The sequence below is a fragment of the Tursiops truncatus genome, chromosome 11 (assembly GCF_011762595.2).
Source record: "Tursiops truncatus isolate mTurTru1 chromosome 11, mTurTru1.mat.Y, whole genome shotgun sequence".
In the NCBI taxonomy this organism is placed as follows: domain Eukaryota; kingdom Metazoa; phylum Chordata; class Mammalia; order Artiodactyla; family Delphinidae; genus Tursiops; species Tursiops truncatus.
In genome coordinates this window covers 92,497,607-92,608,489 of record NC_047044.1, presented here as the reverse complement: position 1 = coordinate 92,608,489, position 110,883 = coordinate 92,497,607, and the positions used below count along the sequence as shown (strand labels likewise).

The 110,883-nt window shown below is 45.5% G+C and overlaps 2 protein-coding genes and 1 long non-coding RNA gene across 7 annotated transcripts; 2 read left to right on the top strand and 1 right to left on the bottom strand.

Annotated features, from left to right (window-relative positions):
* The first annotated feature begins 16,898 nt into the window (after positions 1-16,898).
* On the top strand, positions 16,899-52,624 carry FAM234B (family with sequence similarity 234 member B). Its single transcript, XM_019937445.3, has 13 exons — positions 16,899-17,026; positions 27,051-27,449; positions 30,899-30,997; positions 34,529-34,717; positions 36,171-36,301; positions 40,974-41,121; positions 41,465-41,606; positions 42,616-42,759; positions 42,932-43,013; positions 45,436-45,591; positions 47,726-47,843; positions 49,333-49,553; positions 50,134-52,624. Exons 1-13 carry the CDS (start codon positions 16,990-16,992, stop codon positions 50,137-50,139), a joined length of 1,872 nt encoding a protein of 623 aa, XP_019793004.1. The 5' UTR covers positions 16,899-16,989; the 3' UTR covers positions 50,140-52,624.
* Positions 52,625-53,103: 479 nt separating this feature from the next.
* GSG1 (germ cell associated 1) lies at positions 53,104-69,519 on the bottom strand. Of its 3 annotated transcripts, none has more exons than XM_073789025.1 (6): positions 69,384-69,519; positions 59,189-59,507; positions 57,513-57,683; positions 56,670-56,822; positions 54,905-55,039; positions 53,104-53,598 (listed from the first exon to the last, which is right to left on the bottom strand). In XM_073789025.1, exons 1-6 carry the CDS (start codon positions 69,429-69,431, stop codon positions 53,426-53,428), a joined length of 999 nt encoding a protein of 332 aa, XP_073645126.1. In that variant the 5' UTR covers positions 69,432-69,519; the 3' UTR covers positions 53,104-53,425. The 3 variants fall into 3 exon arrangements, with proteins under 3 accessions (XP_073645126.1, XP_073645127.1, XP_073645128.1); XM_073789027.1 differs by lacking the exon at positions 54,905-55,039 and adding an exon at positions 55,677-55,815 and having other exon boundaries at positions 53,507-53,753; positions 56,703-56,820; XM_073789026.1 differs by lacking the exon at positions 54,905-55,039 and having other exon boundaries at positions 53,111-53,598.
* On the top strand, positions 67,155-74,088 carry LOC141275903 (uncharacterized). Of its 3 annotated transcripts, none has more exons than XR_012324522.1 (4): positions 67,155-67,692; positions 67,791-68,306; positions 68,975-69,177; positions 73,179-74,088. It is a non-coding gene; the product is annotated as an uncharacterized lncRNA (long non-coding RNA). The 3 variants fall into 3 exon arrangements; XR_012324523.1 differs by having other exon boundaries at positions 67,155-68,306; positions 73,179-73,303; positions 73,680-74,088; XR_012324521.1 differs by having other exon boundaries at positions 67,155-68,306.
* The last annotated feature ends 36,795 nt before the right edge of the window (positions 74,089-110,883 follow it).

Here is a 110,883-nt window from a genome sequence, read left to right as displayed (position 1 = left end):
GAGGACACATTTTGTTCGAGGTGCCTATTAGACATCCAAGGAGAGTTATGAGTAGGCTGTTCTGGATAGACAAGTCTGGAGTTCAAGGGCAAGGTCCAGGCTGGACATATAATTTGGAAGTTAATAGCCAGGGATTATGGTGAAGGGGTGGAGGAATAAATGCTCCAGGCTGGTCACTTCACCCCTGTTTTTGTTAACTCCTAACTCTAGCTGAGATTTTGGTTGCCTGATTTTACCCCCCGGACCCCTATTTCACTGATTTCCCTGATGGACAAGAAGGCAGTCATTGCCTCAAAACAGAGTATGGAAGAGGCAGGAGGGAACGTCAACTTGTTTTCACTAATGTATTTCTCCCAGCCAGTCTTCTGCCCCAGGCTCTAGCCAACCCATATGCCCCCACCCCTTTCAGGTAGATAAACCACGTAAATGGTTTATGTAATTATAAAACAAAATTAAATCAAGATAGGAAAATAGTAATCCTGAAAATTGAAAACAAAAAATCAAATATCTCAAGTTGATAGTTTAACTATACAGAAAAGAATCAAATCAATAACTTCAAAATACAGCAATGTGTACCTTCCTTGTAAGGTATAGTCTAAAGGAAAAATAGAATTCCCTTTCAGGTGCACTGCTTCTACCTCCCCAGAGGTTTCTTACTGTCGATGTCATTAGTTCCTGGAATTCATGTTCTCTTGAAGCTTTTCCTTGTTTGACTCTGGGGAAGAGAGCCAGCCATCTGTGCCAGTTCACCATCTTTGCAGGAACCAGAAATTCTATTTGAGTTTTAAAATTAAGCAAGGGAAAAGAATATTTATTTTTTTTAAGAGGAAAAAATATGGGGGAACTCTAGTTTATCATCCCTTTTCAAATAGCCTGTGAAAACATCCCAAAGAGATTGACCCTGATTAGAGTCAGGTTCAGGAAAACAAGGACTCAACAAAGCTAGGAACTGCAAACTGAGTGAAAATATTAAAAAATTGACTCTTTATGAAGAAATGTTATAAGAACTCTGAAGTTCTACTACGGTAAAGGTGTAATGTCTCCTTAAGAAGTATTTCCCTGATCTATAGTATGCATGGGAAAGATGTCAAGTTCATCACTGACTATTTCATAGAAAAGTTACAATCAACCTTAAATATGATCACCATTAAAATAACAAGACGTAGGGCTTCCCTGGTGGTGCAGTGGTTGAGAGTCCGCCTGCCGATGCAGGGGACACGGGTTCGTGCCCCGGTCTGGGAAGATCCCACATGCCGCGGAGTGGCTGGGCCCGTGAGCCATGGCCGCTGAGCTTGCGCGTCCGGAGCCTGTGCTCCGCAATGGGAGACGCCGCAACAGTGAGGCCCGTGTACCGCAAAAAAAAAAAAAACAAGACGTAGATTATGAAATGAAACTAGATGACATAATTTGAGGTTAATAAAATGTAAATAGTTATTAGAAAAGAATTGCAATGGAAATTAACATCTACATTTTATATAATTTCTGTTGATTGATTCTAGGTTCTCAGTATATTTTCTTTTTTCTTTTCTATTTCTGTTCTGGTGGCAACTTTAACATTTTTTAGAAGAAATATATGCTTATTATCCACTTATACAAGTGAATATGGAGTCAAAAGTGAAAGTTCTCTTATAACACTTCTCTCCTTTCATGGATACAACGCAACACACCTCCCATAGATAATCATTCTTGACAGTTTTGTGTTTATCTTTCCTGTCTTAGTCCCTTTAGACTGTTCTAACAAAAATACCATAGACGGGTAGCTTATAAACAACAGAAATTTATTTCACACAGTTCCGGAGGCTGGAAAGTCCAAGATCAAGGCGCCAGCGGATTTGGTGTCTGGTGAGGGCCCACTTCCTGGTTCATAGAAGTCCGTCTACTTGCCATGTCCTCATGTAGCAAAGAGGCAAGGGAGCTCTGTAGGGCTCTTTTATAAGGGCACTAAGACCTTTCAAGTCCTCACCTCCAAATAACATCACATTGGGGATTATGTTTCAACATATGAATTTCAGGGGGACACAAATATTCAGCCCATCGCACCTTTTATACACATTAATCATTTTTACACGCACATACACACAATAGAGCATTATAGATTTATTTCTGAAATTTATGATGGGCATGTTCTCATATTAGTACATTTAGATCTATGTCATTGTTTTGAGTAGCTAAAATTGATTTTGTACACATATTAATAAATTATATTTTTATTTCGTTGAAATGATATACACAAAAATCCAATTGAAATGAATTATATCTTCTTTTATTCTTTTAAATTAAAACATTGTAAATATAAACTGAAGTAGTGGGACTTCCCTGGTGGCGCAAGGAATAATTTTGTAACAGAAGCAGATAGACTCCTGCATCCCTGATCTTTAAGACTGGGGAGTGGAAGAAACTATATTCAACAATTTTTCAGATAAGAAAACAGAGATGCAGGATTAAAATTAAGGTTAAAAAAAGAATTTGTAAGGTTAAAAAGAATTTGTAAGGTTAAAAAAAGAATTTGTAAAAAGAATTTATGTGGACTAGGCAGAAAAACCTCATGTAAAAACCCTTTCTCTAAGGTGCTTTCTCTATTTAAGGTTGGTCTTGTAAACAAGAAAAAGAGCTTCATTCTTAGACATGAGAACAAAACCTCAGGTCTTTATGGTTAACTCAGAAAAAGAAACAAGGGGCGAGTTCTGTGATGTCATAGGGAGCAGTAGCTCCAGGTACATTCTCTTCTCTAAATAAATTCTTGCTCTTCACTGGGCATTTTCAGCTTTTAGAATACATGTCTAATGTCTAATGTCTTTAAAGATTTAAAGCCCAAGCAGTGAGAGAAAACATTTCTGAGGGGAAGGAGGAATTAATTCCATAAAAAAACCTTCTCCCTAAGGAATGTGAGTGTTGACTACTGAAGGAGAAATTAACGTCAAAGAAAACCTCTTGCGTTGGGAGACAAAACTTCATGTGCTTAAGAGAAAGAGAAAGGAGGGGGGAGAGAAAATATTTTTGATAGAAAGGAGGAAATAACTTCAAGCAAACATGCTTCAGTATTTCAGGCCTCTTAAGGGTCGCCGTATGGAACAGGGATTAGGCCTTGTTCGTTGCGGCTTTGGGAGGGTAAATTAGCTTTGCGGGCTGGTGGGCATAGGCAGTAGTCACATCACCCAGCAGTGGATTTCGGCTGCGTACCACGAGCTCTCGGGAGCTGATGTCCAAGCAGGGGTGACGTGACGGAGGATTACAGAAGCCATTCCTACTCAGCGGGGATTAGATTTGCAGAGCTCTGAGATCCTGTCCAACATTGAGAGCCAGAGCTATTAAAAGAAACAAACACACACTCTCAAATCCCCTTCAGCCAGGCAGACGCTGGACACGGGGGTGGGAGTGACACAGGATGGCTCTGTTGCCATGGAGAGCCTGTTGGCGGATGGGGGCAGAGGGATGACCTCGGGAAATATTTCTAGCAGGGCTTCAGCAATATAAAGAGTTTGGTTTAAAATGAATGGCAGAATTCGTGGACATGTGGGTGGAGGCAGGGTCAGAGAGCTCCCCTAAGGACAGAAACCGAATGGCCCACATGCTGGAGGAGATTTAGAACATTTCCATACAAAGACACTTCAAAGCCTGGGGAGCCCTGAGGCATAAGGCTCCCCACAGAAGCCCCCTTTGCCCCCATGTGAAGGCTGTACTGTTCTTTCCTTTGAAATTGCCATTCTGGATTTGCATAGAAGGCATGAAGTTAAAGTTGGTAGGTGGGGAATTCCCTGGCGGTCCAGTGGTTAGGACTCCGTGCTTTCACTGCTGAGGACCTGGGTTGGATCCCTGGTCCTAAGATCCCACAAGCCGTGAAGTGCGGCCAAAAAATAAATAAGTAAATAAATAAAAAATAAATAAATTTGGTCGGTGAACAGCATCTGAGGCAAATATATTGAGTGTGATAAGATTAAAGAAGATTTTTATTTATCATTCCAGTTTAAACTAAATTTTTTTGCCAAATTTTTTCCTTTAAATTAATACTTACAAATATCTAGTTTACCATGTACTAGAAACTGGAAGAGATGGTGTGTCATCAATGCGATTAATATTTTAAAACCTGGATAATGATGTAATGGAAGACAGATTGGACATTAAATTGTCACTCCACTGGGAAAGAATTACGTAATATAAAGCCAAGGGTAATGAAATGAAACTCTTCAGCATCTAATATTTCTAGCCCTAGTTTCAAGGTAAAAGAGAAAAGACGTGCACAGATTTTCTCAATAAGAGAACTCGATCATTATGTATTGAAGGCTGAGGAAGAAAGAAATTTGTCTTCTGAAAGAACAAGTTAATATTGTGTGGAATGTCCTCTATCAGAAATCTACTTGTCTTAAAAGATTTTGTTAGTGAAGGAGAGAGTAGTTTTGTGTAAATAAAAATCTCTGGAATAAGACAACAGAGTTTCACAACTTTAAGGCCAAGGTATTAAAGAGAAACATAAACATTTTCCACAGGAATGAGAACGTATAAAAGAATCATATCTTACCTCTCAGGGTGGTAGAAAGAAAATGAAGTGTATGTGATGGTAATAAGAAAACAGCTTCCTGTAAATCTCCCTAAGAATACTACTAATAGTCTTTAAAGCTATTGATAAGGCAAAAACTACAACGACAGAAACCCCCAAGGTCTGTAACTCCAAGGAGAAAGAGAGAATGAAGAAGAAATATGTCTAATGTCATGGAGGAGTAACCCCATGCCATATCATCTCTCCAAAAACTCCTCCTTGGTTTTATTTTTAGCCTCTTCCCAAATTAGGACAAGTGCCCTTTCTCAGCTGGACTGTACCTTGGTGCTTTTGATCTTGAGATGGAAATTTCAGACCCCAAGAGCCAGAGGCCATCAGAGGATTTCTCATCATTTGTGAGCTTTGTGGCTCCTGTTCTCTGCCTGAGGTTGTCTTCCTTAAAGTTCCCCATGGTCCTCTGCCCAGATTCAGTGTCTTCGTCCATCAGGACATGAACGAGAGAGGGCAACTGAGCGTCTACAGGCATGACCCGGTGACATTTCCAAGGACTTAGATTGTTTTTCACTCCATGTGTTACTCCGCTCAGAGCAGATCCTGTGGGTTCATGGAGGTATCCATATTCTCTACTTCATGTGGGTCACCAAGGGGCAAGTTTATTCCTATCCTCTTAGAAACATGAAAACACACACACATGGTTTTTCCATAAAGAGAGGCTTTTAATGGTGCAGCTGTAGAAAAATTCTGATGCTTGTGTCAGATGTTCAGCCTGGCTTCTGGGAAGAGGTTTATGAATCCTGCTGTACCTTGTTTAAGAACAATCATTAGGAATTATTAGGTCTGTGAATCCCATCTGCTTCCCAGGAGAAGAAAGCATCACTATGGGGCTGGATTAGGTCCCTGGCTTCACACTGAGGTATCTATACCTCCTATGGTAGGTGTCAAAAGCCAGACTAGAGAAGAAGAAAGTAGCTTGGGGGAGGATCTTTCTAAAACAGGGCAGGAAGGAGAGAAAATAATATCGGGGAAACCTACTATATATAACAAAACAGAACTTCACATCTATCAAGCAGAGATACACAAAAAGAATATTTGAGATCGTTGAAACTTTCGGGGGCCAATAAATTAATACCCATCTTCCCTGCATAGCTCCGATTGAAGGGAGAGTAGACCAAAGAGATACGCAGATGAAGATAAAAAGATCAGCGTCACTATCGAAAGCTAGGCTGAAAAATGTGGCTTAGATTTGTGGCCAAAAGGGCTTGCAGCTTCTCTCTTTGAATTAGAGAGGCTTACTCAGTCTGGCATAGCAGGAGAACTGCAGGCTCGTTAAGCCGCAGCAGAGTAGACCGAAATGCACGCCCTGAAAGCATGCAGATCACTCCTAGTCTTTCCTTCCTCCACCTCTCTGTAGCATTTAAACAACTGATTAAATACCGCACCCCTCATCCCCAAACACTTTTTTCTCTTGGTTTCCCGGACACCAAATTCCCCTGGTCATTCTTTGATCTCACTGGCTACTCCTGCTGGTTTCCTGCTGGTTCTCCCTCTTCTCTGTGAACTGTGAATGCTGAAATGCTTCACGGCTCACTCTCCCCTCCCCTCCCCCCTCTCCTTTTTCACACTCACTCTTTTAGTGACCTCATACAAATATGGACTATATGCTAATGCCTCCCAAATTCACATCTTCCCCTAGGACTTCTCCCTGAACTCCAGGTTCTTATATCCAGCTGCCTAGTTCCCACTTCCCCTTGCACGTCCGATTGGATGTCCACTTTAGCACGTCCCAACCCAAACCCCTGACCTCCCTTTCTAGCCTGCTTCTCCTCCAGCTCCCCTTTTCCAGTTTTCCAGGTGCTCAGGCCAAAGCCTCAAAGCCTCCTTGGTTCCTCTTTCTCTCACATTCAATTCATCAGCAATTCGCATGGTGTCTAACTTCAAAATAAATTAAGAATCTTACCACTTCCCCCCTCCTCCAAAGCCACCACCTTTGTCTGAGCCACCATTAGTTCTCAGCTGGATTATTGCAGTGGCCAAAAGCTATTCATCACCACTACCATCCTGATCTAAAGGGATCCCTTTAAAATCTAAGTCTTACTTACTTGTTTGTTTGTTAATTAACTTTTATTGGAGTACAGTTGATTTACAGTGTTGTGTTAGTTTCTGCTGTACAGCAAAGTGGGTCAGTTATACGTATACATATATCCACTCTTTTTTAGATTCTATTCCTATATAGGCCATTACAGAGTATTGAGTAGAGCTCCCTGTGCTATACAGTAGGTTATTATTAGTTATCTATTTCATATATAGTAGTGTGTATATGTCAATCCCAATCTCTCAATTTATCCCTCCCCCTTCCCCTGTCCCCTTTGGTAACCATAAGTTCGTTTTCTATCTGTGACTCAATTTCTGTTTTGTAAATAGGTTCATTTGTTCCATTTTTTTTAGATTCCACATATAAGTGGTAAAATCTAAGTCTTTTAAAGTCAACACTTCTGTGTCCCCAAACTTTAAATAGCTCCCTATTTCACATAGACTAAAAGCCAAGGTTTTTGCTTATACCTGCAAAGTGTACATAACCTGTTTCTGCTCTGGCCATATCTGAGCTCATCTTTTGTTGATTTCCCCCTAGAACCATCCTTTCCAGCCACATTCTTGTTGGTCTTCAAACAGTCCAGGCATGCTTCTGCCTCAGAGGCTTTTCATTTGCTATTCATGCCACCTCCACAAATCTGTGTGCAAGGGTCACCCTCTTACTGAGGCCTTCTCTAGACATCAAATTTAAAATTGGGGGCTTCCCTGGTGGCGCAGTTGTTGAGAATCCGCCTGCCAATGCAAGGGACACGGGTTTGAGCCCTGGTCTGGGAGGATCCCACATGCAGCGGAGCAACTGGGCCCGTGAGCCACAACTACTCAGCCTGTGCGTCTGGAGCCTGTGCTCCGCAACAAGAGAGACCGCGACGGTGAGAGGCCCACGCACGGCAATGAAGAGTGGCCCCCGCTCACCGCAACTAGAGAAAGCCCTCGCACAGAAACGAAGACCCAACACAGCCAAAAATAAATGAATAAATAAATAATTAAAAAATATATATATATAAAAATAAAATGGGAATCCCCTCCCCCATTGCCAGCAAATTTCACAGTTCATTCCCCCTTCCCTATTCTATTTTTCTCCATGACATTTATCACCACCTGATACACTATATGTTTTATTTATTTATCTATCTTCTCCCCGACCTGGCTCCACTATTTTGTTTGATCTTACATCCCAGCAACTAGAATAGAGCCCAGAAAGTAGCAGTCCCTCAAATATTTGTTGAATGAATAATTTAAAAAGTAAATGAATGAATGAATGAATGAATGAATGAATGAGTCCCAAAGAGGAAGAAGCTATGCTAACATGCCCTCCTTCCTTCTTCTGATCTCACCAATCAGAAAACTCACTTCTTCCATGGTGCTGTAGCAGAAATGCCTCCATGTGGAAATATGGGACAGGGAAATAAGTGTTCCCCCAAAAAGTGATGGGGGAAAATATAGAAACCCATTACAAAACATCTCCTCAAATCAGACCAGTGCTGGCTTTTAAGACGGGGGAAGTGGAGGAAAGATTAGCCTCATGCAAAATCTTCCAAGTGAAGAACAAAACTCATGTTTCTAAGGTTAACTCAGAGAAAGAAAGAAAACGAGACAGTTGTGTTGGGAAGGAGGAAACAGCTTTATGCAAAATCTCATCTCTAAGTGCCCACCTGTGGTCTTTAAGACTGGGGTAAAGGAATTTAAAAAAAGTAATTACTGGGCTTCCCTGGTGGCGCAGTGGTTGAGAGTCCACCTGCCGATGCAGGGGACACGGGTTCGTGCCCCGGTCCGGGAAGATCCCACATGCCGCGGAGCGGCTGGGCCCGTGAGCCATGGCCGCTGAGCCTGCGCGTCCGGAGCCTGTGCTCTGCAAGGGGAGAGGCCACAACAGTGAGAGGCCCGCGTACCGCAAAAAAAAGAAAAGTAATTACTTAGATGAAAGAATAAAGTTTACAGGTTTTGATGACTCAAATAAAATTTATGAGAAGAAAGAAGTAAAAGAAATGAATGAGATCTGAAGAACTGGATAAATAAAAGGCAGCTCTATAGACACAGTTTCTGGAAAATTTTCTCAGAGCCTTTAGTTCTTTAAGGACAAGCACTTGGAAGGAAAACAAAGTAAAAGAAAAAAGAATGAATGAAAATATTTGTGGAGGCAAATGTCGAGTAGATTTATTTGTGTCACAACCTCTGACCAGTCTGTGGCTACATACATCCTCTCGGCTCTGCCACTGCGCCTCTCAGAACCTCAGAGAACATCCTAGTGATGAACTAAGCATCACATCAAGTACTGTGTTATGTTAAACCCCAGGCTGATGAACCAAGCTTGCTGCCAAACCTAGAAGGATGGCCAGAAGTACCTGGTGATCAGGTTTTGTTAGTTTATTTTAGAGGCAATATTATAATAAAAATATTTAAGAAATAATTAGAGGATGAAAAGTATGAAATAATTTTTAGGTCCAATATTTGAGAAATAATTTTTAGGTTATTCAAAAGTTACATTATTATAATGTGCTTCAAATAAGGAAGACTGAAAGTGTTAATTGTACAGGAATGTGAATAATGGCTAGTATTTAACATGATTGTATGTTAGGGAGAACTTTTTATATAGTATATCTCATAGGATGGCCATTCACCTTCCTTTTGTGACAGATTTCCATACGTTGTGTGTTGGGCTGTCATCTAAGGCGATAGTTCCACCTAGCCAGGGGCATCCCTCAGGGCAGAGAGGTCCAGGGAGCCTCAGTGTCTGTGTGTTATTAGGTCCAAGGGATAAGAGCCATCTGTGGCTGCAGGGAACCTGGCTGTTGGCAGGTATGCGTCAGACTGGGGGTAGGTAACTGTCCCATCTACAGCCGGGCTCACAGGAGAAGGAATGTGAGTTCTGTAAGCTTCAACAAGTTGTGTGATAAGAGGAAGATAAACAGCACCCATATTTTCTTTTTTGCCAGAACAGGAAAGCAGGTGGAAAGTCAGAATTTGTGCATACACTGTGTCCGAGAGACAAAGCATGAGTAACTGAATCCACCATGACCTCTTTCCTGTAGCTGGTCTCCCCAGCTCCACTTTTGGTTTCTTCCAGTTTATTCTCCACATAGCAGCCAACTACATCACATCCCTTCTTGATCAAAGTCTTTCTAGGTCAAGGCCTGGAGGTCGCTTGCGTGATCTGGATGCCGTTACCTCTTGCTTCTCACCACCAGCTCTCTGCACAGCTGGCCTCCAGGGCTGCTGGTTTCCGCCATAGAACCAAGCTCTTTTCTGACCCGGGTCTTCACACAGCCAACTTCTGCCCATTCTCCGGGCCTCAGGTTCTCAGAGAGCCATCTCCTCGCCCCCTCTGCCCCCGGCCTAAGCTATGTTCTCCCTGTAATTGTCTCTCATGGTACTGGCTTCCTCTCAGTCATAGTACTTATCGCCATTCGTAATACTACGCTATTCATAACTTGCTTCATGTCTGTCTCGCCCACTAGATTGCAAGGTCTTTGAAGGCAAGAATCTTATTGGGTTTGTTCACTATTTTATACGCAGCTCTGTGGAAACAACTGGCCAGGAACAGCCCTTGAGAAGGATATAACCAGCGGACTCCAGGGCCCTTGATATCAAGTGTCAGTGTTGCTTATTCTGTATTATGATGCCCGTGGAGACGCAGAGATGAGATGACCAGAGGAAATTATCAGAGAAGCTGAGTCCACCTAACTGGAGGGCAACCAGGAGGCATGTGTGGAGTGTATAAGCATTCCTGGGGGATAAACATTCAGAGGGACTGGGTTTCCTGAGGTCAAGTAGTCTGGGTGCTTGGATCATGGCACTGGTATGAAGAGGTGCAGTGAAAGAACTTGAGAACATTTGGATTACAGGAAGCAGGGAATGTGACCTTAGAAAAAGAAAGTCTTATTAATTATAAAAAGGTCTCCCACCTGTTTAAAAAAATTTTTTTTTCTAAATGATTTTATTCTTCTCTCATAATGTGATAGTCATTCATTTATGAATTCAAGTTTATCCAACCAACGTCTGGGGCAATGTGCTTTGCATCAGATAGGGCTAAAAAAGATACAAAAATCTCACTTTTTTTTTGGCCATGCCAGCGTGGCTTGTGGGATCTTAGTTCCCAACCAGGGATTGAACCCAGGTCCACAGCAGTGAAAGTGTGGAGTCCTAACCACTGGACCGCCAGGGAACTCCTTCACTTCTATTCTTAAAGAACTCAGCATTTAGTGTGGGAGTTTTAATATGGTAAACATATATTCAAATCATTACAACACACAGCTGCCTATGATAAGTTCTCTAAGAAGGGCAGAAAAATCAGGTGTTCTAATAGTATGTTGGTTACACAATCAGCAGTACCCTAATTTATTGACTTTCAGAACATTACTTAGGACTTAACCAGTGAACTAGAAGTGCAGAACCAAAAAGACTCAACCAGGGCTTCCCTGGTGGTGCAGTGGTTAAGAATCCGCCTGCCAATGCAGGGGGCACGGGTTCGAGCCCTGGTCCGGGAAGATCCCACGTGCCGTGGAGCAACTAAGCCCATGAGCCACAACTACTGAAGCCCATGCACCTAGAGCCCGTGCTCCGCAGCAAGAGGAGCCACCGCAGGGAGAGGCCCGCGCACAGCAACGAAGAGTAGCCCCCGCTCGCCGCAACTAGAGAAAGCCCGCCTGCAGCAACGAAGACCCAACACAGCCAAAAATAAATAAAAATAACTTAAAAAAAAGTCTAAAAAAAAAGAAAAGGACTCAACCAGGGGTGTAATCCAAATATTAACAAATCAGTACATGTTCTGGCCAATCAGAACATGTCTGACTAATCAGCTAGGACTCCCAACCAATTAGAACAAATGTTGGCCAAATATCAGCCACACTCAAAGATTGAACACCTATCATGAATCGTCTTTTTAAAAAAATAAATTTATTTATTTATTTTGGGGGGCTGTGTTGCTGTGTGCAGGCTTCCTCTAGTTGCAGCGAGCGGGGGTTACTCTTCCTTGCGGTGCGCGGGCTTCTCATTGTGGTGGTTTCTCTTGTTGTGGAGCACAGGCTCTAGAGCGCAGGCTCAGTAGTTGTGGCGCACAGGCTTAGTTGCTACGGGGCATGTGGGGTCTTCCCGGACCAGGGCTTGAACCTGTGTCCCCTGCATTGGCAGGCGGATTCTTAACCACTGCGCCAGCAGGTAAGTCCATCTTGGAGGGGTTTTTAGTCTGGTTAGTATGCTATAAGTGAAGCAGGGATTACAGATAGTTTTAAAATTTTAGGCTGAATCAAATTGTTAGATAGTGGCTCCCGGGAAAGCTGGGTTAAGGATTCTAAAGCTGTGTGTAGGCTTACGGTGCAGGGTGTGTGATTGACATGTGCCACGGATGAAGAAAGGCCAGATTGTAGCACATGTGCCGTGTTCTTTCTTATGATTAAACAAACCTGCATTCAAATCCTCCTTCAAGCGCTTAGCAACCCTGTGCCTTTGGGCAAGTGGCTTATTCTATCCATGCTCACATATCCTCATTGTTAGAATCGGGGGGTAATACCCACCTTGTAGGATAGTTGTAAGTATAAACCAACATTGTGTGAGAATTCCCTTGTATGAAGTGACAGCTTCCATGAACAGATTTTGCCCACTGTAGGATGGGGGTGAGATTCCAGCCTCCTGTGGAGGCGACAGGCAGCAGGAGGCAGGAAAGAGAAGGGGGGAAAGCCTGAAAGTGGGACAGACCCAAGAGGGTCCTTGTGGAGGAAGACATAGTGGTACAGTGGAAGCAGAGGCCTGGGAGAAGAGACGTGCCTCACGGGTTTTTTTGGTGAAATGCTATGCGCCCTGTGACCCCTTCTCTCTCCCCCTCGAATCTTCAGGAAAACTACACAAGTCACAATATGCTTGGTCCACTGGATTGTATTTTGAAAGCTGGTGAAGGGCTGAGTTTTGGATCAAGTTTGGCAAGGGTCCAAAACAGTGTCTTCTCTGTAGGTGATAAGTGCTCAGTAAATGGAACACATGGGAACAAACTATGATGAGGGTCTAGAGGAAGGAGGGCTACAGTGGCCTGGGTAAGTCTGTCCTTAATTACACTGTCATTCATTCATTTTTTTTTCAACATCTTTATTGGAGTATAATTGCTTTACAATGGTGTGTTAATTTCTGCTTCCTAACAAAGTGAATCAGTTATACATATACATATGTTCCCATATCTCTTCATTCATTCTTAAATATACATTCCAGCCAGAGACTTGTTAAGCAGCATTTGTTTCAATCTCAGGGCCCAGAGGACGTTTTATAGTCTAGGCTAGACTAGTCTAGCAAGTTTTATAGACTGGAAGTCTGTATGAGTCTCATCTGGATGAGCCCTTGTGTTTTATTAGAGGATGCTCTGGGAACATAAACCCGTTTGTCTTCGTGATAAGCCGTGCAACTCCTGGTGGTAGAGTCAGGTTCTCAGTGATAAGACGTGAATATGCCACTTGTACCTGCCCTGTTCGAACTTCCTGATCCAAATGCAAGGCTGATGTCACAGGATCCTTGACATTTGCATCTCAGCGCCAAATCTTTGCTGAGCTCCTCTCTTGCTTTTCTCCCTCTCCCTGCTGTCATTGCTATTTGCTACAGTATTTTCATTTTGCTTTTTGATCTCATACGTATTGCTCCTTGATTCAATCTCTTTGGCACCCCTGTAGCAGAGGGTACTGCTCTGAGCCTGAGGTGGGTCTACCAGTGAGTTCAGACTTGTCCAGGCCCTGCTGACTGATACAGGAACGGCCACCCTTGGAGGGGCTGAGGAGCCTCCCGGGAGAGCTTAACTTTAGACGCATGGCAAGTCCTAACTCAGGACAACAAGCTCAGCTCAGGAGCAGAGCTTTGGTCCCTAGAAGAGAAGGGCAGTTCCAAGCAGAGCAGAGCCTGAAGCCCCTCCCCTTCACCAAGAACTTAGGTCTGTATCCTATAAATATGTGGGGTGACTAGTGTAGCAGAGACTGGCTTGATGCTCACCAAACTGTTTCCTTTTCTTCCTGGGCCCATACCTTCCTGGCACACATATTTTGTGTCTAAGTTCTGGCCAGATAAGTGTAGGTAGAAGTCACATATACCACCTCCAGCCTGGCCCATAAAACTTCCTGCATGATCAGGAGATGCTGTGGGGGAGTTGAAGGCCCTGGGATGAAGATGCGCCAGGCAGAAGGAGCTGGGCCCCTGAATGAACTGGAGGAATAGAGAGTCTCAGGGCTGCCTGTCCCTGCCCTCGCCTTGACCGTGACATGAGCAGAAACGAACTCTTATTCTTTAAAACCACTGAACTTTTGAGGTTGTTGATAACAGCAATAACCTTGCCCCGACTGACTCACTGGGTAAAAATAAATAGCGCTGTTTCATGAAAATACTGCATTTGACCTTGAAGAATAGGCAGCACAGCATTTAGTTTGCTAATCAAGTGTAACATCAAAAGAAGAAAGAGACAGTCTTCCCCAGTTGTCACTGCACTGAACAGCTCTGACATTTCAACAGCACTCAAATATGAAGTGGCAGTGACTGGTGGGAGATACAGGAAGAAGTAACGGTTTTTGAAAGGAGGCAGAAATGCCCATGAGGCTTGGCGGTTATGGCGGTGCTGGGAGGAAGGGGTGGCAGCTGTTGTGCACACAGTGGTACTTGTTCCAAGAGGAAGTGGTAGAAGCTAGTGGGAGGGCAGGACCAGCAGAAGAGGCCACGGTGTCTAGGGAATGGGAAGTACCAGGTGATCAGGTTTGCTTATGAGCCCATGTAGGACATTTGGAGATTTTTGAGCAATACTTGGGGCATCACAAAGGTCATAAGAACCAGTAAATATGGCTTCCCACCACAAAGCATTGGAAGCTTGGAAGGTTAGGGAAGAACAATCCCACTGCAGATCCTTGTAGGGAGAAGAGGCTCTTCTGGCTTCAGCTGTGATCTTCAGATAGAGTTTCTTCTCTTCACGGCAGGCACAGTGGTCAGGCAGGGTAGGCGGTCCACAGGCTTGTGTCCCCAGCCCACCCTTGTTTCACTCCTCTGGGAGGTAAGCCAAGTTGGGAAGTCAGGAAGCCTGGGCGTCCTCAGCGGGTGTCTGTGCAGCAAGGCACTCAGTCAGCCAGGAGACTAGAGAGGATGTGACAGCTTTTTTTAGGTTAAAGGCTAGGATTCTGATTTGTTTGGTGGCCGCTTTGAATTTTTTCCTTTAATTGAAGAAAAGGACATTAAATGTGAGAATCACTGTTTTAAGCTGTGGTCCCCGTGTTAAAATGGAAAAAAAAAACGTGGAGGGGATGGGAGAGATTTCCGGAGGGGGCCACAGTGTCAAAGAGGAGGAAAGGTCAGGGAGCCAGAGGGAGGGATTCCTGGCATCTGCTTCCCCCTGAAAATCATTTATTTGGGCAAAACTGGAGTGATGATTGGAGTGGGGGGGGAGAGGAAATGCCATAAAGATTAGGCATAGGGCTTCCCTGGTGGCGCAGTGGTTGAGAGTCCGCCTGCCGATGCAGGGGACACGGGTTCGTGCCCCGGTCCGGGAAGATCCCACATGCCGCGGAGCGGCTGGGCCCGTGAGCCATGGCCGCTGAGCCTGCGCGTCCGGAGCCTGTGCTCTGCAAGGGGAGAGGCCACAAAGATTAGGCATAAAAAGGGGCTAGAGATGTCACATCTAGGGGATGCATATACCCTTACACGTTTATGTGCACACATGTAAGTGTGTGTACCCACACGGGTGCTTTGGGTGATGATACAGTTTGCAGCAAAGTTTTAATCAGACTTTGTACAATTTTATTTTACTTTCGTCACATAAGAAGGGACTTTCCCTAAGAAAAGTGGACAGATTTTTCTCCTTTCCTTCTCTCCTGCGTAACCTGGCTGTTTCAGTCCACCTGCACCCTCTCCTAGAAACCCAAGTTCCTATTCTACAGCAAAAACGGATCCTACTCACCTTAAAGGTTATTTTTCTCAGGCTTCATATCTCAAGAATGTGTTCCAGTTAGCTAATCTGATTTCAGGCAAGCCTCTACTGGTTTATTGTGACCTGTAATGGTGCTTCTCTTAGATGACCCTCATAGATGTAAAATGTGTTTTTAATCATACCTCCAGAGAAGTACCAAACAGTAGAAGTCTCAGGTATTGTAGTATGCAGAAAGAATAAACAAATAAATTACTAACCCATTAAAGTGTTATTAAATTTATTATTAAGTTATTAAATTGTCAAAAATAATAAATTGTTAATAAAAAGAAGTGCTAACACTTATAAAACACGAGGTGCCATACACTGTTCTAAGTGCTTTGCATGTGTCCATTTAATTCTCGAGACTACCCTGTGGAATAGCAACTATTTCATCCCCAATTTGCAGATGAGGAAATCGAGGCAGAGAGAGATTAAGCAACTAGCCCTAGATCTGGCAGCTAGGAAATGGTGGAGTCCGTTTGAACTCATGTGGCCTGGCTCCAGAAATCTGCGGCTCAGTCGGAGTGAGTGACATTTTTACACGGGGGGAAGGGTGGTGAGGGTCGCTGTTAGAATCTCTGGGACTGTAACCGTGGCACTGTCCTAGGACAGTTTCTCACGGGAATGAAGTGGTCCAAGTGACAGGTATCTTAGAACTTTTGTTTGACACTGAGAAGTCACATCACCTTTACAGATCTCAGTTTTCTCTTTAGTAAAACGAGGAGCCTCTAAGGTCCGTTTCAGTTCTAAGATGAATAATATCTTCAGCATTCCTGGAGTAAAATGCCGATCTCCTGGTGCCTGTGGGGAAGAAGCAGGTCTGTTCTTGCTTCCTTAGACCCTTCAAGCTAGAAGCTGCGGGGTAGGGTGCTGTGTGGATTACCTGGAAAGAACTGGTAACCAGAGATGAGGCTTAGAGCTCCAGGAAACCTCGACTTTTACCTAAGAAACATAGAGAAACGCATTTACTAGGTGCCTACTGTGTGCTGCGTGTTTTAAACAGATTATATAATATCCTCACAATGCGCTCATGAAGTAGGCGGTACTGTCTCCATTTAAAAAATAAAGCGGAAGCTTAGCCAGACTGAGTGCCTTGCCCAAGATGGCCCAGCGAGTGATGGATGCGGGCAGGATTCAAATCCCGTCCGACTCCAAAGCCCACGCGCATTTCACAACCCGGCCCTACTTTACTATTATCTCATTCCATGCTCACTGCAAACCTATGCGGTGTATTATTTCCCCATTTCACTGAGGAGGAGAGTGAGGCTCCGAGTGGCGAAGTGACCTGCCCAATAAGGGGTCTGTCCCCGAGGGGGCGGAGTAGAGCGGGAGGAGTGCCACGTGGGCGCGGATGCCGCAGCCCGGCCCCTCCTCCCGGCCCTGCCTCGCGGTCCGGCTCCCACCTTTCCAGGTCCTGACCCCGCGCACCCCGACTGCGAACTACACTTCCCGGCAGGACGTGAGAGCGCGCACGCGCAGCGGGGCCTCCGCCATGGCGACCGTGCTGTCCAGGGCGCTCAAGCTCCCGGGTAAGAAACCGCAGCCCCGCGACCACCCCGCCTCCGCCGGGCCTGGGGAGATGGGGAGGCGAGACTGCGGGGGCGAAGCCGATCGGGGTCTGGCCCCAACCCGGGCGCAGCTGCCGGCGCGGGGAGGCGAGGCGGTGCAGCCCCCGCGGGCTGGGGTCCACGCGCCACCAGGGGGCAAATGAGGCGTTCGGCGGGTTGGGGGTCGTCGGCGCTGGGCGAGCCTGGGAAACACGGAGGGAGGGACGCGGGAGGCGCGTGTGGATGGTGGCTCGGCGCTGCGGCGGCGGCGAATGTCAGGGCGCCCGTCGCCACTGTCCCCGGGGGAGGGCGGTGAGGTTAGCATCCTTTCCCGAGCTACGCGAAGGAGGTACCGCAGGGTCTCCAACTCCTTCCGTCTTGGGCTGGACCTGGGCGGGGTCAGGGAGCCGCAGGATGGCGAGTGACCCCTTGGAGCACCCTCTCCACTTAATGACAACATTGATGCTGCCTTGAGGTAGGTGGGACAGGCATTTCCCCTCCTAAAAAATGCGTTATTTGGCAAATTGACCTGTCCAGGGTCGCACAAGCAGTATTGGAAAAGCTTGGACTTGAACATGGGGGGGTCTTCTGACTCTAGATCCTGGGCTTATGGTTCCACTTGTTCGGCCTCTGGCTCTGAGCATTTATGAGGGAAATTATTTGGCACCTGCAAGTTGCAGATAATGGATGGAATATTCTTTCAGGAGGCACTCGTGGTGATGTCAACTTCCAGAGCTAATTCAGTACTTTGGGCAGCAGCTCCAAGTTTTTTGTTTTTGTTTTTCCTCTTAAACCTCCAGCATGGGACTGTGCTACTAGAAATGTGCTATTTTAATAAAAGTATATTTATTCTGCCCAAATAAATTTTAGACGTTAAGGCTTTAGAAAAATTTATGGTTTAACCTAAATAAGTTTTAAATATTAAGCTATAAACATTTGTTTGTTGGTAACTTAAGGTGTTAGTGGGAAAAACAGTTGTTTTGCCTGCTTGGGTAGAAAGTGCTAGTTGGGTGTCTGGCGGACATCCAGCATAAGGCTTCAGGGGGATTACCGGGTCCTGTTTCTCAAGGAGTTTCCAGTCTGCTACATTGTGCCACGGATGACACTGGGCTGGCTATGAATTTTCATTTCTGTTCCCAGATTTCATGACCTCAGACACCTTTTTTTTTTTTTTCCGCATGTGCTCATTAGAACATCGGAAGGAACACTGATAATATCTCTCTTGGATTGTGTATGTAATATTGGAATGAAATGGGGGACACGTCCCTCTGCCTGCAGCATTGACTTTGAAGAGAGTAGCCTTATGTATCCTTAGTGTAGGATGATATCCTCCCAAGGGGTAATGGGGTGTCAGACGTATTTAGCTTTATTTCTTGTTTTCTTTTAGATTCCTTGCCCCCCTGCTTCCCCTCCTGCATAGGTAATTGTCATTCTCAAAGACTGGGAATCCTGCTTTCGAAACTCTTGAGCTCTTTTGCATGCGGAGGCTTTGGTATTATTACTCCTGGAGTATTCAGTTGCAGTAACTTGGTCAGCCGACAGGGAAGGGAAGCACAGTCTGGTCGTTGGGCCTGTGTTTGGGTGGCAGCAGGGCCCTCAGCGCTCAGGAGCGTTTGATACTTTTAGGCCCAGGTACAAAGGCCATATGTTCTTTTATGTGACGTGGGTTTTTTGTTTTTTGCTTGTGCTTTTGCTTTTCTCCCTCCTGCCCTTTTCTCCCCTCCACCCCAAATACAATTTTTAGGTAGAAGTTGCTTTCTTAGAGCTCTTTTTGGATACCCTGTAATTGGATCTGTGAAGCTACTGTCCTGTTTGGGCTACTGTATCATGTTACCTTAGTTAACATTCTCGCTATTTTTTTTTTTAAATTGAGTATCATTGACCTATAACATTATACTAGTTTCAGGTATACAACCTCATGATTTGATATTTGTAGATGTTGCAAAATGATCACCACAATGACATCCTCACTATTTTTACGTGTAGGGAAGCAGAGTAGAATGGTGGTGAAGAGCATGCAACAGACTTGGGTTAAATCCACTCTTTCAGATTAGTTACTTATTCTCTTTAAGCTTTAGTTTCTTCATACGTAATAATAATGTTATTGTGGAACATTCACTGTATGCCACGCAGTAGGGTTATCTGGCGTCGTAAAAGAGATGGATGTCCTTAAGAAGTCTGTTGACCGTTGACATGTGTTAAGTATTCAGTAAGTGTTAATTAACCATTCTTATCTTCATCATTAGCACCATGATCTTTACAAATGTGTTAACCTTGAGGAAGACCTGATGTAATGTGCATATGACAGATGTCCATCAACCTGGTGAAGAAAGAACAGTTGCTGGGGATGTATTTCAGTCTCGTACCCTGTCACCAAGCTCAAGATGGAAAGATGTTTGGTCCACATGCATAGAATGAGGTTAATTAATAACAGAAGGGCAGTGTGACAGTCATAAAGCAGGGGGTGGGGCAACTTATCTCTTAAGAATATATATTTTTAGTCCATTTAAAAGTTTAAAGGTCAGGGCTTCCCTGGTGGCTTAGTGGTTGAGAGTCCACCTGCCGATGCAGGGGACACGGGTTCATGTCCCGGTCCGGGAAGATCCCACATGCCGCGGAGCAGCTGGGCCCGTGAGCCATGGCCGTTGAGCCTGCGCGTCTGGAGCCTGTGCTCCGCAACGGGAGAGGCCACAGCAGTGAGAGGCCCGCGTACCACCAAAAAAAAAAAAAAAAAAAGTTTAAAGGTCAAACACTGAAGGGAATATAAGAGCGTAATGTTATTGTAATGGTTTGTTTCATTATATGTAACTTGGAAAGATTATGTGGCCCTGGATAAACTAGTTCATGATGCGAATGATTTCCCTTTAGTTGCAGTAGAGTGTGTAGGATAGTCTGTGTGAAGTGTAGTGCATGTCATAGAATAGTATGTATTATAGTATGTTTTCCTGAAAACACTTGGGGGTGGTACAGTTGCGTGTCTTTCCTACCGATGTTTTCCTCTATCCCATTTTGGGAATGCTGTTTACCTAGTAACCCCAGTCTTCCTATAAGGAAAAGTGACAGCCATGGAAAGCTCATTTATGTTGATTTATTCTGAAATCAGTGTCCCCTCTTTATTCTTTGGAAACCTTTCATTGACTAAAAATGCGAATGGTAGCTGAAATCAGCAGCCAAGAGGGTGGGAAAGTTGAAGCAAGGATTTGGTGTCTACCCCTCAGCCTGAGTATAATTTTAGGCAAGTCAGCGTACTGTCTACCTCTTTTTCTGTGAATAGAGAGAAAAAAAAAATTTACTTAGGACTTCTCTAATTAAAACTTGCAGTCTGTAATAATTAAGCTGGGGCTTGTCTTTGCACTTTCTGGAAACATATATATTAATAGTGTTAAAGTCAATATGTATCTTCCTCTGTAATTTGGGCACGAACACGTGGCAGTCTGCTGCGATCCCTTAAAGAAAGCCTCTGCGGTCTTGCATGCGTGCCTCTGCGCTTCAGAGGTGTTGTGTGGGGTCAGTTCTTGGACTTTGCGGCCCCTCTTCTTTCTCTGAGGATTCTTCTATTTTGCCGCACTGCCGTTTAGAAACGTACGTTACTGTGGAGAAGGCAGCCTGATTTTTGTCCCATCATTAGTGACTTGATTCTTTTCCCCTTGGCCTGCCTGCTTATGGGATTCCTTCTTTGTCCTTGAAGTTCGGTGCCTTTACTAGGATATGTTTCAATATTGATTATTCTTTTATTTATTTATTTATTTATTCTGCAGTACACGGGCCTCTCACTGCTGTGGCCTCTCCCGTTGCGGAGCACAGGCTCCGGACGCGCAGGCTCAGCGGCCATGGCTCACGGGCCCAGCCGACCCGTGGCATGTGGAATCCTCCCGGACCGGGGCTCGAACCCGTGTCCCCTGCATCGGCAGGCGGACTCTCAACCACTGCGCCACCAGGGAAGCCCTTAAATGTCATTTTTGGTTCCATTTTCTTTTCTGTTCTCTCCTTCAGTTATGCATATATCGGATCACTTTTGTTCTTTTTATCTATCCCTTTCTCTCTAGTCCTTTTCAAAGCTTTGATCTTTCCCATGGGAAGCACAGAGATAGTTAGTCCAGGCTTCAGGCCAGACTGCCTGGGTTTGAATCCTTGTACTATCACTTACTTGCTGTTTAACTATGGGCCAGGTACTTAAACTTCCAAACCTCAGTTTCCTCATCTTTAAAATGGAGATAATACTGTGTCTACCTTTAAGAGTTGCTGTGAAGATTTTCTGAGCTAAGACAGTAAAAGGGTTTGGAAGAGAGCATAGTAAGTGCTCAAAACTGCCAGCCACTGTTGTTATTTCCATTTCATCCTGCTTGATTTTCACAGTCTATCCTTTAAGTCTCTGACGCTGTTTTTAGCCATGTCGGTTCTTTTTGCTGATCCCAGTAAGGATATCCTTTCTAAAACTGTTTTTTTTTTAATTAATTAATTAATTAAGGCTCTGCCAGGTCTTAGTTGAGGCACACGGGACTTCGCTGCGGCATGCACGTGGGATAGAGTTCCCCGACCAGGGATTGAACCCGGGCCCCCTGCATTGGGAGCACGGAGTCTTACCCACTGGACCACTAGGGAAGTCCCTAAAATTGCTTTATTTTCTTCCATCGTTTTCCTGAGCTCTCCTTGTTTACTTTTCATCTTCTCTATTGCATTGTCATTTCTTCTTAGAAATACTATATTTTTCTTATGAGCCCTTATTTCAGAGAAGACTATTTCTTGAATTTCTTGGATCCCAGGGGGAAGTGTAGGTTCATTATCTCTTCCGTTTCGTGGTAGAATTTGTCCAGCATTCGTTCTGTAGCCGGCTTCGTCCGCTAGGTTTTGTTGTAACTTCTTTCTTAGGTATTTGTAGAGCTTTGCAGTAGCTTGTGGACCAGGTACTAATGATGGCTCCTCTCTGATTCCTCTTCATATCTAGATGGGTGGCTGCTTTAAAGCCAGCTGTTGGCTGACCCATGGGCAGGAGCTGAGTGAGCTGGGGCAGCTGGAGGCTGGAACTAATTTAGGCTGTCAACTCAGATCCCTTTCCCATCAGTGCTCTTCTTTTGCGGATGTTTCTCTCCTGGCTGGCGTTTGCCACAGGGCCTTAGAGTGCTGACTAGTGTTTACTTCTCTTCGCTTCTTGTGCCAGTTATCAATTTATTGCCCCTGAGCTGCACATTCAGTTTTGTTGCCTGATCTGTGAAAGTGGATCCGGACCCTTTAAATACCAAGTTTGTCCTTCCTGGGATACAGTCTCCCCATCCTAGGATACCTTTTGGATTTCTCTTCCCATATTTACTCTCCTATCACTGTCTAATAATTCTTTATATGAAACTGCCCTCTTTGAATTACCGTCTGCTTTCGGTCTCCCTGTTGGACCCACACTGTCCAAAACATCCTCCTCTCGAGAACTGACGGTACTCCATCAGCGCTTGTTCTAACCTGCCGTGCTGCCAGCCTGCTTCTTAAAAGGAGAGAAGCTTGTGCTTTTTCTCCTTCAGTCTTAACCTCGCCTTTGACCCTGTGGTGTTGAATGGGGCTCATTGGTGCTTCTGGGACCCCAGACTTTGTCTTTCTGAGCAAGAGATTATTTGGTTTGGCTTTATATCCATGGAACAAGGGAGGCAGCATAACTGATTGGTTAGGACTGTGGACTCTCATCAAATTGCCTGAGGTTGAATCCCGGCTTTTCTTGTTAATTCTGTGATCTTAGGCAACTTACCTCTCTATATATTTTCATCTTTTTGATGAAAATGGGAATAATAATAATACCTACCTCTTAGAGTTGTTGTGGGAATTAAATGAGTTAATCCCTGTAAATGCTTGGACCAGTGCCTGGCATAGTAGCTCTCAGTACATTTCCAGTTGACATCCACGTCATCACCGTTATTAATTCTGTGAACTCTGCTCATTGCTGGAGACTTGAAATGTATGTCCCTGTTCTTACTGTACTTCCTTAGTTGGATACAAGTTTCACTGCCTTTGGCAACGGTTTTCCATAAATTCTAGTTTGGGAATGTGGCTGTTTCCCTTCCCTCCCCCGCAATTTTATTTCTTTTTATCCCCCCGCCCCCTGGTTTTAGGAAGAGACAGACAGAAAGGCCTTCCTTTGCCATCATTAACTAGAAGCACATAATTTTGTTAGAGGGATCAGTTCAACAGCGGCTTTTTTTCAAAGAATGACAAAGTAAGAGAGAGGCATGGACATATATACAGTACCAAGCGTAAAATAGATAGCTAGTGGGAAGCAGCCGCATAGCACAGGGAGATCAGCTCAGTGCTTTGTGACCACCTAGAGGGGTGGGATAGGGAGGGTGGGGGGGAGGGAGACGCAAGAGGGAAGAGATATCGGATATATGTATATGTATAGCTGATTCACTTTGTTATACAGCAGAAGCTAACACACCATTGTAAAGCAATTATACTCCAATAAAGATGTTAAAAAAAAGAAAACAAAAAGAATGCTTGCAATTTATTTTTATAGATTTATTAAAGAATTTACAGATTTCTGCAGCGTGTGCAGTCGAGCTTTCTTCCTGCCTGTGATAGTATATCATATAATAAAAGTGCATTTCCTTTAAACCGTTTTGTTCGCCAGTATTTCATTCATGATTTCACTTTGGCAAAGGAGCTGTTTTAGGCTGTGTTTGTTGCAGGGTGGAAAGTGACTAGCAAGACTGAATTCAGTAAGGGTCGATGCTACATTTTTCACTAAAAACTGTGCAATTACAGGACAGCTTGAGTGTGTGTAGAAAGCGCGTGGGAGTTTTAGTTGAATCAGTTGTGTGATGGGGCTACCAAGGAAGCTGGCCCGCTCCTAGGTTACAGGAATTGAACTGTAGTGTCCTCTCTGACTAGGGAGGACACCGTTCTGCTCTTCTCTGCCCTGGTCACACTGCACCCTGGGGACTGTATTCACGTCTGGGAACCATCCTTTAAAGAGCACAGACATGTCACTTTGTGTCCAGAGGAGAGTGACCAGGGTGTTGTGGAGCATCTGAAACAATGCGTCTTCAAGTAATGGGTTGAAGAGGTAGAGGTATTTAACCGGGGCTGAGGAGATTGGGTCAGGCAGTGGGGAGATAGAATGCCAACCATAATAACAGAAGCTGAAATTTACTGAGTGTGACCCTAAGGCAGGACTGAGAACCATGCCTATGTTATCTTATTTAATCCTCATAACAGTCATATGAGGTAGGAACGATAATTATCCCATTTCACAAATAAGGAAACTGAGGTTACTAAAGTGAAGAAATTTCATTGAGGTCACACAGTTAATGAGAGATGGAGCGAAGATTTGACTTAAGGTTGCTATCGTAAGGACTTGAGCTTGTAAATACCGTATCTTACGTTTCTTATGATTGGTATCTTCAAGTATTGTGCATGGGGAAGAGGGGTCCCAGAAATTAAAACTAAGACAGGTAGTTGGCAAACGCCCAGAAGTAGATTCCTGAATCAGAGTAAGGCGCTGCTTTCTAGACGGGAGGGTAGTGAGTTCCCTGATAAGGCTTCCGCTGAGGTGTATGCTGAGTGACTGCCCGGTGGGCGTTGGTAAGGAGGTGCATGTTTGGGATACGGGTGGAGGTGGATTCTGTGACCTTCAAAGTCTCTAAGAACCCTGAGATTTGGGGCTGCTGTATAGGTTTTCCTCTTTGTCAAGTGTATTCTTTTTTTTAACTTGAAATTTAAAAAACTGTGGTAAAATACACATAATAAAATTTAGCATCTTAACCATTTTTAAGTGCACGGTCTGGTTAAGAATACTCACATTGTTGTACAACCAAGCTCCAGAACGTTTTCGTCTTGCAAAGCTGAAATTCTATACCCACTAAACAACAACCCCACCATGGACCTCTCCCTCCAGGTGCTGGAAACCACCATTCTACTTCCTGTTTCTGTGAATGTGACTACATATAGGTAGAATCATACAGTATTTGTGTTTTGGTGACTGGCGTATTTCACGCATAATGACCTCAAGACTCACCGGTGTTGTATGTAGCATGTGTCAGAATTGCCTTACTTTTGAAGGCTGAGTAATACTCCACCATATGCTGGCAGCGCATTTAAAACATTCTGTCAGGTGTATTTTTTTTTTAGCCAAAAAAAAAAAAAAAAAAACCTTAAAAAAGTATTAGAGTTAATATTACAACAACCTATGGTTCTGTTTGCAAACTATTATAAATAAAGTTATCTGGGATGGTTAGGGAATGATGGGCCCTAATTAATAAAACCATTTGGTTCATAGAGGAAATATAAAAATTATGGGAGTCAGCTGCACTGACTCTGTGGCATACCCTGGAGGTACTATTTTGCATGAAATTTCTAATAATTGCTTAATTTTCTTTTAATTTAATACCTTAAAAAATCAAACTCAGTATTTATTGGACAAAAGGAAGTGACATCACGAAGATCCCAGTGACCAGAGAACATGAGAAATCCTTCCTTTTCCCCTTTTAAATATCCGGGTTGTATTTTCTTTTTTATATGTCTTCTTAACAAAGGATTTAACCATAGAGTTTCCATTAGTGATAGCTTACCAGGTAATTTCCAAAACCAGCCACTTTTTCTTGGTTTTTATTTTTATCTATAGCCTAAAATAAAGGCATAAACTCATCCAGTCGCTGGCTGCAAGGGCCAGGGGTGGCTCAGGAAGAGGTGGGCTTAAGCCCCCCGTAATGCCTGCCTCTGGCCACCCCTGCAAAGATATGGTCTCAGTCAAACCAGGGTGCCTGTTGTGTAAACCAGCCTCAAGACAAGTCCTTCACCTCCTTGTGCCGGCTGGATCCCACCCATCTCGGATGCAAGCTCAGAATAGCAGTTTTCAGGTGACCACTGTTTACTGAAACATGTACTGAAAGGGCGATAGATTTGCAGGGAGGTTCTCAAAAGTAAGTTTTTGGTAAGACGTCTCCAGATGACTTTCAGCATTTGACTTTCTACGTGGTTTCCATAGCAACAACTGCGAAGTCACACATATTGGCCTGTGAGGAGCAGGCCAACTGTGCAGAGAACAGTTGTTCTAAAGGTTTAGTGGAGGGAATTACCTGACAGTCCAGTGGTTAAGACATTGCCTTCCAATGCAGGGGGTGTGGATTCAATCCCTGGTCAGGGAGCTAAGATCCCACATGCCTGGGGGTCAAAAAACCGAAACATAAAACAGAAACAATTTTGTAACAAATTCAATAAAGACTTTAAAGAGGGACTTCCTGGTGGCGCAGTGGTCGGGAGTCCGCCAGCCAATGCAGGGGGCGTGGGTTGGAACTCTGGTCCGGGAAGATCCCACATGCCACGGAGCAACTAAGTCCATGTGCCACAACTACTGAACCTGCCCTCTAGAGCCCGTGAGCCACAGCTACTGAGCCTATGTGCCACAACTACTGAAGCCCGCATGCTTAGAACCTGTTGTCCGCAACAAGAGAAGCCACCGCAATGAGAAGCCCGCGCACCACAACAAAGAGTAGCCCCTGCTCGCTGCAACTAGAGAAAGCCCGCTCACAGCAACAAAGACCCAATGCAGCCAAAAATAAATAAATTTTAAAAAAATGTTAAAAAATATAGTTTAGAGGAGTCGCAGGAAAGATCGGAACGTCACCAGTCTAAGATAATCAAAGGAAGTATGCGCATCAGGTGTATGGAAGGTTTCATAGAAGAGCTATGGTCTTTTTTGTCAGAGTCACACAAATTAAGAGAGGGCTTTTTTTTAAAAAAAAAAACAGCTAAAATGTATTTGAAATTTGCCACTTTCTTTGTTTCTTTTGCAATGTTCTTAAGCTCATGAAAGCAATAATTCTAGAGCACCGATTTTCTTTTTTTCCCCCATTCTTTCCCCCTTTTCGCTGGAATCTATTTTATAGACGGCTCCAAGGTTCAGGCTTGTCAACGTAGATTTGTTCCGTTCTGTTCTGTGTGTTCTCCTAGGTGTTTACTGTTGCTGTGTGTTTGCCGAAGGTCCCTCCTTCCAGGTTCTCCTTGACCGTCTGGCTTTCTGTCTTTTCAGGGAAGAAGAGCCCGGACCTGGGGGAGTATGACCCCCTCACACAGGCCGACAGCGACGAGAGTGAAGATGATCTCGTGCTTAACCTGCAGCAGAAGAACGGAGGGGTCAAGAACGGGAAGAGTCCGCTGGGAGAAGCACCAGAGCCCGACTCGGATGCTGAGGTCGCTGGGGCTGGGAAGCCCCATCTCTCGGAGGTCACCACGGAGGGGTACCCCTTGGAGCCCCTGGGGGCCCTGGAGCAGAAGGCGGCCTCCTCCATCGCGTCCTACGTGCGCACATCCGTCTTCCTGCTGATGCTGGTGATCTCCATGGTCCTGGTGCTCGTGTGTGCCTTCCTGATCCCCTGTCCCCCCCGAGGCCTGCACAGCACGTGGAGCCGCCGCTTGGGCCCCCAGGGAGGTGAGCTGCGGGACCTTTAGCTCTAAGTCTGTGAAACTTCATGATCGCGTGTCATTCCGGCAAGCTTCTGATTACGTTGAAGATTTCCTCCAAGTCTTTACAAATTAACGTGTGTGTCATCTAGCATTTCTCCCCCTGTGTGTGGAGGTGGTTAGGAGGTTAGGATTTGAAATGAGACAGAAAGATGGATCTGTATGGCTCCAAAAACTTGGGAGTATCGCTGCGCTGTGTGTCTCTGGGGAAGGTCTTAATTAGACGCAGGGAGGCGAGAACCCTGGTTTGCTGAGTCCTGCCATGCAGCCGGGGCTGCATCAGGGGAGAGCAAAGCTGTGGGAAGGGCGGTTTACAGAAAACAGTGAAGCTCCCATCCTGGCCAGGCCAGAGGCCCCAGCTCCTGTAGGGCCCTTGGGGTTCTGTTGATTGTAGAAGCCTGATCTAAATTGAATTTCCAAATAATTTCTTTTTTTTCATTTTCTTTTTCTTTTTTTATCGAAGTATAGTTGACTTACAGTGTTGTGTTAGTTTCTGGTGTACAGCAAAGTGATTCAGTTTTGTACACATCTTCTTTTTCATATTCTTTTCCACTATGGAAAAGATTTGTTACAGGATATTGAATATAGGTCCCTGTGCTAGACAGTGGGACCTTGTTGTTTATCAAATAATTTCTTTTCAAGGAAAAGAGAGTTGCTTCCTTGCCGCAACTTTTCTTTCTTGCTCCTAACGGTTGGAATGGTGCTACCCAAGGAATTTTGTCTCATTTTTCTTTATTTTTTATTATTATTTTTTTTACTGAATGAAAGTCTTTAAATTTTACTGTACTTTCCAATTTTCAAAAGTTTCACACACATGATTTCTTGTAAATCCCTTTTTTTTAATCCCCTACCCCTACATTGCCCCTCCTCCTTCCCTCTCCGCACTGGTAACCACTCGTTTGTTCTCTGTATCTGTGAGTCTGCTTCTTTTTGTTATATTCAGTAGTATGTTGTATTTTTGAGATTCCGCATATAAGTGATGTACGGTATTTGTCTTTCTCTGTCTGAGTTAGTCCACTTAGGATAACACCCTCCAAATCCATCCATGTTGCTGCAAATGGCAAGTTTTCTTTCTTTTTTATGGCTGAGTAGTATTCCACTGTATATGTGTACCGTATCTTCTTTATCCATTCATCTGTTGATGGACATGTAGGTTGTGGAGCGGGTTTCTTTAAAACAGCTTGCCCTGGGTCAAGATTGGGGATCCCATCTAACTGTCGGTGCTGAACAGTCCTGTCCCTTGAAAACTGCACCAGACTGAAGGGGCTCAGAACACACCAGCCCACCGTGGCAGTTTGGTGTATTGACTATTTTGAGTTAAAGGCATTTGACCAATAGCAGGTGCAAGCGGGCCACTCTGACCTTCGATTCTTCCCAAAAGCAGGAGATGAAACTCCCAGGTGAAAGATGCCCTCCCTATTCCAGGAGGAAAGAACACTCTTATCACCAGAGACAGGGGGTTGAGGCAGAGAGACATTTGTACAAACAGACCTTGTTAGAATAACCCTCATCTTCCTGTAGTTCCCTCATATTTTTTAGTTACTTTTCCAGTCGCCGCTCTTCGTGCTATGCGGGATATAAACACTGCGGCCTAGCCACGTCTTTGGGTCTTCATTTAACTGTGGGAACTCCCATGCACATGCACAATTTTATTAAATAAAATATGAGTGCTTTCCCCTTGTTCATCTGTCTTATGTCAGTCTCAGCTAGAAACCTTAAGAAGGCAGAGGAAAACTTTTCCCTTCCCTACAGTATGCCCACACCCCTGCATCATCTTGATCTAGAAACATTTTCTCTCTGACCCTTCTCTGATCCCAGCTGAATTAGCTTCTGATGAGTTCTTCGTTCTCATCTTTACTTTCTCTTAAGGCAAAACTGGGTGGCTATGTCTTACGATATGTTCCTACACATAGAGTGTCTCTCCCTCTCTTCCTTCCTTTTTTGTTTTTTCTAAGTTAGCTCTTGTAATATTTATATACAGCGTAAAGACTAGTAATGAATTCTTGGTGTATCTACCACCGAGTTTAAGAAATAAGACCTTGTAAAGATCTTTGCAATTCCCCATGTGTCGCTCCTGACCGTATCCCCCTCTCCCCGCCAGAGGGTTCTCCTCTCCTGAGTTTTGTGTCGTTATTCCTTTACTTGTGTTTAAAGTTTTACCACATAGATATGCATCTCTAAATGATATATTCTTTAATTTTGCCTGTTTTTGAATTTCATATAAATATTGATATAATCATGTAGTTGTCTGTGACTTGCTTTTTTGTTCAGCGTATTTAAATAATACATTGGAGGTTTATCCGTATCAATGTACTGTCACTGGAGTTTATTTTCACTACTAATTTTCCACGGTATGAATGTCCTATGATTTATCGATCCACTTTACTGTCGATGAGCATGTAGGTGACTTCTGTTTTTTAAAAAATAAGTAATGCCACAGAGAAGATTCTTGTGCATGTTTCCTGTTGGAGTGTGTAAGGATTTCTCTAGGGCATAAACCTGGGGGTGAAATGGCTGGGTTACAGGGTATGTGCATGTCCAGCCCTAGTTTCTCTTAAATTATCTTCCGTAGTGGTTGTACCAGTTTACACTTCCACTAGCCATGTGTGAGTTCTCTCCGAATTTGGCAAGCGTCCTCTGACTCCACACTGTTTGGAGGTGTGGGGGGGGCATGACACTACCTACCTTGTCACTGCCGGGCGGAGATGGAGGTGCAGGCTCCCATCAGTCCTCTGCTGACACCAGGGCTGGGCGGCTGCCCCGTTAATGCTTGGTGGGGATAGAACCGTAGGCTTCCCTCGTGTATGGAGGCCTGAGTGCTGCTAGGTGGGGATGGGAGTCCAGCCTCCCCACCCGGCCTTCTCTGACCTGACCCTGGTGGGGTGAGAGGGACCTTGTTACAGCCCGGCAAGGGTTTCCTCTTGGCCTTCGCTATGGGGCTGGCTGGGACCACAGTTTGGTCTGTGGCGTTTGGTTGGAGTCGAGCAGTTCTTGTGGAAAACTTTTCTGTCCTGCTAGGCTGTGCCTTTCCTGTCCTTTGGCTGGGGACCAGCTCTTCTGGGGCCTTCTTTGTGTCCCTGTTGGCATTTCTGGGTCGCCAGCTTCCGCAGCACACTGTCTGGGATATGAGGCCAGAGAAGACCCAGGGAAGCCACCAGCTGTCCTTCCTTGGGTCTCGCCGTCCCCAGCCGGTCTGCCTTCTCTCTGCCTTCCAGAGTCTTCTCATGTTTGTTTTATGTTTAATGCCCAGGGATTCTAGCTGTCCTTGGCGAGAGGCACAGGCAGAAGTGGGTCTGTGTATCTTATCTAGGACCCAGAAGTCTGCCTGTTTTTACGGAGCATTCCCTTTCCAGCCTGGAGCAGGGAGCTGGTCTGTGTAACTTGCCGCGGACCCTGTGTTTCTCATGTGTCCATCAGGTGGGGACCTGTCTCCACTGGACCTGGCGGATGTGAACGGAGACGGCCTGCGTGACGTGCTTCTCTCCTTCGTGACCTCAGGGAATGGGAGCACCGCTGGTAAGAGGGTGTCTTCGGAGCCTTGGCGGGAGAAGCTGGTTGAGCGGAGGGTGTGAGCTCAGAGGATGTGCTGGGGCTGCCTCCTGAGCGGGCTGCAGTGAGGAGAAAGCCCTCGGGGATCCGGCACACGCGATGAGCCTCGTGGGGAGGCTCCTTGCATGTACATAACGCCTGGTTCAGGGAATCACAGAGCATGAGAGCTGGAGGGCGCCCCGGTCCAGGGACCAACCTGAGACCCAGGGAGGAGGTTCCTTGGCCGCACGCCTGCCCTGAACAGCGCCAGCACTTAGGTTGCTTGAGTTTTCTCTGAGTCGGTTCTCCCTGGCCTCTTCGATGATGATAAACATAGACTCTATCTACCTTCCCCTCCCTGGCAGAAAGCTTTTGCTCACGTTCTAACGTATCTTTATACACATACCTCTTGGCTGGGTGTTTCCTTTGACCCCGTCTGTTTGCTCTTCCATCTCTGCTCTCCATCCTGCTCCCCGCGGGATGGGAGGCTGACCCGTACGCATTACGTCAGGTCCCAGGCCACTGGATTTGGCCAATGGGGAGCACAGGCCAGAAGCTAGAGGAGAGGAAGAGAGTGACCAGCGGGTATTTATTCCCCTGGCTCCCCTCTGCCCGGGCCACCTCAGGCTGGCTACATCCTTGATCAGAGGTCACAGCCTCTCTCAAGGTGGTCCTCTTACAGGACTTCCTTTTTCTCAATTCCAGGAAATGCTTCCTCCCCCTGTCTCTTTGGGCCTGGGCATGGCAACAGTTCTGAGGGGCTGTACTATCTCTTGTGGTTTCCCTACACCTCGACCACATCTTTGTAAACGGTCTCTTTATTAAACCTCCACAACTTACCCTAATTGAGTGAGCTGGGCTTTTTTGGGACCCCAGCCGATACAAGTCAACTGCAAAAAAAAAAAAAAAGTTGCATTTTCATTATAGGTACATGGGGGCTTTTGGTTTGTCCTGCAGCCTCCATTTAAGTGCATTCGAACTGAAGTCTGTAAACTGATACAGGAACTCTGGTTTGAGGCTGAGGATAGCCTACCAACTGTTTTTTAATCATTCAGGCCTTGGAATAAACATTTAGGTATGTTATAGAGGATTCTAGGCTGCATGCCTCTCTGACGTTATTAGAAATACCTTTCTGGGGCTTGCACAATATGCAGAAGCAATTTGGGCATAGCTTCGTTTATGGGAAGAACCTCCAGCCTAGAAATTGACTTTTATATGATTCAACCTTAATTATGTTTTTTTTTCTGCCTATGACTCATAAGCCTTTGAAGTAAAAATTTCCCCCATCCACTTTTAGAGATTTTTTTCAGTCATTTGGTATTTTACGTGGTTTGCTACATATCAGGACTCATGACGGCAAGGCCATGAGTTGGGACGCAATGTGGACCAGCCTGATTTGGTTATAGATCATAAAAGCAATAATAACGCTAACTAACACATGGTACTTTGTGCTGTGCGCTGTTGTAAGTACATAACATATTATGAACGAATTTATCCCTCGGTGTACCTATAATGTGGACTAATATTATTATCCCCTTTTGCAGTTGGGGAAACTAAGGGATAGTGAGGTGAAGGAACTTGATCAGTCTCACAGCTGGTAGTGGTAGAGCTGGGATCCAAGCGGTATAGCCGGTAGACTCTGGCGTTCCTGCCCTTGACCCTTATGTCAAATTGCTGTGCCCATAGCCCCAGCCAGTGGGTTCAAAGATCTGTGCCACTGAACATGAGGAGGATCGTGTTTCTTATTTGTTTGTTCATTTGTTCATTCATCCAACAACCTGCTGTGCACCTTACGTAGAGCTGCACTGGTTCTTTTGAGCTAAACAAGAGGAGTGTGGTCTCTGCCTCATGGAGTCGTGGTGTGAAGGGAAAGGGATGACCCATCACCACCGGGAAAGAGACGAGTCACGCAATTGATGTGGAGTCGATAGGGTCATGAAGGAGGGAGGACAGCACAGTCTATTAATCAGAGCATCCCTGGGAAGTCCGGGGGGGTAACATACATCGCTGAGATTTGTCATGTAAACCGCTGCTTCTGGCAACAAGGTCTGAAAGGGCAAACCAGTTTGTCACTTGTTTTTAGGTTGTATGTTTAATTAGCAGTTCTGAGGAATAGGTACAATGAAGCTCTAACATGTCCTTATCCTTATTAGCTGTCGCTAGAAGTGAAAGGTGGAAGTGTGTGAGGTGGGCCGTATCCCTATCCTGAAAGTGGATGTGAAACTGGCATGAGAGAAAGTTATTATTCTGATAGGTTAATTGAGTGACATAAAGGATTGTTTGTTAAAGAGGCGAGCTGCCCGAATCCTTTGCCAGCTAGGTATTAAGTTGCCCAAGTGTTCTTTCTTGACTGGGGCCAGATCAGCTGGTTCACTGGAACTCTAGACCAGGAGGCCCTCCTGATCTTTGCTAAGTATAACCTTCAGGGTTTTTTGTTTGTTTGTTTCACTTTTTGGCTGTGCCGCTCGGCTTGTGGGATCTTAATTCCCTGACTAGGGATCGAACCCATGCCCGCTGCATTGGAAGTATGGAGTCTTAACCTCTGGACCGCCAGGGAAGTCCCCAGGTTTATTTTATTTATTTATTTAACATCTTTATTGGAGTATAATTGCTTTACAATGGTGTGTTAGTTTCTGCAAAGTGAATCAGTTATACATATACACGTGTTCCCATATCCCCTCCCTCTTGCGTCTCCCTCCCTCCCACCCTCCCTATCCCACCCCTCTAGGTGGTCACAAAGCACCGAGCTGATCTCCCTGTGCTATGCAGCTGCTTCCCACTAGCTATCTTTTTTACGTTTGGTAGTGTATATATGTCCATGCCACTCACTCACGGTGTCACAGCTTACCCTTCCCCCTCCCCATATCCTCAAGTCCATTCTCTAGTAGGTCTGTGTCTTTATTCCTGTCTTGCCCTTAGGTTCTTCATTACCTTTTTTATTCCCCAGGTTTATTTTTTAAAGAGATTGTTTTCTGCTCTCAGGGAGCATTTGCTAGCGATGATTAGAATTCAGGTACTCTGCTTCCTGCTCTATACATATTCTAGATCAGTGTCAATTTTCTGAGCCTAGCTTTGCTTCCCGTTTTTTTGTTTGTTTGCAACCCCTCCTTTTCCATATTCTTGATGTTGCTCCTTTTATTCAGGAAGCACTTGGCTGCTAGATATGCTCGGCGCTTTGCAAAGCACTGAGGATGCAGAAATGAACGTGACAGGCTTTAGCCTTAAGGATATCCCTGTTTAGCGGGGGCTAAGGTGACAGACACGTCAACAAGTGTGTTGGGAGAGCAGAGGTGCACACGGGTTGCCTGCAGGATGTCGTCTTACATGAGAGATGTGTTGAACAGATGTGACAGGTACTCTGTTTGCAGACCTTGTTGCCAGAAATACAGGAGGGAGCTGAGCGCCCAGGTCTGAGCTGCTGCCTTACCTCTATTTCCTTTTGGTTTTCTAGCCCCCCGCTCATCTCTCCCTCTTATGTCCTCTGCCTCCTGCCCTTTCTTATCTCTTTTGTGCTTTTAGGTGTCTCAAGGCCACCTGCTGTCCTCGTGTGCCTTTCGGGGATGAATGGCAGTACGCTCTGGTCTAGTCCCCTCCCCGAGGAGGCCCGAGATATTACCTGTCTGGATCTAATGCCAGGGAGAGTGGCCGAAACCGTCTGCCTTGTGACGGGGACACACAAGATGCTCAGTGCATTCAACGCGACATCAGGTAAACATCACTGACTGCGGGGCTTCTCTGGTGGCACAGTGGTTGAGAATCCGCCTGCCACTGTAGGGGACACGGGTTCTTGCCTGGTCCGGGACGATCCCACGTGCCGCGGAGCAGCTAAGCCCGTGCGCCACAACTAGTGAGCCTGTGCTCTAGAGCCCGCGAGCCACAACTACTGAGTCCGTGTGCCACAGCTACTGAGTCCGCGTGCCACAACTACTGAAGCCTGCATGCCTGGAGCCCGTGTTCCGCAACAAGAGAAGCCACCGCAATGAGAAGCCCGCGCACTGCAACGAAGAGTAGCCCCGCTCGCTGCAGCTAGAGAAAAGCCCGTGCGCAGCAACGAAGACCTAACACAGCTAAAAATAAATCAATTAAATAAATTAAAAAAAAAAAAAAAGATCACTGACCACAAGAGATCCCTGTTCCTGGGAGGTCTAATCTCAGGTTAGAACAGTCTGGTAGGGAAGGGACTCCACTCTCCCATGGTGGGAGGTCTGATTTCCTGCTCTGCAAGGTAGATATTAAGGGAAATAAGGAGAAAGGGTTTGAGCAGAGTGAGTAATAGATCCATGGTTCAACCTGCTTGGTGATGGGATGGGGCTAAACTCAGTTATCCAAACAGAACGTATCCCTAGGCTTTCAGTTTCTAAGTAATCTCCCTTCTCTGTTCTTTGTATAGAAGACCATGGAGCTTTTTCTCTTTGTTTTCAGTATTTGACATACAAGGGTTCATATGTGAACTTGGGCATTAACCACTGAAAAATATGCCAGTGAAGAAGCTAAGGTGTGTGGAGGCATGTTGATTTGGCCTCTTTTATCGCATTCAGACATATGTGACAAAAGGAATGGAAGAGAATCACATATAATGTGATGACAGAGCCTTATACTTCCAGTGTGCCCGTTAACCTTCGACCTGAGGGAAGCTGAGTTAAATAGCCTCCTTCCTGGTTGTAAAGGTTGGGGTTTGGGAGTGGGGTTCCTCTGAGTGAAAAGAATTTCCGTGTGAGTTAACGCCAGCACTGAATTCATCTTGAAACCCTTTTATGATTTCTCTACTTATATGAACACGTGGTAGAAGGAGCGAGTTGGGCTTCTGTTTGACTGCCCCTGGATGGTTCCTTAGGAGTTGGAATCATCTCTAACAGGTCAATTCCTCCATCCCAGACAAGTGGGCTCTTCTTTCTTAAAGAGTCTTCAGCATGTCCACGTTACCTAAAAAATCCAGGTGTGAAGTTATTACATGGGCTTGTTAGCCAGATACTTGAGGATTTCAGTTCATACTCCCTGCTCCATTTCTCCCCAGTAAGATAAAAATGAAAGGAAAAAGTGTGTATGAGTTGCTGTCTGTCGTTCAGCCTGTTGAGTCTCTTTTCTGGCCTGGGAGCATTGCATCTGCCTTGGGCAGAGGCAGAAATCCCTAACTGTGATGAGTGTACTTATCTTTCCCCAGGGAAAGCCATTTGGACTTTAGACCCACACTACTTACCCAACGGTACTCTGGCTGCCCCAGGCGTGGTACTGCCAGACCTGGATGAAGATGGCATCAGAGATCTCGCAGTTCTGGTCATTGGGGAATTGCAGGTATGCTCCGTGTTAGGTGGTCCTTGTTTCTTACAGGGAAAGTGTCAACTTTGGTCATTTCCTAGTATCGTTATTAGAAACGCTGCTTGAAACCTTCTCATTACAAGGGCTCAGGTTTAAATAAATTCTCTTTGTGAGATTAAGTGAGTAAATTACCATTATGAACCCATTTTCCAGGTTCCGTTGGCCGGTGTGGCAGAGCTTGGGAGCCAGATAGGTCTATGTTTGACTTCCTGCTCTACTGCCCTGTGGCCTTGGGCAAACCACAGAGCCCATCCCAGCCCTGGTTATTTCGTATGTGAAGCGGGGATGTTATCCTACTTGCAGGATGGTTATGAAAATTAGGACTAACATATATGAAATGCCCAGAGTGGTGCCTGTTTCCACCCAGCGCACACATTGTTGGTTTCACTATCTATATTTAACTTTTATTGCAACTATAAAACAATGAGACAGACGGATAGAAAGCTCATAAGATATAGAGAGAAAAAAATTGTGAGTCAAACAAGTAGCGACAACAGCACCCAAAGAAAGAGTTGTTTAACCTGTACCTGCAGATTGTGGTTCTGGTACAGCGGTCCCTAAATTATGCTTCTCAGTTATGCTTTGCTGGGACTCCAGTGACCTGGAACGAGTTATTCTCTGCACAGATAAAATAATAGTAGTTTTTTTTTTTTTTTCCCCGTAAATCACAGGAAAGAATATATTAATGGACAGAATTATCTCAATTTTAAGTTTTTATTCCTGAAGCTTTTCTCAGAGCTTCTGTCAAACTTTCTCTTAGACTTTTTCTCAGACTGTCTAGCGTGAGTCTGCCAGGAAAGGCTCGTGGACGACAATCAACCTGGAATATTTGTGGGAAAATGTGGCTCCCGATCGTTGTGCCTCATTTGATGGCTTATTTTAATTTTACTAGACCTGGTTGTGATTTTTGTAATGTATATGCGGAGTGGAGTTACAGAATCTGCAAGTAAAATTCTTTAGAATGGAATTAAACCTATCAGGACTGTACGGTTTTCTGTCAAGAGCACCATAAACTAACTCAGAGAGCTCCACCAGTCACAAGTTTCAGGAGCCCTGCTCTGGTGCCTCAGACGAGACTTTACGTTTGCGAGGTGAGAGAAAAGAAGATAGACGGTGAGGGACAATTCCGAAGGCTAGTCGCTTTTAGGGGTCCTTTCTATTTGTTTTTCTTCAACTGGTCTCAAAGTAGACTGAACCAAAATGTCAGGAATTCTTCACATAATCTTTTTTCATTCCAGTGACTGTGAATAAAGAGACCTGGGAGTAGGGAACATTTTAATGATTACATCCATCAGGGAGTGATTCTCAGAAGGTCCCAAAGTGGAAAGTATGGGGAGTTTCTTTTTTTTTAATTTAATTTTTATTTTATATTGGAGTATAGTTTGTTTCCAATGTTGTGTTAGTTTCAGGTGTACAGCAGAGTGATTCAGTTATACATATATATTATATCCATTCTTTTTCAGATTCTTTTCCCATATAGGTTATTTTTTTTTAATCTTTATTGGAGTATAATTGCTTTACAATGGTGTGTTAGTTTCTGCTTTATAACAAAATGAATCAGCTGTACATATACATATATCCCCACATCTCCTCCCTCTTGCGTCTCCCTCCCACCCTCCCTATCCCACCCCTCTAGGTGGTCACAAAGCACCGAGCTGATCTCCCTGTGCTATGCGGCTGCTTCCCATTAGCTGTCTGTTTTACATCTGGTAGTGTATATATGTCCATGCCACTTTCTCACTTCATCCCAGCTTACCCTTCCCCCTCCCCGTGTCCTCAAGTCCATTCTCTACATCTGTGTCTTTATTCCTGTCCTGCCCCTATGTTCTTCAGAACCTTTTTTTCTTAAATTCCATATATATGTGTTAGCATACGGTATTTGTTTTTCTCTTTCTGAATTACTTCACTCTGTATGACAGACTCTAGGTCCATCCACCTCACTACAAATAGGGCAGTTTCTTTTTAAAGGAATTATGGTTGTTAGCAGAAGCATAGCAAGACAGTGAACAGGTTTGTGTGTCCCGAACAAGTTTAAAAATCTTGGCCTTGACATCACATCTGTCTTCTAGCCAGCGGTGGTGGATGGGATGACAGTTCAGGTCTGACTGAGGGACCCTCCCTAGCAAGGGGGCTCTGTTACAGGAATGGCTTCTCACCTGCTTCTACTCTGTGCCTTTTTTGGTGGTAGAGGGAGGGGATATGGCGGTGGAGGGAGGGGTATGGACTAGTCTCCATTCTGCCTGGAAAGTGATAGGCAAGACTAGAAAAATCTTGGAGAAGTGGTGGGTTCAGAGTAGTAGCTTCATCTTCATACTGACTTTTCTGACCTCTATACCAGCAAAAAAGAACCTGAGGAACGTGTTTGAGCTGCAGATGTGGAAGGAGGAATGAGACGTATTAGGTCTATGATATAGAGAGGCGGCATTCTTAGATCTGGGGCTGGAGTGAGGCGGGCTTGGGACACCTGGACATGGTTGGGGTTAGAGAACAGATCTGGGCTAGCATGTCAGTGGGAAGGGACCTTAGAGGCCATGAAGTTAACCCTCTCACACTGTGCTACAGTCGCTGATACACTGTTCCACATACATTGGCACCCATTCCCTCTGAGTCCTCAGGCTGATGGCAATAGTGCTAATTTGTGAGACAGTCCATTTTGTTCCTGGCCCACTCTAGAAAATTCTTACTGGTGAGAAATCTGCTTTCTCATAGCTTCCATTCATGGTGCCGGCTTCAGCTCCATAGAATACTCTGAATCCAATCCTCTTTCTACATGAACGCCCTTTTGCTGGAAGCCTGGTCCCTCTACAGCCTGCCATTCTCAAGGCTAAACAGTCCCGATTTCTCACACTGTGCCTCACGCAAAATGATCCAGACCCCTCTCTTTCTTGATTTCTTTCTTTTTTCACTACACCTTGTCCGTATCTCTTTTATAATATGGTACCCATAAACGAAAACAGTATTCTATTTGTAATAGAACCAGTTATATCAACATAAGGAAATTGTTGCTTCTTTTGATATAGACTCTGTTTATCTATAAATGCAGCCAAAGGCTGTGATAGCCTTTCTAAGAATCAGTTTTTGTTTATAACCCGTTAAAATACCCACGTCTTTTTTCCCTACTTCTTTCATTTTTTTCCTTCCAGTGTTATTGAGCTATAGTTGGCATACAGCACCGTATAAGTTTAAGGTGTACAGCACAATGATCTGACTTACGTACATCATGAAATGGTGACCACAGGAAGTTTAGTGAACATCCATCATCTCGTGCTGATACAAAATTAAAGAAATAGAAAAAAATTTTTCCTTGTGATGAGAACTCTTAGGATTGACTCTCTTAACTTTTCTACATAACGTACAGCAGTGTTAATTATGTTTCTCATGTTGTGCATTATATCCCTAGTACTTACTTATCTTATAAGTGGAAGTTTCTACCTTTTGACAGCCTTCATCCAATCCTCCCTCCTACCATCCTTCCCTCTAGTAACCACAAATCTGATCTCTTTTTCTATGAGTTTATTTGTTTTTGAAGTATAACTGACCTACAGCCCTGTGTTAGTTCCTGGTGAACAACGTACTGATTTGATATTTCTGTACATTTCAAAATGATCACCACAATAAGTCTTGTTACCATAACATACCCACGTCTTAATTAATGGCCCAATCTTTTCTTCCAGATTTTGATCCATCTTCCAGTCTAAGACTTTTTGGAATTTTGAGTCTGTCAAACAGCCTATTACCTATCGCTCTCAGCTTTGTGATCAGCTTGAATTCTGTTCATTCAGGTCTTTGATAAGAATGATTAACAGGAATGAGATAATAGCTGGGTGCTGTGACATTCCACTGAACCCTCCCTCTGGGTTGGCATTGGCCCTTTCTCGGGGTACACTGAGAACCACATTTCTTTATCTTGTCCATAAGAATTCATGATGATAAACTCTGTCAAAAGCTTTACTGAAGTCAAGATACCGATGTAGTCTTTATACTTCCCAACCAGTGACTCTATTCCCAAAAGAAAATCCTCTAGCGCAGGGGTTGGCAAACTGTGGCCTGCAGTTTGTTTTCATAAAGTTTTATTGGGACGCAGTCACCCTGCTCATTCGTGTATTATCTATGGCTGCTGTCACGCTAGAGTGGCAGAGTGGAGTAGCTGCTACGGAGACCGTCTGGCTGGCAAAACGTCACATATTTACTGTCTGACACGTCACAGAAAAGGTTTGCGGATCTCTGCTTGGTAGTGAGGTTGATGGTGGCCAGGCCAGATGTGTATGTCATGATGGGAGCACACTGCCTGCGCTGATTCTCCTGGGACCAAATGTTACTGGGGATTTCTGGGTATGGGGGCAGAGACCCGGGGTCGGCTGTACTCTGTTTAGCTCTAGGCTAGAGTTCTTTGCCTCAGGAGACCGAGACAACAACTGTGCTTTGGAGAACTTCCCCGAGCTACCGTCTAACAAGGGAACGGGGCACTTGCCCCACTTTCTAACTTCCAGGGAAATAGAACGAAGTGGGCTTGGCTTTGGGTTTTCCAACTTTGGGAGGTGTTTCTGACCTCTTCGCTAATGAGCAAGCAGTGCCTATCTAGAGAAACGAGTTGATTCGGAAACGATTAGGCGTCTATGGATTCAACCCCCGTCTTTCACTTCGTCAGCCAGATCTGTGCTTCCTGCTGGTGTCTGGCCGGACAGGGAGTCCCGTGGGCCGACCCGTGAAGTACAACATCGTCGGAGTGGGGAACCTGATCGGCCCTCAGGTTTACATCACCACCAATGGGGCTGCCTACATCCTGTTTGGCTTTGGTAAGAAGCAAGGCTCATTTTTGCTACTGTCCCCATGGGTGTATGGTGAGGCCCTCCTGATGTGACGTAGAGAAAGCCTGGAGTCAGCAAGCCTGGAGTCACTGACACCAGCCCTCCGTCACCTCCTCTGCCCGGGCCCCCTGCCGCGCGGCATTCACTCTTCTCCAATGAGAAGCTCTGCCCAGCGTCCACTTAAGCACTTCCCCACTCGTTCCCTGCTGGGCCGGGCGGGCTGTGTTGGACCCATCCCCCTGCCCAGGCTCTGGGTCTCTCACTCCCATCCTCACCCTGGGAAAATGCCGTAAAGTTCACCTTCTCCGTGTTGGTTCTTCTGTGCCGCTAGGAAATATCCAGGCTGTCGCCCTGCGGGACATTTTTGTTCAGGCCCAGAATCGAGACAGCTTACCACCTTCCCTGCAGATAGACGAGCCCGACTGGGAGAGGCGGAGATCCATCAACCTGTCTGAGCTCGTTGACATTTACAGGTGGGCAGCCGTCTGGCCCCGTCACAGGGAAACCGAGTCATCGTCTGGTTGGGCTGGTGAACACGTGGGCAGACGTTTGCGGGGGAAACAGTGCTGGCCTTCATGTACCACCTTCTGACCTGGTTAAGGGGAGTTCCAAGGGCTCTTCTCTTGGTGACATGAAGCGTTGGCGTCTACGTGTGGGTGACCATGGCGCGTGATCACTTCGCACCTGGGCGGCGAAGAAGGATATTTGTTTGGCGTGGCAGTCAGAGCAGGGCAGGGTGAGACTGGGGAACCGCAGGCAGGGAGATAGATTTATGTAACACAACTGCTTGTAAAACTGTGCTGAAGGATCGGCCTTACTCTTCGCCCGTATTTTTCTCTTAGTTGAAGAATCACTTTGGCAGAAGCAAGGGCAGCATCCATGAAATCTTATTTTTTTTTCTTGTTTATTTCTTAACTAAAAGCTTGTTGCTGGTTATCTACCGTGGATCTTACTCATTTCACCCCAGGCCTGGGTAATAATTGTCTTCGTTCTTTTCCTCCCAGAAGCTTCAAATCATTTTCTAGCATTTTCTCAGGCAGTATCCCATTGTGTCTGTGCATTTGACAGATGTTACATAGAGTGGTCCCGGTTGTACAGAGGGAGAAGTAATTGGATGCAGCGTACAGCGTGAGCAGCTGTCCGAGCTTAATGACAGTTTCAAGCATCCTGTCCCGACCTCCGGCTCCTTCCCTGCCACTGTGCTCAGCTCTGTTATCTTTCCCAGAGCATCCAGTGTGAGATGCGCTTCTCCTGTCAGTTCCTTCTGAACTTGCCTGAATTTTCTAGGGCTCCTTGGTTTCTAAAGAAACCAAGAAAAGGAGACTCAACTGGAATGGCAGAGCGCCCTGCCTGATGAGACCCTGGTGGAAGACAAACGCAAGGGTCTATACAAACATGTACGCCCAGAGGAAAAGCCCAAGTAAGCAGGGCAGGCATCTCATCCAAGCCTGAGACTAACCGTCGGGGTCTTGTTTAACTCAGTGACGGGGTGGAGCTCCTCCAGACGGTGAAGGTGCCGGGTTCCAACAGCAGCGACCTCCTGATCACGACCAACCGAGGCCTTGTCCTGCTGCAGGGGCAAAACCTCACACCTTCCTGGACCCTGAGCCTCCAAGGCCTGCGCAGGTTGGCAGTGTGCTCCTCGCGTCTGCTTCTTGTTCCGCTTGCCCACCTTTCAAAATCACCCAGAATGACTGCTCGCTATCTGGGGCTCGTGCAAGGGGAGGGGGCGGGAAGGAGTGAGGTTCTCCTCTTTTTCTCCTTCACTTCCGATCACTCACGTTGTTCTCACTTGCAGCCAGCCTACTCCTGGGTATTTCACGGACGATGAGACGTTAGACTTCCTTCTGCAGATACCGAATGGAGTTGGGCTGAAAAAGGTAAAACCTGGGGACTCGAGATCAGTCAAAACATATATCCAGTATAAACCTGGTGTCCAGCCCTGCGCTAGGCATCGTGAGAAATAAAAAGAGCCTAAAGGATGGTCTCTTCCTTCAAAGAGCTCCGAGTCTAGCAGAATGGGTAAAATGAAAGGTCACAGTGCAGTGCTCAACGCTACAGCATCAGAAGCTTTGCTAGCTGCCCTCCTTCCTACGCAGTTCATTCTGGGTTCTCAGTGTACAGGAGCCTTCTGAAGTCTCTTGATGGGGAAAGGCAGGTATAAATAAATGTACCACTTCAGTACACGTACTCCTAGATTTCACAGAAGCTGGGCTAGCCGGGGTGGCTAGGATGTTACGGAGGACTTCATAAAGGCGGGAAGGGTGAGCAGAGCCTTGCAGCTGAACTGCGTTTCTGGAGGAGGGTGGGCAGGCAGGCAGGGGCAGGGGCTCCAGCTCCCTGAGATAGACGGTAGGGTGTGTTCCAAGGACACACGTAGGTCATTCTGATTTTATGTCAGGTTGTACATTGTAAGGATTTAATGACTGGATAGACAGTTTTCATTCCTTTAACGTTACAGGCAGAATTCGAGTTTTTAAAATTTCTTTTTTTTATAATCGACTGAGCGTTTTGGTTTATCCTCAGCATGAAATATGTATTTATATACGATTATACCCTGTTCCCTGAGAGTGACTTCAACAAACACTTAATCATTGCCTCTCACGTATGCCAGGTTCTGTGCCAGGTGCGCAGATGATGGCTGTGGAGACACAGCATCAATGAGAACAAGCCACTGCCTCGTGTGGTTCAGTCACCGGGGTGCCTGTACCTCGGACGTCGTGGTGAGTGCTGGAACGGAAGTTCGCACGATGCCACAGGGACGTGGGGAGCAGATGGAGGGAAGGGTGTCGAGAGGTGCTTCCCGTCATTTGGGCGTTAGATGTGCAGAGTCACGAGAGCAGAGAAGAGGTTTGCTGGATGGATATAGGAGGCTGGGCAGAGGGGCCTTCCTATCAGAGTGGTCAGGACGCGCTCAGCTGCTGGAGGGCCTGAAAGCCAGGCTGCGGAATTCAGATGAGGCGTAGAGCCTAGGGTTATTTAGACATGAGTAGGGGACAGATCCGAGGACACAAGGACCACTTCGGGGAGCGTCTTCAGGCAGTGCCAGACAGGAAGGAAGCAGTGTCTGAGTGTGTTTCAAAGATGATTCAGGTAGAGACTGAAATGTCCGTTGGCTTTCCCAGCAGGAGGAAGGAGGAAGGGTACATATGGGTTGGTTTAGAGCTGAGTTGCTGAGGGTTTAGGCTTGGGTTTTAGTCCCTGACTCCACTACTAATTGGTGACCGTGGGCAGATGACACAGTCTCACCCAGCTGTAGTTTCTGCATCTGTGAAACGGGAGTAATAAGACCACTTGCCTTCATAGGGTTGTCGTGACGGTTAAGTGGAATAATATGTGTCACTGGCTAAAGCGTTTTAGTGCAGTGTCTCTAGACTTCTTTTCTCCCCGAGACTAATGAAGGGAATCTTGGACTGCTAGCCTGCTTCCCCTCTGCTTGCTCTCGGCGAAGCAGAGTCTGATCCTGGGCAGAGAATGGCAGGCCCAGGACGCTGGGGGCACAGGGAAGGGACTGTCGAAGGAGGTGCAGGGCAGAGACACTGAGAAGAGAGGCCGTGGAGATGCTGGGGCTGGAGGTGATGGGGGAGTTTCCTGGGGATTTTGGCAAAGGAGAGGCTGTTTTGTTCTAGAACTGTGCGGTGTGAGGTATTTGGGGTGACAGGAGATACAAGTGTTGCCGGGGATTATAAATCTAATCCCCTTCATTATCCCTTGAGAGGTGCAACTAAGGAGTGAATTTTTCTCTTAATTTTATGTTTTTGTGCCTGTTCAGACTATGCTCTTTTACATTTGAGACTCCCTTTGGGCTGAGCTGCACCTGCCAGGATGCACACGACAGAGTCAAACTTGTAAAGCTTTTAGCCCAGGGGACGGGACAGAGCTGTCGCCGCATCATGTTCCCCGTAATCGTCGCAGCTGCATTGCTGGAGGGAAGGGATGAGGGTCGGGTTTCAGCCCCTCCACGGTGGGATGTCTGCTCCGTCCAGGACTGTCCCGAACGCAGAATAATCAGCGTCACTTCCTGTCCCCGAGCCTCCATCCCCTCATCTGAGGAGGCGAGGAGGCCGAGATGACTTATAATGTCCCTTCTCACCTGGGAAGGCTGCAGTCCTTTAGACTCTGTCTAGGGTCCTGGGCCTAGCTGCTATTTAGCGCTCTCTGAACACCCCGTTGTTTGCATCTGGTAAGCTCCGCCTGTTAACGTATGTGGTGTCTGCAGTCCATGGGTTTTTGTTCGGGTGCGCGTGAGTTTTCCGCTGTCTCTCTGAGGATGGCCTGTGCTCACCGTCTTCTCTTTTGCAGGTGATGGTGGTGGATGGGGACTCTGGAATGGTCGCTTGGAGTTACAGCATTCCGTGTCACATGGAAGAAACTCCGGCCACCTCAGCAGCCGCTGTGGACCAGAAGTCTGTCTTCCTCTTCTGGGCTGAAGGGCTGTCAGCTGCATCGCCCAATCCTGTGAGTGAGCCTGGGAGGGTCCCTCTGTCACTTTGTCAGATGGCAGCAGCTCTCGGGGCTGCCTTGCCTGGTCTGCAGTGGGCAGGGAGGGTTTCATGGGGGCTGAGGCTGGGCTTGGAGGTGAATACGCTGAGATTTCAGAAATGGGCGGGGCCGCAGGGTGGCAAAGCAGGGGCGGGGGGACGCTGGACTGAAGGTGAGGGTTCACCTGGGGGATCACGGGAGAGAAGCTCCGATACACGGAAGGCAGGTTTGAGAATGTCGTAAATGCTGTCCTGCAGCACTTTAACGGGGTTGAGGAGGCACGGGGCCACCTCTGCAAGGTGCCTGGGGATTTTGAGTAAGACTCACCCTGATTTAGTCCAGTTAAACACAGCTGACCAGCACCTACTGTGTGCCAGGGACCTCGGGGTAGACTAGGAACAGTGCTGCCCTCTGCAGGAGAAGACGGGTGGTCCCTGGCGATCGGGTAGCCTGACAGAGGGAGAGTCCTGCGTTCATTAGCCCTGTGCTCTAGGACTTCACTTTTTTGAGTCTCGTGCTCTTTATCCGTTAATGAAGATGCTAATATGGTCCCTGGCTTTCGGACCAGATTTCCATAAATGGTTGTCCTAACTCTGCAGTTCCCTGACATGTGAATGTGGGCAATCTACCTACCATTTAACTTCCCGGTTTCCTCCTTTAATAAAATGAGGGGCTCGGATCAGATGACTCTCAAATGTAAGTGTCTATAAATGACCACAAAACAAAGGCATATTACCAATGCTGTGATAGAGGTGCACATAGGAAGTTTAGATGGAAGCACAAAGGGAGGGGGTAGTCATTTTGTTGGGGGCGATTAGGGAGCTTTTCTTGAACAAGGTGGCATCAAGTTGGGGACCTCCAGACAAGAAGTGTTTTAATGTGTGGAAATGGGCTCACGAGGAAGACGTCTAAGGGGGAAATAAGATTGGCCAAGGTCAGGTAAAGTCAAGTGAAGCATGTGTTTGTTTCACAGGTGTTCTTAGAGCGTGGGGTGCATAGGCATATAATCGTAGGAGGCCAAGGAAGGCAGATTGGGGTTGAAAGGCCTAAGACCTTGGTTTTCACGCTAAGGAGTTTGGGCAGCATGCCATAGGCAGTGAGGAGGGAGTTGGGCTATTTTCTTGTCATGTTAGCTGAGCCGGTGCTGGGATACTGAGGTGTGTGGGAAAGCCCTCTCCTGCTCTGTGACGGTGGTGGGAGCGCACCGCGAGCTTCCCGCACACGTGTCCCCTCCCCTGCTGACAGTGTGGAAGCAGGGCTGACACTCACTTCAGTTGTGTCGAGTGGTGGCTTCTCTTCTTACGGAGCACGGGCTCTAGGCACGCGGGCTTCAGTAGCTGTGGCTCGTGGGCTCAGTAGTTGTGACTCACAGGCTCTAGAGCGCAGGCTCAGTAGTTGTGGCACATGGGCTTAGTTGCTCCGCGGCATGTGGGATCTTCCCGGACCAGGGCTCGAACCCATGTCCCCTGCACGGGCAGGTGGACTCTCAACCACTGTGCCACCAGGGAAGTCCCTGATGTGCATTTTTTTCTGCTGTCGGGGGTCAGGAGATTGACACTCAGGCCTTGGAATTTTTATATTACGATTAGTGAGTTCTATTTGGTCCATTCCTGTTTATTTCAGGAACAGGTAAGATTTTTGTGATTTTTTTTTTAGCCTGACTCTTGCGATTGGCTTCAATATCCAGTGAAAGCAAATGTCTTTGGCTCAATATATATTTTTTTAATATGCAGATTTTGCCTCCACGAAGCCCCCCTGCCTGCTGTCAGGGAAGAACCTCTTCCTAATACTCCGTTGGCACCAGACTGCGAGGGCCCCCTTCAGTTTCTGTCCTGGGGCATGCCCGTTTCCTTTCTTCCTTTCTTTTTCTTATAAGCGAGAAAGCATCTTCTAGCTCTAGTGGTTTGAAGAAATTAGTGTTTGTTTAATCAGTGTTTTCAGCTCTTGGAAGTGACACGTCTCTCGTATGTGGGAGTTTCTCTCAAACACACCCTCGTAGTTGGGATCGCAGGGGATGAGTAATCACCACCGTCTCCACCACCCTTTCATCTGAGTGACATCGTACGAGGTGTGTGGACTGACCTTTGCTCTCACTGGTGCTTGTTGTCAGGATGTTGTCCTGGGAACCGAGCCACCCAGCCTTCACCACCTGTACCTCCTGCATCCAGCCTTCCCCTCCATCCTTCTGGATCTGGCCAATGCCACTGGCACCGTGACGGCTTCAGAGGGTAAGTCCCGGGGACGGTGGGGTCTGTGTACACAGAGGAGGGGAGCGGATGTGCTGGCCGTGGTGAGGGTGATACCATCGTCCCACCAAGGGGAGGGTGTGTGCCTGCAGATGACAGCAGGACGAGTGCGCCGCGCTGCTCCCGTGCATTTCCCCTGGTGGCCCTGGTTCCCCGGGGCCGTCGCCCGAGTGCGCCCTCCCAGCGCCCGGCTCACGGGGTGAGGGCCCACAGCCTCCAAACCTGCTGGAAGCTGCGGGGCAGTGTTATCCCATCCCCAAGGGTCCATGGAGCTGATGTTTCAGCAGATGTTTACTGGGCATCAGCCATACATGCCCGGTGCTGGGAATACAAATCAGACTAGTTTCTCGACCTCGTAGAAGCTTAGGACCTGGAATTCACTGCAAAGGGTAAAGCAGAGGCAGGACGTTTCCTCAGGGCATGCGTTTAGGCTCAGTAGCTTTGGACTAAAGTGCACATGCATCGCCTAGAAACTGGCGCCAGGAGAAAAAGGGAAAAAGAAAAATCCCCCGTAATCTGAGCACTCATAACCGCCGTTCACATTTGGAAGTGTTCTACTTCACATGTGCATCTAAATAATATCACAGAGCAAGACTGGGATCGCATGTTAGAGACCTGTAATGCAAAGCCCTGGAAGGTCGGCCACCGCAGCTGGTCTGGGATCGTCCTATGGTCCCTTCCTTGGAGGGTCCCGTCCCACACTGGCCTCTGGGAGTCTGCAGTCCTGCGGGGGCCGGCCAGGCCGGCCATGGTTCCTTTCTTTACTTCTTTTCCGTATTCCCTTGCCATTCGGAGACTTGCTGTCTCCTTACAAACTCCTTTGCCTTGAAGGTGAGGTTGCTGCTGTGACCCTGGGCCCACTGGGCTGCACTGGGAAGAACAGCTCATCTGGAACTTGCAAGTACCCCTGCCCACTGGCTTTGTGCGCAGCAGGGCGGCGGTGGGGAGGTGTGAGTTTGCAAAATCCTGTGACCGGATCTAAATGGCCTCCTTTTCGATAGTAGCATAAATTGTTATTCAGCGACCGTTACGTAATGGTAGTTAAGAATCAAGACCATTTTTATTACAATACCTGGTTTATAGACGAGGCAGAATGAACACTGGCTATGTACGTAGCTTATGCCACCAGCTACTGACAGTCTAGGAATTCTCAGAATTTCTAGTCTGTTGTACTCACTTTTCTACCAAATTGTCGCCACAGTTGGCCATTCCTCTCCCTTCCTGATCTGGGGCTTTCTTAGAAGTGGCTTCGGAGAAGCACAGGTACAGAGGCTGAGAATTTGCTGCTTTGCACCCCTGGGCACCTATCGTCTAGTCAGTGCCTTGCGTTGATTAGGTGCTCAGTAAACTTCTTCTGTGAATTAGCGAAGGAGGAAATGAGTGAATGAATCCAGTTGCCGAACCAAACCACTCTCCTGTTAGCTGAAGTCTTCTGTCCTTGTTAACTGCTCTTGTTTTTGTCTTTCCTCAGTTGGGATCAACGACCTCTGGAAAGATGCCTTTTATGTTACCAGGACCACAGGGCCAAGCTCTGAAGGGCATCCCGCACCCCTGGTGGTCAGCAAGCTTAGTCTGCGGTGGGCACTGATGGAGGGCCAAGTGATCCAGCTGAAGGAGACGGCCCCCAAAATTGGCCGCGGGGAGCTGCGAAGATTCCTCTCGAGGATAAAGTTCGTTGACTCTCCCTACCAGGTGAAGAGCTTGTGAAAGAAATGTCTGGTTACTACTGAGGGTTGAAGACACATCATACCAACCCCGAGTCTGCTCTTTGGAAGATTTGGGGAGTGGGAGCCTTCTTGAGTAGCAGGTATCAGGAAACAGTTATTTTCAACCCGTGTTATTTTGTAAGCGTACTTCACGACCATGAACTACTGCTCAGCTGTTTTGAGCTGGAAACGGTACCGTCTCTCTTAGGAGACATTTGGAGGTGCGGGCTCCTGGCTTTTACTGTTACCCCTGGCCTTTTCCGGGTAAGGGCTTGTTGTGCCAGCATCGTGCAGGGCTTGTGACAGTTACACACCACGAAGAATTATCTTGCTGAAAATGCAGCACTCCCTCCCACCCCTCTGAAAATCCTACGGTCTAGTTCAGTGTTTAAGAACGTATCATGGAAAAAGGTAAAGTCTCTGGGCCTTTCTGGAGGGACGCTTACAAACCACTGGGGCTAGACAAAAGGACAGGAAAATAGAGGGAAATTCTGACATTTAGGGTCCCTCCATGTCTCTCCCATGAAAAAAATTAAAGTCATTGATACTTGCACTCTTCTCCCTAGATCTAGGCTGCTGGACTCTTCAGTTTCAGAAGAAGTGAACTGAATGGTACTGTCTCTCTCCAGCTGGAGAGGACGACTTCTGTCACCCACTCCGCCACGTCTGCGTGAATGTTGCCAAACACTCTGGAAGGCACTTGGAGGTCTTGGATAACAGCACGATCCGTTTGGCTGGGGTGCTGCCCTTCCAACCCCCTAATTAACCCCTTCTAGGTGTTCTGTGTGGATAGTTTGGAAATGTGAATCTTGTGTTATTTTTTGTGTGTCTAATTTATGAACCCTTGCTGGGAAATTCCAGTGAAGTCCTTCCCTGGAACATTTTGTTGTGCGTTACGCCCTGAGTGTGTATCTGTTGGTGTGGTGATGAAACCTTCTCTAGATAAGTATGTCCTAAGCTCCAGGGACCCAGGTTCTCATCCGTCCGAAACACATCTGGTTGGTTTGGGCCTCTTGAGACTCCTAGATAGCCTACCTCTGACTTGGAGGGCCCCTCAGCATTTCTCCCCTTCGTCTCCCCCTACCTGTACCTCGGCTGCAGTAGCGAGAAAGACTGACCCGGGGATGTGGCGCGAGCCACCCAGAATCCTCATCTCTTCCTTGTTTTGTGGCTCCTGTCTCCTCTCTCCTCACATGTTCCTTTGCTCTGTATTCAGTGACCATAACAATAACCCTGTTCCTGTCAGAAGGGGAACAGGAGAAGTTTAAACGCCCCACCTCTGACAAGGTCCATAGCTTATGGACGTGGTTCGGGTAGTTCCTCCAGTCACGAGCGTTTTACCGTGTCACTTCGGACGTGCTCAGGTGTGCACTGTCCACAGCTTAGAGGAAAACTCAAGTCAGGAATGCCTGAGGCTGGCAGCCTCATCCCCTTTATCTCCACCCTGCTTTCTCAGCATCTTCTCCTAGTGGGCATCCTCCTTTCTGCCTCTCATTTTGCTTTTTATTCAGGGATATTTTTGCTTTGCTTGCATGAGAGCGAAGCTGTTTCTGGACTTTGGCTCCTTGAGTCCAGCATGCAACCATTCTGCCCTGTACCCTCCCTTCCTTGTAGAGCCTTTGAAGCAGAGTATTTTGAGAATATGTCTGTGTAAATACTATAACTTTTTATAAATGGAGAAGTTCTTTAGAATTATCTCCAGAGCTTATTTCTTCCTTCTTCTGTATGAATATGTTACTTTATCAGGTTCTCCCCTAAACTTCTAGGTCGTTGTTTATATAGCAGAGAATCCCACATTAGCTGGGGGAGAACCGCTGTTCTTCTCGAACAATTTTGATAGGTCATCCCTGAGTGCACTCGGGTTCTCTCTTTACTTGAGCCCTTGTCTTTTTAGCTTGTGGTACTAAAGAGATTCCAGAAAATCGGGATGCCAGACTTAAAGGGGTATGTCTGAATTGCCCACCAGTAGGCATTGTGACATAACCGAAGGTTGGTAGCCGGAGCTGTAAGCAGGCATGTTGCCTGGCCTGTGGACTGGCCTCGCCGGGTTTCTGCCCCCTTCCCGCCTGAAGTCCCTGAAAGCAAATTTGGTTTCAACACTTTGGAAGGCACGTGTGGGTCCAGCTTCTTGTGAACTTGGGAGAACAATTAGGACACACCCAAGAGTCTGGGATTGATTCCAGATTCACTTCTAGGGTTTGAATCTGCCTGGGTAGAAGGGCGTAGGATCTAGTTCAGTCTAATAGAGAATTCTAAGGACTGATTCACAGTCACCCGAATACCTGAAGCCTGAGTGGCGGCCTGGGCTGGGCCACCTCGTTCTCTGCCACGTGGAGGCTTTCAGGGCTGCCAGCCACTTCAGGCAGGAGTCAAACGCAAAGCTGTTTACGGAGCATCTGGTTTGGGGGGACTGTTTGGGGCAGGAGACTATATTTATGCTGGGAGAGTCCCAGAAACACCTAAGCAGCAGCTAGGGAAGACAGCGGCCCTAAATTCTTTGTGGTGTGTTTGCAGACTAACTTCGCATAGATTGTTTGGTCTCTGATCAGTTTGAATCTCCCTTGCTAAACACAGGACACAAGCTCTAGGTTTCTTCTTCCTCCTGCAGCCAGTACAGGGGGAGTAAATGGTGGCTGAAGATCGAGGAAGCTTCACCTGATCGGTGTGGGTGCTGTTCTCGTCCAATGTGTCCCTAAACTTCCTTCTCCTCACAGGCAACCCCCCAGCTGGACGTCAAAGATAGGAAGTGCTCTTGTCTTTCGGGGTTGCCAGCAGAGCCAATCAAGCGCTACTTAGAAAGAGTATTGACTTCCGTGAATGCCGGGGTGTTCCTTCTCCCAGTCTCTCCTCTTTCCTTCCCGTGCAAGCCCTCTACCCTAGACGACATCCTCCCACCCCCAGAGGGACTCTGCTCCCCCTTCTAGTGTGGTTCCCCCCACGTCGACTGTGAATGGCCGCCCTTACTGCCTGTGCTAGAGAAGAGCCAGCTGGTACGTTGTCAGGAGGCGCTGTTTAAAATGTGAATCGTTACAGAACAAATAAACACTGTGTATAGGAGCATACGTGTGTGCTGTTCTCCTTCTTCTCAGCCATCAAGGATGGCGGGTTTTCCCTGACGGAAAAGAGAAAGGGCGAGTGGATGGACGCAAGGTGGGGCTCAGAGGGGAGTGTAGGCTGCAGCCTGGTTGCTGGGGGGCTGCCATCCTGTCCACGTGGCCTCAGTGGGCCGTTCTGGGGGTGGCCTGTCCCCGCAGGCTGCAGGAGCCTTCTCATGTGTCCTAGTCTCCTGATGGCTCTGAGGATAATGTGTAATTAACGTGATGTGATATGTTCCCTATCGCGAGGATGCAGGACACCGTGGTAGGCAGTGCAGAGGACGCCCGTTCTACAGGTCAGAGCTCCTAGGAGAGCCTTCCAGTGTGTGGCTTCCAGGAAAAGTCAAGTGCACCACGGAAGGCTGAGGCACCACCAACTACCCACCTCCATTCTTCCAAATCCAGGACAGATGGCCAAGTTGGTCGGCCTCTAAAGGGCAGGAACTATATTTTACTCCTCTTTTTATCTCCCAGAACCTGGCATAAAACCAACAATCAGAAAGGCGAGAAGGGACTTCTGAATGAGTGACACGGGGGGCGGGGGTGGGAGATTGGAGTGAGACCAAGCTGTGACAGAAAAGGGAGCGAGGGCACCGGGCACATGCCCCCCGGACTTGGACTTTAAATACCCTTGTTCTTAACCTCTGCAAATCACGCTCAAGAAACAGACTTTGGCTTAAGCACGTGTTGATGACAAAGCAACACGTTTAAGGCAGGGCTCAGCCTGCTCTGCAAATCCATAACTCCCAACACTGTTCTTCCTCTACAGATGACCCGGCCACCTCTTCCTGAGGCTCCCAGCTGGTCCCGTGTTGAAATTCCTTGTGTGTAGCTCTGAGGAGAAGTCCACTCCTCCGGAGACGGAGCGGACGGGCTGATGGTGGTACTGGGGGTGGCTGGTCAAAGGCCCCTTGGGTGGGCTGTGCACGCCAGCTCCTGGAGGAAACATAGGTGGTGATGCAGTAGGCAGCTCGGGGGCTCCTCTGAAGCTTTTACTGTGCTTGCACCTGAACTCCAGCACCAGCCGGGTGTATGTGTTGAAGGTGGTGACAGCTGACGCCATGCAGCAGGTGAAGGAAACCCAGGCCGTGCTAGGGACAAATATACAAAAAAAACTGGAATGTAAGACTCTGACTTCCTTACGGGTTTGAAAGAAAAATACCGGGATCCCTTCCTACTAGTCAGCTGGGCCGATGCCGCCTTAGGGATTTAAGGACCTCATGGTGTTGCCTTCCACCACGTTGCAGGTAAAGAGCTGTGGGCAGAGGACTGAATTTTGTCTGTCTTAGGGTAGGTTCTGAATGTTTCCTAGTAAAAGACAATGACTCGTATAGTGTTAAAGTCAGGCTAGGAGTTTAACGGGTTCATTTTCACTGCACTGATTAGTGTAAGTGCTGTGTTCTTTTATACCTGGTGGCGTATTTTTCATGTTTGTGTATACACACACACACACACACACACACTCACTCACTCCCGCCCTGCCATACAATTTTTTGGACAGTTGTTTCCCAAGCTACAGTTAACCTTGTATAATCCCCAAGATTCCACAGAGCTGTAGCTCAGCTGGACACAGTGGACACAGCCCGAGACACTACATTCCTCCTTTCCCTGACACACATACTTCCTGCCAGATACCTCTTCCATCTTCCTTGGTTTTGCACCTAGCTGTCTTAGGGTCCACGACGTTGAGCCTCTGAGAGGCATTCAGGAAACACTGACTCCACATCTACAGGTATTATCCTAGGCAGCTCTAGTTGGAATTTGCCTACTGTGGAAACAATGTGGTTCTTGGCTTACGGGAGTTTGTAAAGGATGGAAGAGATGCTGGAGATGAAGAGAAGCTGGATGGATTCAACAAAGAGAAAAAGACACCAGGGAACTGTGTCAAACACATTCCTAAAAACTGCGGAAGTCCAACCCTTAAGTCTTCCATGATCACGGGAAGCCCAGGACACCAGGAGTGGTGTAGGTTGTGTGTGTGGGGGTATTTCACGAGGCCAAGTGATGCTCAGAGGCTACGCGCTGCTACTGTGTGTTCCTTTCTGCTGCCTCTGATGGACTAGACTCAGGTTGAGGATGCTTCTGATGGCAGTTTTGAAGTCTGAGATCTGCAGTTGAAATGCCCAGAATGGCTTGAAAATGGATAAAAGGTGAGAAACGATGAGTCTGGAAAATGAGCTAAACTGATCGGGTGGCTGATGGAGAGATCAAAGGCCCCTGAATCCAATAGCACATATTATACCATGAGGAAAGGGGAGGAGCTCCTGTGACGGACATGTACAGGCTTCCATATGCCTCTTCAGCACGGACTGTCTTTCCAGCACCGTGAAGTGCTTAGCACTCAGCCCAGACGGTCCACGTAGGTCCAAGTCGGCACCTGTGCAGTGAATGGAGAGCGTTCCTCAAGGGAGACGGTGAGGAACCCAAACAAAGGGGGTGTTTCCCTTGAATGTGTGTGTTTCATCATGGTCGCTGCTTCCCTCTTTTAAAGAGAAATCTAGACTAACTGAGCCCTTAGTTCTTTAAGGGTTAGAGAGAGACTGGTAGGGGAAGTTTCATTTCTAACACAGTTCGATGGAGTAAGAATGGAAGCAGGATGAAGCCACTCTTCATCACAGGAGAAGAGTGAGCCATTCGCAGGAATGGACTCCGATCCAGACTGCAAGGCTAATTCTTCATTTCTCTGTCTCCCAATACCTTGGATCATAAAATATATAAAACAGAGAGCATCATTTCCGTAAGCCATGCAAAATTAGTCTCATTTACCAAGGGTGTCCTACATAACAGGTGAAGAAGCACTTGTTACAGCTTTATCAGCAGAAAAAATAAGCCCGAGGAATCCACTCTGTACCTCCTCAGAAGGTGGGGGGGAGAATGGGCGTGGCCTGCTGGTCCAGCCCTCTGGGTGACTAATGGACATCTGGGATGAGGGATGAAGAGAAGGCAGAAGGACACAGAGCAAGCATCTAGTTGAGGTGGACCAGGGAAGAGGAGAAAGGTGGAGGAGCGCCTACTAAAAGGCCCGGCCGTAATTCCAAGCATGGGGCCTCCAGTGTTCTGGACCCAAGTCGGCCGTTGCTTGGAAGACTTGTGACTACATCATATGGCCCACCATCCCCAGAAGGCCTACAGAGGAAACAGGAAGGCAGTTCCCTTAGAGACAGGCTGGCATTGCCGTGTACGGGGAATGCGATTTGGGAGCAACCTCTTCATCCGGCATCAGGTACAACCTGTGTCAAGGCGTTCCATTACCCCGATGCCACCACACTCCGGGGGGACTACTCTGCAGTGGGGGCTTCTCCTTGAAGGTGTATCTGCAATCGCTTCCCCAGATGTTTGGTTTCAAGCTGTGGGAACATTTCTGAGTCGAGGCTGCACACAGGCTGCTGCTCCCTTTACTTCTTTCCCACCTGTACCCCCAGTATGGGCCCTATCCTTCGTCTACACGCATCTCTCACTTTATGCAACAGAGTGTGGAAAAGCTGTGTGGATGTCACGACTCAAAAGTAAACCAGGGGCTTCCCTGGTGGCGCAGTGGTTGGGAGTCCGCCTGCCGATGCAGGGGACACGGGTTCGTGCCCTGGTCTGGGAAGATCCCACATGCCCCGGAGCGGCTGGGCCCGTGGGCCATGGCCGCTGAGCCTGCGCATCCGGAGCCTGTGCTCCGCAAAGGGAGAGGCCACAACAGTGAGAGGCCTGCGTACCGCAAACAAACAAACAAACAAACCAAAAAAAAAACCAAACTGTATTGTACATAATGAGAAAACTTGCAAATAAAAAGAACCTAGAGAGAAATCATTTAGCAAAGGACATAATGATCTAAGATAACACTTCGCATGTTATTTCCATTTAAAATTAAAGACGCCTGCGCTGTTATCTCCTGGCTCCATTCTTTAGGCCGCCTTGGGGCTCCTTCTTCCCTTGGGACAGAGACTGCAGCCTTCCGGCTAGTGCTTCAAAGGCAGCAGAGAACACCCCCCCTCCTCTCCAGCTCTGGAGATGCTCACCTGACAAGACGGAGAAGATGGCGGTGAAGGTGCTCAGCCTGAGGCCACAGCCGGGGTGCCCCGTGAATAGCAAGTCCATCAGTAGGAGGAGGAAGCTGATGAGTCCCAGTCCGATGGAGGCGAATCGGACTCCCAGTGATAGCCGTAGGATCTCTGTCAGAAACCAGAGGAAGAAGAACTCTCACCTGACAGTTAACTAACTGAACCGGCGGTGAACAAATGCTGCCCATGAGAAGTGCAGAGCCTCGTAGCACCAGAGGAGGAGACAGAGGTGAAAGCAGCTGGGACAGCCCTTAGCCTGGGGCTCTTTGTTCTCCCTCTGCTCAGTACCCAACACATAGCCAAGTACACTTGACTGCATGTAAAGGCTCTTAGGGAGGTTTGAGAAGAAATCATCCAAGTTTCACCAAATCTTGCAGGGATATGACTTTGCTAGTTATCATTTTTGTTTCTCCTTTGTTTTAAAGTTTAATCTTGGAGCAATCCATTTTGTTTCTCTTCTTCCTCCCCCCATCCCTACCCCCCCCCTTGCCCTCTTTGACTCCCTTCTTTCTATGTTACGATAAAATTATCGGGGTGGGGGGGGAGGAAAGACCCAAGCTTTCTACATGGTTACTTGGCAACTGGAGTAGGTTAGAGCTGTTGGTGGATTTCTATTTGTGGACTTTATTTGTCCCTGCTGTTCCTTTTTTGCATTCCTGCATAGGAATGAGGGTCAGCCTAGCAGGAGTTTGTGTCACCCTGTGGGGCTCAGAAGAAGAGAAAAGCAAGAGATCACAGTACAGTTTAGATACTCAGAGGCCCAACTCAATGGCAACTAAATTTGTCATCAAAGCCACATACTTGCCCCAAGCCCCAAGGGAAGGTGGGGGACAAAAGCCTTCTCCATCAACCGCTTCCCTCCAAATCGGAGAGAGGGGTGACATGGGTCTTGCAACGTGGCAGATTCCAGTAATCCTTTCTCACCTCTCTCGGTTGGTGGTGTGAGTTCAAGGAAACTTCGGCACCTCTCCCCTGAAACAGACAAGGTACAGGGTGATGAGGTGCTGCCTTGGACGAGGGATGCAGACTTTCCCCCAGTCCCATCCCAGGTACTGCTCCATTTGGTCCTACACAGGCCTGCCCCGCACGTGGTAGGCAGGCAATAAATGTCTCTTTGGAAGCAGGGAAGGATGCATGGATGGATGAACAAAATAGGCCAGAGTCATCCAAGATTAATTTCTCTCTCAAGTCCTGATAATGAAGAGTACACTTCCCTGAGTCACCCCAGGGAATGTCCCCAGCATCGGTTCACCAGCACCTTTTGCTCCTGCCGTACCACTGGGCTGCAGGGCTCTAAACTGTTTCCGGGACTGGAGTTGGAGCAGTGCTAAGTGACACAATAATAACTCAAGTATAAATGTAAATACACACGAATTACAATCCTGTCTCATCTGCTCTTCCCCTTAGCCTAAATCGGGAGAAGCAGCAGATTGCAAATTGTACACAGTTCTGGGCCTTAGAAAAGCTTCACGACCGGGGGAATCTTTGCATGCTTTGAGCAGGGAGGAGGGGATGTCCTCAACCCTACTGCTCCCCACCCGAGGACGACCCTTACCTAACGGGCTGGCACAGCGCCTGCTTTGCGAGTGTGAGGCCCAGCGGCGTGAGACATGGGAGGGTCTGTCTGGGTCCAACTTCCACAATCTAGTTACTTTCTCTGGGCTTCAGTTCCCCTACCTTTTCTTTTTTTTTTGCGGTACGCGGGCCTCTCACTGTTGTGGCCTCTCCTGCTGCGGAGCACAGGCTCCAGACGTGGAGGCTCGGCGGCCATGGCTCACGGGCCCAGCCGCTCCGCGGCATGTAGGATCCTCCCGGACCGGGGCACGAACCCGCGTCCCCTGCATCGGCAGGCGGACTCTCAACCACTGCGCCACCAGGGAAGCCCTCCCCTACCTTTTCAATTGTAGCAGTAACACTTAGAATGAGAACACCCTTTTGGGGTCTTATTTAAAGGCGATCTACTCTGATCCCTGCATCTCACAAATGAGAAAATCCAGACCTGTAGGAATCAAGTTCTTCCTATAAGGTCACAGCTGGGCAGAGTCCCCGCTCTTTCTATGATATTCTCCTCGTTTTGTCTAGGCAACTCTAGCTCGCTGGGATGGAAATTCTCATAATGTTAAAAGTCTGCACGAGCACAGGGAACTCTACTTCACTTTGCTGTACGGTAGAAACTAACACAACATTGTAAAACCACTCTACCCCAATTGAAAAAAAAAAGTCTGCATGAAACCCTTTAAGGGTAATGCTATTTGAAACCAGCGAGACTGGAGGTGAAACGTCAGATGGTTGGACTTTGGGCCTTATTACGAGGGAGTCTGATGGGGAAGGGACCCAATGCAGAGTGGGGAGACCCCGAGGCGGAGGTGGGGCCCTGCAGGGGTGAGTGAGGGCTGTACAAAGAATCCCACTGATTCTTTGCCTGCATGAGATCCCTGGTGGGGAAAAGATATCAGGTGGGTGGGGTGAGGGGCCACCTGGGTCTTGCACGATTTCCTCATAGGAGAGCCACATGCCACTCCCGAAGGCATGGGAGGTGGAGCGGTCATCCCCAGTCTCCCAGCTGTACTGCACCACCTCCAGAGATGATACATTTGTGCTGCTCCCATCCAAGCGCACTGGCACATCAAAGCACTTGGCTGGCAGACCTTTCCCGCACAGGGGCTTGGGCACCTTCTGTATGCCCACAAACCAGTAGTTGCTGAGCAGGGATGCTGTGGAAAGGCTGCGTGATAGCATGTTGAGGAAGGCAGATAGGCATGTCCATAGGTCAGAAAAGGCCTTCGGGAGCTCCATCTGTAACAGACAAACACAAGAGCGGAGCCTGATTTCAGAGCCTCCTCGGAGATCAGTGCCCTCCCCCGCAGCTCCCTAAGCTCGAGCCACTTTCCTCCAACAAGACGGGCACGACGAGCCACTGGGAGTTTTCTCCAAGTAGCCGTGAGGAAGCTTGGGCTCCAGGAGTGGCCCAGAGTAGGCACCGTAGTGATGATGTTTATTTAAGCCGGACCTTATTATATTAAAACGCTTATTGGGGATCGTCTGAATAAGCATCGGATAATATGAGACTAAGCCACTGAGCTAGTATATATCTGGTTGAGAAAAAGAATTGGGAGCTCTCCAAATGCTCCTGCCGGTAATTTTTGGCTTTGTCTTCCTTGAAAGGTAGCAGCACTGACTTGTGGAGGTATTTGTTATTGTGACAACGTAAGTTTTGGATGTCTTCCTCCCTGCGTTAGATTTCTCCGAGAGGAGTAAAGGGGCATATATCCTATCAACGAAGGTTAAAGTGGATCCTCCCTGGGGGAGCAGATAGAGGCACTGGGCCCTTGAGGATAAGAGGGCAGTGGACCAACCGGGATGTGGGGATGCTGCAACCTTTGGAGAGGAGATGAAGCTATGGGTTCTCAGAGAGGCGGCGATGTGGGTCCAGCTTCCATCCACTGCCCCCGAGATGACAGAATCTCAAATGCCAGGTGGCTGCATGGTACCCGTGGAGGCTGGACGCCGAGTGCTGTGACCTTGGAGACACGGGAGGGTGCCCTTGGTGGGTGGGGACAAGGAACGTGCAGGGGCGGCCCCACAGCCTGATGCAGCCGCAGTGCCTGACTCCCAGGGGTAACCCAGTGCGTGGCTGCAGAATGAGTGTGGCCCGGGTAGCTCTGGCTGGAGCCCCTGACCTCATCATTTTTAGCCTAAGAGAAGAGAAGGGTGAGCTGAAAAAGTCCACTACTAGTTATTTCAAAGTTGGGGAGGGGTGGCTTGCAGCCAGATCTAAGCTGATTTAGAAACAGAAAGAAATCTGACAGGTCTCAGATCTTGAGACGTTTGCATTACGAAGCAGTTTGTACTGTTATAGTAATACGTACTGAATGGAGAAGAAGCCCGTACTTAGTTGCTGACAGACACTTCTTAAAGTAAGCCATCTTGAGCTTTCTAGGCGATCGCTCATATCAGGATTAATCAGACCCAAATCTGCTTAGCTTGAGAGATGTAAATAAAACCATAGCTAAATGAGACAGGCCCATCTCCTCTCATCGTCTCCAGCTTAACGTTTTCTACATTAAACAGGGAACTGTCTCTTAGAAACATAACAGTTTGTTCTTCAGAATTTCCAGGCACTAAAACTGTGCATACCACAAAGTGCAGGTTTTCTTTTTTTTTAATGGCAATAAGAAATATACCAGATTCTCATGTGTATAAAAAGCCAGTAAGCAAAACGTATGATGAAACAGCTTCTGAAAAGCAATTTGCTAATATGATTTTTTTTAAGCACTCAACAAATTAACTCCATCAAGAATTTTCTGGGGGACCCTGCTGAGGACTCAAAAGCCATGGCATCTGGAAGGGGGGTGATCTTATACTGCCAGATATGGGAGTCATTATGAGGCCCCCTTCTTCCTGCAAAAGAACGCTTTATTCTTGTTTTTAGTGATGAAAATCCTATTGGTTTTTGTCATTGTTCTGTTACTATGAGTTAGTTATTCTTTCTTTTTTTGTATCCATTGCTTGACTAGGAAATAGACTTCAAGGTGAAACATCTTCATCAGTCATCCTGCATAAAGGCAGAACTAAGGGTTTACGCAAGTCTCCATTTTTTTTTTTTTTTTTTGCGGTGCACGGGCCTCTCACCGCTGCGGCCTCTCCCGCTGCGGAGCACAGGCCCCGGACGCGCAGGCCCAGCGGCCATGGCCCACGGGCCCAGCCGCCCCGCGGCACGTGGGATCCTCCCGGACCGGGGCACGAACCCGCGCCCCCCGCATCGTCAGGCGGGCTCCCAACCACTGCGCCACCAGGGAAGCCCCAAGTCTCCATTTTTGACAACTTTATTTTCAATCACCTACGGCTTGGAGATTTATCTACTACCACATCACATCAGATGTTGATTCTACCCTCAATCCATTTCAGATCATATATATTTGTAAGTTACTCTTCAGGTTGTTCTGAAATAAGAATAATGAACCCCTCGCCACAGTACAACCACTCTGCAGCAGCACTAAGCTGACAACCAAATGAAGGAATTGAGAAACAGAGGATGAAGAAGAGCTTAGAATGAAGCCCAAAGAGGTTGTTTCCAGGAGTGTCCACCAAGGAGCCTCATTTAAGAATTATCTTGATCATCGAATGAGAATCCATTCAAAAGGCTTTTCAAGAATTATCTTCAACACCCACAGTGCCATGCCCTTCATCACATATTTTATTCCTCCCCCCAAAATATGCCTTTTCTCACTAGGATCCAGACACTTTTTGAATTGGAAGAACAATCTAATTTGGTGACGGTTTCCTTAAGGGGATCATGGAGAAGTAGCAGCTAGAAGACAAGTTCTGTCTTTGCAGGTACTGATGAGCCCCAAGCCAAGGGGACTCTTTAGTCTCTAGAAAAGGGACAGAGTGTGGCTTCCCTGCTCAGATCTACTAGGAAGTACATAGATGTGAAAATGTCAGTAATTCTTTCACTGACATAGGTTAACAGAAAGCCCTCAGATTTAACTTAGGCTAGTGCGGAGAGCAAATTGATGAGACTGGTACATCTCTTAAAAGAATCAGGTGCAAAAGAGAGCGAAGCTGGTTACCTTGGCCGTGGTCAGCATCTTGTGGTCTGTCCAGAAGGACCGCAGGTGCCATCTGTGCTCCAAATCCCTTTGGTTTAGTGTTGAAAGAAGGAAAACTCCCTTTCCACCCTCCTCCCTCCCCCTCCCACACCCCTCCCCTCTAGCTCATAGTTTTTGGAGTACCTCATGATTAAATGCTGCCTTGCAGGGGACTTGGGCATTTAATAATTGCCAGTGCAATCATGACCCAGCTGTTCTGGGAGATTACACAGGAGAGCTTGCCAGTGGGGATCTGGGATTCAGCATAAGAAGCAAGGACCTGGACCTCTGCATGTGCAGAGGGAAATTTCTTTAAAGAGTACCTGATCACTGAGTTTCCATCTCACTGCCATTCCCTAGGTAACCAGTGTGAATGGACTGGTCTTGATTTTATGGCAGACAAAATATTCCAGAGTCACCATTACTACAAAAGCTCCCATTCCCTTGTGTTGGGTTTTCCATCCCTTTAATAAGCTCTGTGACCTGCAGTGTCAGGGCCTCATGGAGCCATGCGTATGAAAAGGCTTTCTGGTGTCGTGGGCGGTCTCCACCGTCCAGTTAGCGATATTAGTAAGGATTATTACAACATCCTGAGACCATCAGAGTGTTAGGTAGGGTTGGGGGTGAGGATGCAGTTGGAGGAGGGTTGGAGAGAAGTAAATCCCAGGGTCAGCAATGCTACAGCTATCTATCATTTCTCTCCCAATCTTTGGGCAAAGGGATGAAATTTTTTATCTTTTAAAAAATGATTTCTAAAACTTAAAAAAATAAAAACGAAGATACTCTTTCTTCTTGGAATGTCTTCTCTTTTACCTGGTGATCTGCGTCTCACCAAGATTAATAAAAGTCACTCATTCTTTGAAAATGTTGCTTCCTAAGAACAGTTCCCTTTTCTTTGTCCTTGTCACACTCTACCCCTCCCATGACGTTTTCTAGATTCCATTCTGATTGTTTGCCTTGATTGTAAAGTCTTCAAAGGCTGCTGCTTGTTCAAGAGCAGTAGGTCTCAATTCTGACTGAGCATCAGAACATCTTTGCAACTTTGGAAGATATGCAGATTCCTGGGCTCCATCCTGAGCGGCTGTCGTGGTTCTGCGGTGAGGCCCAGGAAGCTGTAATTTTAGAAGGATTTTGGTACCCAACCAGGGATGGACTTCTGGTTTCCGTTTCTGCATGTGAGGACCTTGGGAGCCGCCCCTCTGACCAAAAAACAAGTAAAAATCTGAACAGACTGAAAACTATATAGACAGGGGATTAATGTACCATAAAATCACACCTCTTTGGTTCACTTTGGGTTGACATTTAATGAAAGCCTCTCTACCCTGCCCTGCCCTTCTGCCACCTCATCCAGATTTGCCACCGACCAAGTCATGGTCTTCCCATCCTATGTTTGTGCAGCTGGTTTAGGGAATCAAAGGCAGGCTTCCCTCGGGGCATTTGAATTGGTCCACACTCCAGCCAAATGAGTCTGTCACCGGGTATGTTCTCTACTCTTAACAGCACGTTTTACACATGTACTTCTGTCCAGGCGTGATGTCTGTATCACCCAAATGGCCCTTTCTGCACGGTGACAGAACTCCCTCTCCTTTGGCAGAAGGGAGCAGGGATGCCTGTGGTCACTTTTTGCCCCTGAATTGGCTGTTGGTCTCTAGGCTGCAGTTTTCATCTCAACGCTGGGTGGCGCTGTCTCCCCATATTTTCCTTCTTCGGGACACAAGCTCCCCGCCCCCCCCCCCCCCCCCCAGTTGGCAAAGCTGGGTGGAGGTGGCTGCCCGCTGGGCAGGCTGGGGCTCTTGCTCTTTGTTCTTCCCTTGGCCTTCTCCCCACACACGAATCTATAGAAGCCGTACGTCAGCCTTCTGGAATTCAGGGCTCAGAACGAACTCTGGGGCCATCCAGCTGCTCCCTTGAGGACATCTTGTAAGACTGTGCTGTGGCACATTTTTTTGGTGGCCAGTTTTAGTTTTCAGTAACTCAATAGGTCCTCATATACTTCCCATGGGAAATAGAGCTCCGCAGTAACAGAAAACACAGTTAGCCAATGTTTCCTGATGAGTTTTGCACACATTTTTCTCTACTTAATCGTATCCTCATTCCCTTTCCACCCCAGAACAGTGAGCAATTCTTTTCCCTTCGCTCTGCTTCCACCCTTCAAATACTTGGAGACACTTCTCATATCCCGCTTGAGTCACCGTTTGGCACAGTGCTCTGTCTTTGGGTTTTTATTGCCTCTGCTCATAAACCGTGCCCTCTGTGTCTTAATAGCCCGAAGTGTGCCTTCTCCAGGGAAAAGGGGATGGGAGTGGCAGAGTCTCAGGTGGGTCACACGAGGAGGTCTAGAGGTGGATTTCGAGAGTGTAGTGATGAAACTTCAGCTTCGTGGTCCCCCACTTACTCAGGCCCCTTCCAAGATGCTGTTACCTAATTTGTACTTGTCATCTTGTGTTCTTTTTCTTAAAGAGGGCCTCTCGAATTTTATTATTTTAGCCCTTCCCAAAGCCTGGATCTACCCCTCAGGAGGCTGTGCGTTTAGTGTGTGTGCTTGGCTGGCTGCCTCCTAGCTGTGCTCAGTGCTGAGAGCACCCCCCTTCCCTCCCCAAGGACCCTGGGCCACGAGGTCTAGTTTCCTCTTTTTGACAAAACATGAGTTTCTCTGCCTGGCCACAAAAATCAGAGCCCAGCATCCTACTCACTTCCTTTCATTGTAATTTGGGCATGTTAATATATTTTTTTTTCTTCTCTTTCTTCTCTTAGGACAGAAAAAGTAATCACTAGTCAATGCCACATAAATATAATTTGGTTAGGCTCAGAATTCAAGACAGACGAGAAGATTCCACATCTCAAAACAATATTGAAGGGCTTCCCTGGTGGCGCAGTGGTTGGGAGTCCGCCTGCCGATGCAGGGGAGACGGGTTCGTGCCCCGGTCCGGGAAGATCCCACATGCCGTGGAGCGGCTGGGCCCGTGAGCCATGGCCGCTGAGCCTGTGTGTCCGGAGCCTGCGTGTCCAGAGCCTGTGCTCCGCAACGGGAGAGGCCACAGCAGTGAGAGGCCCACGTACCACAAAAAAAAACAAAACAAAAAACAAAAAAACACAACAATATTGAACTTTTGTGTGCTGGACTTTTACCATCTCAGGATTGACCTCACAGGGATGTATGTGCAACTGAACATTTATGACATCGCAAAGCCAAGGGCTGGGACTAACCTAGTCTTGCTAAGGTCTTAAGTTACCACGCCCGGCACTGTGGAAAACCACATTTACTAGGTATGAATGAAGAGAAACTGGTCTTGGGACACCCACATTTACTTTATAAACAGGAATTCAGTTTGCTTTGTGACTATGCTGAAGATTAGAAGTGACTAAAACAATGCGTAAGAATGCTGAGCTGCTGAGCAGTGGAAGATTGTATAGCATACCGCTTCCCTCAGGTCCAAGCCTGGGGCTACAGGATCCCCATTTTTTTTTTTTTTTAATATATCCATTCTGGCATTTTGTCCCAAGAGAGGTTTGTTTGGGACAGATAGTAGTATCTCTGTCCTTCTCCCAGGTGTCAGATTTCTGACCCAGTTTCTGTTAACTAACTCCTTTCTGTTACTCAGTAGACAAAAGGCTGGAATGGAGAGTAAGTAAATGTTTCTCGGTTGTCACTGGCTCTGACCTACACCACCCTATTCTCTGCTCCTGCGCGTGTTCTACCATGTGCCTCCCTCATGTAACTCATCATATGGTTTTCTGGGCTGTTCTGCCCACTTGGCTAAGTTTCTAGATACAGTAGCAACTATGCTTTACTCATTGTTGATCCTCAGAGCCTAGCCCTAACAGCCACAAATAAATGGAATGAATGAATGAAGTGTGAAATGGAAACCAGGCTCATGAATACAATTAGAATACAATTAGGAAGACTATGGGTGAAGATAAGATAATGAAGAAAAGTGTCCAAACAGCCTTCTATTGTAGAGGAAACACGAATCCTCCTGCTTCACATACAGAAGAGCAGTGTCCACAGGTCCACAGAAACACCCTATGCCTTTCTATACAGACGCACCCAGCGTTTCATCACACAGACCCTCTGCCAATACATTTCCTCCCACCTGTGGAAACACTCCTGCTGTTTGACCAGCCAAGCCCAGAAAACAGCAATGATCTCATGAACCAGCATTATCTTCAGTTCACAGACACCAGGGTACAATCAGATTGCTCACAAGCCAGCGACAGATTGGAAATGTTATGTCCTTTCCCAAGCTCAGTGATTCCCCACTGAGTGGAGCCCTTTTGGCTGACATATCTTGAACCGTCCGAGCTTTCGAAGCTCTAAATTCCAATTTTTACTTCAATGCCTGACATGTGACTCACTTATTAACGAAGATAAAGACGGTTCACACAGGACATTTTTGATATCTGCCTCCCAGCCCTAAAGGGAAGACTGATGCCACTAAAATGCCCATGCCGAGTATCCAAAATACTAACAGCACTCTAGGACACCGAGCTCTGGGGTTTCCTAGCGTCAGGTTAATTCTCATGTAACCATGCTTTATGTCCACATGACCCTAGGGGCTCCCAGAATAAAAAACGACTCCTAACATGGGTCCAGGAGTTTTGGGAACACCTACTTATGTGCAGTGGGAAGGCCCAAAGAAAAGCATCTGGGGGCCTCTCCTCTCTGTGCCTTTTCCCTTTCCGCTTTTTAATGGAATTGTTTGAGGGCTTTTGCTAATGCAGTCATTTCCAGGAGAGGAAGCCGCCGTTCTTCCATGCCGCAAGCAGCTGGAGTGAATCAGGGGGGCAGCCCATCTGCACATCCTGTGGGGCAATCGCTCACGCTGGGGTGACAGAGCCCTCGTGGCCTGCTTGGGGCGGGGGTGAGAGGGTGGTGGTGGTGGGGTGGGTCTCGGGGACCGACGGGTGGGGCGGGGGTCTAACGCGAGAGGCCTCTCGAGGGGTGCTTAGGGCGCGGCCCCGGGCTGGCAGCACTGCGCTGCCCCGTTTCCATCCCGCGTGCGCCTCCCTCGTCCCTTTCTCTCCTGCCCTCTCTTTCTCCCCCTGGCAGCCGCGAGGCCCGAGCGTAGGCTAGTCCCCGCCGCCACCCCGCAGCCCCCTCCCTCCCGGAGTAACACCCCGGCCCAAGGTTTACTACGCCTCCCGGTCGCCCAGCAGCGGGCGCGCGTTGCCATGGCGACGCGCGGGAGCGTGCTTTGAATTGTTTGGCTAGGCTCCGCCCAGCGGCCGAGCCCCGGAAGGTCCCGAGAGGGTGGGGCGCCCCGCCAGGGCCCTTCGGGCTCTCCATCTTCCTGCGGGGACGGGAGCGGCGAACCGGGGACCCTCCCAGGCGGGGCGGGCGGAGGGAGTGCGGAGACCCTGCCCATCCCCTGAATTCCGAGCACAGGCTGGTGGGCCGAGGGTCGGGAGGAGCCGGGTGCCGTGCAATCCAGGGTCAAGGCTTTCCCCGCCCCCTGCCCTCCCCCTGAACTTACTCTCCCGGCTCCAGTTCTGCAGGAAGGCCGTGCCTTTGCCTCATTTCGTGGGTCCAAGAGGCTGAACTTCGGGGCCACGTACCCTCAGCAGATCAGAGTTCTAGTCACTGCTCCACCCACGACCCCAGGACGGGGCTAAAGATTTTGGCCAAGTTCTCTAATCTGCCCGAGCGACTGTTTTCTCAGAGGCGAATTAGAAAGAGTTTGACCTTCACGGTTCTGCTGTGAAGATCAAAAGCGGTGGAGTGAACGTGGAAAGGAAGAGGAAGGACCCCGTCCGTGTCGTGGACGGCTTACCAGTCCCTCCACGGACGTTGAATCCTCACAACCAGCCCTAAGGAGAGGCGGCCGCTCCGTTCTAGACGCGAGTCAGATTCCCAGAGTCTGACTCGCTCAAGGCCACACGGCTCGTAAATATTGGAAACGTCCTGAGCCATGGCCTGGCCGCCCCGCAGCAAAGGGGAGGCCCAGTCACCTTAACCATCGCCCAGATTGAGGCCCAGTTATGAGAACGCACACAGAATGAGGCGGTGGGTTGCGTAAACTTCGCGGATTTATACCGATAAACAGACTCTCCCATATTTCCTCTGTATGTCTCCTCATAAAACAACAAAATGTTTTTTCCCTGTGGCTGGCTTTCCTGTCCTATGCCTATCCACTTCTGAGGGTTCTCTTATTTGTGATCTGTTCACTTAGGGAGCTTCTGAACCAGGCAAGCGGGCTGAGCCCACCATGAGCTCTTCTCCGCGGCCCCAGAAGGGTCTTTTTCCTAGAACCAGTCCTATCCTTTCTTCTGAGATCCCTAAATTCCAGACCATGAACAGCACACCCCATTGCTCTGTGTGTTTTATTTCTCTGGCTAATTGTAAGCTTCATTTTTCTTTCCTGAGAAAGGCAGGATATAGGAGAATGAACGTTGCCTTTTTTTTTTTAGTAACCCTGAGAGCTGCAATTTGGTAGTTCCCAACTTTCTCAAAATGGGAGGCAAGTCCCTTCCAGATGTGGATTCTACCCTAAACAAGCCAAGACATCTTCGCTGGCTGTGAGTGTCTTTCTGGGTCTGGAAGCATCTCTGCAGATTCTTTGAGACCAGAAAGAACCTGAGGTCATGCTGTCCTCCTTAGTTCCAGCAGATTTCCAATCAGAGCTGGCTTTCAGTGGGACCATGGGTGCCTCATCCTCTCTTCCTGTTCACTAGGTGATACACATCTTTATCGCTGCCATGGTCGTTGGGCCTTCTACTGGGGACCAGATTTTGTAACAGGAATCATACAGATGGAGAGGAAAGAAGAGCTAGCAGACACAAGCTGCCCTGGGAGCAGAGAGGGAAAGTATGATAAGAGTCAAAGGAGGAAGAATTGGAAGTTTTCATGGAAGATGATGAGAAAACAAGAGGCCAAGGTAATCACCAGGTTTATCGATAAAAACTGGGCTTGAGTAACATATTTTTACTGCATTTCGGATAATCCTACCATGTGTTCTCAAGCTCCTTACCCTGAGCGTGTGAAATAAATTGATGAATTTGTATAATTACCAATATTACCAATCCAACATTAAGAGTACTATACATGAGATAGTCCTGAGATTTCAGAATTCGAGGTACCTACCTTCCGGGTGAGACAAACATTTTGAGTCAGCTGAGAGGAATTGCTCATTCACTTTTGAAGTTCTGAGGCAAAGGGGTTTCAGTGTTTCTTCTGCTCTGTTTTAATCGGTTGCATGGGATGAGTATGGAGTTGAAGATGAATCAAGGCCCCTCTTGCCAGCAGAGGGGTCAGGTGGTGTGAGGTGGGCTGGAGATGATGAAGAGGATATCCTGCGGCCAGGACACCCATGTAGGTGGGGCTGGCTGACACAGGAGGCTGCCTCTGTGACATCACAGCGGCAGCAGGGGTCTCCCTGCTGCTCCCTCTGCCTCATCCCCCCACTCTCAGAAGGACTGGGGCCACTCTGGGGTTACCTATCAGAGGCCTGGGTGTCTTCTCTGTCATCTGGATCAGTGCTTTGATTACTATGCATAAGAATCACCTGGGCATCTTAGTAAACGATCAGATTCTGAAGGTGGGGGATGGTTCCCACGTGAAAGTGACCAGACCACATGGGGCTGTAAGACCCTAGACCAGTGCTGACAAAGAGAAATGAGATATGACATAACTAAAAATTTTCTAGTAGCCACATTAAAAAAAGTAAAATGGACACACACCCTGCAATACAACAGTGATATCTTATGCAGTGCTGTCGTCAAAGTCAAATGCAGTCCTCCCCCAAACGATAAAGTTGGGTTCAATGGAAAAATAATTTACACTGTTTCCATTTTTATTTATTTATTTATATTTATTTATTCACTATTTTTGGCCGCACCTTGCGGCATGCAAGATTTAGTTCCCCGACCAAGGATTGAACCCATCCCCCCTGCACTGGAAGCTCGGAGTCTTAACCACTGGACCGCCAGGGCAATCCTGCTTCCATTTTTAAAATTTAAATTAAAATGAAATAAAATTAGAACTCCAGTGCCTCAGTTGCACTCCACCGAGGACTCTGAGGACTGCGTATCTGCATGTGGCTAAGCTGGGCTACTGGACAGCTCAGCTCTAGACCATTCCCAGAAAAGATAGTGATGTACAGAAATTAGCACTCTAAAGGACTAGTATCTGGAAACTAGTAGATGTTCACTAATACTATTTTAATAAGTACATAATGAGGATTTGGGGGCTGTTAACACTGAGACGTAACTCTGAGGCTTGAAGAGGGTTTTCCAGCCAAGGGTCTGGCTGGGGACTTTCTGCCCTGTGAAGCGTCATGCTCAGTCCACCTCTGAGCTTTTACTTGGGTGCTCCTCACTGGGACTCCTTTTTCTTCCTTGTCACCCCACGTAAATCCTACACGACCTTCAGGGTACACGATTCCAGCCTCAATTCAGCCAAAAGTCTTGCCTTGTTATTCTAGCCCTCATTTCTCTCCCTTTCCTTTGAGCTTGCGTAGCGTGGATGGTCCAGCTGCACACTGTGGGGAGCTTCTTTCCGTGGGCTTTTGAGCTGCTTGCTATGCGTTAGGTGTGTTAGCCTGTCTCTCTCATGAGATTCTAAACTGCTGGAGGACAGACCTACTTCTTTACTTTTATTGTGCTTAATATAGCGTTAAGGGCGTAATAGCTGCTCAATAAATATTATTTGATTTAATGAGCTAAGATACCTAAGTAAATGTCCAAGAGAGAACATCAGATCTCAAAGTACCAATAACTTGAACAAAAGGAATAACATGTCTCATTCTCAGGATGTCTCAATTTGATCAAGATGTCAGTTCTCCCTAAGTTAATTTATAAATGTAATGGAACCCTAATATGAATACCAATGAGCATTTAAAAAGAGAGAGATTGATATTAAAGTTCCTGTGAAAAAACAAATGCCCAAGACTAGCTAGGAAAATACTGGAAAGAAGGAGCTCTGAGGGTGCATTAGCCCTAACATATTAAAGGATGCTAAGCCTCTGTAACTAAAACAATATGGTATTTACCGGTGCGTGGCTAGACAAACAGACCAGTGGAATAGAAGAGAAAGTCCAGAAATAAACACAGCTACAAGTAGACATCCAGTATCTGACAAGGGTGATATCTATAATCACTGGGGCAAAGATGATCTTTTAACAAATGGTGTTGGCACAAACTGATAGCCATTTAGAAAAATATAAATTGGATTCATTTTTGTACCCTATATAAGAATAAACTCGAAATGAACTAGAGATCTGAATGCAAAACTGAAATTATACAAGTACCAGAAGAAAGCATGGGTAAATTCCTCCACAACTTGGGTGTAAATAAAGGCTTCCTAATGATCTGAAAATCCAGATGCTAGATAAGAAAAGATTGATAAGTTTGACTACACTAAAAAACCAAACAAACGAAACAAACTGGGAGAAAATATTTGTAACACGTATGACAGATAAAAGACTAATATCCCTAATATAGAGAGTAATTTTAAAAATTAAGGGGGGAAAAGGGCCAAAATTCCTATAGAAAAGCGCAAAATTCAGAAATAGATGGTTCACAAAAAGAGAAATATAAATGGTTCTAAACATATGAAAAGATGTTCAACTTCATTTAAGAGCCATGCAAATTAAAACTATAAAGAAATCATTTCTTCTCTGTCAGATTGGCAAAACTATAAAGCTTGACAATATACTCTGTTGATGAGGCTGTGAAGAAACAGGTCCTTTCATTCATGGCTGGCAGGAATCCAAGATGGTACCACCCCTGTGGAGGAGAATTTGACAGTATTTAACAAAATTGCATGTGCTTTATCCCTTGACCACAGAAATCCAACTTCTAGGAATTTACCCTGAAGGTGCACCTCCCACGGTATGAAAATATATATGCACAAAGTTATTCACTGCAGCCTTTTTTGTCATTGTAAAATATTGGAAACTACCTATATCTCCAAGCATAGGAGATGGGTTGAATAAAATATGGTATATACATGCAGTGGAGTACTGTGCAGCTGTATGAAGAAAACCCAAAAAACAAAGTAAGGGAGTTTTCTCTGAACTAGTATCAAATGATTTCCAGGAAATACTAGCTGGAAAAATGGAAAGTACAGAAGAGGATATATAGTATGCCATCTTTTGTGTAAAAAGGGAACGGAAATGAAACATACATATATCTTATTGTTACCAAAAGAAACACAGGAAAGATAAATCAGAAAGCAATAAACTTGATTACTTACCAGAGGGAGGGGATGGAAGTGATTCAGGAGGGAGTGACACTTCTACGTGAATAATACTTTTTGTATAGTTTGACTTTTGGAAGCGTGTTAATCTTCCGCATATTCAAAAATAAAATTAAAACAAGATGGGAAGGGAAAGAAAAGCCTAAAACAAAACAAACTGAAACGAACGAATCCAATTGTATTTCAACCACACAAAAGAAAGAACAAATCTAAGTAACTCATGAACACATTGTTTGACTATTTATCTTCTGTCTGGGCTGAGGTTGAGTGGAGGAGAATTGTAACCAACTCCCGAACTCTTCTTAGTATATAATCTCATTCATCTCATGGTAAGAGGTGTCAAGAAATTTGGAAACTATTTTAAATGTACTGTGGCATTGGGCAAATGAAGAAATGTGTTAATGCTATTGGGAGTGAGAAGTCCCATATGGGAAATGGATATCAAAATGTGGAATGGGGAAGGCAAGAAGGAACCCTGTGGGGCTGGATCGGAACTAGAGGCATCAATGTGAACTCATGATTTCATGTATACACACACACACACACATGCATATGTATGTATACATATACACATGTGCACATAAATATGTATACATGTATATGTATTGTGCATGTGTATATAATATGTATATGGTATTATGTTTGTATGTATATATATAAATACATGTATATTTTTTCTAGCTTTGTCTACTGAAAGGGCCTAGAAGCAGAGACACCCCAGTAGCAATGAGCACCCACAACTCAAATCTTGGCCTCTAATTCCAAGAGCTCCTCAAAGAAATGGCCAGTTCCGGACCTAGGACAAGGTAGGTACATGATGAGCTTGGAACATTTGGCCAGAAAGTAAAGAAAGGCATGAAAAAAAAATGATGAGGGGCATGACAAGGACACAGGAACCACCTTGAAGGGATTTCTACTGGTTAAATCTGGTACAGTTTGAGCACCAAAATAATTAAGTATAGCATTGAATAATAAACCATTGAAAAAAGTAGGAATTAATAAGTCCCTACTAATAAATATGTAGGCAGATAGATAAACAAATAAATATATAACATTCTATTTTAAAAAGTTGGACTGTGTTCCTAAAAAATGTCAATGTCACAAAAATCAAAGAAAAGCTAGGGAAATATTTCAGATTAAAGGAATTAAAGACACATGACATTGCAGCTCTATTTACAATAGCCAGGACATGGAAGCAGCCTAAGTGTCTATCGACAGATGAATAGATAAAGAAGATGTGGCACAGATATACAGTGGAACGTTACTCAGCCATAAAAAGAAATGAAATCGAATTATTCGTAGTGAAGTGGATGGACCTAGAGTCTGTCATAGAGAGTGAAGTAAGTCAGAAAGAGAAAGACAAATACCATATGCTGACACATATATATGGAATCTAAGAAAAAAAAAAGGGTCATGAAGAACCTAGGGGCAGGACAGGAATAAAGACGCAGACGTAGAGAATGGACTTGAGGACACTGGGAGGGGGAAGGGTAAACTGGGGCGAAGTGAGAGAGTGGCATGGACATATATACACTACCAAATGTAAAATAGATAGCTAGTGGGAAGCAGCCGCATAGCACAGGGCGATCAGCTGTGCTGGAGGGGTGGGATAGGGAGGGTGGGAGGGAGATGCAAGAGGGAGGAGATACGGGGATATATGTATATGTATAGCTGATTCACTTTGTCATAAAGCAGAAACTAACACACCATTGTAAAGCAGTTATACTCTAATAAAGATGTTTAAAAAAAAAAAAAAGACACATGACAACTAAATGAAATACCTGATCCTAGGCTGGATTCTGTATTGAGGGAGGAAAAAAACTAAAGATAAAGGATTTTATTGAATCAATTTATACCAACTGACTAAATAAAAGTATTGTATTAGTGCTGTTTACTAAAGTTGATAATTGCATTATGATTGTGTGAGAAAATATCCCTATTCTTACTAAATAAACAATAAAGTGTTTAGGAGCAACGGGCCCTGATGTGAGCAATTTATTATCAGAAGGTTCAGAAAAATTTATCTATCTGTGAGAGAGAGAATGGGAGAGGGCACAAATGATACAGCAAATGAGGTAAAGTTGTAACAATGGATAAATTGGGGGAAGGATAACAGTTCTTTGTATTATTTGTACTGCAATTTTCCCATGAATTTTAAATTACTTCTGTCCCCTGCCCTCACCCCTCCAAAAAATACTAAAAGTGTCTAGAGACTCCTAAACAGTTCTCAGCTATGCTTACAGAATAGTTGTGAACACATCCAGAGCTGGCATTAAATCCTTTCGGGACCAGGACTTTTGTCCCCGTGTGGCTCCTGGTCTTCGTTCTTATCCATCTCGCGTTAATTGTGTTATTGTTCATAAAGGAAAGTGGAACCGCAGTTTCTTCTAGTTCATCTGGTTCATTCCTAGGGGCAAAGAACAAACCTTACTCATCTCTGAAATACCCACAGTGTACTTGCTCAGTTATCATTTGCAGACTTGAAATGGATTGAATGAACCCAGCTTGTCGTAGTATCTGAGACTTTTGTGTGGTGGTCTGGAGAAAAACCTCTTCAGATCAAGGAACGTACTCTAGTCAGCAGCAGCTCCAAGATCTGGCGAAAGTGGTGTAAACAGTGCTGGGGGCAGTGTTGAGCAGATAAAGTGGTTGTCATAGCCTCAAAATGCACTCCTCCCCGCAAAAGAGGATATTAGATATCCTAATCTCTGGAACCTGTGAATGTTACCTAATATGCTAAAAAAGGACTCTTCAGGTGTGATGAAGTTAAGGACCTTGAGATAGGGAGATGACCTTGGATCATCAGGGGGGCCCTAAATGCAATCACATGTATCCTTATAAGAGGGAGTAGAGGGAGATTAGACACAAAGAGAAGAGGAGACAACGTGACCATGGATGCAGAGACTGGAGTGATGTCCCACAAGCCAAGGAATGCTGGCAGTCACACCAGGAGTTGGAAGAGGCAGGGGAGGATTCTCCCCTGAGGCTCCGAAAGGAGCGTGGGCCCCTGACATCCTGATTTTGGCCTAGTGAAACAACCTTCAGACTCGTGGCCTCCAGAAATCTGGGAAAGTAAATTTCTGCTGTTTTAAGCTCTCAAGTTTTGTGTTAATTTGTTAGAGGAGTCTTAGGAAACTAACACAGTGGTAGAAACTGAACTTTCTTCAACTTCTGTCCTCACCCTCCAGCCCATTACATATTCTTTCAGGAAGGTGTGTCCTCCCTGAGCCTTATTGCTTTTAATTTACAACATAGAAAAATAGAATATGTAGGGATACTGAGAGTAAAGGAGCAAAGGTCTGCGAAATACAACCTCATCATGCAAGCCTTTCCTTCCTCTAATACGGGAAGGTAGGTGTTCCCAACCTTGCCATCTCTCTCTGATCCATCCAGATATCACAGGCACAAGGTGATCCAAATTGACTATATGAATAATCCTACCTCTTGTCTTTTTCTTTCTTAAATCATTATTTGACTGAGAAAGGATCTAATTCAGAATTTAAAAAGAAATCCAATTGCATGTACTTATTAGTCATACTCCCCTTAATAAAATTTAATGCACTTAAACTCCTCATCATTAATTTGGTTCATTGTCTCATTTAATCCCCATAATGCAACCAGGTAGGTTTATTAGTATTATTTTACTGATGAGGATGACCTTGAGGATGTGACTTTACAGATGATGATTCATGACTTTCTGATAAGTTATGGTAGGATGGCAGATCTAAGGGGAGTTCTATGCAAGCACAGCCTGGACACACATTTTGCCCAACTTACTGGGGTGATTAGCAAATATGGCAGAAGTTCAGAGAAGGTGAATCCCCATGGAGGCAAACAGAATTGACGGGGCTCGCGGACAGGAATTCCGGTGGAATTTGGAGTTGGTGGAGTCATCAGTGATTCCAACATAACTAAGTCTGCTTAGGTTTCCAACTGTCTCTGGTATCATGTGACTTTGAGAGAGTCCAGGACAGGAGTTTTCTTGAATGTAGGTCATTTCTATCTTGGCTGTGAAGATTCTAAACCATCTGCATTCTCTACTGGGTAACGGGTAGAATTTGAACATTTGGAGGTGATATTACCCATGTGGCAAAGAACAGTTTAAAAAATGCATGGTTAAAAAATGCAGCTGTTACTTCAGTCTCCAAGCCAATTATAATATTCTGGCTTTCCCTCTTGATGTAAGTAGTTGCTGGCACTATATAAAGATGACGGGATGGATGGTAGGTAGAATGGAATTGAAGGGTTAGTGCCAAAACTCTTAGGTTAAGTCATTGAAACTTTGAAGAAATCTGTTTCCTCATCTCTAAAATGGGGTTAATAAAATCTTTCCTACTTATTTCATGAGGATGTCGTAAAGCTAAAATGAGGAAATGTGAACTTCTTAAGAGTTTTGGATTTAGACACATCTTGGTTCTAATCTACTTTTTCCACTTAGAGAGCTTTGAGCTAGTCTGGTTCAAAGTTCAAAATCCAGTCTAGTTTCTGAGTCTGAACTGTGGAGATAGTAGCAGCTACTTCATAGGGTCTTAGAGGAAATTAAACGAGATAACAAGTACAAAGTATTTAATAGTGCCAGGCATAGAGTAAACATCTCATTCATAGAAGCTCTGATTATATTGAGTCATAATTGACATACGAAGGATTTAAAAGGTTAAAAGGAACTGTGCATCGTCTTACTGATAGTAGCAGTAGTAGTTGGTACAAGGCTCGCAAAATCTAAGCATGCCTATGAAATATGCAAATGCACTTTTATTTATTAATGACAGTGAGCAAAGGCAAATATGCTTGTTCGGGCGATTAGCTTTAGACATAGAAGTACGACCAAGCCCTAATGATGTTTCCCCAGTTGAGACATTGTCCACCTATATTTCGACTTCAGGTATTTCTACTAATCCTGGCATTTTGTGAAGCCTTTTGCTCCATGTGTAACTCGATATGCATCTTCTACTTCCTAAGACTGTAAATTCCTTGAGAATAAAGACAGCATTTTCTCCGTGGCCATTGAGCCGGGTGGGCCCTGGTGAGGACGGCGTGGGTGTTCCATACATTAAGTACTAATCGGTGTTGGGGCATGGCAGGAATGGTTCACATTTCCACCCAGTGTGATTCTGGGGCATTGCGCGTAGGGGACATGGAGCAGGGGAGATGCTAATGATGTGCCAGGACTGGGAGCCTCTTATTCAGGAGAGCGCACATGCTTTTCTCCCTGGGGCTTACATCCACAGCGGTATGAACGAAAGTAAATTCTGAAGCAAAGCCCAGAGGGCTGGTTATGACTCCTTGCTTTCTCTTTTGAAGTAGTGGCTTACATTAATTTAGACGCCAAAGTCTAGGCTCTGATACTTCCTAGCTGTGGGAGCTGGAGTGTGTCATTAGGTCACTTTGAGCCTCAATTTTCTTATTTTGAAAACAGGGGTTGAGAAGTTACTGTATAGCACAGGGAACTCTACTCAGTGCTCTGTGGTGACCTAAATGGAAAGGAAATCCAAAAAAAGAGGGGATATATGTACACATATAGCTGATTCACTTTGCTGTACAGCAGAAACTGGCACAACATTGTAAAGCCACTATACTCCAATAAAAATTAATTTTAAAAAATATAAAAGAAGGTAAAATGGGTGATAATATCAGTTCTATTTGCTTCATGGGGTTGTCCTAAGCACCGATGAGAAGGCATACGTAAAAGCTATGCACACCGATACACGGGATTGGGTACACACGGGGACTATTATGATGTCACCCCCCCCACGGGCACCTTTTGGTGGCTTCTTGCCCAGAGATGACAGTCAGCTACATCTGAAGCACTGAGTACTCACTCCACTGGCTTCCAGGAGAGGCTGCTGTCCAGAGCACTGCAGGGGCTGCGCCCCCTTAGTGGCCCTCATCCTCCAGCTCACAGACTGTGCTGTCAATTTCTCCAAAGCCACCAGGGCCCAAACCTGGCTCTCCAGAAGCAGGAGGTGTGCATGAATCCGTTCCCCCAGCTCCAGCACTCATTTGTCAGCACTGACCAGTCGCTGTTCTGCCCAGAGTTGCCTGCGGCCACGAGCAGACATTTAGACAGCAACTGGCTGTATTTGGTGTGCAGTCGAGGACCCCAGAACAGAATTTCTTTGTGGGAGGGTAACCATTCCCCCACTGTTCCGGCTTCCTGGTGCTTCCAGAGTCTTCTATAAGTATTTCCACATTTGTCCAGACTTCTCCTTCCAGAGTCTTTGCTTTAACTCTTGGGGTTGAGTGACCCACTTGTACGCCTCATCCGTGGAGTATGACACTTGACCTGGCCAATGACAAAATCGTTGGCTGATGCGTCATAGGTCAATTACGTCTCCCCAGGTCCCTCAGGAGAAGGGACATTATCGGTTGTGACCATTACTACCCATCACCTCATGTTTTGAGGAAATTTCCAGAAGAGAGGGGTATATCTGAGATTGCTTTTGCCCCTCGCATTGGTAATCATCAGACGTGAGTAGACAGAGGTAATTGATCCTCTGGAAAAGTCTAGAGGCTTCCCTGCTTACATTTCTCATCGGCTCTTTTCCTTTTTACAAATACTCCAAGACGCTCATGGACAAATTCCCTTCCTGCTACTCCCTCCACTTCTCACTTTACCCGGAGAAAGACATTTCCAGGGCAATTATAACTTCCTTTACAATTTAATCACAGAATCACTGAACTTCAGAGTCAGTAGAGGCCTTGGAAACCGCTGTCTTAAGAGTTTCATGTGGACACACGTGGACCTGGGGGCTCAAAGAGATGAGGGGATTTAAGGGGCAAGGTGGCTCCAGCTGCATGCTCCCTGCTCTCTCACACTGCATGGAGCTGAAATTCCTCTTTGCAATAAACAAAGTATCATAAACTAGAAGGAAACTTGAGCGAGCTTCTGCTCTAGCCCCCTGACTGAGGCAGCACTGACCTGGCACCCAGACTGTACGCAAATCTATTTACTTCATCTTCCTACGTGATGTTCTTTCACTGAGGTCTCTTATAAGTCTGTCTTTCACTCTGTCTTTTTTGCTTGTTTTTTCTCTTAATTCCTCCCTCCCTATACACTATAATTAAATATTACTATTTTAGTCCCTAGGCTTGTGATGTATTTTCTTAAGAAAAAAAAAGGCACACAGGAAAACAAAGCAGTGCTGCCGTGTGGCAAAGGCAACTGTATCCCAAACGTTGTTTTCCGCCAGGCACATCGGGACACCAGGCTGGTCCCTGCTCATCCCTTCTGCTCTTCCCTCCCATTTGTTTTGAACTCAGATTCTTTCACCAAGTTCCCTGGACCCCAAAGAACACCCTGTTCAGAGAGCCCAGTCTGTCCTCTACCCTGTCTGCCACACGTTACGGAATTCCAAGTCAAACAGTGCTTTCCTGCCGTTTCCATTCAGCACAACATTCCAGGACTGTTTTCTCTGCTGGCAGCGGACTCACAAAAAGAGGAAAGTGGAGCAAGCCTGTGAAGGAATAGGCTCAATTCCCACAATGGAAATGTTGGAAAAGTAGGTACGAAGTATAATCCCTGTAGTTACAGATCATTCATAGGATTATTATCTCAAAAAATTTTGTATATGCAAATTTAAAAATTACAGCTTGGAAATGTTTTGGAACCTGCCCAAGTTATCTGGGAGCCAAAGGGTTCTGTTCCCTCCTTCTGGTGACCAGTAATTTTGTTAGGGAACCATTGACTGAAACTGCCTGCCTTGGCCAGGCGCGATAATAACTGCTTGTGTGAGCTGTCTCACAACAGGAGGTCCCGATAAGGAACATGATGCTGCTGCTGGGAAACTAGCCAGGAGAATTCGGGAGGGGCCAAAAGGAGGGAGGAGACGCCAGCCCATAACATGTCCTGCCAACCTTCCAGAAACCCTTGCGCTGGAAACCATCTTGACTGAGGGATGTGTGCACCACAATTCAAGGAAGGGTCTTGAATTGGACCAAATATGGGCATGGGCAAGATGATTGGCCAGAGACAACCAGGAAGACTAACCGCATTACCATAAAGCCTGAGACTGTGAGCCACGTGGCAGAGCAGTTCTCCTGGGTTCTCTTACCCCACTGCTCTCTGCCTGGGCGCCCCTTCCCAATAAAGTCTTTTGCTTTGTCAGTACACGTGTCTCCTCAGATAATTCACTTCCGAGTGTTAGACAAGACCCCACTCTTGGGCCCTGGAAGGGATCCCCCTTCTATTAACAATTAGATCCAAACCAGGACTCATTTGAGAGTGAAAGGATGCATTACTAACGAGGATGCCAGTGGTCTTCTAGTTTGTACTTAAGTACCTTTACTAAGACTAGGCAGTGTTGTTGAATGCAAGTTTGTGTGTTGACGCATGGTGAGGCCAAGCAAACCAAAATGTCAGAGTTTGGAGCAGAGAAAGTTTTACTGCAGGGCCAAGCAAGGAGAATGGGCAGCTGGTGCTCAAAAAAACCTGAACTCTGCAATGGTTTTTGGAGCAGAGTTTTTATAGGCAACATTTGGAGTGAGGGCTGCAGGGTGTGTGACTTTCTTCTGATTGGTTGGTGGTGAGGTAACAGGGTGGTACTCTAGGGATCTTGCACTTGTGCTCAGCCCGAAGTTACTATCCTCCTCCTGGGCGGGATCCTTAGTTCCTGCAGAAGGACTCAAAGATATTTTTATGTCTATCCCTTGAGGAGGGCCTGGATCCTGCCCCATGTTGCACTATTGTTTCTTGACTTTGTTTCCATCCTCCCTTACTTCCATAATTAGTAACTGCTTGAATTTGCCCTTTGGAATGCAGAGAAGGTAGGAGGCTGGTCTTTCCCCTACAAACAAGAAACTGAGACATGGAAAGTCTTTTGTACCCAGGAGGGCCCCACAGGGTCCTGCTCGGTTTCAGCAGTGCAGTAGTCTCTGGACAGCTCCGAGCATTGGCTGCAATCAGCTTCTTTGCCTTTGTATAGATTCTCTCCATTGAGCCATCAGGCAGGACCGCATCCTTCTTCCCACAAGAACAGATTGATGTTTGAAGATAGTTCTCCCGTCCACTGAGTCTTTTCTTCCTCAGGCTAAATCTCTCTGGTTCCTTCAGCAATTCCTTATTTGGTGTAGTCGCTGGGTCTTTTGCCCTCCGGGCTGCTCTTCTGAAAGAGCTCCACTTCGTCTGTATTTGAAAGTGTCTGCCTGGAGCCAAAAGCAGTTCTCCTTCTGCCTGTAGCTATTAGATCTCTCAACCCGGCCTGACACAGCAGCTTCTTAGACAGACCCGAGGAACAGATGCTCAGCAGATACCCTCTTATTTTCCTGAGCTTCTTTCCACATACTTTCTTGGACATGGTGGGCAAGGGTGGGCAGGCATCAGTGATGAGACCACAGCTGCAGAAGGAGGAACAGGGGCCAAAGGTCACCTGAGCTGGTCAAGCCTTTTACGAAATGCACAGGATTAAATAGTTTTGGCTGACTTTCTGTCGAGGCTTACTTTCCAGACTCAGACTTAGATTCAAATCCTGTCTTGTACCACTTATAAGATGTCTAAACTCGAGCGAGTTACTTAATCTCTGTGCCTCAGTTTCCTCATCTGGAAAATGTAAAATCATGTTGCTGTTGTCAGGATGGAATTAAAGGTGCTGAGGAGAGCCCCTGGTGACAGGTAAGTCTCCCCCATGCTATTAGCGTTATAAGTGCTGTTACTCTCTCTGCTGCCCTTTTTTCTTGGTGCTGTTGGTCACTCCTGGAGAACTTTTCTGAAGCAGCAAAAACTACAACTCACCTGAGTGCTTCAGGCTGGAGACTCACGTTTGCCTTCCAGATTGCAGGTGTCTCTGTGGGAGGATAATAACATGGAAAGCCTGTCATTAATCCCTTTCTGTCTCCTGGGGCCTTTCATGTTAAAGAATTCCAAGGCCCTTGAGTAAATGAAGCCAAAACAATCATTAAAACTCTGGACATTTGTATGGCAGGTACAAGAAGTCATTCTGATACAGCTCCTTATCTGTAGTAATTGCTCGTTATCTGAAGTTTGGGCTTTAAGGGCTTATTCTAAGTAACCTTTAAATTTCAAAGCTCAACCCAGAGTCTCCTTTCCATTCTTTTTTTTTCCTTCCCTTCTGGCAAACCAGGGACAAAGGCTCTGAGCACTCCTTCCAGCTCCATTTCCTCAGTGGGAGAAGAGGAAGGTACAGGCCAAAAGAGGAAAAGGGCAGTAACATGGGATTCCTGCAAAATCACATCACAAACAGCAAAGAGAATTGGACCTTTCATCTTAAGATCTCCCAGCTATTTATACTTGATATTCCTGTATCTGCAGTCAGACATAATTGTACTTAATTTATGTAGAGAGTGTTTTGACTTGCCCATGGTTAGAATTTCACCTCTTAGGCATAAGCAAAAACAACAACGATATATTGGTTTGTGAAATCAGTCCCATTGTTTCTGATTTTTAATTAACTCTGCAAAGTTCCTTAATCAAGGCGGTGCTGGAGGTCTGTTCTGGTCCCAGCTCTGGGCAGCATGGTCGGCCTGGCCGCCTGCATGGGCATGACTGCATTGTTGGGGAGGAAGTTTTCCTCCACCCTTCTAGGTTCTTCTGGCTGCTCTAAGAATGAAATTGACATGGAACAGATTAGCAGGAGAAAAATCAAACAAAAGTTTAATAACAAGTATACATGGAAGAGACCCAGGAAAATGGGGTAACTCACCACAGTGTTGGCCAAAGCCCTCCCCTTCGATACTACCTTCAGCTAAAGACGAAAGAAAATGTTGGGGATAGGGGTTTGGGATTTGGAAGAGGAGGCAAGCAATTCACATGGAGTTAGTAAAGCGAATGTTTGGTGAATGAATGTTTGCTGGGCCATCCAGAGACAGTGGGATACAGAGTGGACTCTGATCCCCAGGCCCTGCTGAGCTTCCCCACTACACTCAGCCCTTACTCTCTGCAGATCCCTCTAGTGACAGCTGTATTCCAGGAACAGGTCTTCTATCTAAATTCTTTTAGGAAATTATGGGGAAGGTCAGAGTTCCTGAGTCTTCTGTTTCTTAAAAATAATCAGCCTATATTAATCCTCAGGCCAAAAAGGCATACTTTGGGGTGGCAAATTTTGCTTCCCTACAGCATACATAGTGGGTGGTTTATAGGTTGTCACACGCACAACCGTGAATGGTCAAAGGCTGCATTCAATCACATTGCAAATCCCTCATGCTCTGGAGAAAGAAAGAGATGCTAAAATTCCATTTCCTTATGGTCACATGAACCCTCTCAATAGGGTGTGTCATCTGCCTAGGGATAACCTGAACCTCTTGGGAAGATTAGGATCTATTAATCTGGGAGAATCTCTTCACAGCACAGACTTGCAAAGATGTGTGTTCCCATCTCCAGTGGCAACAGACGTGCCTGGGATTCCTCTTGCCCTCTGTCCCACGCGTGGCTGGTGGGATGGAGGAAACGTTTGATGAAGTGATCTGTAGTCTCTGTTGCTGCTCTCTTGGGTTTGGTAGCACATTCTTATTCCTAATTTCTGGTTTCTTTAGGGAGAAGGACAGAGAGCAGTGAATTAACATTCGGTGAGTCCTTATAATGAATCAGACACGTTACATACATGATTTCACAGGTTGTAACATTCCCTGAGAATCCTGGTGTTTTTGAAAAATCCATGTTAGGGAACATGGCGGATGGTCTACACTTCAGACCAGAACACAGGAGATAAGGGGACAGGAGGATTCTCTTTGTAGAACCTTCTCAGTTCTCTCTGCTCACAGGAGATGAAAATGCTGACACGATGTCAGATTCTAACACTGATAGACTTCCACATTTGGGCACTTTTGGGGAGTGCAAATCTTCCTCTGCAGGTTTGTGAAATGATAGGCTCATATTACTTTGTGGACTGTCATACCCAATGGCAGTAGCATTTTGGATTTGTACTGGTGACCCTGAAGAAACAATTTAGCATCTTAGCATAACTCATTGAGAGAACATTCTCAGCACTTCATAAATCATGTGTCTGAGATGCATGGCTGTTAGATGATCAGGCCGTGACCAAGGTACCTCTACCCATCTTGCAGGACAAGTATCTCGGAGAAAAGAAACTCACTGGATACCCTGAACATGTATAATGATGTCAATAGCATGATAACTATTTGTTGTATCTGCTTAATTTTGGTTCTTATTGCCTTAGTTTTGCTTTTGCTCATAAGAGTTATTGCTTGCTGACCATAATAGCTCAGAACTTAATTCCATTAACATCTTTTTTGAATAGGTGACACACCCTGTGGCTCAGAGATCCCAGGAACAGTGTGAAGATGTGGCTTCTGAAGTTTGACCCTGACGGTTTCCTGGGGGTGGGCAGGTGGTCTGTTCCACATGATGAATTGTTGGAAAGAACTTATATGAATTATTGTATTCTGCTTTGCATATATAAATACTTAAGTCTGTGCTTAATAATATCCTTGATGTAAATATCCTATGAACACATGAACGGCTAAATCAGCCTTTCAGATAAGTTCAATGGGCTTGTCATCCCACAGACAGTTTTTAACAGCCTGCCCTCTCTCCAGGCTACAAAACTTGTATCACAGAGACAGTAAAACTAATGAAAAACAAATTAACATTCCTTCCTATTGACTTTCCTTATGCTTCTTCTGGTAATAGGTATGTAGAATGGTGACATATGAGACTTATCGATTTACAAGTGTTTACTGGGCACCTTTACCATAAAGCTAAGTGTAGATGCCTGATCTAAAAGAGGTGGGAGATATTGTCCCTGCCCTCAAACACTACTAATAAAGTCCAGGAGTTAAAAATAACACTCAAGAAGTAAGCATAAAAATGTTTGACAATATGTATAGATTGTGTGACTAGCCTCTGTCCCGGAGTGCTGGGGAAGGTCATCATGGAGATCCAGACATGAGCTGGGACTTGAAAAAATTGTAGAATTTGTATTATTAATAATAATTATAATAATGGAGCACATTACCATGTACACTGAGTTCTTTTTATGATCCCTATACCACCTCTCTGAGATGGGTGGTGGAAGGAAGGAATAGAATTTGTTGAAAAATATGCTAAGCGGACCAGATGACACCTGCACACGAAGTGGGTTTCATCACAGAAGAGGAATCTTGAGCTTAGGGAACCCAAATCTTTTATAATGGGGGGTAAAAGCCTTGATTTTTGTTCCGAAGGGAGACTCTGTCTTCCAAGATTGTTTATTATACCAATGCCTTTGAAAAGATAAACCTGGAACAAAGAGTAGTCAGTGCCTCTCTCATAAGACATGCAAACTTATGAGACACCCAAGGAGAACTGTCTCTCATTACTGTCTCAAGATTACCCAGCTAGTCAGCTTCAGGGATAGGATTAGAACCAAGGAAACCAAGATCCTTGAAATGGTCTCACTGGTTCCCTGTCCAAGATATCAGACTCAGATTTGCTCCAACACCTGGGACCAGCCCTCATCCACTTTGGGAAGTTTTGTTGCTGGTCTGGCTCATACGAGGCATCACTCATCAATGACTGGGCTCCTTTTATGCCCTTTGGAGCCAAGTCCCAACCTTGGGCTCCATTCTCGTGGTGTTTCTTGCCTTGTTTTTCTCATGGCTGAAGTGCCTGTCTTGGATTCCCCTGCCATTTTCCGGGCCACTCCGGGTCAGCGTCATGCCTGGATCTGCGTGTCTTCTACCCCACTGTACTTGGTGCAGCTGTCACAGTTGCAGGAACTCCCGACAGTGACCTGCCTACCAAGAGCTTTAGTGCTGTCATTCCTTCTACTAAGGCTACTCTGAAGGCCTAGTTGGGCTTCAGATATCCTCTCCTGTAACATCTCTTCCCATGTGCTTGTACGACCATGTCCAGTGTGTTCTGTTTCTGGGTCATCGTCCAGTTGCTCACTTGATTTCATTCCAGTGGGAGAGGGAGAAGGTGATGGGGAGATCGAAGATGGACAGCATGAGCAGAGTGCTGCCGGGTGATGGCGATACTGGGCCAGCCCAGAGGCCAGTCTGATTAGAGCCAAGGGGAAGAGTGGCACAGAAGAGACTCTGAATGCCAGGCTGAAGAATACTGATGCAGCAACCGCTAAATCATAGAGCATCATAAAACTTGATGGTAGTGTGCTCGGTTTGATGGAGAGAGCATGGATTTGGGAATCAAACAGAACTGGGTTTGAATCCTGGATCTGCTGTGTACTCGAGCATGACCTTGGAACTTTTGCTATCTGTCTCACAGTTTCTCATCTGTAAAATGGTAGTAACAACACCTATTTCATGGGGCTGTGATGAGGACTGTTGATAACACACATGCAACACTTACCACCCTGACCTCAATATTCAAATGCTATTCTGCATTTCTCATTATGGAATGTTTGCCCAGGGCAGACCCTAGAGCTTATTTAATCCAACCCTCTTATTTAATTCAATTAATTACTTTATTTATTGAAGTATAGTTGATTTACAATATTGTGTTAGTTTCAGCTGTACAGCATAGTGATTCAGTATTTTTGCAGATTGTACTCCATTTCAGGTTATTACAAGATAATGGGTATAATTCCCTGTGCTCAACAGTATGTCCTTGTTGCTTATCTATTTTATATATAGTAGTTTGTACGGTCTAACCCTCTTATTTTACACACAAGGAAAAACAAGGCACAGAGCGGTCAGAAGAATGACCTGTTTGCCCAGCCTTGCCAACTAGTTACAGCATCTTATTCATTGGACACTTATCTATCAAACAGTGCGTGAGAGCGTGCAGTCCCACATTTATAACTTGACTTTGCTGCAAGCAGTTGGGAGCATCTTCTGGCGACATGGTGCATGGGTCTGATTCTGGCTTACCCTGTGCAGGGGAACTTTCCTTTCTTAGCCGTAGACTATCTACATGTAAACCAGTAAAGTGCTCCTGCGACATAGCCAGTCACCTAGCACGTGAGCCTCACTCACTTTCCCCCGTTCCTCAGAAATACCTCATCCTTTGCTGCCACTCAGGGTCACTTCACCCAGCTAATTCCTACTCATCCTGCAGGGCTCAGCCTAAACGCCATTTTCTCAACGAAGCCTTCCCAGAGCTCCAGTGAGGCCAGTTTGCCCGGCATGTGCTCCTGTAACACCCTGTGTTCTCCTTCACAGTATTCCTTCTGCTCCTTATGACATCACCAGCACCCTCCTTTTCCACTGGGTGAGCTCTGTGAGAGCAGCAGTTGGTTAATCTTGTTTTCCGGGACATCCCCAGAGCTCGGCAGACAGTAGATGTTTAATGAATGTTGGTTAAATGATTAAACAAGGTTTGCTAACCGCAATAGTTGTTCCAGAATCTTGGCGTTGCTGCTTGGAGTGTAAAAAGTACTCTCAAAATTGGAAGATAATAGCCTCAGAAGAAAGGAGAGTTTTTCCCAAGAAAGGCAATTGGAAAAGTTATGCAGACATGGATAAATTTATGTAAACTACACAGTATACGTCTCCACCTACACAGGCATATTGCATTGCCCTTATTTTTCCCATTTCATCTTGCTGTGACACTTCATCGTGGACTTACTTGGCCCAAGGACTGGCATTTGGAAACTGCTATGCTAAAAGTCACAGCCATTAATTAACTGCAGCAATTTTCATTGCTCCACATTGCTGAGGAAAGCAAATTTCACAGTCCCAAAGGTTTTCATTACAAAGATGTCAAATATACAGCCATCTTTTATTTCTTCTTGGTCCAATTTTTACCCCTAGTTCTACTTTTTTTTTTAATAAAAACCCCACTTTGTCGCCAGGGCTTATGTAGTTCCCAGGACAGTGCATCCCATCCAGGCAAGGGAAGTAGCAGTGTGTGTAGAAAAGCAGCACTCCTCTGGGAAGTGTCATTTAACCAGAGTGAAACGTGACCCTTAGAGCTGCTGAAATGTCTTCATGGATTTATGGTGTCCTCAGATGGGCCCTATCCTGCCCCAGGGGGACAGCAAGGGAACCGTGCTGAGGAAATGGGGCACAGGGACCCCATGTTCAGCTGTGCAGGCTGCACCATGCCCAGGGGTCCCCACCTAAGGGGAGGGAGCTCTCTCTCCTAGCTATGCATCCAGATGGGGACTGGCTCTGCTAGGAAGACAAGGCCACGTGTCTCTAGGTCACACGGAGGAGAAAGGGCCAGAGGTGATGTTGGTTCACCGCGTCTGTGGAGTGTTTTCGTTTAGGAGATGTGGGTTTTGCAGTCAAGGAGACAGGTGTGTAGATCTCTGCTCCACCACTTACTGTGTGACTGTAGGCGAGTTTGGAAGCCTCAGTTTCCTCCTCTGTAAAAAAAAAAGGATAATGACAATATCTCTTTCATAAAGTTGGTGGAAGGATTAAATGAGATGATGCAGGCAGAAGCCTCGCAGAGTGGCAGGACCATGTTCACTGCTTCCTAAATTCTGCCTCTGTCCATCATCTGTGGTACCATGATGGCCACGGCCATCCAGGAAGTGCTCAGGAGCAGAGAACTCTTATGCCCTTTGCTCACTTCCCCCCATCTCACTGCCCTGTCCCAACCCGTGCCTCCCCTTACTGACCCCATCATTCTTGTTCACTAAAACCAGAAACCCAAGACCATCCTAGCTGCCTCTCTCTTCTTCTCCCTCACCTCTAACGTCTAAGCGGTCTCAAAAGTCTATCAGTTCTACCACTTCAGCCTCCATTCCCACTGCTCTCACCCCTGCTACTTGACCCAGGAGAGCATAATTCCTCTCTTAGACCATGGCAGCAGCCCCAGGGCTGGCTCCCCTCGCCAACCTTCCAGAAATGCAGATCTGATCTCATGGACTCTCTTGCTGAAGGCTATCCGTGTTTAGGTTCGGGATGAAACTCCAAGTTCTTTGGGGGTAATCATGGCTCGGCAAGACCTGGGTGGTCTCCTCCTCTTGCCCCCGTTCAGGTGCACCAGAGACGTGACACTGTTTGCGAACTCCCAACAGCTTTGTGTGGTTTTCTGTCTCTGTGCCTTAAACACATTCCCCCCTTCTGGAATGCTGTTAATGATGAGGGGGACGGCAAAGCAGAGGAGGATGGTAATAACAGCCAACGTGTACTGGGAATTTACAATGTACTATTCTCCAGGCTCAGTGCTTTACATTCATAATCTGCCTTTCCCCAACTCATCAAATATAATTATCATTTTTTTGTTGTTGAAATCTCAGGACATTTATCTATTTATTCTTTTTGTTTTTTTGCGGTACGCGGGCCTCTCACTGTTGCGGCCTCTCCTGCTTTTCAGAGGAAAAGAAAAGAAAAATCCCTTAAAAGATCACCAGATGTTTTGTCTGCAAGACTCCAGGCTTTTGATGTTAGGCAGGAAAAATATGTGGATTCTTGTCCGAATTTTGCAACTTCCACAGGGTGTTTTAGGAATATTTTTTTAGGAATATTTAGGAATATTTAGATAAGAGTCATTACTAGCATCTTGGATCAATTTAGGTAATTTAAAAAGTTACCAAAGTATTGCTTACTTGTTGTAAAAAGTCCAGGTAAGATGGGAGTCTACAGGGTAGAAGCTTAAATGTCCTTCTAATGTCTTTTCCCCTCCCTCCAATTTCACTGTTTCCTAAGATGAATCAGAGATTGACCATCTTTTGGGACATTTTTTTTTCTGTGCATCTTCATACGTTCATAGTTCTATTGTTTTTTTTTAAATGTAAATGGTCATTTTATACAATTCTCTCTGTGATGTTCATTTTTCCGATGAACAATAGACCTTGGAGATCTCATGTCAGTACACCCTAAGCTACCTCACTCTTCTGTGCTGCTGCCTAAGGTTCTGTACCATGGACACATTGTCATTAATTTAAACATTTCCCCAGGGAGGGGTGTTCAGCTTGTTTCTTTTCTTTTTTTCCCTTTCTTTTCTTTTAAAAAATTTTTCTATATTAAACAAAAAAATCAATAAATGTCCTTACACATATATTTTTTCCCATGTGTATATATTTCTGTTGCATGTTATCAAGCTTTATAAGTTGTTGCTGATTCCAAGTGAGATTGAACATCCTGTTTTATTTGTCCATTTGTTTTTCTTTATTTCAAAGAAATTATTTCTGTAAATTTCCTTGTTTACTCTTCTTAGGAGTTACATGTATTTTCTTATTCCTTTTTAGGGACTTTCCCCCAACATTTTATTATGAAAAATTTTAAGCATACAGGTATGTTGAAAGAATTGTGTAGTAGACATCCACACACCCACCATCTAGACTTGATACTTAACATTTTGCTATACTTACTTTATCACTTATCTTTCCATCTATCCATCCCTTTATTCATTTATCAAGCCACCTTATTTTTGTGCATTTCAAAATTAAGTTGTTGATATCCATACACTAAATACTCCAGAGGTTTATCAATAACAGACTTTGATATTCATTTACAGTCCTTTCTACTGAAGTAAAATTTATATACAGTAAAATGCACAAATCTTAAGGGTACAATACAATGTAGGGAGCTTTTTATATATTAAGAGTAGCAATCTGGGACTTCCCTGGTGGTGCAGTGGTTAAGAATCTGCCTGCCAATGCAGGGGACACGGGTTCGATACCTGGTCTGGGAAGATCCCATATGCCACAGAGCAACTAAGCCCATGAACCGCAGGTACTGAAACCCACGTGCCTTAGAGCCCACGGGCCACAACTACTGAGCTCACGTGCCACAACTACCGAAGCCTGAGCGCCTAGAGCCCATGCTCTGCAACAAGACAAGCCACCGCAATGAGAAGCCCATGCACCGCAACAAAACATAGCCCCTGCTCGCTGCAACTAGAGAAAGCTCACGTGCAGCAACAAAGACCCAATGCAGCCAAAAATAAAGTAAATTAAAGGTGTTGCATGTTTCATTGTTTAAAAAAAAAAAAGAGTAACAATCTTTCCCCTTATATATATATTGCAAGTATTCTCTCCCAAGCTGCCTCTTAATTTTTAACTTTGTTATGCTATCTTTCACATACAGAAATGGAAAATTTACATAGTCAATCTATCAATAATTTTCTTTTTTCATTCTAAGTGTTATGTTTGCTTAGGAAGACATCTCCCAATCTAATATTACCTTTTTTTTTTTTTTTTTTTTTTTGTGGTACGCGGGCCTCTCACTGCTGTGGCCCCTCCTGCTGCGGAGCACAGGCTCGGATGCGCAGGCTCAGCGGCCATGGCTCATGGGCCCAGCCGCTCCTCGGCATGTGGGATCTTCCCGGACCGGGACACGAACCCGTGTCCCCTGCATCAGCAGGCGGACTCTCAATTACTGCGCCACCAGGGAAGACCTACCTTTTTTTTTAAGCAGAAATATTTTCACTTAAAAAAAAAAATTATTTATTTATTTATTTATTTGGCTGCGTTGGGTCTTTGTGGCTGTGCATAGCTTTCTCTAGTTGCAGTGAGCGAGGGCTACTCTTCATTGCAGTGCATAGGCTTCTCATTGGGGTGGCTTCTTTTGTTGCGGAGCATGGGCTCTCGGCACGCAGGCTTCAGTAGTTGTGGCACGTGGGCTCAGTAGTTGTGGCTTGTAGGCTCTAGAGCGCAGGTTCAGTAGTTGTGGTCCACGGGTTCAGCTGCTCTGCAGCACGTGGGATCTGCCCTGAGCAGGGCTCGAACCCATGTCCCCTGCATTGGCAGGCAGGTTCTTAACCACTGCACTACCAGGGAAGTCCCCTAATATTACTTTTTTGAATTCCATATTTTCAGTGCTTTGGTAGTTCTATTTAAAAATTTTAAAATCGACATTAAATTATATTTTTGTGTAGGGAGGAATATAATATAGCTTTTGCAGTGGGGAAACCAATTGTCCCAAAGCCAAACACTCTTTTTAGAATTCTCTCCTATAGTCTTTGAGTTTTCTCCAAACCTTAGAAGAAATTGGAAGAGTGAAGAGAGAAACGGCAGCAAAAAAGCAGAAGGTAGGGCAGAAGGGGATGGAGAGAGAGTGGATGAGATTGTTGGAGTGATGATTCTAAAGTTGTCACTAAAATTTTCTACAACCATTGAGTAGAATGATTTCTGGCATAAAAGAGTGAACATGCAAGGCTAGTTTTTGACAGCATCTCCCAAATAATACTATTTTCTAACTTAAACAACATGGTAAGATGATTCAGGGTTTGGGAATTGCAGTTTCTGTATCTTCTTAGTGGAGATATCTGTGAATGAGTTAGAGTCCAGATATGAAGTTTGTAAGATAAAAACTGCAGTGTTAGGGATTGATGAGTCTCTACAGACATGGAAATGAGAGAGAGAAAGAAGATAGCAACCAAGAGCAGGCATACGGGGGATCTGGTCTACATCTTGCTGATTCACTTTTGAGGTTGGGACAATGTAGCCTTTGGTAAGGGGGCATGACCTAGAGTTTGAGAAACAAGGGAGCAAAAGCAATTTGAACATGTAGCTCTTTTTTTTAAAAAAACTTTTTATTATGTATTGGGGTATAGCCGATTATCAATGTCAATATAGCAAATGTTGTGATAGTTTCAGGTGCACAGCAAAGCGACTTAGTCATAGGAACATGTAGTTCTTTTGAGAACACATCTAGAATATTTTATTCAGTCTTGGAGATGTTACTGTTGTGTAGGGAGAGTAATCTATTGGAGTGAATTGGAGAAACAGAAGAAGAAATTATTTGTTAATAGGATATGTTAAGATAATATATGCAAAGGCATTTTGTAAATTCCCTTGTGTAACACAAAAGCAAATGCTTTCTATCATTATCATAACACAAGGAAAGAAAAAGAAGGTATGATTTTTTTGTTTTTGGTTCCATGATAAACACTTACAGGCATCAAGAGAACTATATGTAGGAGTTCACATATATCCTGCTTTTCTCCAAACACAATCTCTATTTATTTAGGATCTACTCAGAAGATAATATTGTACCATATGACCTAGCCATTCTCCACCTCGGTATTTGGCCAAGAGAAGTGAAGGGATATATCCAGACAACAACTTGTACATGAATGTCCATAACAGCTTTATTCACAATAGCCCCAAAGTGGAAACAACCTAAACAACCATCAGTCTGTGAAGAGATAAGCAAATGTGTTATATGCATACAATGGAATACTATTCAGCAATAAAAAGGAATGAACCATGGTAGACCCAACAACATGGAATAAATTTCAAAATAGTTACACTGAATGAAAGAATCCAGGCAAAATAGAGCACATGCTTTTTGATTCTATTAATATAAAATTCTAGAAAATGCAAACTATGGGGGAAGGGGAAACAGTGAGGGATTACAAAAGAGCACAAGGAAAGTTTGGGGGTCGATGGGTATGTTCATTATCTTGATTGGGGTGATGGTTTCACGGGCATATATCCTTGTTAAAACTTTTCGAATTGCACAGTTTAAACAGTGTACTTTATTGCACATCATTTATACCTTAATAAAGCTGTTAAAAAAAGATAATATCAGAAGGTAGCTATTCACTTTGAAAAACATAATCATTTCTAAAAGAGTCAAAATTAAAAATTTTTAGTAAGCAAAATTTTACTCCTGCATTCAATCCACGATTTGATTTAGAAAAATCCAGTTTATACCACATATTTTTAGAATTAAAATCTTTTAAAGAATTTTTCTTAGAGTTTAAGGAGTTTGTGTTGATCATCTATGAGATGAAAAATGAGTCCGAGGGAAACATAAGAGGTTTGTAAATGTATCTGTTCACCATGACACTCTTAGGGTTATAGAATTAGTTCTCCAGAGGGAAATTATAGAAGTCCCATTTACCATAGTCGAGAAAATCCAACTGTACAGAGACTCAGCTAAGAACAGAGCTCAAAACTTGTAAATGCTTTCATCCAACGATATAAGCTTTTCCAAACACCAATTAACAAAGTCTCACACCATCCTGGGAGCAGAGTGGTACAATCGTCACTCCCTTTATAGACTGAGAATTGGACTCCAAAAGTGCTAAGACAGCCAGCTCAGGGTCCCCTGGAGGGGCAGCTGCTGACACAGGGCAGAAGCTTGAGTTCTGCATCCTGGCCCTTCCCTTACATTCTCCAAATAACAAGAAATTCTCTGGCCCTAAACCAGACCATGGAGGGGGAAGAAAACTCATGCCTTGACCAGTTTGCTTTGGAACCAAGATGGTATTTGAGGCACAACAAGGCTGTGATCTACAACAAGTGTGATGCTAATCTCACTTCCTCCCTCACTACTTTGGACCAGTTCTCTTCTGTCTTCATTGAACTCTTTGTGAGTGAAAGAATGTGTTATTGAAAGCTAAATGATTTCTTGGTAAACTCAAAATCAGGATTTTCACCCATTTGCTTTTCATCCGTTTTGTGTTTTCACACAAAGTAGAGATTCTCTCAATTCTGTGGAAACTCTGGGAAATGCTCAATCCTGCTGGACTGATGACACAATAAATTTGGAACCTCCAGGACCCAGGGAGGGAAAGCCTAGTAGACTAAAAGCACCAGCAAATGGAAGATTTGGTTTACTTCTGAATTTTGAGGAATTATGTAGCGTATCAGGGCCCCCCTTGTTGTCTGGGGTGTGACTTCTGTTGGTTTTGATTCACAGAGGTGGAGGAACCAGTTAATTTAGATGTCAGATCCTATGATCAGAAGCATTCTTTTCCTGGATGACAAGCTTTGAGGTTCTAGCCCATGTAAGACTCATTTACCATGAGTTTCTATCATAGCTCTTCTGGTAATGCTTGACTTACCTGGGAGTCACTCATCCAGCAGATGCAGCCTTCTGAAACACAGCTGAGAAAACAGAAGGGAGCAAAAAAGGCCTTTGGGTGACCAACATGGGCATCAAAAATCCACTCTCTTAGAGACTATTTCCTTTTATTTCCGGCATAACATAATAAGTTTAATTCTACTCTACAGCAGATTAGAATCAGTGCATTAATGGGGGAGGGAGGAACTTTTGGAAACAGAAGCAAGAAGCTGGCAGCTTTATGATGAGGGAGCAGAAAGAAGAATTATAAAAGCACAAATAAAAATGCAAGAAACATAGTCTGAGGTAAGGGCAAATAGCTCTCTATAATTCCAAGGCACAAGAGTTCATTACTTTTCGACATCAAAGTTCAGTATTGGAGGTTATAATTATTTATTTGTTCTACAAGTGTATATGGGGAGCCTGAGTACACCACCAGGTACTGGGTATGTAATGACAGAAATGGTTCTGTCCTTATGGAGGGTAAATAAATTATGTTGGGTCAGTTCTGTTTAGAAAAATAGAGAATGCTACCATATATTTAGAAAGAGTTCCATACCAATGAAAAATGTTTAAATGATTTGATTCCCCAAATTTTAGGCTCCAGGAACCTGGGAGAATCCATTATGTAGAACAGTTCATTTCCCACTGGACCTAATAAATGAGGCATTAATCATATCAGCATGACGTTGTTATTAGTTTGAAATTAAGAGCAGTATGCATATGTATTATTTTCTGAAGACACAGATGTCTGCTTTATCCTTTAATTATTGCCAATGCCTGTGACATTATACATTCCAGCTCAATTAAGGCAGCCTACTACTCCTGGGGATGAGGAGACCCAGGCACAAGCTTGCTCTTTGATGAGAGGCAGTGACACATTCCAGAAAGGAGAAAGTAAAGAGACAGCACAGGGTACAAGGGACCCCAAATTTTCATTTGTTTATGGAGGACCCTCTTCTTTTTAGCTTCTCTCCCTACCTTTCTCCCAAGCTCCCGTTTTATATTTTTTTAATATCTTTATTGGAGTATAATTGCTTTACAATCGTGTGTTAGTTTCTGCTTTATAACAAAGTGAATCAGGGACCCTGAACCAAGATTGCGGAATAGAAGGATGTGCTCTCACTCCCTCTTGTGAGAACACCAGAATCACAACTAGCTGCTGGACAATCATTGACAGGAAGACACTGGAACTCACCAAAAAATATACCCCACATCCAAAGACAAAGGAGAAGCCCCAATGAGACGGTAGGAGGGGCGCAATCACAGTAAAATCAAATCCCATAACTGCTGGGTGGGTGACCCACAGACTGGAGAACACTTATACCACAGAATTCCACCCACTGGAGTGATGGTTCTGAGCCCCATATCAGGCTTCCCATCCTGGGGTTCTGGCAACAGGAGGAGGAATTCCTAAAGAATCAGACTTTGAAGGATAGTGGGATTTGATTGCAAGACTTTGACAGGACTGGGGGAAACAGAGACTCCACTCGTGGAGGGCACACACAAAGTAGTGTGTGCATCGGGACCCAGGGGAAGGAGCAGTGACCCCAGGGGAGACTGAGCCAGACCTACTTGCTAGTGTTGGAGTGTCTCCTACAGAGGTGGGGGGGTGGCTGTGGCTCACCATGGGGACAAGGACCCTGGCAGCAGAAGTTCTGGGAAGTACTCCTTGGTGTGAGCCCTCCCAGAGTCTGCCATTAGCCTCACCAAAGAGTCCAGGTAGGCTCCAGTGTTGGGTTGCCTCAGGCCAAACAACCAACAGGGAGGGAACCCAGCCCCACCCATCAGCAGTCAAGCGGATTAAAGTTTTACTGAGCTCTGCCCACCAGAGCAACAGTCAGCTATACCCACCACCAGTCCCTCCCATCAGAAAACTCACAAGCCTCTTAGATAGCCTTATACAACAGAGGGCAGACAGCCGAAGCAGGAAGAACTACAGTCCTGCAGGTGTGGAACAAAAACCACATTCACAGAAAGATAGACAAGATGAAAAGGCAGAGGGCTATGTACCAGATGAAGGAACAAGATAAAACCCCAGAAAAACAACTAAATGAAGTGGAGATAGGCAACCTTCCAGAAAAATAATTCAGAATAATGATAGTGAAGATGATCCAGGACCTCGGAAAAACAATGGAGGCAAAGATTGAGAAGATGCAAGAAATGTTTAACAAAGACCTAGAAGAATTAAAGAACAAACAAACAGAGATGAACAATACAATAACTGAAATGAAAGCTACACTAGAAGGAATCAATAGTAGAATAACTGAGGCAGAAGAACGGATAAGTGACCTGGAAGACAGAATGGTGGAATTCACAGCTGTGAACAGAATAAAGAAAAAAGAATGAAAAGAAATGAAGACAGCCTAAGAGACCTCTAGGACAATATTAAACACAACAACATTCACATTATAGCGGTCCCAGAAGGAGAAGAGAGAGAGAAAGGATCAGAGAAAATATTTGAAGAGATTATAGTCAAAAACTTCCTTAACATGAGAAATGAAATAGCCACCCAAGTCCAGGAAGTGCAGAGAGTCCCATACAGGATAAACCCAAGGAGAAACACTCTGAGACACATAGTAATCAAATTGGCAAAAATTAAAGACAAAGAAAAATTATTGAAAACAGCAAGGGAAAAATCACAACATACAAGGGAACTCCCATAAGGTTAACAGCTGATTTCTCAGCAGAAACTCTACAAGCCAGAAGGGAGTCACATGATATACTTAAAGTGATGAAAGGGAAGAACCTACAACCAAGATTACTCTACCAAGCAAGGATCTCATTCAGACTTGATGGAGAAATCGAAAGCTTTACAGACAAGCAAAAGCTAAGAGAATTCAGCACCACCAAACCAGCTCTATAACAAATGCTAAAGGAACTTCTCTAAGTGGGAAACACAAGAGAAGAAAAGGACCTACAAAAACGAACCGAAAACAATTAAGAAAATGGTCATAGGAACATCGTATCAATAATTACCTTAAATGTGAATGGATTAAATGCTCCAACCAAAAGACACAGGCTCGCTGAATGGATACAAAAACAAGACCCATATATATGCTGTCTACAAGAGACCCACTTCAGACCTAGGGACACATACACACTGAAAGTGAGGGGATGGAAAATGATATTCCATGCAAATGGAAATCAAAAGAAAGCTGGAATAGTAATATTCATATCAAATAAAATAGACTTTAAAATAAAGAATGTTACAGGAGACAAGGAAGGACACTACACAATGATCACGGGATCAATCCAAGAAGAAGATATAACAATTATAAATATATATGCACCCAACATAGGAGCACCTCAATACATAAGGCAACTGCTAACAGCTATAAAAGAGGAAATTGACAGTAACACAATAATAGTGGGGGACTTTAACATCTCACTTACCCCAATGGACAGATCATCCGAAATGAAAATAAATAAGGAAACAGAAGCTTTAAATGACACAATAGACCAGATAGACTTAACTGATATTTATAGGACATTCCATCCAAAAAGAGCAGATTACACTTTCTTCTCAAGTGCGCATGGAACATTCTTCAGGATAGATCACATCTTGGGTCACAAATCAAGCCTCAGTAAATTTAAGAAAACTGAAATCATATCAAGCATCTTTTCTGACCATAATGCTATGTGATTAGAAATGAATTACAGGGAAAACAAAGGAAAAAACACAGACACATGGAGGCTAAAGAGTACGTTACTAAATAACCAAGAGATCACTGAAGAAATCAAAGAGGAAATCAAAAAATACATAGAGAAAAATGACAATGAAAACACAATGATCCAAAAACCTATGGGATGCAGCAAAAGCAGTTCTAAGAGGTAAGTTTATAGCTATAAAAGCCTACCTCAAGAAACAAGAAAAATCTCAAATAAACAATCTAAACTTACACCTAAAGGAACTAGAGAAAGAAAAACAAACAAAACTCAAAGTTAGCAGAAGGAAAGAAATCATAAAGATCAGAGCAGAAATAAATGAAATAGAAACAAAGAAAATGAGAGCAAAGATCAATAAAAGTAAAATCTGGTTCTTTGAGAAGATAAACAAAATTGATAAACCATTAGCCAGACTCATCAAGAAAAAGAGGGAGAGGACTCAAATCAATAAAATTATAAATGAAAAAGAAGAAGTTACAACAGACACCACAGAAATACAAAGCATCCTGAGAGACTACTACAAGCAACTCTATGCCAATAAAATGGACAAACTGGAAGAAATGGACAAATTCTTAGAAAGGTATAACCTTTCAAGACGGAACCAGGAAGAAATAGAAAATATGAACAGACCAATCACAAGTCATGAAATTGAAACTGTGATTAAAAATCTTCCAACAAACAAAAGTCCAGGACCAGATGGATTCACAGGTGAATTCTGTCAAACATTTAGAGAAGAGCTAACATCCATCCTTCTCAAACTCTTCCAAAAAATTGTGGAGGAAGGAACACTCCCAAACTCATTCTATGAGGCCACCATCACCCTGATACCAAAACGAGACAAAGATACTCCAAAACGAAAATTACAGACCAATATCACTGATGAATATAGATGCAAAAATCCTCAACAAAATACTAGCAAACAGAATCCAACAACACATTAAAAGGATCATACACCATGATCAAGTGAAATGTATCCCAGGGATGCAAGGATTCTTCAATACACACAAATCAATCAATGTGATACACCATGTTAACAAACTGAAGAATAAAAACCATATGATCACCTCAATAGATGCAGAGAAAGCTTTTGACAAAATTCAACACCAGTTTATGATAAAAACTCTCCAGAAAGTGGGCATAGAGGGAACCTACCTCAAAATAATGAAGGCCATATATGACAAACCCACAGCAAACATCATTCTCAATGGTGAAAAACTGAAAGCATTTCCTCTAAGATCAGGAACAAGACAAGGATGTCCACTCTCACCACTATTATTCAACATAGTTTTGGAAGTCCTAGCCATGGCAATCAGAGAAGAAAAAGAAATTAAAGGAATACAAATTGGAAAAGAAGAGGTAAAACTGTCACTGTTTGCAGATGACATGATACTATACATAGAGAATCCTAAAGATGCCACCAGAAAACTACTCGAGCTCATCAATGAATTTGGTAAAGTTGCAGGATACACAATTAATGCACAGAAACCTCTTGCATTCCTATACACTAATGGTGAAAAATCTGAAAGAGAAATTAAGGAAACGCTCCCATTTACCATTGCAACAAAAAGAATAAAATACCTAGGAATAAACCTGTCTAGGCAGACAAAAGACCTGTATGCAGAAAACTATAAGACACTGATGAAAGAAATTAGAGATGATACCAACAGATGGAGAGATATACCATGTTCTTGGATTGGAAGAATCAATATTGTGAAAATGACTATACTACCCAAAGCAATCTACAGACTCAACACAATCCCTATCAAATTACCAATGGCATTTTTTACAGAACTAGAACAAAAAATCTTAAAATTTGTGTGGAGACACAAAAGACCCCGAATAGCCAAAGCAGTCTTGACGGATAAAAACGGAGCTGGAGGAATCAGACTCCCTGACTTCAGACTATACTACAAAGCTACAGTAATCAAGAAAATATGGTACTGGCACAAAAACAGAAACATAGATCAATGGAACAAGATAGAAAGCCCAGAGATAAACCCATGCACCTATGGTCAACTAACCTATGACAAAGGAGGCAAGATTATACAATGGAGAAAAGACAGTCTCTTCAATAAGTGGTGCTGGGAAAACTGGACAGCTACATGTAAAAGAATGAAATTAGAACACTCCCTAACACCATACACAAAAATAAACTCAGAATGGATTAGAGACCTAAATGTAAGACCAGACACTATAAAACTCTTAGAGGAAAACATAGGAAGAACACTCTTTGACATAAATCACAGCAAGATCTTTTTTGATCCACATACTAGAGTAATGGAAATAAAAAGAAAAATAAACAAATGGGACCTAATGAAACTTAAAAGCTTTTGCACAGCAAAGGAAACCATAAACAAGATGAAAAGACAACCCTCAGAATGGGAGAAAATATTTGCAAACAAATCAACGGACAAAGGATTAATCTCCAAAATATATAAACAGCTCATGCAGCTCAATATTAAAAAAACAAACAATCCGATCCAAAAATGGGCAGAAGACCTAAATAGACATTTCTCCAAAGAAGACATACAGATGGCCAAGAAGCACATGAAAAGCTGCTCAACATCACTGATTATTAGAGAAATGCAAATCAAAACTACAATGAGGTATCACCTCACACCAGTTAAAATGGGCATCATCAGAAAATCTACAAACAACAAATGCTGGAGAGCGTGTGGAGGAAAGGGAACCCTCTTGCATTGTTGGTGGGGATGTAAACTGATACAGACACTATGGAGAACAGTATGGAGGTTTCTTAAAAAACTAAAAATAGAATTACCATTTGACCCAGCTATCCCACTACTGGGCATATACCCAGAGAAAACCATAATTCAAAAAGACACATGCACCCCAATGTTCACTGCAGCACTATTTACAATAGCCAGGTCATGGAAGCAACCTAAATGCCCATTGACAGACGAATGGATAAAGAAGATGTGGTACATATATACAATGGAATATTACTCAGCCATAAAAAGGAACAAAATTGGGTCATTTGTTGAGAGGTGGATGGATCTAGAGACTGTCATACAGAGTGAAGTAAGTCAGAAAGAGAAAAACAAATATCGTGTATTAACGCATATACATGGAACCTAGAAAAATGGTACAGATGAACTGGTTTGCAGGGCAGAAATTGAGACACAGATGCAGAGAACAAACGCATGGACACCAAGGGGGAAAGTGGTGGAGGAGTGGTGGTGGTGGTGTGATGAATTGGGAGATTGGGATTGACATGTATACACTGATGTGCATAAAATTGATGACTAATAAGAACCTGCTTTGGAAAAAAAAATAATGTAAAATTCAAGAATTAAAAAAAAAAACCCAAAGTGAATCAGCTATACATATACATGTATCCCCATATCTCTTCCCTCTTGGGTCTCCCTCCCACCCACCCTCCCTATCCCACCCCTCTAGGTGGTCACAAAGCACCGAGCTGATCTCCCTGTGCTATGCGGCTGCTTTCCACTAGCTATTCTAAGCCCCCTTTCTAATGCGCAAAAATAAAGGGCCAAAAGGAATCGACTGAATGGAATTAGAACAGAGGTGGGGGGGCCTGGGGATGTACTGTGCATTTAAAATGAAACGAAACCTAATGTCTCTTGGTTGCCAAGGCAGGAAATTTCTGCGCAACTGGAAGGGCTGGTTGCTGGAATGCTGGAATCCTTGAGCTGCCTTTCCGGAAGGGCTGGAGGAGGCGAGGCTGTGGGAGAGCTCCTTTGGGCATCCACACCCTGCTGCAGCCTGGCTGGGGGAATGAGTCAAGTACACCAGGGGTGTCATGGCAGCTAGATGAGTCTGGCCCAGCAGAGGGATCATTTTGGAATGGGACAGCATTCCGGCGGGGTCATTTCTGTGTCAGGGAACCCTGGGCCCAGCAGACCAGAGATGGTTGAATTGAACAGCTAGCATAGAGCCAGTGTTAGAACCAGAGCCAGAATCAATCTAAACTATATTTCTACTTGCCTTTCCTGATTTAAAACACACACACACACACACACACACACCCCAAGAAACAAAGCAAACAACACCCCACCTGTTCTAGAACTCCTCACACAGTCAAATCCAAGAAATCAATTAGATACTAAAATTGGGAGAAATTGGGCAAATTGTCCCCATATTATTATTATTGGCCATCACTTTACAAAAGTTTCCATAGAGTAAAAATAAATATTTTTCTCCTATTAAGAAGTTTGGTGGTTTCCTGTTATTAACTATTTACCCTTAGGAATGAAGTCTACACTCAGAAGTTTATGGTTAGACAAGTTTTACCCTGAGGAGTGAGCAGTCTAATTATAATGAAGACAGACAAGCATAAATACACGTAAGTGCTCCTCTCATCAAAATAACCTCCAGACAGGGCCTCTGCTCTGTGGCTTCTGAACACCGCAATCTTTTAAATATGGCGTCTAGGATGGCAGGGTGTTCTAGGCGCCTGTAGTGCTGGGTGACGGCATTTACGGGGTTAAAATGGTGTTCTGCCTCCTTGGAGCCTGAGCTTTGAACCCACACGTGGGCAGTAGCGACCCTTGCCCACTGCTCAGTTGACAGACAGCACCACCCAGAGCGTCCACAGTGGCCAGTCCACATACCCTTAGTGGTCTAGGTCTACCACCAGTAAAGGAACTTGCACCAAAACGTCGACCGCCCATGCCATGAAGCACACTGCTAGGTTCTACTGGCATTTTAGAATAAGACCTCTAGATCACAGGTTGGCCAACTTTCTCTGTAAAGGGCCAGATAGAAAATATTCTAGGCTTTGCTGGACAGTCTCCATCACAACTAGTCAATGCTGCTGTTTGGTAGCGCTAAAAGAGACACAGGCAACGCACCTCGAATGGGTGTGACTCTGTCTAATACAACTTGTTTTTTTTTCAATAAATTTTATTTATTTATTTGTGGCTGCGTTGGGTCTTCGTTGCTGTGCACAGGCTTTCTCTAGTTGCAGCGAGCAGGGCCTTCTCTTGGTTGTGGTGTGCGGGCTTATCACTGTGGTGGCTTCTCTTGTTGAGGAGCACGGGCTCTAGGCTCACGGGCTTCAGCAGTTGTGGCTCGTGGGCTCTAGAGCGCAAGCTCAGTAGTTGTGGTGCTTGGGCTTGGTTGCTCCATGACATGTGGGATCTTCCCAGACCAGGGCTTGAACCCATGTCCCCTGCACTGGCGGGTGGATTCTTAATCAGTGTACCACCAGGGAAGTCCCAACTGTTTTTTTTTTTTTTTGCGGTACACAGGCCTCTCACTGTCGTGGCCTCTCCCGTTGCGGAGCACACGCTCCAGACGCGCAGGCTCAGCAGCCATGGCTCACGGGCCCAGCCGCTCCGCGGCATGTGGGATCTTCCCGGACTGGGGCACGAATCTGCGTCCCCTGCATCAGCAGGTGGACTCTCAACAAAAATTGGGGGACTTCCCTGGCAGTCCAGTGGTTAGGACTTTGCCTTCCAATGTAGGGGGTGCTGGTTCAATCCCTGTTCGGGGAGTTAAGATCCCACATGTCTTGTGGCCAAAAAACCAAAACATAAAACAGAAGCCATATTGTAACAAATTCAATAAAGAGTTTAAAAAAAAAGGGTGATTAAAAAAGTAAATGAAAATAAACAAAAACTGGCACAAGCAGGGAGTGGCCAGTGCATTGGATGTGGCTTGGGGGTGGAGGAGGGGCTGCAGCTGGCCAACCTCTGCTCTAGACGAAGGAGGCTGTTCGTGATTACATTCTGGTGTGAGTTCCTCACCTTGAATACTGCTGGACTAGGTAACATATGGAGGCCACACGAGGCAGGATCCCAGGGCCCATCCACCTGTTGCTGGAGAGACCACGGACAAAGATGTTCTCTCCTCGGGTAATGATTGGATCAGATGAAACATCTGTCCTTTGGCCGCTGCCTTTTCTCCAAACTCATCCATGTCTTTAGCACCACTGCCAATTCTTATAACTTCACTTGGCAGCTGCCCACCCCCTTTCCCCAGTCTCCTTCTCAGTCTCCTTCTGCACTACTCCCCACCTTCTTGCCTCTCTCTCACTTCTAGTTCTCTGCTCTGGTTAACCTAGTTTGGGGCCAGTTATCCCAACATCCACTCTCTGCCACCAGCAGTGCTGCTTCTACGAGTGTCTGGTAAGGCAGATCCTCCTTTTCCCACTTGTAGTCGCAAAATGATCAAGGCCAGGCTTTTGGGGTCATATTTCTTCTTGTTTAGAGGGCCAGATCCTCCCTCTGGAGTTCTATGTTATTAAGTCTTCTGCCTCTTGCTTCCCTGGATGCTAGTTCTTTTTTTTTTTGTGGTACGCAGGCCTCTCACTGTCGTGGCCTCTTCCGTTGCGGAGCACAGGCTCCGGACGCGCAGGCTCAGCGGCCATGGCTCACGGGCCCAGCCGCTCTGCGGCATGTGGGATCTTCCCGGACCAGGGCACGAACCCGTATCCCCTGCACCAGCAGACGGACTCTCAACCACTGCGCCACCAGGGAAGCCCCGTGCTATGCTTCTTCATGATGAACGTTTCTCTCCTTTTCCATCTAGTTTCCATCTGAGTTCACGTCTATCATTTCCTAAACTGCTCCCCTGACCTCTTGATCTTGTCTTCTGAGTTGCTGTCAAGAAACACCAATGTTTTCTCTGTGTGAAAACTTACCTAATTGGCCCTTCCTGTCTCTTTCTTGTTCCCTTCAGGTTCCTTGACGTTGGATCTTTGTTCTTTACTCTCACAATCAATACAGTGAACCATAGTTTTTTCCAGGAGTCAGCCAGCCCTCACTGGGTTGGCAGAGGCTAGCTTTTTCTTTTGAACCTTGAATTCAAAGATTCTAGCTAGCACCTGGTACCTGGTGTATAGTCTATAAATCTTTTTAGGCCGACAACTGTACAGATCCATCACCCCAGCCCATGATTTCTTGTAACTAGGCAAAGGCACTCTGAGAATAGGCAGTAGTGAGGCTCCAGAGGAGTCGTGTGGCCCTTGGCCAGCTGGACTCTGATAAAGTCTGTCTTCTGTCTCTAAGTGGGCCTTTCCTCCACTGTTACCATATCCGCCCTATCTTCTCTGAGGTGACCACTCTGCCTCCCAGACTTTTGTGGGTCCTACAGGAATCTCCCAGAGAGCCTGGATTGTAGACATCGGTAGAATGGCATCATACACCTGACCATGGCAGAGAACTGGGTAAGAGGGTGAGGGAGGCTGTGTCTTTTGCCCTTCTCCTCCCAACGGTGCGATGCTTTGGGTGGAAGATAAACTCCTCCACGGGATCGCTGTCAGTGATTGGCACCACCATGAACCCATCACTCGAGCCAGAAACCGAGGTACGTCCTGGATGACTCTCTGTCCCTCACCTGCTCATTTCCACCATCGAGTCTTGTCATTAGCCTTAAGATCTACTTCCTTTCCTCCTGCTGCCACTTTCATTCAGGTGGCCGTCAGTTCTTAGTTGGATTACTATAACAACTCCCTTCTCTCTGGTCTTCTTGGCTCCAGGGTGAACCCGAGAAGTTCATAATCTCCGCAGTAGCCAGAGGGACCTTTCTACAATGCAGTTCTGACCCTTCCGTGGTTATTCATCTTTTTCAGGTTAGTGGTCAGATTTCTGAGCCATTCCTCATCTGCCCCTTGGTTACCTTCCCAGACTCACCACTCACTACTCCCAGCACCTTCCCACACTTACCTTGCTTTTGCCTGTGCCCTCGCCCACTCGTCCTTCCCAGATCAGAGTCATTCTCATGGATGACCTTCTCCTCTGCTCTAGGGAGAACAGGGGAGCCGATAGGAGAACAGGCTCTGAAGTCCAACGACTGTTCAGTTCCCAGCTTTGCCATTTACTTGCTGTGTGATTTTGTATAAGTTACGTACCCTCTCTGGGGCTCTGTTTCTTTTTCTCTTTTTTTTTTTTGAAAATGGGAATAATAAGCTTACCTCCTTCATAAAGTTGTGAAGGTTGAAGAAGTTAATATATACAAAATACATAGAATAGCATTGGACACACAACAAACACTGACTATGCTTTCGTTATCTAATTGTTGTCATTGTTATCGTTATTTTCTCTTCCAGTATGGGCGTAGGTGTCTCTCATATATGCTTCTGTTATGCTGATTGTTACCTGATCCTAGCACTTCCCACACTACATTGTTTAATCTTTACTTGTCTCCCTGTGAGACTGTGAGCTTTTCCTTTATTGAACGCAGATGCCCAGCACAGTGTCTGGTGCAGAGCAGATGTTCAAAAGACATTTCTTGAATAAATGGGTGAATACAAAGCAAGGATTTTCAAATCCTTGTAAAATGAAGTAGAAGGAGAAGATAAGAGGAGAAAAAAATTGAAAAAACAAAAAACAACAAAACAACCAAAACACTGTTAAGACAGCTTTATGCCTCTCCTTACCAAAGACACACTCTCCTCTGCACCACCAGCAATTGGGGCTTATTTTCTTCTTGACTCAGCCAGGCAGACATCAGCTGTCACCCTCAGGTCCTCATCTTTCTTTGATCCATCATGATGGGTGATCAAGAGTGATTTAGGCACCCCAAAGTCTTTTTTCTTAATTTAATTTTTATTTTATATTGGGGTATAGTTGATTTACAATGTTGTGTTAGTTTCAGGTGTACGGCAAAGTAATTCAGTTATATCTATCTATCTATCTATATGTACATATATATATGTCCATTCTTACTTCCACAGTCATAGCCATTCTGAGGATTCCAAAAGGCTGATCTCTGAATAACTGAGATGTTAAAGGCAGATCTCAGATCATTGCTGAGCATGGAACGGACCCTCAATTCCTCAAAGCCTGAAAGCCGAAAGCCGGTGTTGCGAGTTCAGTAACGCGAGGCTTCTGATTCCTGGAGTGAATCCCATTGGCAGTGGTGACAGCAGCAGGATTCACTTAATGACACTCACGGCGCCATGATGAGCTCTCTGGACAGTCTTCATTTTCTAACAGCTGGACCTTGTAGACATTTGCTAACCAAGAAGTGACACGGGCTGCTTTGGAAAGGTCATGGTCAGGTGTCTTCAAAGAAGGGACCGGACGACAGTTTGAAAAGAGTGAGGAGAGCTGAGTGGGGTGAGACAGTCTCCCTCAGATCCTAACTGTGGTGTAGCCAATGTGAAGCGCTGGAATCCTTCAACTTTTCTTCCAACAAATGTTTATTGAGCACCAACTATCTACCAGACACTGTGCTAAGCCCCGGAGACCCCAAAATGAAGAACACCAATTGCTACCCTTCAGAAGCTCACAGCCTGGGACATTCTGTCTGGGGACAGTCAGAGGCATCACCACATGACGCTGTGCAGAAGCGTCACATCTTATTCAGAGATTTAGTCCAAAGTCAGCACATAAAGTGAAATGACAAAGGGAAATGACCCCTGCAAAACCCCTGACATCAGCTCTAAGAAACTTCCTTCATTTTTCTTTGCATTTTCGCTAGAACTTCCTTTTTTTAAATTTTTTTTTTGGAGCTAAGGTATATTTTGCAGAGGGAGGGGAATAAAAAAAAGATGTCTTTCTCTTTGTTTTCTCTTCCTTTCCCTCTTTTTGTTTACTGAGCATGTGTAGTTAAATCCATGCAAGTTAAATGTGCAAATGAGACAGCCCTGCATTATCCCTAAGATGGAAGTTTGTATGAATGTACTAAGTGCTCTGAAAGCACAGAGGGAAAAGGTTCTAACTTTATCCTAGGAAATCTAGGAAGGCTGCACTGAGGAGGTGTCATTCAAACTGGTGGAGGGTTAAGAGCATTCTAAGCACAGAGAATAACATGAACAGAGGCCTGTAGATGTGGGAGAGCAGAATTTCTTCAGGGAACGATCTAGAGTTTATGTTTAGGGCAGGGAGGATGGTAGTGGAGACGACCGGGAGTGATGGGAAAAGAGAATTTCATTAGGGCAAGACCACGATGCCAAAATATTGGCTCCCTGTAAACTGATACCTAAATAAGATACGGTGACGGAGTTTTGGAGGAGAAAGGGTGGCTTTATTCTTTGCCAGGCAGAGAGGGGAACACAGCAGGCTAGCACCTCAAGAACTGTGCCCCCCTCCCTGGGGCATGGGGAGAGGTCTTAGAGTCGTGGCTTATGGTCAGGGGTATGCGATAAGGATCACGGCAGTAACAGTCTCGCATTCTTCTTTCTTCTGCAAAGTTTCAAAAGGGTGGGGTTGCTGACAAGATGAGGGTGTGTGCAGGGTCTCAGGTGGTCGGGTCTCCTAATCTTCATGAGCTTCTCTGGTCCCTTCAATCTTGCCTCAGGCGGTTTCCTGGCTTCTCCTTCCTTGATTAGCAACTGTTCACCTCTGCCCTTTGGAACTCAGGGAAGGTCATGGAGGCTGGAGTCTTGCCTGCAAGAAACGGGGGACAAAAAGGCCTCCGTGCCCAGGAGCCCCACAGGGCCCGCTTGGTTTCAACCATGAAGGACCAAAACACACCATGTGGCTGGCATAGCCGGAGGGAACACTGTGTTCACTCCCTAGCAGCCCCGCAGTCTCCACCCTCCCTTCTTATCACTGGCCACTTCCCTCCAGTGTTAACTACTTCCTGAAGTGGCCAGAGAAGCCATTCTAGGCCTCAGTCCTGCTGTGACAGTTCTGACTCACAGAGTGTTGTTTTCTAGCTGAAAACGATGTGTTTCTATTTCCTAAGCCTCTTGTCATCTAAGGATCATCAAGTCTTCTGCAGACTTTGAATCACTACTAAGCTCACTCATGACCCTAAACGTAGGTGGGTGTTGTGTCCTTATTTAGTAGTTAGACTGTGGCACAGCTGCTCTCGGGGAATCCATGGACTAGACTCTGGCCTGGATGGAAGCCTAGATGATACACTACTTTCCACTTTGTCATTCAGACAGTGAGATGGGCATCTTCCGGAATCATGGAAATATTGCCTTTTTCACTTCCCTGGAGAGAAAGGGAAATGAGTTTCATATTTAGAGCCTCTGGAGAAATTAAGGAAACAACAATGGAATTTTTGGACTAGAATTTATTCAAGATAACTTAGGTGTTCTAGCTAAAGCCTGGAGGGAGGCTTTATCAATTAGAATCAGATCAGGTCACATATAACAAAGAAACCAAAATAACAGTGTTTTAAGCAAAATAGAAATTTATTTTCTATATTTTCTTCTATATAAGAAGTCTAGGGGTAAGTTGTCTAAGGTTGATACAATCATGCACAGTGTCAGGGACTCAGACTTCAGTGTTAGTACTCTGTTATCCTCTGCATGTGGTTTCCATCTCATGGCCCTGAGTGGCTGCTCAAGCTCCAGCTATCACATCCATACTCCCAACAGCAGAAATAAGGAAGGGACAATTAAGAAGGGGGTTAAGTGGCACCTGACAACTATCCTATATAGAGATTTCCTGGAAGCTGTCACACATCACTTCTGCTTATAACACATGGGCCAGAACTTAGTGGAGCCTGGGAAATGTCATTTCTCTAGTTGACAAGGTGAGAGTAGATGCTATGGTAGGCAACTAGCAGCCTCTGCCACAAATCCCACAAGCAAGAAACCAGCACTCTACATGCGATCAGAGAGTGAACACACCCTCGCCTCTCCCCTCTGCTTCTTAACAAAGAGGCCTGTGCCTCAGAGAATCATGTAACAGCTGTAGGGGCCCTCCAGAAAGTCACTAAGCCTCACATCTGTGTGATATTTTTAGCACTGGTCTTAATGAAATGCCAGGGAAAGGCGGGGTTACCCCATTTGCTACCACCCTAGCCCTCCAAGTTTCTTGAGAACATCAGTATGGATGTTCCTAACTTTCCCCCAGACCTTCAGCTGTTTGAATGCTACAAAAGAGGTACCCAGCCTCCTTCTGAGCAATCGTGAACGTGCATTTCCTCTGTCACCTAGACAATACATATATGAGTGGCGACTGAGGTCACAGGAGGGAAGAGGAAGTAGTGGTTCAAGCGGAGAAGGGATGGTGGGTGAAGAGGGGGAAGGAAAGGGTGGGCCAGCCCAGCCCTGTACAAATATGTGAATGAATCCAGTTTCTTTCCAGGGTCCGTCCCTATCTTTGGACACGATCCCCTTCCTTTGTTCTTCATGTCCTCACTCCCCTCTAGTCACCCACCCTTAGGTCCCCCTTTGCTCTGTCTTGACCAGTCTCTCCCTCCCTTTGTCCCACTCCAAAGCAACATC

Bases quoted from the DNA above. Each gene is read 5' to 3' on its own strand.
- FAM234B (XM_019937445.3), top strand. From the start codon at position 16,990: ATGGCGACCGTGCTGTCCAGGGCGCTCAAGCTCCCGG. The intron at 34,718-36,170 runs GTAAACATCACT...ATCTTTCCCCAG, and splicing joins TGCATTCAACGCGACATCAG to GGAAAGCCATTTGGACTTTA. The intron at 41,122-41,464 runs GTAAGAAGCAAG...CTGTGCCGCTAG, and splicing joins CTACATCCTGTTTGGCTTTG to GAAATATCCAGGCTGTCGCC.
- GSG1 (XM_073789025.1), bottom strand. From the start codon at position 69,431: ATGAGCAATTCCTCTCAGCTGACTCAAAATGTTTGTCTCACCCGGAAG. The intron at 59,508-69,383 runs GTAGGTACCTCG...TGTCTGTTACAG, and splicing joins ATGTTTGTCTCACCCGGAAG to ATGGAGCTCCCGAAGGCCTT. The intron at 57,684-59,188 runs GTGGCCCCTCAC...TGTCTGTTTCAG, and splicing joins GGAAATCGTGCAAGACCCAG to GGGAGAGGTGCCGAAGTTTC.